Source organism: Numida meleagris, chromosome 4 (genome assembly GCF_002078875.1).
Source record: "Numida meleagris isolate 19003 breed g44 Domestic line chromosome 4, NumMel1.0, whole genome shotgun sequence".
In the NCBI taxonomy this organism is placed as follows: domain Eukaryota; kingdom Metazoa; phylum Chordata; class Aves; order Galliformes; family Numididae; genus Numida; species Numida meleagris.
Genome location: NC_034412.1, coordinates 79,506,677 through 79,647,584, shown reverse-complemented (window position 1 = coordinate 79,647,584; position 140,908 = coordinate 79,506,677). Strand labels below are relative to the sequence as shown.

General features: G+C 38.2%; 2 protein-coding genes and 1 long non-coding RNA gene across 8 annotated transcripts in view; 2 read left to right on the top strand and 1 right to left on the bottom strand.

The window, feature by feature from the left end:
• Positions 1-13,987, top strand: part of TBC1D19 (TBC1 domain family member 19) — a 52,384-nt gene extending 38,397 nt beyond the window's left edge. For all 4 annotated transcript variants that reach the window (XM_021395608.1, XM_021395609.1, XM_021395610.1 and 1 more), the window contains 9 exons: positions 461-523; positions 3,348-3,432; positions 5,736-5,780; positions 7,013-7,045; positions 9,477-9,586; positions 10,719-10,810; positions 11,428-11,543; positions 12,535-12,605; positions 13,608-13,987. In XM_021395608.1, coding sequence (XP_021251283.1) covers positions 461-523; positions 3,348-3,432; positions 5,736-5,780; positions 7,013-7,045; positions 9,477-9,586; positions 10,719-10,810; positions 11,428-11,543; positions 12,535-12,605; positions 13,608-13,682 — 690 coding nt within the window. In that variant the 3' untranslated portion in view covers positions 13,683-13,987. The remainder of the gene's footprint in view (positions 1-460; positions 524-3,347; positions 3,433-5,735; positions 5,781-7,012; positions 7,046-9,476; positions 9,587-10,718; positions 10,811-11,427; positions 11,544-12,534; positions 12,606-13,607) is intronic.
• LOC110397565 lies at positions 23,950-29,440 on the bottom strand. Of its 2 annotated transcripts, none has more exons than XR_002437846.1 (3): positions 27,559-29,440; positions 24,608-24,699; positions 23,950-24,446 (listed from the first exon to the last, which is right to left on the bottom strand). It is a non-coding gene; the product is annotated as an uncharacterized LOC110397565 (long non-coding RNA). The 2 variants fall into 2 exon arrangements; XR_002437847.1 differs by having other exon boundaries at positions 23,950-24,186.
• On the top strand, positions 29,521-96,485 carry STIM2 (stromal interaction molecule 2). 2 transcript variants are annotated; one of them, XM_021393997.1, is made up of 13 exons: positions 29,521-29,857; positions 63,259-63,389; positions 71,523-71,637; positions 79,595-79,706; positions 80,366-80,481; positions 82,332-82,509; positions 83,412-83,589; positions 84,102-84,269; positions 84,453-84,553; positions 84,791-85,029; positions 88,039-88,240; positions 88,515-88,663; positions 89,046-89,223. In XM_021393997.1, the coding sequence occupies exons 1-13, from the start codon at positions 29,644-29,646 to the stop codon at positions 89,081-89,083; spliced, it is 1,941 nt and encodes a 646-aa protein (XP_021249672.1). In that variant the 5' UTR covers positions 29,521-29,643; the 3' UTR covers positions 89,084-89,223. The 2 variants fall into 2 exon arrangements, with proteins under 2 accessions (XP_021249672.1, XP_021249671.1); XM_021393996.1 differs by lacking the exon at positions 88,515-88,663 and having other exon boundaries at positions 89,046-96,485.

Sequence of the window (140,908 nt, the reverse complement as noted above, 5' to 3'; positions counted from 1 at the left end):
CTTTCTTTGCTTTCTTTGCTTTCTTTGCTTTCTTTCTTTTTCTAAACAAAGAAAATGTTACATAATTTTATTTTAACAAGTATCAGCATAATTAGAGTGAATTTATTGTTGTAAATTCTCTCCTTGTTCCTGCAGTGGCTCTTGTGTAAGACATTTGTTTAAACTGTTGAAGAAACAGTCATAGAGAAAATGGTAAACTTCATTTTGAAGAATAAATGGTTTCAGAAGTAAGATAGCACCAGACCCAAGTGATTCCATTTCAAGTTTCAATTCTAAATACTTTAGTAATCCACTTAATATCATGGTTTTGCATTTTAAAATATGGAGTATATGCTTAACCATGAGCTTTTTCATGATTAAATGGTGAAACGGAGACTTCTACCATTGTGTAAAGTTTAGCTTCTGTGAAAGTCTGAAAAAATGTCTTTCAGCTTCAAACTGCTTTATTTTTTTATTTCAGGATGTAAAGCTAACAGCAAGCAATGATGACTACTATTTTGTATTTGAGGATTATTTATATCAGGTAGGTAACTTCATTTTTTATCAGAGAAACTAGAAAGCATACTGCTGTGGCAGTATATAGCGAGACCCTCGACAGATGCATGTTTGCTCCATTATGTATATTGTCTCTTCAGAGTATCAATACTGCAAGCCAATCTTGTATGTTTGGACAGATTAAGCATGACTTACTTCTAAAAACTCCTGAAGGACCCTCAATCATCCTTCCAATATGAAAATATATGAGGTCGGCTATATTCTTCCTCTTTCTAGCTTTGTAATAATAAAAATGATTAGCAGGAGCTGTGGCATGCAGAGAAATTAAGACTTGAGAATTATATTCAGATTTCCAGTTTAGAAACAAAAATATTGCTTTACAGCTCTTGCAGTGACATACTGCAGTAAGCATAAAAGATAATTTACTGACATTTTTAAACTGAAGGCACTGGTTCTACATAAGGTAATGATATGGATGGTTACTTCTGAGCTTCCTCCCAATCCAAAGCTGCTACTAGCAATAGGGAATACAGCTAATTTATACAGAATTATCTTCATTGCTGCCTGTCAGATACCCTTAAACAGAAGGGAATTACATTTATGAATTTCCTAATGTGTACTTGATTGCAGTGTCAACAGAAATGTCATGCAGCAGACTTTGCATTCTCACGGTTCTTTCAATGTCATTAGTCACACTTGTTAGGTTAGACTTGCTTAATTTTTTGTTATAGAGCTACAGGAAACTGAGTTCTTCTTTGACGGTAGTATGTAAAACTGCTAGTAATTTGGAGAACTAAAAAAAGCAAAAACTATCCTTAGTGTTGTTTACCCCATATGAATGGGTAAAAGTAATGGCTTACTATTTAAACATGCTATTCAGTCATGTCTACATATGATACTTTTAACATAGTCATCGTTTAAACATCTACATTTAAAATTACAACCTCAAAAAATTATAGTTTATTTTACTTAAAATAGTTACAAACTTAACATCTGCATCTGATTTTTTCAATGAATTAAAATAAAAAAAATAACTCCACAATGACAACTCTGCATTGATCTTATTGTATCCAATAATTTATCAAACATTTCTGTACTTAAAAAGGGGTTGTGTCATTATTTCTTACAGCAGCATCATTTCAGTGAATGAGACAAATAATATAGAAATCGACAAATTCGTACTTTTGTGATTTTGTGTCAGATGTTCTATTTTAATACTTGAATCTTACATCCCGCAGAACAAATATGTGCCGAGAGCCTCACCCAGCAGTTTTCAGTGTAGTCAGAACTTGCATTTGGGTTGGAGTCTTATCTCTTGTAAAGTTACATGGTCTTATTTTAAAGACTTCCAGATTCTGGCGCTGGGCACTGTATCCCCCTCTGTGGGTGCAGGAGGCCTCAAATAAGGTTACATTCTTTCCCCGATGAGAGGACACAATTTATGTCCCTTCTGGATTAGTTCCTCTTTCTCTCACCTCAGTTAACATATACAGAAAATTACATCTGCCTGTGTATTGTTATTGTCAGTTGTATTTTGGCAGCTGTGAAAATGACTGTGTATTGTACAAAAATAATATTTAGCTTAAACTGTTCAAGATAAAAACTATTTATTTTTTAAAAGATGCTTGTATTGGAGAAATAATTTTGAGATCCATAAGAGGGAATTTTCTCAAATATGACCTGCTTCAAAAAAAAAAAAAAAAAAAAACTGGTCATCAGATGTCATGGTTTTGCATGTTTCCTTTTGATAAATGCTGGTATCTGGAAACTGTTTGCAATAATTTGTTGAAGGAAAACTCCATTTATTTTACTCATAAGAAATTATGTAGTAAAACACTGTATAAACTATCTCCACATCTTACACCTTGGCTACAGTTTGAAGAAAAACTGTAAAGAAAGCTGCAGGAACAGAGGGTTTCGTTATCTAAAAGTCAGCAAATTGGAGGCTGTTTTACTTCTGCCCTCTTGTGTCTGTTCTGGATAGCACAGTCTCTCATTGCATTAGAACTGAAACATTTTAATGTAAAATAATTATTGTATTTTTTCAACTGTATATGGGATGAGATTATTTACTGTTTTTTTTTTTCTTGGAATGCTTTTAATATTTAATTTTTAACTCAATTGCTATGAATACTAGATTGTTCCTTTATGTAAGCAGTGAAAAATACAGATGTATTTTGTAAAATACAGTATGCATTTCAGGACTTAAGGATATGAGGTAAACATTCTCGCTTGTTCTTTTGGAAAGTATGGAACAGTGCAAGCATTCTGCAAAGCTCATGGGAATGAGAGAGAATAGGAGGATCAGTCCTCTGGAAATGCATGTATATTAAAATGTAAATTCTCCATTTGCATATGCTCTTACTTGGACTTCCCTCAGTCATAGTAACCGAATGGGAAAATGACCTAATAGACATAAAAGCAGCCAGGCGCATGCACAGCCACTTTAACTGCTGAGATTAATGGGAAGGGGCCTAAGCAAAAACTGAAGAGTACTTTCCAAACTTTCCAGAACTTCCAGAGAACTTTCCAGAATGTTCCAACATGCTGATTATTCAGGTGTCCATCAATATGACATAACAGAAGGGAGTAAACCTGTGCTTAGAGGCAAAGAGGAAGATTGGAGGATGTGGATATTTTGCTGACAACAAATGAATGTGAAGATGATATCATAGCAAGCTCAAAGTGAGCCTGGAAATTTTAAAGACACTAAATGGAGCTGGTTGATAGCTTTCAACCATATTAGCTTTCTTCAGTAGCATTTATAAGCGCTAATTAAGGCAGGTGCTTGAATCTCTATTTGGCTTTTCTTTGTTGGTTGTCAGCTGATTTTTGTTTGCTGTCTTCTACAGGTATTACTCTGTTTTTCCCGAGATACTTCAGTATTGGAGCACTTTGCTTACAGTAGTGCTACTCCACCTAAATCATACATACGAGGTAAAAGGAGTTGTTTTAAAAAAGAATACAGTATGTGAATTTCTTTTGTGTTCATTACACCTGGTAGACTACAGTTAAAAGAATATTAATAAAGAACATCACGTATCCACGTGACATCTTCACAGGTTCTATTACTGCAATTTAGAAACTGATTGCATAAAGGCCAGATTGCAATGATGTTATTTTGTGGTAGTTTTCTGTGTGTAATTATTCAGTGTTTTTCCAAAATAAATTTAAAACCCATCTATGACAGTATAGTAGAATCTTGACATCTGCCATCAACTGGGATAGAAGTTTAAATACATATCATTGTCCTCTGCAACGTCAACAGATTTACCAAGTGGAAGTAAGGGTAGAGTGTTATCTTCCCAAAGCAGTGAGTTTTGCAGGTATTTGTAGACAGGAACAGAACATGCTTCTGAAGAATATTAGGCTTTGTTACACAGACTGGGAAAATACAGCTCCACCAAGCAGGCTTGTGCTGATTTTTTTCATTGCACTGTGTCTTCCAGAGTTTTACCCTACCTTTGGCTTTATTTCTCTCTGTGAGTCTGATTTTTATTTATTTTTTTTATAACTTAGTAGTCTTAAATTTATCACTTCAGTCCACTTGCCCTCTCAGCCAGCTTCTGCCCTGCTTCTGAGCTCAGCTGCCTTGCTTCTTAGGTGCTCACCTCCTTTGGTTTTTCCCAGAGATTCCTAATTTTGTCTTCCTCCTTGAACCCTTCAACCATCCAATCCTTTTTTTTTTTTTAAATATATATATTTCATTTAGATTTACCTTCTCCATTACCGTTTTCTTCCTTGGTCTCTAGTTCTGGTATATTTAGCCTAATGGATACCAAGTACTTTCTTTAGCAGAAGCTCTGCTCACTTTGTTTTCCATGTGCTGCTACTTGTGTCACTAGAGCCAATGATTATTTTGTGATTATTTTTTTTCTTCCCTTCTTATTGCTTCGTAGGTCTTTTCTCTCTCTCTTTGAAGGAATTAAGCAGTTTACTTTACCTACTGCCAGAAACTAGCAAGGGGTCACCTGAGAGCAGAGCAGCAGTGGGGTCTGGGTCTCACTTCAGGCATAGAGCCATGGCAGCCCAGAAACACTACTATTCTACTTATTCCAAAACAAATCTGGAGAATGAAGTTGCTGAAATCTAAGTCCCTGCTGAACATGTGGAGCATATATCTGCAACGCTTGTAGGTCCTATTTTTGGCTAATTTTCCAAGAGAAATGCTTCATGCTAAAAATAATCGCCTTCCAGGTTACAACTCCCAGCTACAGGGCAAGCAAACAATTGAAAGGAAAAGTAAAATTATTTCTTAGTTTAATGAAACAACTGATTTCTGTAATTGGAAAATACTGGATTTTGTTTTCATGGGGTAGTGGGCAAGAGCTTCACAGATTAATTTTGAATTTAATTCTGTCAATTTGTACTATGGGAAAATATTTAAGTCCAAATTAATTTGAACCTGGCAAAAGTTCCCTGTGCCATTCTTCTGTGCAGAAAGAACAATATGCACGTAGATCTGCAGGACCTGTGAATATCCTATAAATTTTCACATAAATTGTTATATTCTCTAGTTGAATTTCTCATTTTAAAGCAGAGAAATAATGAGGTTTTAAGTAATTGTAATGTATTTAAAAATCTTTTTTGTAGTGCTAAATAAATGGTGAACATTTTTATAGCAGAATTTATATTAGAAAGTCAAGTAGTTACAATACTGTTGACTAATGTGAGGTGTTCGTTTTGCAGGGAAGAGAAGAAGTACTATGTTCAATCTGTATAGTCAAAGTTTGTCTTGATTTAATTAGTCTTTTGTATCCAATAGATAACTTTTTTTTTGTTTTAATTTATCACAGCTGTACCATGCATCTTCCTCTCTGTTGCAGGCTTCATGAAGTCTTGAATATTTTTTATGTGGTGTTCTTCTGTCTTTTTAAATGACTTTGCTGTCCCTAGGTCAGCTTACCACAGAATGATAGACTTATCGCTCTAACCTCACTGTCTTCAAGGACTGCAGCAAACACCTTTAGAGCTCCTTAATATTACACCCCAATCAAATTTCTTTTTCTTTTTTTCCTTTGTTTGTCATCCTCCCTTGTTGGTGCTGCATTTTTGTTTTATGCTGGAGAGTGTATCTGTCCTATTGCATTGCTTACATGCTTTTGGACTATATCAAATGATCAATAACACTTGCAGTTACAACTTTTATAATTGTCACTTAAAATCTATATTTTTTAACTTATATCTTTACACCTTTTAACAGTTTAATTGCATTTTAATTGTGGTTTGATGATTCACAGGAAAACTTGGAATAGAAGAATATGCAGTTTTCTATCCACCAAATGGTAAGAATGATACTACTACCTCCTCTAGTGGTAGATTGGAAAGGTACAGGATATGTTTTTCCTCAAATATGTGTTAACCTCTTTTTCTATTTCAAAGTGTGTTTTACTGTTATTCTGCCAAATTCAATAATTTAAAGGACTAAGTTGAACTGAAGATAATGCAGAAGCACGTTCACCCTATTGTTAATAGTGAAATGGAGTTTGTCTGTATGTGTAGGAAAGAGAGGGAAAACAACTTCTGGTGCAGCAGTTTGTACTCCAGTGACAGAGGATCTTCCCCTTAGAAGATCTCAAAGATACATCCTGACCACCCAGCTTTTCAGTACTCTGCACACCACATTTGAAAGTCTCCTTTCAAAATCTGTGTTCATTTTAGAAATTCAGATGAAAAAAATCTGTACAATTTTAAATCAGTATCATTGCTGCTGTTGCTTCAAGTGTTAAATTTTTTTTCAGCTCTTATTTTGATCCTTTCAGTCCTCGTCTGTTGAATTCTTACCCTATTTTTGTGCCCCATTTTAAATTCAAGTTCATTGCTATTGTTTTCAAGGCCTCACATCACCAATCTTGAATCTATATATCTGACCTTACCTTTTGTGCCTTCTTTCTCCCAGTGGTGTCAGTGGTAGCACAGTTGTTTGTTCCCCGTTCTTCAATTTTTCCCTACACTTTTCTTTGCAGCTTTATAGCCATGAAGGTCCTTCTGACCTCTTGTCAAAGCAATTCCCTCATATTGGTCCTATGGAAAATTAATGAATGGGAGCTGAGATTAGTTGCAAAGGAGAAGAGAACTGTCCTGAGTCCTCTGCCAAGTCCTCTAAATGTTTTGTCTGAGTACTGCATGAGTTACTGGAAGTCTTGGCCTCTTTTTTTTTTCCAGCTCCCTCCTTGTCAGTGCATGACATTTACTGGTTGTCATTTATCTGAAATTAGGTTCTGATTTCATCAAAGCTTATGTTTACTAACTTCATGGAAACAGAGCTTTACATGGCTTTCTAGGAACTATAGCATGTGTTATGGCACACCATTGGTCGTTGTGAAGTAAATTAGTTAATTCCTTTACTTAAATACAAGCTGGAGATCTAAGACTGTGGGTGCTATAACAAAGAGATAGTTTATACTTGTATTAGGATTTAGAAACTTGGGGGGAAAATACATTGCTAGCATCGATAAAAATCCATGAAGATTACAATAATGAAAGAACAGTAACAAAAGAAATCTTTGTTTTTTAGGTGTAATTCCGTTTCATGGCTTTTCTATGTATGGTAAGTGTGACTCATACAGACTCTAACAGTCTGGGATTTTTTTTTTATTGTATTGTAGTTTCAGGCTGTATGTATTTTCCTCTAAGTATATGGCTCTATACATTCTACTTCTGTGTACATAAAAGCTGTGCTATGTGATTCTTAAAATTTCAAGTGGCTTCTATTTCCTCACATTACAACTTTATACCATATACTGTTTGAGAGCTGATCACTGGGCTGTTGGCCTCCAAGTCAGAAGTGGCATCTTAATGTATGTGAATAGAGGGAGAAAGTTCGTTTGAAGAGTTCTCTTTTCTCATGCTTCGTGTCTTCTGGGTAGACCAATTTATCTGTCGGTCTTAACATGAATTATATGAAAGGCCTGCTGCTGTATCTGTCCTCGAATAGGAGTTAAAGGATTATCACTATAGTGATAGGTTGATTGCTACTACCCTGCACAGAGGAAAGCTTGAATATCAACAAGATTTCTAGGAAGAAAGCAGAAAAATCTCCCAGTTTTCAGATATTACAAGGCATGTTACAGAGCAGATGTACTGCAGAGAGTTACTCAAACACAATGAGAGTATGTGTTACAGGTTTCCAGAGCTTGTGGTGGTGGTGATGGTGGTTTTTTGTTTTTTTATGGTTTTTTTTGGGGGGGGTGGGGGGGATGATATATCAATGGCATTTGGGCAAGCAGAGTTCAAGACTATACTTAAAATGCTGTGTTTAGCTACTAATAAAGTTTAATGATCCCACTCCTCTAATTGTCAGAGATAAAAGGCAATTTAAATGTGAAATAGAAATTTGGACCTGAATGGGGAATCTAAGTCTTCTGAAGTAAGAAGCAGCTTGGTTATACACTCCTCCTTAAGTGCTCACTCGGAGGCTTTCAATTTCTTCCATGTTAAACTGCTTTTCAAAATGTTTGGATTTGAGTCTGCCCTTTAGAACAGCGCTATCAAACTGGGTGGGAGCTTCTTCCCTCCCTCCTTTCCCCTTTTACTTGGAAAGGGCACAAAATAGACTGGCTGTGAGAAGGAGGGAGACTGAAAAGCCAGGCAGCAGAAACACTATAATGTGAATTCAAGCTGTGTGTGCAGCAGCTGGGACCAAGCAGCTCTAGGAGGAAGTACCTGGGACCTGATGTAAATGACGTGTACTTTTACATGTTTGCACACATACTCTTGTACAGTGCCACCCGTCAAGCGCTGTTCTCTTATCCTTCTGGCCTTTATGTACAAAAGCACTTTGCCAACTCTTTCACCTCAGTCTTCAATCCTTACACATACACACTAGTAAAACCCTCTGCTTTTCTTAACCCAGTGTAAATACATATTTCTGTGAACATCTCACCTTCCCTTAGTGCCCCCACCTCTCATACACAAGTGCCATTATATTCTAGTAAGCCACCTTCTCTGATTTATATATGTAAAAGAATGAATTCACACATGGATGCATACATCCATATATATCAATAAGTGTACTTATACCTATATGCATATATATACCTTTTTTAGGCAGACAGTGTATTGCTGTCCGTGTTTTCAGTAAACAGAACTGGAGGGAAGGGTGAATGCAGAGATGGAGGCTGTGAATGTCAGCAAGTACAAGCTGTCAAGCAAAAAAAATGCATCTATAAGATGAAGTAGTAGATGTGGTGAGTGAATTGAGGGATTAAAAGAAAAGCTGTTTCCAGAAGCGTGCACAGAACAACTGTGAAATGTGTGTTGAATGACTGGAATAGAAACCAAGGGTATCTGGTTATGCTTGGGCAGCATATATGTGAAACAGATTCATCTATATGCCAGAATTTAGAGGGAAAAAAAAAGAGTGAAACAGAGTTTGAGAACTGCTGCTTTACAAATATACCCAACTCCTATTTTGAATCAGGTATTTTAAAAGACTATTTATAAACACAAAACTACCAAATGTCCATGTTTTTCAGGTTTTATGAGAAATAAACAGGTCTTTCTCAGTCAGTCATAGTTCAAACAGTAAAAAGACAGAAATCACAGAAACACAGAAATACCTATCTTACAAATGAGGAACCAATTTATGGTCGCTATCCTGTGAGCATGTTAGAAGTTACAGATGGTTAAATCGATGACTTGCAGTGTGCAACATATCATTGCCCTACCTCCCAGAGCAACAATCCTTAAAGCATATTACTTATACTGAGGAAGGCAGCACTGTAGAAAGCGGGTTCTAAGTAGTTTAGATTCTTGAAATATTAAGAACTGTTAGCTAGAATGTATTGTACTCCCTTGCTTAACTTTGTACTTCAAATGGTAGACTATTTTAAAAATCTTTGAATATTTTCTATAGCATAAGTTTTGTAAATTGTGCCAATATGTATTACATGGTTTTCACCATACTTCATGCCTCTAACCATTGAATTCTTTTAGCAGTTTACAACGTTGTGTCAATTATAATTCTTTTATCCTTTCAGTTGCTCCACTTTGTTTTCTGTACCATGAACCTTCCAAATTGTATCAGATATTCCGTGAGATGTATGTGCGTTTTTTCTTCAGACTCCATTCCATCTCTTCTCATCCCTCTGTAAGTTCATTAGGAATTAAAATCCAATCACTTAATATTCTCTTTGCTATAGAACAATATTATACAGTAGCATAATTTTTCTTTGTGATTGAAATATATCCTTATAATGTAACAAAATATTTCAGGCAAGCTTGGGAAGGATATTGGATATCTTTTTCTACCTCAATTTCAATCTTTGCTACAGAATATAACGTACTTTATGAAATTATATATTTTACTTAATAGGATTCTTAATTCAAGCTGTTACTTAAATACATATTCTGTCCTATTTGAATTGATGACATACAATTGCTCACTTAAGTGCTTTCTAGGGTAGATGGGCTATAATGTAGTCAAAGATATACCAATATCTTTTCAGTGACATCATGTTAATGTCTCTTTCTTTAACTCAACCATCTTTGCATGAAAGCATATGCTTTTTATCATTACTAGATGCTGGAGATACAATTTAAATAACTTCATTACCTTCACAGCCAGCTGTCTTAACTATAAGACAGTTGTAGAAGTTTTTGCTTATCTTCTATTTATTAAGAATAGCACACAGTAAATGTTTTTCTCTTCTCCCTCACAAATGGCTGAATTGTTATATGACATTTTGAGAACATTTCCTGGTTAAAAGAAAATCCTTTCCTTACATTTAATGTACTGTTTCAAGGCTGGCCATCATGCTTTCAGGCATTTATAGTAGGGAAGCTGGTCTTTTCCTTTTCATGGTAATTTGTTAAAGAAAATTTAAAATGTGCTTTTATTTAACTTATTTGTAGCTATCCTCATTGCTGTTCATTTCTATTATCAGAGAGACTATTTCTCACATCCTCCATTTTTTTTAGCATGTATATAATAAAAGTGGAAATATTTCAAGTAGGTCATTTCAAGTAGATGCTGGCATGCAGCTGAGAGCTGAAAGGGGCTATCAGAACATACAACATTGCTAATATATACATAACATTTTAGCCTTAGTGACTGAAGACATTAGAGTTGCTCATGCCCTGCTTATCTGTACTGTATATTGTATCATTAATAGTGTTTTGTTTCTTGAATTAAAAATTCATGCATACTTACATGCCCACACTGTTTTCTCAGACTTGACAGCATGAGCGTTAGTATTCAGGATATGATCTTGTTTCATTAGGGCATTGTGTCATTGTGTTTGCTATTTGAGACTCTTCTACAAACTCATCTGCCTCAGCTCTTTTATCACCTTCGAGAAATTGGGGCGCAGCCGTAAGTACATCTTACTGACTTGATATAAATGTTACGGATTAATTGTTATTAAGATGCTGGCTGTCCTCTTGTATTTTAATTTAAAAACTGTGAGAAATTATTCCAAACTGCAGGCATGAATGTGCCAATTTTCTTGAAAGTCATTTGGAGTCCTTTGTCTAACGTGTATATGTACATTGTGCATTTCCTTCAGTACGTTCTATGAAAAAGAAAGGGTAATTGCTCTTTGTGTTCATATGAGAAATGATAAGTGTTACTAGGTTAAGTTTCAATCATTCACGTCAGATCTGACAGAGCTAAGAGAAGAGTGGAATATTTTTCTTTTTGTTTTCATTGTGATATGCTCAGTAGGGCAGAAGCTATTGAAGGAAAAGGAGAGAGAGCAGGTGGTTGTCGTTCTCTGTAGTATAGTCATGGCAGCAAGTGCAATAGAACCTGAAAATCTTACTGTTATAATCAATATTCATAACAGCAGCAGAAATTGATGAAACATTTGGGGTGATAAAAGCTGAGAATCATTCTAATTTAATCGTTTGGTCAGAGTATTTCCGTGATAGAGGATTTGTCTAATCACGGGAGAGAGAAAAATCTAACTAGTGTTTGTTGCTTGTTTGCAGACTACGAATTTCATTTAAATGGATGGTACGAGCATTTTCTGGTTATTTAGCTACAGATCAGCTCTTACTTCTGTGGGACAGAATCCTAGGATACAACTCCTTAGAAATTCTTGCTGGTAAGGGAGTTATTTTTACCAAATATGTTAAGTCCATGTAGATGAAAGGCAAATACATTTTAGCTCACAGTCTATTTTGTGACAAGAAAACTCAGTTGTTCTTTGAATGCTGAAAGCAGATTATATGCAAATCAAAGAGAATACCTTTTAGAAATTGTATAAATACCGCACCTCTAACAAAAACATGAAGTAATTTTTAATCTACTTCTTCTTTATAATTGTTTGCTGTGATAGCAGTCCAAAAGTAGTGCTCTGAACAGAGCATAAGGTGTTCTCCTGGTAACATTTGATGTGGCAATGATTAAGATTTGAATTCATCACCTTTCACAAAATACAAGATTAATCTTATGGGAAGTACATCATCAGTACTTAGCACAACTGAGAGTTGTCCTGATTTGCTGTAACTCTTTTTTAAAACCCTGTCTTTTAGGAGACTTTGAAAGTTATGTACTTTATAAAGGAAATTCTGCCCTAAGATTTATGCAAGGTAGAGGCTTCTAAGGAAGTTATATGTATCTTCAGTTAGATCACATTTTAAATACAAAGAATGTGAATAAAAGAGAAGTTTTAGTTCCATTTGTACGTAAGAGACAGCTATGTAGATATGTATACCTATATAAGAGACTGCAAAATGAATTAACGTTTTTTCAAGTTATATAATGCTCACAATTGAAATGTCATTTAAATAAATCCAAATTATTGGCTTAGAAATGAAATAATTGTAAATCACCTTGTCCCTTGTAATTAAAAGCTACTTATCTTAAACACAAGCATTTTCACTCAAACTTTTCTGAAAGGATGTTTGTTGTCCTATCAGTTTTAGTGAATAGCCAAAGAAACTCAAACATTGACATTCACTGTATATTATTATTCAAAATCAAACTAATTATTCTGGGGAGAGAAAATTGGTATTTTAGATGAAGATTAATCCTAACCAGTAATTAATAGGTCATCAACTTAAATATTGGTTTGTTGGCTTTTTTTTTTCCAGTCCTGGCAGCTGCTGTATTTGCTTTCCGAGCAGTCAACCTGATGGAGGTGACATCATTAGCTGCAGCTGAAGTAAGGATAAGTTTCAGTTAGAAGAGATTGAAATAGTTTCTGATCCTTTGCCAGCAACAGTAACCTAAGCCTCACATGGCACGTGGTACATAGTGCAAATGTTTCTGCCTAAATTCTTCTCTTAGATAAAAACTAGATAAATTTTGAACATGCAGTACATAATACTACTTCTCTGGAGTAAGTGGAAGTATAAGTATATTTGTTACAAAAATGCAGAGTTATCAAACTATGTTGCATAATTAGCGCTTTTTTCTATTTTGATCTCAAAATATGTTAGTGGGATATATTGTTTTTAAAATTATTGTGGAGGTTTGTACTTTTTATCTCAGTATATTTTAATGTAGCTGCTTCTGTGCTTTTTAATATTACAAATATTTAACAAAGTTAATTTTGTTAATATTGAACCTGAAAATTCATTGCAAGTGCTATCATTTTACAGGGAGGAAATGGAAAAAAAAATCAGTCATTAAGATGAAGATTATTATTGTTTATCTGTACTAGTTTGTTAAAATAGATTTTTTTCCAAAAATCTTGTGATACATAACTTTGAGAGATTGTGATTGTTTCAAATTTTTTGTTTTGTTTTTTAAACATACTTCATCAGAAGACATTGACTCTTTGAGTCAATACATTGGACTTGCTTCATAAGTACTAGCCAAGCCACAGGATAAGGATTCTTAATTCCCAATTATTTTTAGAAGCAAGTTGAAATGTTAGACCTCTTGATGCCCTGTATACTTCAAGTAAGTCTAAAGGCTAAAATAAAGTTACTTGGTTTTATATACGTAAACATACGCTTTTTCTTTGAATTGTTAGGATGAAAAATAAGGCAAGAGAAGTTTTTGGCACGCTGAAGTAAATCAGCGTAATTTGTTTCTAGTCAGATCTGAAACTAATTATTGTTATAAGTCAATATTGAATCTTTTTCTGACTTCTTTAGCTGCTTTAAAGAAATGTGATTCAAATGTCAAGTTTAACAAGCCTTTTGGGTTTTTATCCTAGGCTGTACTTGCTGACCTTTCAACCCTGAAGGTTATGCCTCTTCTTCAAATCTTCTTGTTTGCTACTGTCACTTGATCTGCTTCAACAATACTGATATTGCATTTCCAGTCTCTCATGAGAAGCTAATAATCAACTATGCAATGTCTGCATAAAACCAAAATTAAACTGTATGTATAATATTCATTCAGAAATCTTAATAGAATTTTCTAACTGAAAACAGTAACTTCACACAGAAGTGTGTGTAATGCATGCTGCTGAGTTTCACCATAACAATGGTTATTACTTGTACATTAAGAATGACAAGTTGTGCAAACGGTTATGAATCAGTGTCTAAAATGCATGTAATATTAAATTAAATAAACTTAATGTAATTCTTTGTCTGAGTGTTGTAATATTAATGTCAGAATTCTAAAAGCTCCCTTTTAATCTTAAATAACTTTTAGAAGCTCACAGCTTAGAGCATATCAGCTCTGGTACCATAAATTGAGAAAATGAAGATACTTCAACTTTCAAGACTTTTTCTCATTTTCTAAGAATACAGTGGGGTAACATGCTAATTCCGCCATCTATTTTACTTATTCCCCCCACAGAAGTTTTATCTGTGTTTTCTCATGTTAGTTACTTATTTTTGTTTTTTTCATAGAGATGAAGTCATCCTTTCCTCATTCATCATCTGTTAAGTGTACTGCTCTCTTGGGCGTCTTCTAAACTCCTTCCCAGAGTCTCATCAAAGGCCCAGTGTTGTAAAATATGTTCCCCTGTAGAAGGCCTGAGCATAGCTTCCTTCTGAACTTGTTGAAGCCAGTCCTTGCATGAGCCAAAATATTCCCCTGAGAATGATGCCAAAAGTTCTTTCACAGTACCCCACACCCTCTTTGGGAGGGCAGCGTTATGCCTTTGCCAGTTTTCCAGCCTTGGTGATTCAACAGCTCAGGCTTCAGCTCAGAATCCAAACTCATATCATTGTGTGACGGATTTTCACTACGCTGTCAGGCTGGCTTGTCGTCTGTTAGCAAGCACGCCATTTTGTGAGGTCTTCCAGTTTTTTCCATTGGCTTGTTTAATACCAAAGTGAAAATCACTAATCTGATTTGATATAGCACATTTTAATACCTGGAAAAGGATAAAAGTCAAAAGGACATAGGTGGTTATATAGCCACTGAGTTTGCCATGGGACTTCTATCTTCATCTAAGTTATGTAAGACGCGTTACTTTCAGAGCGACCTATTTATTTCCATGGAAATGACAACAGACATAAAGAGCACAATAATGTTATTTGGTAGAGCAAATTTTCAGCTATAAAACACTATTTTTCAACACAGTCACCACCATTAGCTATGCATTTTTGCCAGCGATGAATAAGAGCCTGCATGCCATTCTCATAAAAACCTGCCCCAGCGGAGGTTGTTGCCCCTGCTGAAACGTACCACCACCCCCTCCCCCTATTTTCATCCACTGTTTGGTCTCCATAAATGTTCAGCAAGCGTCAGTGAATGTCAGTGGTTGCCATTTTTTCCACATGGAGGAATTCAGTGACACACTGGTGGAATTCATAGAGGAATTCAATGACACATTTCATGCGCACTTCCATGTTTGAAGCCATTTTGTCAGACTGCACCTCTGCTGCCATCTCTTGCATGACAGTGAAACATAACAGAATATTCGCAGTAAGGTTCAACCTCTGCTCCCGTATCACCACCATCTGCCTCTGACGTCGTAAGCCAACATCATAAAATAGGAGGCGTTATTTTCAGAGCAGAACATATATGTATTTGTCATTTGTGATATGTACTGAATGTACGACAATGAAATACACATCCTCATAATTTGTTCAGCAGTTACCTGAAAAGTGGTCTAAGCCATAGTCTCACCTAAGTTTGAGCTTTATGTCTGGTTCTAATTATATCTACCCATATAATACAGGAAGAAGCTAACTCAACTTTTACAGATTGCTGGTAAATTTATAAGGCTAATTTTAATAAAAGTAAAGCTTTGAATTCAGCACGATCACTTCTAATGACAAACAAAACCATTTAATAAGTTTGACATTGAATGAGAGTATTTTTAGCAATTTTCTTCTGGATGACAAAACAGATATTTTCATTAATATTTGACAGAAGTGGTTTTAACATTTTTACCAGAGGCTTTTCTAGACATTTAGTTTTAAAAAAGAAGACACACATGACAACTTCTATCTTTACAGACAGTATTACCCTATTTTACATATGGGGAATGAAGGCATAGAAAGATTAAGAGATTTGCTAAAGATTACGGAGTAAATTCCTAAGAGATGAGCAGTCTCTCCTGAATTCCTGTTTATACTTCAGTAACCTCAGCTTGCGTATTAACTACAGGACCTTATTTCAGGACAGCACATCATGCACATCTACCTCTAAAAATCGAACATTTTGCAGTTTTTAAAATCTGTGAGACTGGGTACCAACTTAGAAACTATAATGTTAGAAAGCATTCACAAGAACTGTGGCTTTGTAAGGTCATTACAAGGTTACTGTGGCTTGGGAGGAATTAAAAGTATTTACGAAATAGCAAATGAGATCCTGTAAAGGCCTGCTGACCTTCTATTCCTTCCTGTTGCTCAAGTATATGGTGTAGAATCTGACCATTATTCTAACCCATTCCTTTTTGGGCTTCTTCTTCTCTTCTTTTTCTTTTTTTTCCTCTCCAATTTTCAATAGTTTTGAAGGAAGTATAACTAGGAAAAGATAGAGACTATAGGATTATTGTTCAAACAAGGAGTTCTGTGAATCTCAGAATATGGTCTGTTTTCCTGTGACTTGGCATCTCATTATTCATTCTAACAATCTCATTTCTCCCTTACGTCCCCTCTACCTTCCCCACTGGTGTATTTGCTCTTCCTTCTGTTCTTTACCTTTGTTTTTCCTGGTGGCTGGACAGAGGATCTTATGCTCTGCAGCTAGCGTGGATCAGTGTGCATCATTGGCCAGACCACTTTTGCTATGGCTCCCTCAGCCTGGAATGATGCTGTGTCTCATGCTTCAGGCTTGGCCAAAGACTTCATGGACTACATGCAGCTCTTGAACCAGGGATTGTATGGACCAGCTGTGGCAGTGAATTTCTTGAAGACCTATGCTGACTTTTATTGTATGTTTAAGTTGACTTTTTGAGACGCAGATGCAGATGTATATAGGAATAATGAGTATAACTGCTTTAGAATGCGATTAATGTAAGATTAAAAACAAACTGGATCCTTTCCTTAGATTTCAACTGTACTCTCTTAGAACTTTCTTGAAATCTGTTTTTAAAAAATTGCTTTTACTGGAGTTTTATTGTTTTCATGTTCGCATCAGTTTCTCCTTTTACTTCCAACAAAATATTGTGCTTCAGTTTCTGGATGGCATTTGTATTTTTGATCTCTCTTGTTTAAATAACACTACTTCATTTCAAATATTTCTTGAAAATAAAATGACTGGTTTCTATCTCACAGTTAGATCTCTTCTGCTAGGCAATATTCACTTTTGAAGTGTTAACTCTTAACTCCGAAGAGCAGTTCAAACCTGTTTAAGTCCACAGTCTTGTCATTTGACTTCCAAATTCATAAAGCTCCCTTTTTGTTTATGCCATTATAAACAGTGGCCAGATTTTGATAGTAAAACCATAAATAAATAGACGCTTACACTGATTTAAAGAGACTTAGCTGAACTTTGAATGGCTCAATTTAGCGAAACTGTTTTCCTTAGTCTGTTTCTCCCTGTATGAAATCAACATAAACAGATGTTTCAGTACAAGAACCAATTGTTTCCATATCTCCAGATAAAGATCGATTTTTGCTGTTTACCTTTAGAATTCTGGCTATGATCTGTCAGAGATTTCTTATAATGTCAAATAGACTGTTCAAAAAAAATGCAAAAGCAAATAGGCTTTTCTAAAAATGTAACTGAGTTATCTTGTTTCAGTACTTCCAAAAATATATTGAGGCTTTCATCTTGATGGCTGGGTAATGGAACAGCTGAATAACTAGAACAACTTCTACTTTTTACTGGATTTTTTTGGTCATAGGAACAAATTTTATTATGAGAAACGCAGTATGGAGATTGTAAAACAGCTAGATATCCAGTAAAGGAAAAAGGCTGGAAGGAGCCATTGCTGCAAGACAAGTGTCTACGTGTTAACAGAAACCAGCAAAAAGTTATACCCAAAACTCTATTTTACTCTCTTCTAACAGAAAGAAATCCAATGAATTTTATACAGTTCTTCCAACAAGACTGAAGGGATTTTACTAACAGATTGCTGTGTAAAGATCAATTATGGGAATGTAATGTAGTGAACCGCTTATCAACCCTAAGTAAGAGTTTATTTAAAAGCTACTGAAATATTTTATGAAACTGTGGGAGTCTACTCTAGGTTGGGAAGAAGAAGGGACTTTTTACTTTATCTGATCAGTGAAATACTTCTCGGCTATTCTGTCAGGTATTTTATGTTAGGAAATGGGGGAGGGAGGGGAGGATGCAGGAGTGGTGAGAGCTGCAGGGCTCTTCCTTTTCCCTCCTTTCTTACAGCCTTTTCCTGTTCGCGCCTCACTGCTGGCAGATGGTGCTGCTTTCATCCCCAGAGCGGACACAGGAAAGGCAATCAGTCCAAACCAGGGTTTGAGATTAACAGAGCTCTGTATCTCATGTGGCCGGCCACAGTCAGCTTCCTTTGGCTGCTGATAGCTCATGGTGAGCGGCCGCTGGGCTGCTGGGCTGGGCCTAGTGGAGAAGTCACGCCAGGGACTAATTCCCTCCTCAGGGTGTCAGCTACACTGGCTTTTAGAAGTGCTCAAGGACAACTATGCCACTGTTTTTAGAGCTTTGGGACCAGATATGAGATAGGAAAAAATGTCCCCTTTCTCTGGTGGCTGCTTGCAGAGGCTCCAGGCTCTCTGCACAAGGCCACTCCTGTTGCAGAGCAGCATGACTGTGAGCAGCTCTGTGGGAACCACTGGCTGCCATAAAGAACAGCAGAAACTCGGAGAGATCTGGGATGGAGAATGAGCTCTGCTTCTGACTGAAATTGGTCACGGATTTTTATTCTTAGCTTTTCAATACCTTAACAAAAATTCTGGAGCAGGGAAGATTGGTTCGATCTAACAGTGGAATGGTTGCGCTCTGCTTTAAAACAGTGTTAAAATGTCTCATCATAGTACTTTTTTCATTGGTCAGGTCATAATACCTAATGACTGCCATACAGACTAATCACATGTTTGGGAAACGTTTCAGGATACTTGTGTCTCTACGGATGTCATGTGGTGCAGCAGCATCCAGCAGATGTCAATGGGGACAGAGTGAATGTGTGCTTAGAACACGGTATTTGCCTTTGGTTCAGCGTGCTTTGCAAACTTCCTGTGCATAAACTGCTGTAATGTGATCCAATCGTCCTAAATACTGGCTGGAGATCAGTCTTAAAATGATGATAGGATGGGTAATTCTGCTTTTTGGCAAACCATTTTATTTATCTGTTTATTTAAGTCTGCACTCAAGCCCAAGGAGGTTCACCTGTTTCTGCACCATATCAGACATTATAGCCTGCAGAACATGAGCTTCACATTCTGTGAAGTCATATTTCAAAATCAGTGTGTTGTTTTAGATGTTGGACTACTGATATGTGCTAGCAATTATCTCTAGAGAATTGGCTTTATGGAGGACCACAGTGCTTTGCCAAATGACATTGTATTTGGCTGAACAGTTTGAACAAATTGTTTCTTTTGGGATTATGACCAAAATAAATGGAATATTTAACAAAGGAGTTAAAACACTCAATTTATGTAAGACAAAGCATGCAATCAATTTCTGTGCATTGTTTTAAATGATAAAAATTGAAATAAGATAGTCAAAGACAAAATATAGCAACAGAATATGTTTTGGTGGATATCTGATAGTTCATTCAACAGGAGTTTATTCCATGAATGCTACATTCTGTAATTTTTTTTCTGCAAAGTTCTTCTTAGTATAAAGTTATGTTCTTAATGAGTCCAGTCATAAATAGTAAATCATCACAAATATATGTTATAAAAATCAATTGTACTTAGTTTGCTATCTGTTCAGAATTATTATCTAAATTTGATTATACGTCTAGTGTCCAAACATTGTTCCTTTTTTCTCTCTTTCTCTCTCTCTCTCTTTTTTTTTAAGTGCTTCTGGGTTACAAAAACATAAGCACTGCTTTGAAGCCCAGTTCTGGTTCATTAGTGTTGACTGGAAAACTGGCAGTGTTACAGCCCGTGATGGAAGCTCTGCTTGCTTTCTGCGTTCATGTTTACTCCTCAGCTTCCTACATAAGGACGTATTTAGATATTCAAATTTAGTTTGTGACACACTGGAGATATTCTGACCATTGCATCTTGGAACAACCAATTTCTGAAGATGTAAATGATATATAAATATATATAAATATATTATAAATATTTATATAAATATATATTTATATGTAAAAATTACATATAATATATTTATATAGTTATATAAATATTATTTATAAATATAATATATAAATATATATATAAATACATATTATATATAATATGTATAATTATATATATTATATACATAAACATATTAAATATACATAAATATATATAAATATTATCTTTCCATTACAAAGATATTATTTCTAATCTGTTACGAAAAAATCCTGGAAAACCTTTAAAGATTAGAATTCAGTCCATTCCTGCATTAGGTGGTGACATGGATAAAGGGTAAGTATACAGGAGCATTGGTTTACAGGATATATTATTTATTTATTATATTATTTATATATATAATATATATATATTATTTATTTATTTTATACAGGATATATTATTTATTTAGGCAAGTAATCAGTATTCAGACCTGCAAATACACAGTGAAAGACAGAAGCAGTAGATGTTCGGACCCTACAACAATCAAGGTTAATAAAGATCAAGAGATTTGAAATGCTGGAAAGTCAAATGCATCAAAGACCTTCCTGTCAGTGTGATCCTCCCAAAACAACAGAGGCTGATGTACGGGACATGTTCTCAGTAATCCTGTCTCACATTTCTGAATGCAAACATTGGAAAAACAATGTGGAGAAAGGGTGCACTGCATATCTACCGGGTTTTCCATTAGGAGGAGGGAGAGAGAGAACCAGACCCAAAAAAGACTGCACATTTTCTCAGGCTGGATGTTAGTCTATGTGTTCACTCAAAGTTCACAAAAACCTGTTTGAGACCATTCTGAGTAGCTTGGCTTTAAAGGAAATCACACACAGCTGTGTATGTAATAACTTTCAATCAGGTAACTGAATTATTCCCATTGTTATATGCTACTCATAAAATTTACCCTTATTTCTTGGCTTATGTTGAAGGAGAGATCACGATGTTAGTTTGTACAAATAAACTTTGTTTTGTGTACACTAGATGTTTATGCAGTGTCTAGAACATAAGGAAAGCACGAAATAAGAGTGTATTTTCCAGAGAACCAGTGGAGAACAGTGAAATCTGGATAAAGAATGAAACACAGACCATCTTAGATGATGTGTACAAGAGACTTTTTTCTAGTTCATCAGATATTTCCTGGTCTCTGCTAATGGTGAAATTCTCCCCCAAATCAACTTTTTTTTTTTTTCCTTTGTAAGCAAAAAGCTGTCGTCTCCAAGATGTAAGGTCTATCTTTGCCTGTTCAGATGTGATTTTCTTCCCGCTGGATAAAGGACCTTATATAAATAAATGTCTTTTCCTAGCTCAGGAGCAGGAACTGTAATTCTTGTAGTTATTCTAGCTGTGTTTCCAACTCAAGGCTAGCATTCTTATAGCTAAGCAATCAGTCTTCCCTACTTTTATAAAGGAAAATGTCATCATTTCTTCAGCAGTAGAAAGAAAATTAAATGTAAAATGTTACGGAATACAGCTCTTTATGGATATGTTTCTTGTTCACAAGTTTCAAACAGCTTAACAAAGAATAACAAAGAATAGCCTTAATGTTTTGTTCTCCTTTTGTATAATTTACTGTAAATCTCTCAGAAAACTGGACCCAAACCAGATGAAATTAGTGTATTCTCAGTGCAAATATGTCATCTTTTCAATTTGCTCTAGATTGAAAATTTGCCCCTTTTTAGGAAACACCATGGTAAGAAAATTAAATAGCAAGTGCAGGGTAAATATCTCTTTTCTGACTTCAGTCCAGACATTTAGCCAGGGAGATGGTTACTGATACTGCTCAGGAAATTGTTCCAAAGCAAACAGGTTAAGGCTGCATGCTCTGGTTTTGGTGGTTCTGGGCCACTGAAAGGTAGGGTTGTTATGGGACAGAGACTTTCTTTAGAGTCTCAGTGCTATATTAGTATTTTACCGAGGATTAAAGTTGGGCAATTTAGCATTTTATTTCCTTCATAATATTCCTTTTAATTTTTTACTAGCCCCCTTATTTCTTTATGAGTTTACAGGCCACCTAAAAGGAGGAGCTGTTAGGATTTTAGAAGTGTATCTCATGTCATGCTCTTCTTTCCAGCTTAAGACTCCCGGGATGCAGTAACTGCCCTGCTCTAAGGAGCAACACCCACTGTCGTAGTTCATGGTTTGCTGCCATGGCTCTTCTGTAACTCTGGACAGGTGCCACAACTACCTCAAGACTGCATAATTCAGGAGGCATTAGAAACCTAATTTTTTGGGATTTATAGCTAACAGTTTCTTGAGTTTGTCTTCTTCAGATTACAAAAACATCAAGATCTTGTAGAAGGTACCAGTCCTGGAGTGATATTGAAACTTTCCATTTCGAAGGATCACAAATGCTAGTTCCAGATAAAGTGGAACATTGCTGGTGTTAGCACAGCTAATCCCACTGAGAATGCATCTCTGGAGCCAAACACTTCTCAGAGACCCTCTTCAGTCTTTCAAGAATGGTTCTGAAGATATCCTCTGAACTAATTGGAGTGTAAATATAATGACAAATTGAAAATCATCAGGAAAGGTTTACCCATTGCTACTGGATGTGTAAGCAAGCTGTAAGCATTCATCTTTATGGATGTCTACCAGGTACCCAGGTATATCCCTTTCAGTAAGGCCCGAAGTTACTTATTCCTGTGTCCTGAGGATGTGAAGTAAGACATGTGGAAAAACATAAGGACCATTTTCTGCTGTTCACAAGAAGCTCAACTGCCTCCTGTCCAGTCCTCTCATTTTGGCTTGCAGCTCCCCCAGCCATCCTGCTCCACCAGGGCTCCTCTCCTCTCCCCGGGCCGCAGCTCTGCCTGGGGCTGCTCCTGCGGGTTCTCTCCATGGCCTGCAGCCTTCAGGCCACATCCACTGCTGCACCTTGGGCTCCTCCATAGATGCATGTGGAGATTTGCTCTGTGCAGTGCCCACAGGCTGCAGGGGGATGGCCTGCTCCACCCTGGGCCTCTCCTGGGCTGCAGGGAACTTCTGCTCTGACCCTGGAGCACCGCCTGCCCTCCTCCTGCACCGACCTTGGTGGCTGCAAGGCTGTTTGTCTCACAGTTTCTCACTCCTCTCCCAGCTGCCACCACGAAGCAGTGTTTTCCCTTTCTTAAATCTGCTCTCCCAGACCACAACCAGCGTTGCTCATGGCTCAGCACTGGCAGTGGTGGGACCCTGCTGGAGCAGCTAGAGACAGCTCTAATCTGACTGGGACAGTGCTGGGCTCTGCTCACAGGGGCCATCCCTGCAGCCCTTGTGCTACCAGAACCTTGGCATACAAACTCAGTACACTTATTTAGATATCTAACTTTTAGTTGAACCCTTCCCTGTAATTTCCCATTAACTACCACAAACAGTTTACAAAAAAACCCACCTGTTAAAACTCATTAAATATATGTAGGTAAGTCATATAGAGGTTGTATCAGAGAAAGCCGACAAACTTTATAACTGAATGCAGAACATTTTTGACCCACCCCTAATCAAAACTCCTAATTTCATCTTGAAGGCAATACAGGGAATAAAAACATCTAAATTCTTTGAAGATCATGAAGGTCAGTCAACTCCAATGCTCAGAAAAGCTTAGCACACTGCACACAACCTCCAACTATCACAACCTGCAAAGCAAGCAGGAACAGAAATAAACTGTATGTACTGTTTCTGAAGATGTAAGTTTTATACAAAATGTTGCTCTCGCTTTTTTCTTTTTTATTCTTCTGAGAAATATAGCTGCTTGCTGTGAGTCATAATGCCAAATGCCCAAGGTTGTATTTGCAAGTAGGAAGACCATCTATTTCCAGCATTCTGGTAACTGAGGATGTGGCCTCCAATGCTTTTTTTTTCCTATTGCCTAAACCAAAGAACACACATAAATGAATAAATAAATGAAATGAAGTGAGATAAAGACAAAATAGCTATTATTTTATTTTCTCAGCAGTGGTTTCTACATCTCCTTTAACATCCTGGGTGATTTGAGACTAGCTGTCTCTGCCTCTGTGGAACGATCTTATTTATGATGTGACACAGCACTCACAGTACCTGGCTGTGCATGCCATTGCGGTCTGATGGATCTAGGAAGAGCTCCTGTTTACAGGATGTGCAGCTTGCCTTCAGAAATTCCAGGAAACAATCTGATTGCCGTGACCTCAGAGCAGCCATTTCAATTCACTACAAACATCAGATAATAGAATTGTATTTACACACGATATACGAGTTCACTAGGGTTTTTATTACTTTCTGCCAGTCATAGATCTTGAGAATATAATCTCACTCAAGTTCTGTCCTCTGGATGAGTGGTTGGCTGTTGCACCTTTCAGTCAGCAGCTGCTAGAACCACTAGAACCACATTTGAAGTAAATCTTCAATCACTTCCTTCTTGCCTCCACATAAAGTCAAATATATTCTTTGTTCTTATCCGAAATATTTACCTAAAGAGGTAAGTGATTTCCATTTTAAACACCTAAGCTGACAGCATTTTTCTCAGACCCTGCGCACTCAGACAAAGAACAGCTCTACGTATTAGGAGCTATCAGGGCTTTGGCTCCTTATTTAGACAGAAAAAAAAATAAATCTTCAAGTTGCTACGTACATTAGTTTTAATGCAGCATTTCTGTTGGTTACAGCTGATTCCTCAGAACACCTCTTCCAGCTGGAACAGGCAGACTCCATCCGGAATGGCTCCTGTTACAAGTGAGTAGAAATGTTTTTTTCTTCCAGTGAAACCAAAACCAAGCATGCCCCAGGAGGCAGTCTTCACTACTTGCTGTGAACATATGAGCACATGCTAAATTACTATTCCCAAATTCCTTTTTTTTTTTTTTAAATAAATTGTGGCTTCCATTCTAACATTTTTGTTGGTCACCATGCTTGTTATAAAAAGCAAGTTCTGTACAGTAGTGACTCTTATAATCTCCTGATCCTTTCCTTGTTTGCTCTCTAGCAGGAAGGAATAGGCAGTCACAAAGCACTTACTGTCTCAATGCCAGGTAAGGGCAGGTTTAGATTTACTGAGATTTAGAGATGGTAAAAGAAATATTATGTACATGCAGAGATTTTTTTCTTCATCTGGCAATTAAATTATTTCCACTTCCATCCCTCTGAGATAGCCTCTTTTAGCGACTCATCTCTACAGCTACCACTTCTGTGTTGAAATCGCTTGAACTCTTACGAATTTGAAAACAGAAAGATGGCAGGCACATTGTTTTGGTGTACAGATTGGTTGTGTAATAGTGCTGTTCATTAGACTTTAAGAATGGTTAAATCAATCATTTAAAGTCAATTTGAACTGCAAATGAACTGATTATGACTTTACTGGGGATGCAAAATTGTTACAATCAAAGCCTTCTCAAAATTTAATAACATGCCTGGACTTTCACTGTCTGGCAACGAATTTTAGCCAAAAAAACAAAGAAAAGAGAGGGGGAAGTATAGTGAGGTAAGTACACCAGATAAGGAAAGGGACTTAGTCACATCTAGATTTCAAAGGTTGCCCCTTGGCAGTTCTCAGAGTACGTTGGATCACTGTAATTTGTAATGTATTAATTCCATAACTGTTTTTGTGTTACTCTTGAATGTCCTTGTAGCTGTCAAAACATATAACAGCCCATCATTTTGTTGTAATCTAACTGTCATGCCAAATAACAGTCGGTGAGATAGGAAGATTCCTGCTCCTCCATCACTAATAAGGTTGTGTCCTGGCAAGCTGTTTGGCTCCTGCTCCAGATTCCAGAAATTAAAGTGCTGCCTCAGATATTTTAGTCATTCATTCTGCCCATTGTTTTCCTTCAGATTTGATATCTCCAGATATGCCTCAAGTTATTGTGTAAACAGGCTGAATTGTTGTTTGTTTTTGAAATAAACAAAATTCAACCACGTTCTGCAAAGCCAATGTCTTCAAGCCGGAACGGCATCTTTGCTCTTATAAAAAAATGCAACAAACTGCAAGAAAACAAACAAACAAACAACCACAAGCAAAGCATCCCTGCTAATGGGAGACTCAGCTGCAACAAGCACTCACTGAACATTCTGTGCTTTTCAAGACTTTTAAAAATAAATTTGTACTTGTTTTATTCTTTAGTCTTAGAGAAAAAAAACTGCAATACTACTGATAATACTGTGATGGAAAAAAACACCATAGAATTAGACGTAATCAACAACTTCTCAGAGAGCCACGGGCTCAGTTTGCAGTTAATGAGTTCCTTCTCACTGATTGAAAGAGATATTGTTATTTTACCAGCATTTTAGCCTAATTCCAGGCAATTTGCTCATTTGAGAGATACCTAGGCACTTGGTCCTTGATAAGATCATAAGGGCTGATACACATATCAGACAAGGAGAACATTTTATTCACTTCCATTCTCTCAGTTCTAATTTCATCACTGGACCTTGATAATATCTATAGCTCATAATTTCTCAGCTATTAAGGGCTGGGAATACAGGACCGCTTAGAATATTTCTTTCTTTTTTTTCTCTTGAGCTAGCAACCTTCATTATACAAAATATAAACTTCAGTAACTCAGAAACAACTGCGAATGGGGTCCACAAATCCAAAATTCCATCTTCATTCAAGATTTTATCAGCATAGGAAATCAGAGAACCAGGAGGCTGTGATTAGTACATTTTGCGTTAGTTGCTTATAGATACAGATTACTTCTCTACTCAAGAAGAAGGTTGAATTTTACTAACAAACTTGTTCAAAAGTGATTGTTTCTTTTCACACCAGTTGTAGAATGAGTTGTTCTTTAGACAATTTACAATAAACTGGAGGTCATAAGTTATTTGAATTTACATTGACTTACTGGCAGTTTGTATTTGCAATGTTTTTAACAAATTAATCTGACTGTCTTCATTTCTACCTGAGCTTTTGCTTATTATCTTTAAATCTTTTCTGCTATCTGTCCTTCCTTCATTTTTTTCTTTCAGTCTGTACTTTCCTTTGCCCCCCAAGTTTCTTTCTCATCTGTTTCTATCCCTGGTTAATATCTTTCCTTCTGAGTTTTCATATACACCCAGAGCATTCTCATCTTATAACATGGAGAGACTGAAAATAGCACCAAAGAGCAGAACAGATATTTATTTTTTTCTATTGCTCTGCTGTTCAAACCTGCTCCCAGGGTCCTTCAGGACTGCCCAAACATATCTATTGGGAAGCACTTGGGCATTACGCAACTCTGAAGATTATTTCCTCTGCCTTTTTCTATTTTGATAAATTAATGTGTGCAGCAAAGCAAGATGGAAGGAATTTGCTGATTGCAAATTGCTGACGGAAACAGCAAACCAAAGCAGTAAAACAGAGACTATTAAAACAAAGCAAAACAAACAAACAAACAAACAAAAACCCTAGCTTTCTGCTCTGAAGATCAATGGAAGACAGGACCCAAAAAGAATCTTGGGTTATCCATACAGCAAAGCACATTCCGAAAATTTGACCAAAACTATACAAGTCCATTATTACTGATCAGGACTGAAAGTAACATAAATGGCTACACTCTAGATCTTGAGATGAGTTTGCCTTCTGCAAAAATAGATAAACAAATGTACTTGTGGGACACTGTGCCAGCAATGTACCAAGTATCACTACTGTCTGATAGGAAGGTGGCTTGGGTTGGTGACCACGTGGAGATTACGGAAATGACTCTTCTGGGCATTTAGAAACTGATAGGGATCAGCGTCTTTCATCATGTCTCTGTGATTCATCAGGATTTGTTCATTACTCCTTTTCTTCTGATCTGGGTGTCTTGCAAAACTCCACACAGATGTGCTGGTCTTGATGATCTGTGAATTTGGATGCCATTAGCACAGACCCTTTTATTGCTGCATGCTCAGTCAGGTAGGTCAACACCCAGACATTTCCATTCATTCTCCATTTGCACCAGCTTCAGCCTTTCAGTTACATCCAAAGGCAGACAAAACACTCTTGAATTGTTTTAATTACAAGCATGGTAATCCTGAGAACCAAGGGTCTGCTGCTGAATGGAGAGGGTGACTTAAGGGAAAAGGCTGAGACAGTCGGCGCCCTGAGAGGCTTTGAGATCTTTCCCTTGGTATTTCCGATCAAGATCAGCCCTCAGGTCTCACAGAGACCTAGCAGCAAAGTTTGGAGGAAGAGACTACAAGCTGTAGAGGAAGGCTGAAATCGGGCCAGCTCAGCAAATTAGATGTATACAAGTCCCTAGGACTGGACAGGAGGCGCACGTGGAGGTGCTGACAAAGCTGGCTAAGGTAATTTAGCAGATCTTATCATCTTTGAAAAGCCGTGGCAATGAGATTTCCAGTTAATGGAAAAAAAAGCAAATGTCACATCTGTCATCAAAGCAAGGTCCAGGGAACTGCAGGACAGTCGGCCTTACACAGCACCTCTCTCTGAGTGGATCATGAAGGAGATCTTTCTGGAAGCCATTTCCAGGCCAGTAAAGGACAAGAAGCTGACTTGGAGAAAACAGCACAGATGTTTGCCTTTTATGATTCAGACTGGTTATTAGGGCAAGGGTGGGTGTGAGGAAAAGGTTCTTCAGAGGGCTGTGGGCATGGAACAACCTCCCCAGGGCGGTGGTTATGGCCTCAGGCTGCTGGAGTTCAAGGAGCGTTTGGACAGTGCTCTCACACAAAGGGTTTGAATTTGGGTGGTCCCGTGTGGAGCGGGGAGTTGGACTCGGTGACCCTTGCGGGTCCCTTCCTACTCGGGATATGCTGTGACTCTGCAATGGTCGGCTCTGCAGATGCTGCAGTCAGAGCAGCACGCCTTGGTTTCAGCAAGGCTTCTCACACAATACCCAGTAAACTCCCCTGCAGTCCAATATGGGAGGTATGCACTAGGCGAGCAGCGGATGAAAATCAGTCCGGATCACTTTACGCAAAGCAGTAGTCAACAATCCAAAATCAAATCAGCTGTTCTACTGATGTACGGCATTTCTATGGGATGCAAACAGTCCATACCCTTTGACTCCAGCGTTCAGTTAGATCAGTTCACACTCGCCCAAGGCACTTGCCTCTTTTGCGTACCGTTTACGAATACCTGTCTTTTTGCATTTTACAATTACACAATCAATTACGTTAACAGCCGGTTTCTGCGTTTCCATCTGGGGAGCTCACTCCCTCCAGCTCCCCTCCCTGCAGTTAAACGCTCATCGCGGCACCGCGCCGCTCTCCCGCAGCAGGGCGGCGGGATAGGACACTGCTGGGGCTGCCCGGACACCTCACAACACCTCCACGTGCTGCCTAACTGCTTTCAAGTTAGCGCAGCACCCAAGCGGCTCCCCTCCCGCCTCAGGAAGCTGCCCTCAGGTGACCGCACTCCTCGCAGCGCTAAGGACGCACGCACGGATCCCCCGAGCCTTCCGGAGGGCGCGGAGCAGCCCCCTTCTGCCCCAACCCCCGCCGGTTCCGCTGCTCGCGGAGAGGCCCCGCCCCGTGCTCCCCCGCGCGGAGCCGGCCCCCCCGGCACCGCCTCCCGTGATGTCACAGCGTGGTGACGTGTCGCCCGCTCGGCTCGGCGGCGTTGGCCGCCGGAAGCGGCGGGAGGCGGCGCGGGACCGGCGAGCGGCGCGGCGGCTGCGGCGCGAGTAGCGGAGCGGCTCCAGCCCTTTCCTTCCTTCCTCCCCCTGCGCCTCGCACAGCGGCGTAGCGATGAGCGGGCTCCGAGCGCCCCGCGGCGTTCCCGCGGCGCCGGGCTGCCTGCTCCTGCTGGGGCTGCTGCTGGTCGGCGCCGCCGCCGCGGAATGCGAGCTGGAGGCTGCGGACGTGCCCGGCGGGCGGCGGGGAGCGCGAGGAGGCGCCGCCGCCTCCTCTTCCTCCTCCTCCTCCTCCTCCTCTGCGGCGGAGGGCGCGGCGGTTGTGACAGGTAACGGCTCCGCGCGGAAGGGGGAGCGCGCCCCGGCGCCGCGCTGCCTGCCTGCTTGCCCACCCTGCAGCTCTGCATGCTTGCCTGCCCGCCCCGCAGCACTGCCCGCCTGCCCCGGTGCTGCGCGGCGTGGAGCGGCGGCACTGCGGCTCTGCCCCTCCCCGGCCGGAGCTGCCGCAGGATGCGGGCCGGATCCTGCTGCACAACGACGCCGCCTTCCCGGCGGGCTGAGTTGGGCGGGGGCTTGGCGGGGCCAGGGGTGCGGTGCCCCTTGAGCTGCCTCGGCTGGGGGCCGCCCGCCCGGCTGCGGGCACCGCTGCGGCGCCTCCCGCACCCCTTCCTCCGGAAAGGAGAAGTGTGGGAAGCGGTTGTCTCCGGATAGTTTTTTTTTTTTTTTTTTTTTTTAGAAAAAGTGGTAGTGTTTATACTGCTGTAGTTGTGGCGAATAGTAATGCATGCACGCAGTCAGCAGTTGCAGTGAAACACTTAAAATAATGTGATTTCGGCAGCTTGCGTTGTCTTTGAGGTGCTCATAAGCTTCCTGGAGTTGTTCTGTAATGGGCAGTGGGAAGCTCTGCGGTCCTCAGACCGTTCACTGAGGAGAGCAGGGTTTGCGTGCAGGCAGCGCTCGAGCATTCTGAAGTTTGCCTTATCTCGTTGCGTGCTTCTGAGAGCCCTCAGTCTGGAGGAGGAATGCAGAAGGTGCGAGAGGAAGGGGAAATACACCGCTTCTAGAGCAAAGCAGAGTGTGTTTCTATCAGAGCAAAATCCACTCTTGCTGCTGAGTGTTGGCACCCTCTGCTAAAACTATAAGTTTTCGGTGATATTCCAGTGGTCTGCTTGGAGGACAGCACGCTTCTGAACTCGAAGTTGACCGTTCTGTTGGCTTGCTGTGCAAACTGAGGAAGTGCAAACATCTGCAGTCTGTGAGGCGGCAGCCATGCCTCCTAGGGGTATTGTGAAAATGCTGTGTTGGAATGACTTTTTTTTTTTCCAGAACGTAATTAATCAGGTCGTAGGTGGTATTAAGCGGTTCTTGCTATGTAAAGTACTGATGCTGTTTGCACTTCATGTTCAATCAATCAAACATGTCAGTTTGGATGGAGAAAGGTTTTTTTTTTTGTGTGTGTTCTTTGGACTGTAAAATCAGTGAGACGCTTGTTAGATGCTGTGGTGTCTCCACCAGTGGTGTATCTAGGAAAGAAACAATTTTATTTGATAAATTAACACATTAGGAGTTGATTTGTTGCATTACTTACATAACAGTTTTATCTGGAGATCATATATGCTTAAAAGCAATCTTAGAATCAGTTTTAATCTTGGAGAGGTTCTTAACAGCATTCATTGCTTGCAGGTACAGTGTATGGGTGATAGCTTGAGCTGGTTGCCTGTCTGATGGTGGACCCAAACAACTGCCAGCTGCTCTTTGCAGTGCCAGAGAAACTGCTGGAGGTTGCAGGAGAACCCTGGGACTGTACAGGAAGTGATTTCAGTTATAATAGTTACTGTTTTTTTCCTTAGAAGATTAAAACTTAACGATGTGAGAGCAAGTTAGGAGCGATTGTGAACAGTCATCTGGATAGCTTGAAAATCAAATTCGATGTGAGATAAAATCCAGAAGATAAGTTAACAAAGTATGGAATGGTATGCTAGGAGGAGTCTATCAGGTGCTCAAATAAGGTGTAGGTGTACAGTCAGCACAGCTGTAGGAAATTATCCAGAATTATAGTTGAAAACTGAGCTGAACAAGCAGCATAATGCAGCTGGCAGGAGCAAATGCTGTCCTGGGATATGTTAATCCGGTTTGAGTTGCAGAAAACTCTTTTAAAAAACCAAAACATTTTATTGTTCTTCATTGCTCTTCTGTGTCTAGTCTTGAGAATTAAACAAGCCGACAAGGACAGAGGAAAGTAGCACCATAGACTGAGAGGCTCAGAATCTGACTGGTACACTGCTGTATTTGAGTGGTGGAAAAGGCTGTGGGAGGAGTGTGTCACTAAATAGGTAAGAAGTAGTTCACAAGAGGGTATTGATCAAAAAACCACAACTTTTTCCATCTGTTCTGTGGCTAACATGTAGGTTAAGAGGAAGTGAGTTGTAGTGGGGGAGATTTAGGTTAAGTATCAACTGGAAAGTTTTTACCAATAGCATTTAAATTGCACAAATAGTTTAACTGATTCTTGTCGTTGGAAGTTTTTGCCACGTTAGAGGAGAAGCTGCCAAAGTTAATTTAGGGATATACAGACATGTGACAGAAGGGATGTGCAACTGATTTTATGACTAGGAAACAGTTATACTTTCAGGTATTCAGAGACTTAATTTGTAGCCATTACTGTTGGCATCTTGTGTGTGTGCGCTCCCTTTTTTAATGGCAATTTGTAACATATATCCAGCTGTCATTTATATTTGAAGTCATAGGAAAACCGTTTCCAGTGAATGGAGTACTGAGAGGCATCTTATGTTCCTTCTGACCCTGCTTATTTACTCTTCAGTTTGGTAGAAGGTTAAGGGGATCACCTGTTCTAACCCTGAAGATAACCTTGGGTTTTCACATTTTATTTGTTAATTGACTTTAACTAAATGGCTTTGCAATTCTGAGCAACAGTATTAGCCATTTTTCTGAAAGGTATTGAAAGAGTTGAGGGAACTGGGCTTGTTTAGTTTGGAGAAGAGAAGGCTCTGGGGAGACCTCATTGTGGCCTTCCAATACTTGAAGGGAGCGTATAAACAGGAGGGGGATTGATTGTTCACGAGTGTGGATAGCGATAGGACAAGAGGGAATGGTTTTAAACTGAGACAGGGGAGATGCAGGCTAGATATTAGGCGGAAGTTTTTCACACAGAGGGTGGTGATGCACTGGAACAGGTTGCCCAGGGAGGTTGTGGATGCCCCGTCCCTGGAGGTGTTCAAGGCCAGGCTGGATGTGGCTCTGGGCAGCCTGGTCTAGTGGTTGGCGACCCTGCACTCAGCAGGGGGGTTGAAACTCGATGATCTTTGAGATCCTTTTCAACCCAAGCCATTCTATGATTTTGTGAGTATTCATTCATGAGCAGGCACGCTCATCCTGGTGTTCACAGCTGGTAAGGAGCGAGGGAGGCCCTGCTCCCTTTCTGCTGCATACCCCTTTTGCCCCCTCCCTGCCCAGTACTGCGATGAGCACTGTTGCGTTAGCTTGCAGGAATGTGAAAGGAAATGGCAACAAAAACTAGTGGATTTCTTATTGGACTCTTTCATGGCATACTCCAAGTGCTAGCAGCAGTGCAGGGAGCATGGCTGGGTGGGTGGGTCAGCAGTGGGAAGAAGGACGGTGAGTCATTAGACAAGCCTTGTTTTCCGTGTAAGTGCATCCTGAGGTGACTGTGGGACTGCTGCAGTGACCTTTCTTTAGCTGGAGTAATCCCCTTGGAACTTGGTGTGGTTGTGTGTGAGGCTTCGCATGGTGGAGTAGCGCAGAGTGTAGAGGTTTTGATCATGTAGCAAAATGATCCTTGAGTCCTTTGACATGTCCTGGAAATGGAACTGTGAGATTTGTCACTTCCTCAGCAGCAGGCTGCTTTTTAAGGGTGATTGCTGTTTCTAGTGACAAATACTTGAGTATCCCAAGCCTGTTCTCTTCTGTTACTTCTATTTTATATTTGTAGTTAAGCCTTTAGTGAACTTGTCCTATCGTTTCTGTTGAGAGGACAGAAATTGGAGTCCTTTGTCCACTAATGATGCTGACCTCAAGCTGTCAGTCACTGACTGCATCTCAGAGCAGTTATCTACAATTATTTAACTTGGTATCACTGCTCCATCAGCAGTTTTTTGAGTTGCTCTTTCAGCTGTAAGCTTTCTGAAGAAATCTCTGCTTTTCTGGGGACCTCCTACCAGGCTCAGGCTAGCTACTCCTACGCAACCCGGGCATGACTCATTTTCTTCTAGCTAACCTTAGTGATAAAGATCTATCCAAACTGAGTTAAGCTGCCATGTATCTGTCAAAGGATGGCAACCGGACCCAATGGCAGAGGCAATAGATAGTGTTGTGATTTCCCAAGATGATAGTATTGCTATGAAAAAGACAAAAAATGTAGTTTCCTTTTGTAAAAGTTTATATGAAGCAAACAATTTGATATCCTTGTAATTGATTTTAGTTTGTGTGCTGTACTTTGTATGTCCTTTAGAATTCAATATGTGTTCTCTATCAGCTCCAGGGAGAGGATCACACTGCAAAGAGCTTCAGTGCTGTGGAAAGGCTAGGAAAATCACAGGCTTCAGATTTTTGTGGTTTTGAATGCATTGTCTAAAACTCCTGAGAAGTTAGAAATGTTTTATGTAAGAATTGACTCTGAGACTTGCTGTGGAAACCTTGGTGTACAAGCAGACTTCACTGGGATTAGTCGATTGCATCACACCTGTTAAACGCTTTTTAAAATACAGGAATTTCAGATGTTTATCTTGACCACATAGAGTTTGTGTTGAGAGTAAATAATCACTGTGTGGTGTTATAAAATAAGCACCTATACATCATCAAAACGTAGGTGAGTTCCCAATCATTACATAAGTTGGTTTTCTGCTGCCTCTGGATACTGTGAAAGCTTTCCTGTTGTCATGGAAACTATCTTTGCATCTCTGAGAGGGGGGAGGTGAATAAAACAAGGATGCAGAGTTCTTTAGAATCGGCTTAAATGGAATGCGCTCATTGCCTGGGTGCTACACAACTTGCGTTTGTTTGCTTGATTTCTGTGAGCACTCCATACTTGACTGAAGAGTGCTTGTTACTTAATGCTTTTTTTTTTTTCTCTTTCTGGGCCTTCCTCATCCTCCTTCCAATCACGAAAACACAGTGTTTGTCAGAGATTTGTTAGAGGAATACTTAATTCCGTATAATCAATAGTACTCCAGAGTTTTAACTAAAATTTGTCTTGGAAATAAAAAATAATGTGCTTGGCAGAATAGTTAAAAAAAAAAACTTGAGTTAACTCATCAATGGAACTGTTGAGTCAACAGAATTTTACTTGGCCAGTAAAAACCGCTGACCTTACATTTTACATCTTATCCTTGTGTTATGAGTTATATACCTTATGAGGGAATGTCCCCCGTGTGCAGACACCCTGACGCTGCTGTAGGTGAATCTTTGCTTCTCTGGGACTTCCTGGGTGTAGGAGTGGAATGGAGTGGCATTGCTGTAGCTTGCATTGCAAACTGCAAGCAGCACTACAGGAACTTGATTGACCTGAAGCGGATGTTGAGGTACAGGGGTTTGCATGAAGCTTCAGCTTTTGCCATACCAGAATTTATAGGAAAGATAACTTTGACCCCTTTCCTCTATGCCCCGCATTCTGTTTCCTTTTGCTGCTTCTGCTTTATGAAGCGTCTCAGAACTGAGAGCAGCCCAGCTCTCTGCTGCAGTCTCCAGTTAAAATTTTAATACCTGATTTTTTTATGTGTACTTTGTGGCTAATTGTTCTTCTGTAAGAAACTGTCACATGCTTTGCTTCTAAAACTCAGATCAGCAGTAAACAGTGGTTTATCTGAAGTGATTTAAAGCCATGTATAAAAGCAAACACAAACTTTGGTAATGTATTAATTCAAATAATATTTTTTATTGAATAAAAACCTGGTGAAGGCATTTTAGGTTTCTATGTTCTGGATAGTTTCTACTTCAAATGGTAAGCTTTCCATAGAAGGAGGTGTGATGTGAATGCTCTGCTCCTTCTTGCTTTTTAATTTCAAATAAAGAAGAAGAGGTTGTTGGATGGAAATGATTCTGTTCATCGGGGAATGCTACACAGAAAAGGAACTGTTCTTCCTCTGTTCCATCAGGTGGCTGTGGTCTGAGTTAGTTAAAATTAAGAATTCTCTGTAAGGCAAATATGTTATTCAGAAATGGAATTTTAATACTGACATTATTTTAATCTTAGTATTAGTAACTCCAGTAGACTGACTGCCATTGAGAATTGTCATCACTAACTCCTGAACATTCATGTTTTTTACTGCATCTGTAGCACTTTTTGAAGGAGGGAATGGCTCAGTAAGTGCTTTATGTTTATACTGCCATCTGTTTGCATGTTGAAATATGTTCAGTGAGCTTCACTAGGAAATTTTCAGTGTAACTTTTGTCAGTATGCTGGTGCTTTGTCCCAACCATAGGATTTTATTTGAAACTTATTCCTCTCGTGATTACCCTTCCTAGCTTCAGTAAGCAAGTGAATTTCAAGGTGTATGCCTAACCAAAGGCATATAAAAATATTTTATATTGTTTCTCTGCACTTACAGTCTGAAAATGACAAGCTTGGTTTGCTTTATCTGAATTTGAAATGCCTTCTAGTATTTGAAGAACAGCAAGCAAGGCATATGATATTGTTGACTAGTAAACAAAACCACCCAAACCATGTGGTCTGTGATTTTGAAACAAAGCTAATCATTCTGAGTAGAAGACTTCCTTGTAGTGTGGTTTTAATTCTAGACTGCAATATATAGAAGGTTGCACGATCACTCCTTACTGTAACACTGTATGCCTATATGAAAAAGTACTTTTGACTTTTTTCATTGCCTAGACTTAAATGTCATTAATGTGAAAATGAAACAGTTTGGCTTTTTTAGTGCTAAGTATGGCTTACTGTTTTGCTAAATACAAAAATTAGACTATATAATATCATGTAGCTCTAATATATATATATATATGTATCACTTGACATGGAGGAAAAATAACCTTGTCTATTCGTTATTTTTTTTTTAGGTGCAAATGAAATGCATTGAGCCATCTCTGTCTTCCCCAGTGTGTATGTTTAACTTTTTGGGAACACATCTGTCTCAATTTCTTTTATCTGTTTCATGTTCCCTGGATACATCTCCCAAAACACTGCTGGAATACCCATAGAGAGGGTATTGTAGATAGTGCTGTAACATCTGAATGACAAAATTAGAGGGATTCTTTTGATTTTTTTATATGTATGAACCTGTGTGCTGTATTCTCTGGGATTGCAATCTAACACTGCGTTTGAAATGACTGTTTTGGTCTTATGAAACAGTAGTCTCTGTAATTGGTCTTACCTTGGTTGTGTTGCAGATGGTGACTGTCACTGTGAAATATGTGGCTTTTAATTGATTTAAACTGACCTCAGTACCTACTGTTGCCACACAAAGGGTTATTCCTTTTGCTTGTTGCTTTTTCTTACTCCCTGCCTATTCTGCCTGTCCTGACCTCTTCCCTAATGTTACTGTGGCTGGAGGTTGGTGCTTTTTTTTTTTCTTTTCCCAGCAGGGTCAGGTCCTCACTTGAGTTCACTTCACTGCTGTACAAGGGCATCTGTAAGAAGGTAGCAGCTTTGGCAGAAGGTAGTGCTGGCCACTTTAGTAGAAGCCTATGCGTGCTGAGCAGAGATTTCTGTTTTGGAATTAAATCTTTCTTTCAGGAGTTAACTCAGATTTAACCAGTTGTTTGTATGAGAGAGCTCATTTCTCAAAACCAAAATCACATGCTTGGCCTAACTACTTGGTTGCATAAGGCAAAACTAATGAAATGTGATTCGGTAAATACAGGATAATGAAGACATTGCCCATTCTAATTGAGCTGTAGATATTTAGCAACTTTAAAGAAAAAAGTCTGAGCTCTAGATGCATTTGGTTTACTGCTTTTCATATTTCTTATAATGAATCCAAGTAAAACTGGTTAGTTTCCTTTTTTTAATAAGCATCTTTCCTAAAAAAAAATACTGTGCATCTGTGGGCCTTTTTTTTCCCCCCCAAAAGCACTCAGATGCTGTTTTATGCTGCCTCATGTCTCCCTGTTTCTAGCATCCTCTGAACAGTAGGCAAGACTAACTTTTCTTGATGTGAAAAGTAGTAAGACTTCCTTATTTCAACAAGGTGGAAGTGCTATACGTGACTGTGACTGTGATGAGATCCATAGAAATTGGAATTTCCTCAAAGAGTGATGCGCATTTGTAGGTAAAATGTTATCTTTAATGGGAATAAAAATGATGTAACTTCAAAGTAGTAGATACTAAATGGAGCACCAGCTCAGAGGTGAGTGGAAGTTGGATACGTAGCAGAGTGATGATGGGAGACTTGACATAAACTGCTGTTGTGCACATGGATCTCCACATGGTATTAAATGATGGCTGCACGTTGGGATGATGAGGTGGTAGCAGAGTTTGTGTCTGAAGTGCAGGGGGAAAATAAAAACCAAAAGCCAACAACAACAACAAATAACTGGTGGAGAAAAAGGAGGGAGGAACTTGCTGAACTGGATACTTTCATGCCCTACAGTAAAAACTTGGATTGAATTTATCTTGCTAAGTGGAACTCTGATTTGCTGTTCTAATTTTGATTTTGAGAGTAATTGTGGATTGTTCTGTGGGGAAAAAGCCTGCTTGTTGGTCAGGAAGAAATACTGCAGATTATGAAGCAAGGAAAATAGTAGATACAGAATTATTACTTGTGAAGGATACTTTAAACAGAAAAGGTCTGGGTAAAGCTTGCCAGAGTTCTTGTATGTATGTTTTTTTGTGTATGAAGAGACATGAGGATTCTCTGGTTTTAAAAGGCCTGCCTACAGCCGTACTTCCTTGGGAGCTGAAGCCAATACATGTTAGCAGCATGTTAGTTTAGACCTGCAGCCCATGCTTCTCATTTCGAGTGACTTCAGTTGAGTAAGCTACACCTTCTGCTGGAATAACTGCTGAAACTGGTTAAGTGAAGGTCAAATGAATGGGGGCTGTGGCAGCAAAGGAAGGAAGGCGACGAAGGCCAAGGAGCTGGAAGAAGAGCACTGCAGCAGCCAGGTTTGTTTCAAGTCTTAGGAGCTGTTGCTGAAGATGTGATAGACCTGTTTGTAATAATGGAGGCTACTGTATGTAGTTAGATGGTAGTTATTTTCCTGATAAAAGACCTGGGAAGTTCACTGAAAATCAGGTTTGAAATAGACATCCCACCTGCCACACACTTTATTTGGTGGATGAAGGGGAGCACACCTCTGAACAGATGGAATTAAACTAGGAAACGTATTGCAGCTGTGTTATTTGAGATGGGACAGTTTGGCAAATGCTTGCTGTCTTCCATTAGCATTTCATTTTTTGTTTTACGCAAATTCTTAAAGTAATTGCTCATGTAGAAGGGATAAAGTTAAATGCTCAAAGGAGAATGTTGTAATGTTGTAAGTTGCGTCATAATTCATACAGTAAGTTTTCGGGGAGATGTTGTGAAGTGGAGGTTTTTGTCTTGTGGAATGTTTGCTGGCACTGACTTGGCAAATTGATTTTACTGAACTGTGTTTCTTCCATTGATTTGTATTGGTTTGCAGTTTCCTTAGTGGTATCTTAAAGCTGAAATTTCTTTTCTGCTGGAAGATAATAAAATTACAATGACTTTTTTCTTTTTGATTTTTCTTTATTGTTCATAGTTTCTTGTGTCCAAAATGCCGTCAGCAGCAGATTAACATTCTTGCAGAAGCCAAAGTACAAGACAGCCATTGTCTTGTTACCCAAATAATTGCTTTCTATATTTTTTTAAATGTGACCCAGCCACTCTTACTTGCAGGATGTTGAGGAAAAACAACTTTTCACATCTTATGGTCTCTTGTCTTTTTTTCCCCTGAAAAGGTTTCAGGAGCTTATGAGAATGAAAATAATAATTTCATTTAGAACATTGACAATTGTACAAGAAGCAGTTAAACCATCTGATCTTGGCATGGATTCTGGTCTGAAAACTCCCTCTATAGAAATATTTCACGAATGTGTCTAGTTCAGTTTGCCTGTTGCTGTGCACGCTAAAAAATGAAAGTGGAAGTGAAATTCGTCTGGTGACGAGGACATATTTCAGGAAATTAACGAAAGCATGGTGTTCAAAACAAAAACTCAATTTACTTTTCCAAGTCTGTACTGTACTCTCAGTGACAATAAGGAGACACTTAATTCTGGTCAGTTTAGTAGGAGTGTAGTAAGAGACTTGAGTAAGAGTCAGAGCATGTATTTCATCATGAAGACAGAGCACCAATCATGTTTTCCTTGGCAAGTTTTGTTTTTGGTATTTTGGTAAATACAGTTGTAAATATGAAGTTCTTTGGTACTTCTTGCATCTAGATGAGAATTAGAAGAATCAACCCTAAACTGCTGTAGAAATCAACAGCAGATGTATGTCCTGCGATCACCATGGAGGCTACCATTTGTACAAGTGTTTGGATGTTTCAGAGCTCCTTTTGCGAGGCTTGGCAGTGAACTGAAGATAAGAACTTGAATATATAGAGCAGTATGTGTCGTTTGGAACTAAACCATACAAAGTGTTTCTCTTAGTTTTGGGGTTGCCTAATGGATAATATATTTATTGGATATTTTCTTGATGTTTGTATGTGAAGTAAGCATAAGTTAGAAATGTGGTATAAGGTGAATTCATACACATATGAATTCACATTATTCACATTCATACTGGTGATGAGTACAGTGCCAATCCTAATAATGAAGTTGTCTAAGTATTGCTGTTCTAAGTGTTAGGAAAAGAGCAATATTTACCTCAGCCTAATGTATCTCATCTGAGAATTTTAAATAGTTATATTCATACTTACATGAATTCATACTTTAATAAATAATGAGCCTTTGGCTGTGTTGTGTTCACTTGTTTTATGAAACAGCATTACCTGATGATCTTATGTTTCTCATTTACATAGGAATATTTTGAAACTCACTTTCTCTTTGGCCTATCTCAAAGTTGTGATTAACACTCACTACTTCAAAGGATGAGTTCTAATTAGCTGGTTTGTTAAACAGGCAGTACCCCTTGATTTTACTCATTGTTAGTCATTTTCTGTTTGTACTTCATTTGAATTAATAGTTGTAATAATGAAATCAGCCTCAATTATTTTTTTCCTGACCTGAAAGATTTTAAAGATAACTTATATTCAGATATAAATATCTAACCAATTAAATTCTTTTGTGATCAGAAATTGTATTGTATTATTGTTATGGTGTCACACCAAGGGTGTCTTTCAGGTATCCTCCAGCTCTTGTCTGGTTGCCATTTCTGTTGGAGGAAGTAGGCAAATAAGGATTTGCATTTGTCCGATCATGCAGAAGGCTTTACTGTTAGTCTCAGTGTTGCTTCCAGACGGAGTTGGAAGTGTGTGGGATGCTTCCTGGTGGAGTACAGGGACCGGGGCAGAGGGAAGCAGCCATACCCAGCAGCAGGTGCTTCCCATGCTGGGTATCTCCAGCAGTAAGCCTGTCGCCCTTTCCTTGGCTTCTCTACCTGGCTGCTGGTCATGCCAAGGGCTAGTGGCGCTGTACTGGATTTGGAGTGCCGTAGCATTTGGGAGCTGGTGTTTCAGACCATTCAGGCTTCAGCATGTCATGGAAGAAATACTTGAATATGCTTTACTGCACATAGTTTCCTGCTTAATAATTTTCATTCATTGTATAACATTGTTGAATTTGTAGAAGTAGGGCCTGAGGTTCTTAAAGTGCTTTCCTGTGATGCTACTTGATCACAAACTTTTAAGGATAGGATTCATTTTACAGCTCTTGAGGTGTTGATATCTGAGTTAGTAATCCAGGCTCCTATAATGGAATATGGAGAGCAAACTTATTTTCTTATGAGATAGCAAACCCTACTTGGACATGTGAATCACACCATTAACTCACAGTGTTAAATTCCTGTTGGATATAAAGAGGCAAAAAAGTGTGTTCTCAGCTCTGTACAGAATTTTTTCTAGGAGCAGTGTTAAGTCTTATCCTGCCTGAGGAGCCTTCAACTTGTTTCAGGGTGTTATTTGACCTTAAACCGTAATCTTATATCTAGATTTAGGTACTTCTTGAGACACAGGGAGGAAAAGAAAAGCTGCCTTTAATGTTTTAAGTTTTTGAATGTTGGAGAATGAATAACTACTGCTCAAGTTGGATGCTAATTTGATATTTACATTCATAGTGCTTCTTGAGTGCACTGAAGTCTTGTTTCCTGCCATTTAGCTTTAGAATGTTGCAGGATTAGGTTTCAGTCAATCGGTAATACTAGCTATGAAGCTATAATTAATGTGTTAGAGAAGGGAGGTGGTGTTAACTCCTTCTCCCCATCTTTCATATCCTTGTTAGCCATGATTTATTACTTTCAGAAGATTTGGGACTTCCTAGTGGATGATGTGCTAGAGAAGATGATCTATGCTTGAAGTCACTTCAGCTTTTGAACTGTTTTACAGATGTAATTTGAACATTTGGATTATAGTGCAAGGCCACTCATTTTTTTGTGTGCTGCAGATCTATATGCCAATATCTGTATTCTAGAAGGTGTACCAGAGGTAGCAGCTATGCTGCAATTAGTTCATGTGGTTCTGAAACTCTAACAGAAATACTTTAGATCTGTAGATAAAAGTGAGGCAGAGATATAAAAGAAAGAGAACAATTCCACCTCTGCATTGATTGCATCTGGGAACTTCAAGTAACGCTTTGTACTTCAGAGCAGAATGTTGTGCTAAATTGGAAATTGTGATATTCTCGCCCACAATTGTTCGGACTCATGCAACTGTGATTGGTTTAGTCACAAGCAGAATATTGGTCTGCCTACTCTGTCTTTGCAAGCTACCATAGCACTGGAGTTGCTGTTAGGGATTCATTAGTATTCATAGGCACTTCACGTAGGAAGGATGAGAGTTGTGGGCAGTGTCTTTTATGATGGCATAGACTTGTCTTTGAGAGATATCAGAGAGCTGGAGAAAAATCTAAAATATTCAAGAATGGTTGGTGACATTTAATATGTAGCTTGTTTGAAGGCTACAGTTGCCTTGAACTTAAGGATCTTTAGGTAGTCCTTCAGAACACCTGTTTTCTGTGCTTTTCTTGGGCAGCACTCTGTAGAGAACTTCTAGCTGTTATATATGACTAATGCAAGTTGCAATGTCAGCATTGATGCTTAAATTCTGTAGAGACTTCTGAGTGCAACTGAATGTGCTTCATGTAACTAAGACTTCTAGAAATCTGCAGGCTGACTCTTTCTATGAAAATTGGCTAATAACTATATTTAGATGCAGTGATTTGTCTAACATGGAGTGACTTGCTTCGTCATGTAATTCGTAAATTATTTTTTTTCCCCTTGAGCAATACTCTGGATGTCTGTTCAATGCTACTTTTGGTCACACCTGTTATTGCTTCAGTTGAGGGTCCAGGGGAATTTGCTGAGCAAAAAAGAAAGAATACAGAAGTAGATTTCTGTTCAGCTTTTGTGTTGTTTACAAGTTGATGCAGTTCATATAAGGAATGAGTTATGAGTGTGAATACTTAGGAAGTATGGAGTTTGTGTTCTTAAACAGATTGGCATCATGTTTATTAGATTAATTAAAGCCTTTATATTGTCTGTACTTGTTTTGACTTTTTGTGGTTTTGTCCTGATTAATGACCACTCGTGAAAATTGTGTGCTCTTTTGTTGTTTTGTATTTAGAGCTGATGGTTGACTCAACACCTCATGTTAGGAAGGGTTTTGCATTTATTCTCGCACGTAATATATGCAGAAGGACTTGCTGTGTGGTATCATGATAATATCCACTGCTGGTACCATAACTTGCATGTAGTGATTCTAGTAAGTAACTCGAATGAAATGTTCCATAACAAAAGTAATGTAGTCAGCTTTCAGCAGAATGTGACTCAAAATTAATTCCTTCATTCTGTCTGTGTGCGTGCTTGGCCTTAGCATTTAATATGCCACCCAGCCATCACTACCGACCAACCACATGGTAGAAACAGGGGAAGTAATAGGAAAATCAGAAGAAAATTAGAATAATGAAAGATTGCTAGCATCTCCTTCTGAATGTTCATCAATGGATGGATGATGGCTGAACATGGATAGAGAAACTAAATATTCTTTCATGAATATTATTTTTAGTTGTATTATTGTGTGCTTCCTTCTTACCCCTCTGCCATCCCTTGTTGATCCAGAAGTGGATTAAAAGGTTAAAACCTCGTCTAATAATATACATAATCATTATCTTACAAAATAACTGAAGCAGCTTATCTAAAGCCTTGAATTAACTGTCTGCCTGTGGCTTGAAGAGGATGTTGTCTTAGCACGTGATTGCAGCATAGTGATTCAGGAAGACTCTTCCAAACAAAAAGTATTTATAGGTTGCTTTATGTGCTGAAGTGTGAAGACTTGTACCAAGCTCCTTGATTTTTTTCTAACCTAAAATAAGCATAGTACTGTGATGTGTGTCTCCCTTCAGAAAGAGTTGCATGTTTTGGACATGATGATCTTCAGTATTATTCCGTGTCATAAATGAGCATTGCACCACGTAAAGGCAGTTTTTATTTTTTTATTAGTAGCTTTTCAAAATAATATCAGAAAAAATAAAATCAATGTCTGATTTATTTTTCCTCTGTGTTTTTCTCTCACCCTGCTTGTATGCTCTTTGCACATGAAAATTTCTTTTATTTGGAATGCTCTTTCGAGATGAATAGAACCATGCAGAGTACTTGAGTAAAGGAGGTATAATTACCTCTGCATTGCTCCATTTTGTAATTAAACAGCTGCTTATTTAGCAAATAACTTAATTGAGTTAATACTAATTAGCAAACTTTGTGGTAAGAAATTTTTTACTAAAGCTAATTCCAATGTGTATAATTACCTCAGGTGACTTAGAGTGCAGATCAGCAATGGTTGGTTTTATACTTCTGCACCTTCCCTTCTGCATCTCCATTTCTGCAGCTCTGGCTTAGATTGCTCTAGAAATTGTTGTAGATGAGCTTTCATGTTGGCATACATGATCAACAGCAAAATTCAGTAGGAAAGAATAGAATAGTTATGCTTGGAATTAGTTCTGCAATTGAACTTGCAGCTCGCCAGCTTTGAGGAAGAGGAAAGCCTTAAGCTTTGTTTTGGGTATAAACTGAGAAATCATTTGAGTAGAGAAGATTTGTCTGCTGTATTTATAGCCTATCTATGAACAGTTGTCATTTCTTTGGTTGAACAAGTTACACCATCTCTTCTACTGAGTACAAAAACTTAGTAAAACGTTTTGGTATCATTTATTGGCTGTTGATTTCAACTTCAAAAGGAAAGCCAGTGTTTTCCAGACAGTTCTGAATGTAGCTGTTGTTTCCTAGAACATATTTATACAGTATTTATTCTATTGATAAGAGAAGAAAAAAAATCCAAGCACTCTGGTAGGCTGATTAAAAGGAAAATAATAGGAGGAAGAAGGGTAGCTATTCCTTATTTGGTAAACAATTGATGTTAAGAAAGCAGACAGATGGAAAGCATACTATCAGGAGGCAATTTGACTCTGTGTAGCCAAGCACAACTGTGGGTCCAAATAGAAATAAGGGAAAGCTTTCTTGAGTTCTACTGGTAAATTGTTCTAATAGCTAATTGATTATTTTTTTGGAGTGACTCCTTTTAAGAAACACCCTTTTTAGTTACACACTGTGTCAATTGACATATTGTGTATATTTTTACAAAAATACTTGATAAAGTGGGTTAACTTCTAGTGAGTTAGGCTTTCAAATTCTGTGTATTTAGGACAACATTATTTCTTTTAGCTTTGCATTCTATTCCGTTTCCTAATGGAGAAGAAAGTCTCCATTTCAAAAAAAAAAAGAATATAAAGACACTTTCATGTGAAAGCTGAATTCTGTTTTTGTAAAGAACAAATAAGGATACTGAGACACTTGGAGGCCTTCTTTTTTCCTTTTTTTCTCAGTATGAATTAGTTCAATGGAGAAAAAGTTCTAGTGTGATAAATGTAAGAGGTGAGTTCTTCTGGTATTTGCCTTCTAACAAAACTGCTTCTGGCATCTTTACCCAGAGGACTTAATTTGGAATGGAGGAACACAGCCAGTGCTCTCGAGTGAAAAATAGGTGTGCAATGGACCAAGTTTTACTGTTTGAGGCAATACTTTGCTTAGATCTGAGCTGGTGTGAATCTTTGTGGGAATCTGCATAGCACCAGCCAGTCCTAGCAGCCTGCTCTGGCAAGCTTGGAAGGCAGGGCTTTTTGGTTCAGGTGCAGCACTTCTAAAACAGCTGAACTACTTCCACATTACAGTGAGACATCTGAAGGTGTTACTCAGACTTTTCTGCACTTCTGTTCTCTGCACATGGAATAAAGATGTTCCTGGCATGCTTACACTGACTTAAGTGATCTTCCTTCGCAGTGAGTGGCAATCATCTCTGTACACTGAGATTTGTCTTTTTTTAGTTAATCCGGTCTGCCTGGAAATCAGTTCTTTGAAGCTTAAGCCCTGAAGTGGCAAGGGAGAAGTGAACAGTTGTGGATTTATGACCATAAGAATTTTGACTGAAGCTTAGAGAAGATGTGAAGCTTGGTAGTTCTCACTGAACGATTCCTCTGCAATACCCTATTTGAACTAATAGATTTTTGAAATTTCACTTTTTAACTCTGTTTGGAAAAGTATGTGCATGCTTGTGCAAAAATTACTTTGGCTGGTTCAGTGAAAACAAAACAAACTGATCACTGGTACCTAGTTATGCATATTTGCCATTGTTGATAAAATGAGAAAAACACCAGAATGAGCTGCTGCAACAGTGACAGGCAATGGGAAGGATAAAGGTGTTGCTGTCACTACTTTAAAAAAAAAAATTATATATATTGGTGCGGAATTGAAGTTTTAGTAGGAGGGGATGAAAGTAGCAGGTCCTTCATAATCAAGTAATAGAACTGATATGTTATCACTATATGTGACATACAAAATGTCTGTGGCTTTTTTTTAAAGATGTAGTAGGAAGATTAACTTGGTATTAGCATATCCAAACTAGCTGACAGTGAATCTTAATAATACCCCTTTCACAGATAGAGATTGATTAGAAACATGTTTGAAAGCCTTGTGGCATTGGACATGAAATATGGGGAGCATGGAGGAGACCTGGAAAGGAAAAACAAAAACATGAGCAAAATGCGGAGGGGATATCTGTGTGTGTTGAAGGTTGGAGGGGAGGAGTGACACAACCAGGAAATGCAGCAACCCAATTTATTTTAGGAAGGGACTGCACTGAAAGTAGAAAGTAACAAGCTATCAGTTTTCTACTCATATTTAAGTATTAAACTTGTTTATGGTAGGAATGAGCATTATGTTTCTCCTGGCTCCTTATACATTATAGTATGTGTTGGTAGCTGCAGCTATCTGGCAGTGTGTGCGAAATCTTGTAAACTCCTTTTTGTGCTTGATAACAAGTTTAGCGTTTGGAGCACTAGATATTTTTGTAACTTGTTCAAATCGTGCTGCTTTCCTGGCTGTGAACTGAGCATGCCAAACCACAGACTAGTGGCTGTAGCCATAGACTGCTCAGTGATGTGCTAAAAGTGATTGTTTGCTTTGCAAGTCCTGCCCGAGGCGTGTGCAAGCTGAGTTAAATATTTGTACCCTTACAAACGATCTCAAGACTCGTTTCAAACGTTGGTTTTCTATTGTCTTCCCAATTAGTTGATGACGTCGCTGAGGCTGTGGTTGTGCTGCAGTTTGCTCTCCCCTGCCTCACGGTAATGCAGGGGATCTGGGGGTGGTTTGGCAGCTGAGCTTTAATCGAGAAAGGAAGAAGCTGATGGAAGTGATGGTTTTAAGGCAGTTTGCAGCTGCACAGGTGGCAGCAAGACATGGCTGAACGCTTGGCTTGATTTCCTTGTTCCTGTTTGAAACCTCTCCGAGGTGTGGCTCCTCACAGCTGCGTATTGGTGTGGGTGGATAATGCTGCTGGCACTGCAGTGCAAGCAGAGCTGGGGTGGCACTGGCAAGCTGGGATTGAGATGCTGGGGGTAGCTGAATGAATTCTGCTCTCTAGAAGTGCTCTGAAGAATAAATTTAATGTGAAAATTTTGCCCTTGCTTGCCATTTCCAAATTGTCGTCAGACATAATTTAGACAAGATTGAAAACTCTCGAATTCTTCCTCTGTTACTGGTTTGTTTGTGCTGCTGCAGGTGGCTTTCTTAAGTAGGTCAGTGGGCATGTGCTCAGTCTCTGATATATGAAGCTGGCATGTATTAGTGTGATATGTAGCAATACCTGTGGGATTGGATTAAAAAAATATGTTAGAAAACAGGTCTTCAGAGGATGCTCATATCAAGATGTCTCTATGAAAAACTAGCTAAAATCATGCTTGTCTTCATTTGTTCTACCTAGTTGCAGGGTTTTTGTTACTTAGTATATCTTTTATTTAGCAATTTCGTACACAGTTATTTGTCCCCATAGAATCACAGAATGGCTTGCTTTGGAAGGGACCTTGAAAGCTATCTAGTTCTAATCCCCTTGCCATGGGCAGGGTTGCCACCCACTTGATCAGACTGCCCAGGGCCCCAGCCTGCCTGGCCTTGAACACCTCCAGAGATGGGGGATAAGTGTACAAGATTTTGCGCATACATAACAGTATTCAATTCTAACGAATGCTCATCTAATTTGAACAATGCAAGTGGGTGTTTAAGCATGTAAAAGATTTTTTTAATGACAGACCCCACCTTCTAGCTGTCTCCTTTTAGGGAGTCATTTCAAATTACCTGCAATTAGAGAGCTTTGCAGGTAAGAAAATAATATGCTTGTGTTCATGTAAGGAGTGTTTCACGTGTATATAGTGTTCCATGTTAGAGTGGGCAGACATTACTTGTTTTTAGACTAAATGGGATACATGTTTCTAGTGAAAACGTGTGGGGACAGTGGAGTACAAGTATGGCGAGTATGCCTGTTCTAGAGCTGTGTATTCCATTTGCCACCTTACTGGTCTGACTTTTTAACTTCTGTTCTTTTGACTTCTCATATGGAAAGGCACACTTACGTGTTGGTAAAAGAAACTTTGAACTCTAATTATTTTTGATCTTCTCTTCAGATATTTGGAGAATTCTGTCATCACTGAAAGATTGAACACTGGTCTGAACATTCAAATTATAAAATAATTATCATTGCTGTAATTTTTTGACTTTCTGTATTTGAAATAGTAGGTGCTTAATTTTTGACTTAGTCTAGTAGTCCTGCAGTCATGTCTTTACCTTGAAAAATTGTGGTGTAATAATTTAATTGCCTGGCTAAAAAAATTCTATTAATCAGGTCTTACTAAAACAGAAAATCTTTTGTAAGGGATAAATAAACCAGTAGCCCATGTGATCTCACATGAAACAAGGGAATTTAAAGAACTCCAGTGTTTAGATTTGTTGATTAAAACTTGTTTTGAGATAATTACTGTTTTAAAAAAATGAACAAAGAATCTTTTATGAAATGCAGAGATTAAACTTTACTCTAATTTATATTCCCTACTGATTTCTGTATTCTCAAAGCCTGTAGATTAAAAAAAAAAACAATGAAAATTCCAATTATTTACATTAATAAAATAGTAAACTTAAATAATGCTTGCATGGATTTCTACATATTGCTTTGCTGTTTGATTGAATACTAAATGTTATATCTTTTTTCTCCTTACTGAGCAAGCTATTCCTGGCAAATGTTAGAGAAAAGGTTTTAAGTGCATTAAAGCCCACCTTTCAGTAAATAATGCTCAAGCTGACAGCTTGTACAGTTACATGGAACAGCTGATGCTGTTCAGAAAAGACTGGAATTAATTCTTATAAACCCTGAGTTGGCTTCCTCTGTAGGGTGCTGCTGCAGGTAATTACAGTTGAGCTCTTCTATGACTCTTTTTCTTGTTGAGGTGGAACTTCTTTTTTGTTCAAGTGCAAAACTTCAAGGGAATAAATTTGGATAGCTTTTCTGGGTATTGTTTGCATTATTACTGCAGATCTCCTTAATTTCACTTCAGTTGTTCTGATTTTGGTTGCTTCTCTGTTTTAGTGCATTAAATTTGCAACCATTTTTACAGCTTCCAAGTTTGAAAGTGTGGATCAAGTCTAATGGTTACAAATTCTTATTTTTGAGTATATCTAATGTTTCTTTACATGAGGTGCTTTTGTTGCACTCCTCTGTAATTCCTTTCCCTTCCCCCTTCTGTTGATTGTGAGTTAGCTACCAGCATCTTGAATCTTATTTTTGATCAAGATTGCAGTAGTAGTGCAGTAACTTATGTAACACTTGTTCATAAATTACCTTCTCTGCTCATAGAAACAGTGAAAGAGTTTCGAAACAACTGTTTTTTCTTTTCTTCCCTTATACTTCTGCAACAGAAATTAACCCTTCTTGAGACTTTTAGCCTACAAACTGTTGTGTGAATGTTAACAGAGCCTTGGTGTCTTTTCATCCTTAGAGAATCTCAGATCTGTTGGTGAAAGGAAGGGTGAGGCTGCTTATGTCATATACCATAATATCACTGAATCCATTTGGAGCTTTAGACAATGGACAGTGCCAGAAGCTTGCTTCTCTTTTAGTCATGGCACAGAGTTGTAGATTTCTGCAGTGGACATCTCACTTAAAAATACAGGTCCCCACTTATTTGGGACTGGATGTGGTCATGTTTAAGTACAATTTTAGCGTTGCCTTTGCAAGGTTGTTTACACAAAATGTCTTCAAATACAAGGAGATGACAGATGCTAGTTGAAAGGTACCCCTAGAATTCAGTCTTGTGTTATAAGCAAGAACGTCACCAGAACGAGAGCTGCTTGTCCATAGCTCTCTGGCCAACTCCTGAAGACCTTCAAGGGTGGAGATTCTATATCTTCTGGCTAGCTTGCCATAGTGTTGCAATGCCTTCCTGGCAAAAAAGACTTACTTGATGTCTAACTTGACTCTCTTGGCACATAAATTATGTTGCTTCTTGTCTACCACTGCAGAATAGGATTTACCATCTGCTGTCAAGTGATTGCAGGCTACTGTTAATCACCATAGCCTCCTCTTCACATGGCTACTGAACAAGCCCAGCTTTCTGAAAATAAGTGATCTCCTTGAATTTATTTAAGATTGAAACATTTTGTTTTCTTAAGCCTTATAAAATTGAGGAAGCATGTTAAACACAAGATTTGGAAAGCAGAAGTTTTAAGAATGTGTGTTAGTACTGGATGCAAAATAAGCCTCTGAAAAAATCTTGAAAACAGCTGCATGCTCCAACTCTGTGTTTGTGTGTATACACACAGTCAAACAATACAATATTTTACTTAAAAACAAATCAAAACAAAAACAGGAGTTACTTGGATATGTTAGAATGTCACAGAATTGTAGGGGTTGGAAAGGACCTTTGGAGATCACCTAGTCCAACCCCCTGCTAAAGCAGGTTCCATATAGTAGATTACATGGGAAAGCATATAGGAGGGTTTTGTGAAGACTTCTTCTGAAGTGAGAATCAGCCTCTCAGGGCAGCCTTTTCCAGTGCTGTGTCACCCTTGCAGTAAAGAAGTTCTTTCTCGTATTTGTATGGAACTTCCTGTGTTCCAGTTTGTGCCCGTTGCCCTTTCTGTTGCTGGGCATCGTTGAAAAGAGCCTGGTGCCATCCACTTGACTGCTGCCTATTCAATATTTATAAGCATTGATAATATCCCCTCTCAGTAATCTCTTTTCCAGGCTGAACATCTCTCAGCAGCAAGTCTCCAGCTTTCCCTTGTAAGGGAGATGCTCCAGTCCCCTTAATCATCTTTGTGGCCCTTTACCAGACTTTCTGTGGTAGTTCCCTGTCTTTCTTGAATTGAGGAGTGTGGAACTGGACACAGTACTCCAGATGTGGCCTCACCAGGGCAGAACAGAGGAGGATAACCCCCACTGACCTGCTGGCTATGCTCTTTTTAACACACCCCAGGATAACATTGGCCTTTTTGGCCACAATGGCACACAGCTTGCTCATGGCCACCCTGTTATGCACCAGGACACGCAAGTCCTTTCATGCAGAGCTTCTTTCCAGCTGATCAGCCCCTAACCTGTACTGATGCATATGTTTATTCCTTCCCAGGTGCAGAATGATAATTGCTGAGCTAACAAGGCAATAGGTCACTCCTGTAGTTTAGTATAGGCTTTGTAATGTAGATATTGGAAGTGAGGAAGTTCTGTAAGATAGCTGTCTGCTTAGACTATGGTGAGCATACTAAGTTTACATTTGGGATGTTGCACTTCAGAGCAACAAATGGCAGCCTTTCTTTTCAAACTTGGATTCACTTTTCATGCAGTAGCCCCTTCTTTGTTACATATGTAAATATCGCCATTCTTTGATCTGTCTGGAGCACTTCTAAGACTTTGGGTTCATCTGCTTGGTGGAGAATTTCTGAATTTGTGTGAATCTGAATGGCTTTTTTTTTTTTTGAGTGTCTCCTCCCAGTATAAAAACTTCTGATTAATTTCTTGATAATGTTAATTAGCTTTGATTTGGCACTGGTAGTAAAACCTTACGTGAGTGAATAGAACCTCCGTAAACAATTTAAAATGTCTGTCTGCTTTCAGGTTAACTGGAAACTCTTCAGTGTGTTGTTATGTACTGTTTGAAGTATTACTAAAGAATTGAGACTTGATGAAAAGGGAAAACTTTCTTTTGTATTTTAATGGATTAAATGAGAATCTAGATCTATGTTATAGAGAGCAAGACATGATATTCCTAACTTTTTCTTATATAATCTAGATATCAGTTGTGTTCAGGGTTCTTCAGAAATGCAAACATTGTCCTCCTCTGCTTCCAGCAGATGACTTGGTATAAAAATTATTTTGAATTAGTTACCAACAAAAAGCACATTTAAGTTGAAGATTTACAAATGTGTGAATCATGGTGCTAATGCACAAAAGATTAAAACATTTGTACTCGTTGATACATGTGACTGAGGTGGAATAGTTGGTTTCCAGTTGTCAGCTTAGTCAGGTGTTGCAGTCGAGGCATGTCAACAGACCTTGAAAATAAAGTACAATTCCTTATGTTTGATTAAACATGAGAGAAACCACAAAATATTAAAGAACATGATTCTTTTTGAGATATGAATGAACTTCAAATGTGTCTTATTGTCTGTGGAGGCTATAAAACAGCAGTGGAATATCTGACAAAAGACACTCCCAATGCTTTTTAAAACAAGTTAGTAAAAGTTTTTTATATATTGTCTGTGATACTTTTTCTGTGGGCAATAGAAGGTCTTGTGTCGCTGAAATTCACTTCTAGGGATTTTGGAAATGGAGTCTTTACTGAACATACTGAAGTAGGATTTCTTTCATGTTTCTGTCTGGCTTTTAATTGTTTCGTTAAGGGATGGTGGCCTTTCTTACCTTTTGGAAGTTATTTTCATTTTGATAATTAGAAATGATGCATTGCCTGTAGTAGTTGATATTTGATGTTTAAAAAGAGTGATGTAGTGTAAACACTTACATTGGAATTTGGCACTGGTCCCCTTTTTCTCCTTGTGCCTATTGCAGCGAGTAAATAGCAGAAGTGTTGGTAATTCAGTGCATGACATCTAGCTCCATTTACAGTGCGTGTCTGGCAGAGTTTAAATAAAATCTAGTACGTCATTTGTCAAGCTTCAGTCTTGTGAAATCTGACAGATGCGTATCACTGTTAGTCTTTAAAGTCTCTTGTAAGACTCTTAAAATTTTAGTTAGCTCTATGTATAATTATCATAAAGTATTCTTGAAGAGTTGTCATTATCTGGAAAAAGCTTACTGTCCTTCATTTGATCTTGTTCCTAGCTTGCACTGGGGAGAGAGGAAGAAAAAAAGATGTTTAACTAGATTTTTTTTAATACAAGTATTCTTTTGCAGGTGGTTGTAATCTCAATTGTCGCAGTGTACAAGATCTTCATACTTGCTTCTGCTTTCCCTTTAGTTCTCTGTAAATACCTGTCTCGCTGTTTCTTCTCTTCAGGAAATTCTTTTGTAATGAAATCAACAATTTCAAACAAAATGAAGGCCTACAGTCCCTGGTGCTGTGTAGACAGGTGTCAGTTTGCTGGCTTTGGGACAAATCCTGTTGTGTGTGTTTAGATCTTACGTTTTAGAATCTTACTGTATGTTCTGGTTCTTATGTTTTGGAAAGTGGTCAAAACAATTGAGCTTGAATTAAGGAATATGTAATATAGAGTTCTGTGTTGTGTTATTTGCAGCCACCCATCAGCTTGTTGCAGGTGTGATGTCTTCTCAACTTGATGGTTGTTATCTGCGACAAGTGTTCAAGGGCACAGCCTTGTCCTGTGCATCCTGGTAATGAGGGTGAGGGTTTAAGATATGGAACTGGAGTTTCTCTCAGCTGTGTAGATGTTGTTATTCCATTACATTTGTTCTGTTTTTCTGTTTATTACTCACCTGCTGTGTTCCTGGCTGAGTTCCGCTGCATGAGAGGCTTAGAAGCAGTACAATTCTGCCTGCTTCTGCCTTCATTTCTCCTTTGCAGATGCAAGTCTTTCATGCTGAATTAGTTCCCCAAGCCTTCCTGCAGCATGGTTGCACAATGTGCTTTTGTTGGTACAAGGAAGAGAGCAGTATGGGGCAGGAAGGCAGGGGATAGGAATAGTTTGTAGTCCTTTTAGCATTATGCTTTGGCTTATTCTGCTTTAGAGCATATGTGGAATTATTGCCTTAGCTCTTTGCTCTTTCCTGGATGTGTTTGTGCTGTTGGGGAACAACTGATGGAGAAGTAGCGCTTAGCAATGTGTGTTGTTCAGGCAAACCTAGAGAATTCAGGAGCTTTACACTTCGCTTTTGTATATGGCTTTTCAATATTTTTCTGGAGGTATAAGCCTACTGCTTCTAATTTTTGAAGGGAAGAACTGTTTTTGCTAGCATGCACCTTTTAACAATCACTTTGACCAGAGTATGTATCTTATTCTGAGTTTTGGAGCTCTTAGTTGGGTGATAGAAGTTTCTTGTTTGTTTTTCTTCATGAGCGATGTTTGGCATCTGCTCACTGTATTTGAACTGGCTTCTTTTTTAATGCTCAGTTTAACATCTAAGGGATAAGTGTTGGCCGACTATGCCCTTCAGTACTACTTCCACAGACCCAAAAATACATTTATCAAAACCCCGTCAGCCAAAATGTATGTAAGATATGTACATCTGTGGTTTATTCTGACACTCTCATAACTGCCTGTGTTAAGTTTGAGCAGCAATGTAATGATGTTTTATTATTTACACGTATGTGAGTATCTCATTTTCTTCACATTCTAAAACCTTAACTGATGATCCTGTTTGGATCTTACTGGCATCAAATAAACCACCAAGGTGAACTGGGATAACAGCAGTAGGTTTGTCAGCTCAGTTTATCACTTCGTGAAATTTCTAATAAGAAAAATATTAGGCAGTATATTAGCAGGAGCAAAATTGCCAGTTGTGTAATGTGGTTGTACAATCTGGAGTTGGATGTGAGTGCTAACTGCAGAGCAGTTTGTGTAAGCTGCTGGAATTAAATAGTCCTTTACTAACTAGCAGTCTGCACGACCAGGTCTTCACCTAGGTTAATGAAACTATTACAGAAACTGATATTTGTACATGCTCAAAATTAGTGCTGAAGGGAAATGTTTAATTATGACCTTATCAATTAAAGGAAATGAATCTACAGTCAGCACCTTTTTATTTCTAAAGGCATAAACATGGCATAGGCTAATAAATTTAATGCTCAAAGGCTAGAATCCTAATGGATTGCTCGAAATGAAAAAAAGAAAAGTTCCATAATGTTAGGGACTTATTTTATTATAATATTACATTTTTGTAGTTTAGGTTTCAGTTGTACAATTCTAATATGCTCTTTTAAAGTATAAATACATTCTGACAGCATGTTGTTACAGGAACTGTGAGGGATTTGATGATGCTACAGATGCTGCTCACAGAGGATTAAATTTGATTCCTTGGTTAGAACAGTTAATAATACATGTACTAGATCGGATGGTGTAGAAGACTTGAAGTAATTCAGTAATGTCAGCAATGTCATGCTTATGTGCCTGATTCATGGATATAGGATATGATTATGAATCACATGTGAAAACAAATGGAAATGTAATTATTCTAGTTTTGCTTGTATGTAAGTTTATGTATAATTTTAAATGAAAATGATGACTTAAAACAACCCTCTAATTTATAATTTTAGCATGCTTAATTCTCATGGCCTAAATGTGAAATGGTTTGGGTCTTAGAAGGTATTTTCTAAATTTGAAAACCGTGTCTCTAACACTTGCACATAATATTGAAAAAAAAAAAGTTTAGTAGGATGGGAGTCCTTTTCAGGTGCTTTTGCTCCCTCGTTTTCATTCTAAGGTTTGAACTACACTTTCAACACAAAGTTGGAACTTGTTCAGTTATCAGCGATGCTGCAGCCACAAGATTGTTCTACTCTGCAGATCGTTGTCCTCTACAGAGAAATGTAGTGGCACACTGTTCTGCTTAACCATGAGCTGTATCTTAATGCAAATTGGTACACTGAGTACTGACTGTAAGCTTTCACCAGAAGGCTAAAGATCAGGCTGTGAGATTAATTCATAGCAGAGATGTTAATAAGTATGCAAATCTAAGCAAGATAATGAGGTTTAGTATAGAATTTAGTTACTAAGAAGTTTGCAGAAATCATGTGGGTGTATTGTTAGGCAGTTGCAGGTCATCCTTAAATCTGATTTCGTGACCAAATCTAGAAAGTGGCTTAAACGCTATGCTGTCCTTTTTGTTGTTGTTGTTTAGAGCTGACAGATTTTTTGTGTGGATTCAAGTAAAGGATCAGGTATAAAGCACATCTATTTCTAACTTCCCACCCTTAGAAAAGGAAGAAGTTGTTACAGCAGGAGAAAATAACTAGTTAGACCTAAAATATGTAGAAAGCTTAGCTACTCATTATGTACTTAGATACGCTATGCACTAACAGTCATTTAATTTATATGAATATGCACCTGTAGTTCGTTTAATCAGCTTAATTGGTGTTCTGTTGACAAATGATACCAAATATCGTAATATACTAAATACTGAATTCATAGTCCCGGTTCTTTAATAACCATGGCTTCTAAAATAGCCATAGCTTCTAAAAGTAAGTAATACAAGGCAAACACAGCAACTGTCTTGTTTTGTTTTAGTTAAGGCTTGTTTCTCTTGCAGGTCTGGTTATGAATGTAGGTCCTTTTTGAACCTATGTGAATTTGTTTTTTCTTGAAGGTATTCTAATTTCAGAAGTTAGTAATTACAGTAATGAGTATATCATACATTTTAAAAGGTGTGTGAAATAGTGCATATCTGAACTTTAAACAAATTTATATTCTTGTATGATAATAAAGTTTAGTAAAGTGAGATATACCTCTCTATTGCCAAGAGGTGATATCAGACGTCTGTCATTTTTTTCACTGTTCATGTATGTGTAGGGAATATTGGTATAAATAAGGTTGGAAGGAGAAAAAAGGGAGAATTGTCATGGAGATGTCTCTTAAGCCAGCCAATCTTCCCGTGTTGCACTGCTTTGTTGGGACTAGCAGGAGTTCCTCTCTCAAGTCACCTGTCTTTGAACATTTCATACACATATAGTCCAGCTTCTTCTCCCCTTGTGCAGGGGAAGGTGTGCAAGGGAGACGGAGGAGTCACAAATCCGTCTTGACTTTTGTCTAGTCACAGAGAAGGACTGTAGTTTGCTAATTAACTTACAGTCTAAAGGAAATGTTTATGCTGATACTTTGTTTTGTTAGAGCAGTTCATAACACGATTGATGTATTCAGAACTCTGTCTGGCTTCCCTTTTAGACAAGCATTGTTGATTTGGGTAGTTGTAAGATTTGCTTCTATATCTGTTAAATTAAAGCAAAACTAGATTTCACGTGAAGTTTAATTCTCTTGAATTCCTTTAACATCTTTCCCTTTGAATAAACAGTTATTACCAGAAAGTTCTTAAGTTGTGCAAGATGCTTTTCATATCTTAGTAGGCGATCACAAGTTAACCATGTCTGCCCTGCTGTTTGTTTCACAGCTTTTGGTCTGGTAAGGATTTGAGAAGTGACAGTTGAAACTCGCCTTAAGACTTTGGTTTTGCTAGTGCTAGAATTTCTACTTTAAGTAATGAGCTATTAGTTCACTAGTTTTCATTGTGCTATTAAATTTAAAAAAGAAAAATCAAGTTCACAATTACTTTTTTGTTGGTGTCATGAAAGTGGGGAAGTTGGTGATTTATGGGGAAAAAAACCCAGGTCTGTCTTAATCAAATTTCTACATGTGTAATCATAATCAACTTATGTATACAAAGATAATGAAACAACACAGTAATGGACGCTTCTTGGTAGTGACAAAAACAGATTTGAAACTGATATAAGGATCACCTGTATACAAATTGACGGGATATTGATTTACCGTAAGGTTGCTTAAGGTGTCCTTTCTTGTTAAATTAAGGATATTTAGTGGATTTTAAAGAATAACGGCAGCTCTTTCAGAGCAGAACTGCAAATCATGTCATCTCCCACCCCTTCCTTCATGTTATTAATCGCTAAGCTTTATATGTATATTCAGAAACAATATTTCAGGTACCAGGGTTTGCAGACGAGTTTCATTTTTTTGAGTCTCATCTGTGTTGCATATTGTATAAGTTAATGGACACAGTTGAAGAAATTATCTGTATTTCTATTATGTAGTGGCAGAAAAGCCTAGTGTGAAGCTTTGCAAACCTTTAAAGTTCTTCAAAGACAGCAGGATGTTCCTGTCTTTTCTCCTTTCCCACTGTACCCCTTCCCCTTTTCCTGCTTTCACTAGTATTATTGCATCTTGCTTTTCAGAAGGCTCATTTAAGTAACATGAATGTTTTGATTAGAAGATAAGAGTGCAGAATACATTTTTGTCAAAATTGTCTGTTGCTTTAATGTTTTTAGTGGAAAGATATGCTGCAATGAACTTCATTTTTTTTCTCTCATCATTTAAATAAATGTCACAAATAACATTGTCAAGTTAACTGTTATTCTGCTCAGCCTGCTTGTCATATGGAGGAGTTTAATTATTAAGAGTAGGAGTGATTTGCTTTGGGAGTTGTTAATTGAAAGATTAAATGAAGCTCAATCTGAGGAACTCTCTTCAAACCTTTGAAGATTTTAATGACACCTTATGTAAGGATTTAAGATAAAAGCTGAATGTTTGTTGCTTTTATTGTAAGTAGCTGTTTAAAACATGGTGATATTTGTGAAAACACTTGTTTTCAAGTCACTTCAATCTCTTGTGTATTGGTCCGATTTGTACTCGTGTTTAAAAATCCTTGTTCTTATGTTTTTTTCTGAATTGATGAAGAAAATGGAGTGTATTAAAGTACAGTGTAAAACTATATCACAAAAAGAAATGTAAGCTGTAAGGAAATAGAAATCATATTGAGATGAAGATGCGTTTGGTGGAGAGGTGGCAGGGAATGTTGTTGCCACCTGCTTTGACTCTGAAAAATGCAGAGAAATCCCACTTCTGTCATCACAGATTCTTGAAATACAGTTATTTTGAGCTTGGAGTATGTACTTAAGAAGCTGACATTATGGTATAATGCTTGCCTTTTTTTGTGAGGCTTTCCTTTATCCCAGATGGCCTCTTAGTAATGGGGAATGATAAAGCTAGCAGAACAGGGTGTATTCCTAAATATATCAGAAAAAGGCAGTCATGGAAACATTGTAGGCTTCTGTGGGACTGTTCTATGTTAGCGTAAGGGGAAAAAAAAAAGTGTTTTTCCTTCCCGGTGAGTGCCGAACAAACATGATGTGTCGTAACCAACCTGTCCAACTAATTCCCAGCAGCAACTCGAATTTTCCTTCGAGCAAACTAATTGGGAAACTTCAAGGCATGCATCTGATTTCAGGTACTCTTGAAAATCATGAAGATTTTGTGTGTCCCTTTACTTTTAAAAAGGTGCTTTGACCCACCAAGAAGCCTTTAGGGTGCTTTTGAGACTAGATCAAAACTGCAAGCACCTGACAAGAGTCCCTGTGGCACAATTCTAGGAACAATTACAGCTCTGATGCTCCAGAGTCCATGTGCCGAATGGGGGTAATAACTGCAGGGTTGCCTGCTTGTTGGTGTGTTGATCTTCATTCTGCAGCCTCTTATGCTGCCAGCAGTTTAAGGAAAAGTAAATGCACGGTAGGTGAAAGACTGTGTGGTGATCTTACACCCTTTTGCTTTGGAGCCATGTGTATTCCTAAAATAAATTTCATGGGCTTTGCTGACACGAACACTTGAAGATATGGGTGTAATTAATTTTCCTTACCAGCTTGTGTTGACAGTGTCACTCTGTAAGCTTAAGTCCTGTTACCTTCACGAAATGGGATGGAAAAGCTGTGATGCTACAGCTCAGAACTTCAGCTAGAAGTTTCTCATAGCCTTGTCTTATTTTATCTCCTTTTAAAAGGGAGAGGAGGAACTGAGTGTTAATTTTCCCCTTATTTGTAAGAACAGACAGCTTCCTGTGGACTGGATTGGATCTCTTGGAACTCAGTTCCTTATCAGACTGCCTCCTATAAGAGTAGTTAGTTACAGTGGCCTGCTGAGAACTGCTTCTTCCTGCTCTGTCAGAGCCTCTGACTTGCTCAAGGCAGGAGAAAGGTTTAATTCTGAAGTCTCCACCAAGTTCGTTGAGCCATGAATTACACATTTAATATTTCAGTGACAAATTCCCTCCTGACCATGACATCTGAAATTTCTACACTTCTAACCTATGTTGAAGGAATGTCCTCACAATAGGGTGTGCTTGTATGCTTCTTGTCCCCCTCACTTGAACAACATCACTTACTTCTGTTTGTTTTACTGATTCCTCAGTGCTGTTTGTTCCTTAAAGGAGGGATCAAACTTAAGTTACCAGGTACGCTCCCTGAATGAATGCTTGATACTATCTTTGTACTCTTTCCTGTGATAATGATTTTGAACTCTAGGTATTTGTTACAGTGTATCAGCCTAGGACATACATAGTCATGCAGACCTAAAAAATTAGGGTTTTCCTTAAAGTACAGTAGAAGGTTTTGAATTTCAGAACACCTTTGTGTAGAGTGGATTCAAAGTGAGAAATGAATTACCAAATAGTCATGTCACTTGTTGCTGCTGGGCTTTTTATTTATGTTGCTTGCTGTATCTTGAGACTTTTCCTCAGGCTTTTCCTCACGTCTTTCATCCTAGTTGGCTGAATGGGTGAAGTTTCTGATAATGTTTCATCTAATATTTATTTGAATTGCTTCTGCTTTGCCAATGAGGCAAGATGCTGTATTTCAGAACCTCTTTCGGATTTGGTTAGGGTTCTTTAGGTATTCCTATGAGTAATTGTGGGTTTATAAATTTATTTTTGTGTTTTTGAGATTGTTCTCTGGAGAGACAGTTGACAGTTGTTAGTCTGGTAATGTTGCTTTTAACTTGATTGTGTCAAAATAAACTTGGAGGTAAGTTTGGATTCTGTTTAGGGTGGATTATTTTTTTGTTGCATTTGATGTGTTCCTGCTGTATCTTTCTCAGACCAAAAAGCAGCAACTGGAATGCTGTCTTTGAGAGGGATCGAGTGTTCCTGGGACCAGGGCATGGGACATTTGAAGCATAAGTAGTAGCCTGTTTACTTCTCTAAAAGCTATAGCTTATTCAAGTGCCTTCATGTTTAAATACACAAAAAAGGTTTGGAGAGGTTCAGGCTGGACATAAGGGAAACTTCTTTACTGTGAGAGTAAACACGGTAAAGAACACTGGTTGGTTAAACACTGGGACTAGCTTCCTGGAGGGGTGGCTGATGCCACATGGCCGTCAGTATTCAAGAGGCCTTTGGATAATGCCTTTGCAAATATGCTTTAACTTCTGGTCAGCACTGAAGTGAGCAGGTAGTTGGACTCAATTTTTGATTGCCTCTTCCAACTGAACTGTTCTATTCTTGGATGTGTTTCTAAGTACTCTGTTTAGGAAACCGATCTACCTCATTGTTGAGTAAGTGTAGTCTGAGAAAACTTGCGATCTGAAAAGCTGGCCTTTTGGCTGAAAAAATGGAAAAGCATTTGAGTGAGTGCTTGCAAACTGTGAACTACTTATCTGAAGTTTTCTACTATGTAAGAATTAGGACTAAGTACAAGCTAAACAAGTTCAAACTGTCTTTTGATGTTAAAAAAAAAACAACAACTTGAAGCATCACTTCTTTCAAGTTGCATTCCAAACTGAAAACTGTGAGTCTGGTTTAATATTTAGTTTTTTGTCTTTATTTTACAACTATTTCATGTATCTCTGAGATTTCCTTCTGTTTTGTGATAGTGCCAGTGTGTTGTGTTTTTTTAATATGTGGGCATGGATGGAGCTGTCAATTTATTTGTAATGGAACTGGTATATAAAGTAAGAATGCTTTGGAGTCATGTCTGTCTGTAGCAGGATTAGTCCTGTTAATGTGTCTGAGATCCCAGCTGTGATTTGTTTGCCAGCTTTGTACTTTAGCTTAGCAGCTTTGTTCAAGTAGAGTCTTCTGGGTATCTTTTATAAATTAAAAAATACTAACTAATAGCAGACGCAAAAGCAGAATAATGCCAATTTAATTGGTGCTTTTTTCTGTGTAAACTCTAGATCCTATTATTTTGTATATTTTTCATTTATGTTTCATATAAATGAGCCTTTAACATTTTTGTTGCAGCATGAAAGCTTAGTCTTTTGGTAGACTGTAGAAGAAGCAAATACCTCCTCCAACTGTTTTCACTGGTGTGGGTTAAGCAGAGTGTACCTAGCTGTACTTCTTAGGAATACTGCCCTTTTATAATGACTATGTAGTGGGAAGTCATTATTTTAACCAAAAAAAATATTTCTTATCCTTCTCAACCTCCTATCGTTTAGTTTTAGATGTATCAGAAGTAGTTAAAGTTAGCTACTAGCTAATGAGAAGGTCTGTGAAAGGCAAGTCTTTAATGATGGGTTGATTGTTATGCATTGTAGAATTGAGCAGCATTTGCTATGTCTTGTGGAAGGTGAAGAACAGAGATACTAATTTGACACAGGTTAAGCAAACCCTTCGGATGTATACAACTCATGAGCCTTCTGTAATAAACATGACAAAAAGATGCTGTTTTTGACCTTGAACCCTGCTCTGTGATGACGCTGCTGTTTTTGATCAGCGTGAATAGGGTTGTGAGGTACAAATATTTTTGTCAGTTGTACTTTCTTTTTGGTGTGCTTTCTTCACTTGCAAACCATGTGTATTTTGCCTGTGTATACTGCCTACAGTATTACTGCAGTGTGGCTATCATTCCTTTGTTATTTGCTTATGAAGCTGTGATTGCAGGACATGACAACTTTTTCTTGTTCTCATCCTCCTCTGCTTTGCTTTTGCGAGGCTTTCAGAAAGGAGGTTGGAAACGAGACAGTGGTTTTCTCTGGTGCTGCAATGATATATCATGCAGAGTGGCTGACAGATAAAAGAAGCAGAGATAGTTACAGGGTGGGGGATGGGATTGCAGGAGTGTAACTATCTCAGCCTCTTCTGTGAGCTTCCTTACTGGTTAAAAAGAGGGTGTTTTTCATTTTTTTGTAAAAAATTTACCATCTATCTATAACTTGGAGGCAATGTGCAGTCAAGTGCATATGTACATAAAAAAATTTACATCCTGTGTCTTGCTTGGAATCATCATATTCTAGAGAGACAGTAACTAATATTTTCTGTTCTGATTTCTTTTTTCCCCTTTTAGATCCCTGCAGTTCTCTCAGCCCACCATGCTTTACTGAGGAGGACCGGTTCAGCCTGGAAGCTCTTCGCATGATCCATAAGCAAATGGATGATGACAAAGATGGTGGAATTGAAGTAGATGAAAGTGATGAGGTAAGAGGATAAAAAGCCCTCACCTGTGCATACCTGCAAGGTCTATCCTTTTCTCCCTGTTTTACATAGCTGCTCTTATGTTCCAGAACTTCAGTAGTTGTTCCTTTTTTAAAACTCAGTGGAAGGTAAGTCTGGTTTCTGAAGTTGTCGAAAATGGAATATATTTGTCCATTATTCTAGCCTAAAAGAAAAATTTTTAAGGCTTATATGGAAAGCTGTTGTTTTTTGATTAATGTTAAGAAGCAGGCCTTAGTTTGGCTTGCAGTTAGGGTAACTAAGCAGATCTGAACTGCCAACTGATACTTTAGTTCCCTAAGATTTTCTCTCTTAGGGGATTGCTGGCCTTTCCTGTATACCTCAGCTCTCTTCCAGACACATCTTGCTGCAAAATGATACCTATTATAAACATTCTAGAGCAATCCTTTATTTTGTTTACATTTTATGGGCAAGTAGTAAGCACCTTCTGCAGTAGGCTAATGATAGATTATGTCCTATCAGCTAAGGAAGATTGGTTATTCAGACCTGCCTTAAGCATGTTGTGGTTGCTTACGGTTGTGCTTGAATGAGTTTGGCAGGCAGACTTCTGCTGACCCTGGCAGAGGTCTTGCTCTTGTACTTATTTAAATTGACCATCTGGATCTCAAATTTACTGGGGAGGAATGGAGATAAATCAGTGTAGTTTCATTGTTCTTGCTTCTCTGGTAGGAGAAAGGTAGGGGAATGAAGATGTCCCCTAAAAATGAGGAGGTATTACCATGTGGTTTTAAGGTGAGTGGGAAAAGACTGATTTCTCATCTTTTTTTTATAACTCCTTAGGGCAGATTGTTCTCCCTGAATAAGTTGTGAATTATGTAGAAGTTCTCTTCTGTGTGACCATGTAAGAACGGCAGTGATGCTTGATGGGAGTTTTCTGAAGGAATGCTGTACAGTGGAGAAAATGATCCAAAGTGAAATAACATACTTAACATTTGAGGAAAAAATTTCACCCTGTACTTTCAAGTATGTCACAGGGCAGAAGTTAAGCACTGAAAGCATTCTGTAACATTAGAGCTAAACTGCTTATCATGAATGTTCAGGATAGGCACAATCCAGCGTGTAAACTGAAACATTGGTGGCTGTAAGATTTCTGAACAGCTTTTCAGGATTGTATGATTCTCTAGACTTGCACTGCCATTTTGTTATACATGGAAGTTAAAAGAAAATATTGAAATACTTACACATTGGAAACTTTCCATTGGCTTTCTGTTAGTATTCAAAAAGCTTGCCTTTGTTTTCGGTGGACTTCTTCATCTTTATTTCCAAACTTACGCTCCTCCAGAGGAATGTCAAGGTGAATTGAAGGTACTCATAAACCTGTTGAAGTGACTGAAATTTGAGTAGTTCTTGAAGAGATGCCATTATAACTGGCATGCAAGATTACTCAAACTGCATATTCAAAATACTCATTGTGCATAAATTAAGATAGCAGAGAAAGGGCTACATTTCAGCTACTTCCTTTTTTAAAACATTGAAGTGTTTAATAATAAAATGTACGTTAGCTTTTTTCTGCATTTAGTTTCCTGCAAATCAGTGAGTATTTGCACAGATGTACTTCCTTCCAAGATATTTATTTCAGGTTTGCTATTAAGAATTGCATTTTAATTGTAAATTAAACTAGTAATCTGTATGTTCCTGTTGTGCTTGTAACCAGATCTCAATCTTCAAAAATTTGATAGTTTAACAATATACTTGCCTGGTTACCTTATTGAAGTAGATCTGATTATATACAGAATGTGTCCTAATAGACACTGCTTCAGAAGCAGATGTTTTCAGTAACTAAGAGTGGATAATGCTGCTTGTTTTGATTAAAGATGAGAACAGATAATTAATAAACCACTTTACTGGAAATAAGTCTCCCTTAAATACAGGGATTAACAGCAAGTTAGTGGATTTCCTGCTGTTTTGTGTTGCATGAGTTTTGTTTACAAGACTGCTGGAGGAGCATCATATTGATATTCACCATGTTTTTAATTTGGCAGGAAAAATACAACAAAGCACATTAAATTTTTGCTGTACTAAAACAGTGTTATGGATTACAAGGATATATTTACACAAAGGAAGGAAGTTCTTGTAAATAAGTTATTTTGAGAGAGGAAAGGTAACAAGAGGTAAAGATGTTACAGTATTTTAGCTATTTTAATTTACTAATTCAGTTAAGAACCCCTGACAGTAACTCCAGGCATCTTTTTCTATAGTTTCTCACGTCCCTTTTTTTGCTGTATTTTTTTTCTGTAAAATAGCAGTCTCACATAAAACCATTCTGTAAAGAATGAGTTTCTCTAGGAAGTAAGAGAGCTTTCTAAGAAACTTTGTATTTCCTCAGAAACTGACTGTAACTGGAGGCCTTCTGGAAGCTGAAAAAAGCTTGTAGTTAATTTGGGTGTCCTTCATGTGGGGAACTTGAAGTAAACTTCATCTAATTTTTTTCCATGGGATTTATTAGATGACCCCAGTAAATGTCTTGTGCATTTCGGTGACTAAGAAGGAGAGAGGGGATCTAGTTAGTGTGGACTGGTTAGATTTTTTCCCCCTTTAGTCTTTATCTGTTAGGTATGTTAGACTTAGTATAACCTAAGATTTTTAAAGATAGAAAAACTAAAAGAAAAAAGAAAGATTGTTTGGATAATAGATTATGCTTTACTGTCTAGTTATTGGTTTCTCTGAAGTAGGATATTGGCATGAAAACCGGAGGATGGTGCAGTAGAGAGTGGGGGAAAAAGGAATGATGGAGAAAAAAAGTCTGTACTTATTGTTAGGGGAGGTGAAGATGAATTTATCAATTCTGACTCCTGCTACTAATTTCTTACTATTTATGTACAAAAGGTTGCAATTGTTTACATTGGTTTAAATTTGTAGGCTGTTGAAGGGTAACTAAAAAGGAGGACGTATTACTGATGGAGATTTTAGTCATCTGCCGTGGGAGGCTATCTGCCTCAGGAAGCATCTGTTATACCATGCATACACTGCCTGTTTTAGAGGTGAGGCACAAGCAGTAAGACAGACTTACTGATCTGCGTGTTACTTCTGGAGGTTTTTCTTTGGTTTCCAAAGAAGCTCTGTATGTAGATCCTGCCTCAAGTAATTTCCTCAAGAAATATCACTGTAGGAAATTGATAAGTTGGTGTTTTTGAAATACTAATATGTTACTGTGTATACAATATCACACGAAAGCCAATGGCATGAATTTACAACTTGTGTGGAGTCTTTGGATAGATGATTTAATATCTTCATATTTTATTTAGAGTACATTTGCATAATGAAGAGAAAAAGGTAAACTGTCTCCAGTACAGTGATTAAAGCAGAAAAATAGCTAGTATGATCTGATCGGGAATAGTAAAACAGCACTTTAGCTGTAATAAGTTTGACAGGCCAAGATTTTTCTTTAAGTGGAAGCGGCCATTTCAGAATTTGTGCATGTTCTGTACAGCTGTTCTTTGAGGGCTTGAGGTCATATTTGCATCCAAAATGCAAATAACTCAAGAGAGATGGAAGAAGCAGTGTCATGAGAGATTATGTTTGAAAGAAGATGATGAATTGGAGTTAAAAACAAACAAAAAAAAACAAATAAAACCCAATACAGTCAAAGAATCCAGTAGGAAGTCAAAATGGGGGAGGAGATAGAGCAGTCAGTTGTTAACAGCTCAATTGAAAATCAGTGATTTCTGGATTTGGGGTGACTTGGGAAATGTATGCCTTGGTGCAGCCTGTCTTTGGTGCTGATTTGTGATTAAAGTTCTTGTAGTAGAGGAGAACCAGCTCATGCTGCTCACTTTTACTGTGTAATTAATTTGCTAGTGATATATTCCTGGTTGTATAGGCTTCCTTTCTTTTGGCAATTAAGATGATACATGCACACATCACTGTCTGTTTTGCAAGGTTACTAAATTAAAATATTATGCATTAATATTACTATTTTAGAATCTGAAGGAATAAAATGTAATACACAGCTATTCAACGTGAAATTTTCCTAAGTACTCTAGAGAGAGCTGTTAAGCTGTGAAGATGAGTTGGTGTAAGAATTCTCTGGTTATCTTTGTTCTTTAATTCCTTAAGTAATTGTATGTTCCTATAAAGAAAAAAACCCCTATAATTTACTAGATTGAACTACAGCTCTGTTCATTTCAATAATTGTTCTGGACAGGGCGTAAGTACTAAACATTTCAGGGAAACTGCAAGCAATTCCCTGGTTGGAAATCCTGAAGAAGTAAGTGTGAAGTAGTGTGGTGCTAACGTTTTGAATATTTTGGGTATCAGGAGAATTAGAGTACGGGATAGAAAAGAACATTTGACTGTATGTCATTAAACTCTGGATGTCTCTAAGTAAGCAGCCCCTTCTGCATTCTTCCAAGAAAACCAAATCTTTATACAGTATCTCTCTTCTTTTTGATTGTTACATCTTGGAGAGAGAATAAAGATTTTGCAAAATATATTTTTGGAGGGGATAAGTACATCTGTATGTAATCTTTTTTTTAAAAACGTGTCAGGTTGACAGTGTGGATGGGCAATTGATGGAACATATGGACATAATTTGCAAGCTAAGTCTTCTTTGTTTTTAGAGTTAGCAAGGCAGAGAGCTACTATATGTAGTTCTGAGCCAGTTCTCAAGAAATGCATCCAAATGTTTTTAAACTTACAGACATCATGTGACAAAGTTGGAAGGCTTCATCTCCCTTTGTTTAGTGTCTTGGGAGCTTGTTATGCTCCAGGAGCTCACCCTAGGTGTTGTCATTTCAGCTGGGAGGAGTTCTGCTATAAGCTGAGCTTCCATTTCTTGTTTGCAGATGTACACACAGCAAGATACTAAGGGAACTTAGAAGGACGTTTTGTATTTTGATTTTTGTTATCATTTTTATAATAAATGTCCCTAAACTGGTATTCCTAATTGTGTGAAGTAGTCAGTGCTTCAGAGTCAGACTGGTGGGCAACGTGCTCTGTTGTAGAGATGTCTACTTAAGCAGCTCAGACTGCAAATGCTGCAGCTCCTTTGCATCTCTCCAGTTCGTTTGACTTCTCTGTGCAAGGGCATTCTGTGGAGAACGTGGATCTTTCACATGAGTATGCCATATGTCCTCACCAGTGTGACAAAACCATTGGCTTACTCTGAGATTACTCTTAAGTTTTAGTTATCAACAAAATTTGTTGCAGGTGTGTTAAGGGGTCTTGTTTATGTTGAATGTTGTCATTTGACTTCTAATGTGTTTGTCTCAAGCCGATAAAACAGGAACTGCATTTGTTCCTTGCAGTTACTTGGAGCATGTCCACACAGCAATTGCTTTTTCAGGGCAGGCAAGTTAGGAGCCTGCTTTGCCCCCCAGATGTGGTGGCCATATCCCTGTGCTGTCTGTGTGAGGAGTCCTGCAGAGAGCCAGCAGGTGCTATCATGGGTATGGTTGTATAGAAACTTGTTCAGGGGTGTTTTGAATCAGATCTACTTTATGCTGTGCCTCTGTGGAGGTACTTAAGCTAATGTGTGGCTGTCTGCGCTCGTTTATGAACACTGCAGCCAGGCAGTCTTGCCGCAAGGAAGCGTGCTCGTGGAAATTCTGACTTCCTTTGGAGGGACTGCATCATTTACAGTAGAATAAGTAAAATTTTCTTTTAAACTGCAATCTTGTTTTTTTCTGTAGAACTTCTGGATTACTTGAGATACACTTGCTTCCATTTTAACAGCTATGGATTTTGTTCTTCTAGCAATGTGTCCAGTGGACTTTGATACATTACCTTATTTCACATCTTTAGAAGCCATTTCTGTGGGAGGAAATGGTGAATTCTGTGTGCTGCATTGCCTTTTAAAATCATGCTTGCCAGCTGCAATGCATCTGATAGCACTGGGTAATACATAGCAGCAGAGCTTCCTAAAAGACTGTCTAACAGTGGCTGCTTTTGGAACTGGCTCTGTCTGAAGGTAGGGTTATAGGAAAAAATCAAAGTTTTTAACTTTCTGAGTCTCCTTTGAAAAAATAAAAATGAAAGAAATAATAAAACTGGGGGATTCTTGTAGAATTTGACAAGAATTTTCTACAATTTTTCTACAATTTTTGTAGAAATGAATAGTTGCTTGAGGGAGATAGTAACACTGAGATGTTACTAGTTGCTCTTAGAGTAAGCATGTCAGTTTGAGTCTATTTTAAATTTATGAAACTGGAAATCATAAACTTGAGTCTCTCCAGAAAAAGGAATAAACACAGCAGTTGAATGTTTCCTTCTGTAGTTAGTGAAGAGTGGTTAATTTAACTTTACCACTGTTTTGCAGAAGAATGCAATTATTCATTTGTTCCTCAAGGGACAAGGGTATTCTGCAACTTTAGTACTCAAACTGCACTGCATCTTTTTTTGTGGTGTTATGTATGGCTTTAGTTTGTGTCAGTGCTATTTGCATGTCAGACCTGCATTGGATTTTGGTTTGTGTTTTTTCTTCCTCAGAAGGATCAGAATTTTACGAGGGTGGTGGTTTGGTGGTGGTTCTTCAGGCTAGTGTTTGGTTACAGGTTGGGTGCGATTTGAATTCTCTGTTAGAGTACTGAAGGTTTTCTGAAGAGGAAGGCGGTGGCTCGCCTGACCTTGTGTGGCTGTTACAGGACTCCAGCTTCAGTTTGCTTCAGGGAGAAAGTTTCCACTGCACCTTATTACGCTGCTGAATCCTGGGCTCTGGGATGTGAGTTGTAGCAGTACAGTTGTCTCCAAACTTTTGGAATTGAAACTCCAGGTTTGAATCCAGGTGTCTGGCTTTTTTTTTTTGAAGTACTTTCTACTTGTTTAAGTACTTACATTGACAAATGATTTTTTTCTTGACGTATTTTTTACGTAACTCATCTGCTTTCTTGGTTTCAAGTTTGTAGTCTTTAAAAGACCTTATCTTTTTTGAGTAATTCTCCTGGCTAAGATAATCCTTAGATGTTTTTTCTCAGAGCTTATTCTTTTAACTTCTCTATTTGGAGTTATTTTTCTAACCTGTTCTTTGTGTACTTAATGGCCAGGGCAAGAGAGATTAGCTGCTGTGATGAAGAATAGAAAAATCTGCCCTCCTCTTCCCCACCCCCCCCCTCTTTTTTTCTCTTACCAGAATTATTCTGTTTTTAGGGCTTTCTTCAATTTAGACTGAAGAGAATTCCATGCAGAAAATCTCAGAAGTGCATAACCATTCCTGAGGAGTTACTGCATATTGATTATTAAATGCAAGCTGCTTAGGAGTTTGTGTGTGGATACTTCATTTAAAACAAAATGAACTTAGCTTTACATTGAGTATTTAACGGATATTTTCCACTGTCCTTCTCTTCTATTTAATAGCTTTGTGCTTTGAACTTGGATTTCTTTTCAGTAACTGTAATGAAAATTTGAAATTAGACTTTTTACCCCAAAGTTGGTGTAACTGACTTTTCCCAGCTGAGCTGATTATGAATATATCTGTAAACTCCTGCTCCCTCTGCTGGCGTTGTAGCCCAACAGCATGGTATTTTGATATATAGCCTTCCTATTAATCATTGCAAATGAAAGAGCTATGGGTAATTCTTTGGTACTTGGAATGTAGCCACTGAGGCATCATTAGTAAGAAGAAAATTGTCTCTAAGATGATTTCTGTTTTTCAATTTGAAGTAGAACAAAAATCTTTGTTACTCACTCAAAAGACTGTAGGAATATTAGTGAACTTTTTTCTCATCCCTCAGGCAGTTTACTTTAACTGCTATAGCAGGATTTGAGTATTACTATCCATAAAGGACTGATATGTTTTCAAATATTATATAGTCTTGCCTTCCACAAGTGAAGATGACTAAATATATTCAGAATGGAGAATACTGAATGTGTGATTGACGTGGTAGATGTAAATGCTGTAGGGCTAAGATATACTAATACTGGTGTCAATCTACTAGCAACTGCAGCTTCAGTTTTCCTAGGATTTAATAATTGCAAAATCAAATCCTGTAAAAATATTAAACCCTTTTTTTTGAATCAGACATAGTTGATTTGCATGAATTTTGTGCTGCTGGCTTAAGGAAGAGATGATAAAGATTCTCTTCTGCCCGATTTATTTGCAGTTTATGTTTAGAAATTGACATTACATGGGAATTAAAGATAATGTTTTCCTGTTTTCTTCAGTTTCTAAGGGAAGATATGCAGTATAAGGATGCTTCTAATAAGCATAGCCACCTGCATAGAGAAGACAAGCATATCACTATTGAGGATCTATGGAGACGATGGAAAACATCTGAAGGTAGGTATAAAAAAGAATAACTAGAAATCATGGCAGTTATTGAAATAGACATAATTCAACCATTTTTTACCAAGTCACTTAAAGTAGTAAAAGGATAATCTCTTCTTAAGCATCTTTAGGGATCTGTAGTGGTACCCTGTATCAGAGGGAGTAGATATTCATATAAATCAAGTTGAAAACTCACCCAGTCTGGCTGACGTTCATTTCTGCTTGCTGTACTGATTGTATTGTGAGTAAATTTGGATAGCTTAAATTCATTGAAAAAGGTTGCAACTTATGGAAGTAACTGTTTTAGGCATTGAATTCCTGATGAGCTTGTTTTGAATTTAGTAATCCTTGAAGGTTTCTATCAAGGTGTTTTTTTTATTATGCACTCTATTATAAAGTAGAAATTCCAGTGTGCCTCCACTCTATTACTGCCTTTGGGCTATGAAACCTAAAATTCTTAGTTCAAAACATTTTGTAAAGTCTTTTAAAACTTGGAATACACAATGCAGTAACACAAGGACAATGCAATAATGACCCAGCATGCACCTCTTCAATTTGGATGAGATTTTAAGCCAGACATCCCAAATATCAAGCGGTAGCTGTTTTCTGTTCCTTGCTGAATATATTCTAGGATATAGTGATAAAAATAACACTCCAGAGGTCAGGAATGTTAGAGTTCTTAGAAGCAAAATACCTTTTTTAACCCTTTCAGAAAATACTGTGTTAATGATGAGCAGTTTGGAGACCTGTAAATTGGTATCAGTTGAACAAGAATAAGTAGGTACAGAATAGAAACGAAAATAGGAACATGCCTTTCATTCATTCATCTAATGTGGGCACTTAAATGTGCATTTACCATTGGTTTACTGTTTGCTGTGTAGTAAATGTCTATATTAACCAGTGATTTTTTTGCCTCATCTCTTCAAGTATTTTGAGGGTACTCCTTCACAGAAGATCTTGTGCAATGAAAATACTGCAGCTACGTTATTGGAAAAAAACACTGCCCTACAGTTGTTTGTCTGACATAAGTAATTTAGGCTGTAGTAGTCCTTAGTAAACAGATACTTCTGATATAACTTTGTTTCAGGTCTCTTGAATGTAGTGAGTAGTATAAAACTCAAAAGATTTTGAAGGGACTGTCAGATCTCACTGTCTCTCCTTACAGTGACTTCATTCTGCATCTCATTAAAGATACTAATGTTTGACCACTGAAAAAGCCCCATCTAGAATGAAACTCCTGAGTGGTAGTAATGATGTGGTCTAAATTATGCTTTAGGAAAAGTGGGATTTAAGTTAAATATCTTTAAGCTTTATGTTGCTAATTGAAGTACAGCTGTTAGAGATCCTTGTTTATTTTCTTTATCCTCTCTTTTAATTTTTCTTCATAAGATGAAAAGTTGTTTAGTTGTTTAGTGTTTTAAATTTAAACTGCTGTAATTCAGAGATTCCCAACTCTTGTTTTTGTGATTACCAACCTTCTCACTGCTTTCTGAACTTAGAAGCAAACCTAAATAGTTTTGAAGTGTTGCTTCTGAATTTCTTCTATAAACACGCTTGGTTTTGGTGACCAGTAGAAAGTGTGAATCCTCAAATCTATTTTCATTTAACTTAGGAAACATGTAGGATATTACTTTTCCTTCCTAGATGTTTTAGGAATTCTGATTTAAGTGCTACTAGTTTGTAGTGCCAGTTTAATGCAATTTGACAGCATTAAGCAAGAGTATGGAAAGTAGTATAAGTGATGGTATCAGTAAATGGAGACTTTGCTCAGTAGAGTGTTGAGGAATTTGTGTGACAGTTACAAGCTCTAGATAGTGCCCTTGTCACCTCTGCTTATTCAGAAACTAAGAAACAATAGATCTAGAAGACATTTATACTGAATCGAATTGCCCTTTCCTTCCCATAAAGATTACTTGGTGTGGATGTTTGTCTTCAGTATTTATCAAATAGCTTACGGTTGCTTTTTGTTAAAGATGCAAGATGGACAAAGTTTGAAGCAAGAAAAGCTTCAGAATATTGCTGTTTAATTACTTCTGGTATGAAATTTGCTTTTGATGTTCCTGCCTGGCTCAGTATGTAAGGCGTAGTCTGCATTGGCGCAAGTTCAAGAAATTCCAGGACTGCTGTGTTTTGCCTTTATGAAAGGAACCATGTCATAGCTTAAATCAGCATCTAGGCTGTTGTTGCTCTATTGCCAGACGGTTTTGGTGAGTCCTTAGAACAAACCAACTATCACTTAGTTTAGTTGATGCTACTCATCATTTGAATTTTTTAATCTCATAATCTTAAAGTTAAATGATCAGTAGCATCAGCTCAAAAGGCTTTTAAGAAACCAGTGTTTTCTGTGTTGAAAACAAGCCATGCTGTTCTTGGTCACTCCTCTGAAAAGAATTTTGTGTCTCTAGCCTTGTCATTTCTATTAATGCTGGTCTGTTCTTTATGCTTCACATACGCTTTTTCCTTATGGTTCCTATGCCTGTTTTATGGCATTTGGCTGTCTTTGTAAATTAATCATCATTTACACATGTGCAGAGTACTTCATCCATTCTCAGGTATTGGGCTTAGTTATTGCTGAGTTAAACGTGAAGAGTCAGTGGGTTTTCTTTTATTTTTACAAAGGTCTTTAAGAGGCAGTAGCTGTGCAGCAGAAGTGATGATGGATGAACTTGTTCTGTTGTTTCTGCTCAGTCACATTTTGTAGGTTTTTTTGTTCCTCTAATGGACCAGGATTACGTAAGTTTGGCTGCTATCAGGAGAGGTGTTTAGGTACCCAGCCTCAGTAGTAAGGGAATCTGTAAAAACAGGGCCCGAGCCTTCAGCTGGGTATCCTACTGCCGACCTTTCTTGGTGATTGGACAGGATGCTGCATTCTTGGCAATGTAGCGTTGCTTTGTGGAACTTGATTTTGTTTTGTAGCAAAACAAAATTATGTTGGTCAAACCTGGAGCTAATGAGTTGTTTGCTTTTGATAGATTAATTGTAAATCCTATAAAAAGCTAGATTGTACAGACTGTTTTTTGCTGTTACGGTTTATTTGATGTTTAATCCATAGTGAGTGCATCCTGTAGACTGTGGGCTGTTCCATAATACAAAAAAGCTTCTCCCCTGTCCTGTATTTTTTCCTTTCATGCTCTTCTCTGTTGAAGGGAGAAGGTAACCTGAAGTCTGGTACCTTCTTTATTAGTGGAAAATATTTTTTTAAAAGGCTTTTTTTTGTGTGATCACCTGTTTTAATCTGAGGTAATATTTCACAAGTGTTGTTGCAGCAGCTGGGACTAAGCTGCATGCCACGAAGATGTTATGGTTGCCTTGCACTTCCTTATTCGTTTACTGTCTTAGGTTTTAAGTAGTGGAGGCTAGAAACACATGTGCAGGGCTTGGCTAAGGCTGGGTATGTAAGGCTGCATGCCGTTTGGAGCAGGAGGGTACAGTACTGCAGACGGGCATTCTGCATGAGAGGGAGTTAAACTTGTGCTTTTAGTGCTACACTGTTGGAAAGATAGGGTCACCATTTAATTCTTTAATTAAAAATTGTAAAAACTGGTTGCGTGGTATTTCATATAATGCAGCTGCTGAAGGTCCTGCTACAGTAAGAACCTTGGACTCCTTCCACATGCTGTTTTTTGTGTTGAATCACTGTTTTTTGTCTGTGTTGTTTTTTGTATTGCCTGATTAGCCTGTTCCTAGCTTTCAGTATACGACTGTCATTCACTATTCACTGTGAAATGTTGCTGTTGTATGTATTCTGACATCTGGAAGATGTTGGAGGCCCATAAGAGTACTGGGACTGATACTGTAAAGTTTTACTTTACAACTGCCTCCCCCTAGCACTGTGCTATATGATTAGGTTTAACATGAATAAAAGCATATCTATAGCCTGATCGTCTAATGAGCAGTGAATAAGGGTTAGCAAGGAACAGCTTTATACAGGGTCATCTTGCTCCCTTTACCTTCAAGCATGCTTTTACAGCTGTTTTTTAAAAAGAATCACCAGAACTGGTATCCAAAATAGAACGGCTGAAGCAAGTCTAGAGACCGAGTGCTTCACTGGGGTGTAAACACTGTGGCTTTTACACCTGCCTGCCCAAGGCATGTTGCTGACATGCTGTCTCTCAAGATAGCTACTTGTAGAAATAGGTATGACAGGGAAGGTTACTATGATTACTCCTTAATGCTGTATGCATTTAACGTAGAGTAGTTTAGTTGCTACTCCACTATCTGCTATCTACTGTACCCTTTCTGAGTGATGAAAATAAGGAAAAGTCAGTCCCTCGGCACACTTGAAGCTGTCACGTTCTAATTGGCAGTGCTGACGGAGGTGAACTGCAGCTGCCTGTTTGACTTTGAGTACACTCATGTCGTCAGTTCTCCCGTATTGTGTTTCAGCAGGCTGTTGCTGCTGCCGAATGAAGGCCAGTTCACTTCTCACAACTGTATGCTGTTGAGGGATAAATTTATATGCTGGTTGTAAGGTCTTATTGGAGACAAGTCAAACAATACTTCTGACCCATGTATACAATCTAGAAGACATAAATTTAAAAAAAAACTTGAATGTTTTTGCTGATGTATATCAGTTTTCCAGGGATCCACTGTGGTGTTCCACCTGGAAAAGGTGGGGACATGCAGACCTAGCAGTAGAATGTCACTCGTGCAGAAGTAAATTACAGGCAGGTGTACAACAACTTCAACAGATAAGTCATTTTCTGTGGGATAAAGCTTTGGGTTGAACACCTGTTATGCAGCATAATTTTGGAATCTGGAGTAAGTTGCCTAACATGAAGGTTGGCTTTATAAACTGACAAGTTAAACTGCAGTTTGTTTTTGTATTATACTCACAATGTAATACTCTCAAACAATACAGATACCTAAAGGAATTTCTTCTTAAGTTGAAGGAAGTTTCTGTGGTGCTAAAAGGAAGCTTTGAAGATGTACCTATTATGGAATGCTTGTTTCTGGTTTCCCAGGAGAATCCATTGCCCTGCCCTCACCCCCTGGTCTGCCATCTAGTTGAAAAGCTGTTTTGTGTTGATTGTAAATAAAACATAGAGATGAAAAAGCAACTAACTGTTGCATAGAAAGTAAAAGTCAAAATCTGACAAATTCTACAAAGAAATGTACTTCGGAAGCAGTTTCTAAATGCAGAAACTGAGCTTCATATGGAATATAAGTGTACTTTTTTAGAGCCTAGATGATATCTCAGTGTGCCCAGAAGTTTGGGCGTGATGGTAGTACTGTCTTGTGTTACTTAAGGCAGCTAGTTTGCTTTTTGTGATGTCAAGGAGAGAGAGGATGTGATCAAAGTTTTGTTATTTTTCATTTATCATAATGTTTTTCTGTTTATGCACTTCTAAAAGCTGAATTATTTCTCTTCTGTGTAGTGAAAGTATTGTCTTCTGTCAGATTTGTAGTTTTATTTTTTTCTGCACAACTTATTTCTCAAAGTATCTTATTTTTATGCTGCTGCTAATTGTTTATAGAGGAACTCTGAGTCCTGCTAACACTTCTCTAAACATGAATTAGTTTTCAAGAGTGTTTTGTTGAGGTTAAGCTCACTGTGTAAAATTTCCTAATGTCATTGTTCAGTCCATTGATTGTTGTCACTGTACTCTCTCCAGGGTACTCCTCTTTCCCCTGCTGTATGGCTAGAAACACCATTACAGTACTTCAGATTTGGGAACAACATGCTTGTATGCTTTTTTCCAGCTGCAGATTATTACTTTCACTCATTAATTAATTGCACATCCTCTCTTACAGCCACACTTGTTTGCCTCTGGATCAGTTAATCAGATACTCAGAAGCAAGTAAGAAGTGATTAAGTGGATGTGCTGACAGCTCCTGTAGGGAATTAGGAGCTTGTTCTGCAGTTAAATTTTTAGCTATGGATAACTTTTCTCTTGTACTTTTGGGAAGCTGTTGACTCTTCTGGAAAAGACTTTTCTCACTTTTTTTTGAGGGGAAAATAATCTTTGGCTTAATGAAAAGGACTGTTTATTGGAATCAGGAAAAATAAATTGCAAGTATGTACAATTTAGTTGCTTGTCTAAATCACAAGACTCACGCTTAAATATATTTTCTTTAATGTTTATTGAGTGGTGTTTATAGTCGAGGTAGCCATTTGTAAGATGGTTTTCATGGGCATGAGAAGTGTGATGTGCTTAAAAAATATATACATTTAAAAAATTAGGTACTTCCTGAATTTGGGGATTCTTGCTGATCTAGTGTTAAAATTATGTGAAAAAAGATTCTGATAGACCTAGACAAGCATGAAACTTCCAAGTTTCAGTGTGATTTACTGTCTTCTAGTCAGACAGCTAATTTGCAATGGGTTTCTGTAGAACTGAAACAGGTGTTCTGACTACTCGTTGTTCTGATTCAGTATGTTGGTGTTGAAGGTCAAAAGAGGAAATATTTATTAAAAGGAGAAATGTTTGTTCCTTACAGCTTTGTTTTATCAAACAAACTTAAATTTCTTGTGGACAGATTTGGAACGTGAAATCCTAGAATAAGAGTTGACTCCCTGTACTGATTATAGTTAAAGTTGAGAGGTCATTTAAATAGGCACGTGTGTGTAACTGTTAATAGCAGTTACTTTTTTGGTAAACAGGAAACTGTACAAGAAGATCACAGCAAGTACAAGTTTTCATTTTAGTTCAGAACAGATAGACTTTTCTGCTTTATGGAGTTTCTGTGCTAATGGAGGTATCTGGTACGGTGATGGATAATGAATAGGAAAGTGTTTCTTTCTAATTATAACTAGCTGGTTTGTTTTGGGAACTGTCTTCGATGTTTCCTTCACAGAATATCGTACTTTTTTGTCTCTGCAACAGAGCAGGTATGACTTACTCTACTATAAACAACTTCAATATGTGTATTTCTTCCATAAGAAGCTTAAAATTATCAGATTTTTATTAAAAAAAAAACACCCAAAAAACAATTTCAGTTTGATTTTTATATTACGATTGCAAAATACTTCCAGGAGAAGTGAAACTTGGTAATTTTTCCATTTGTAAACTCAGTGAATTGTTGCTTCCAGAACTGTCAGCAGTGAAGTCTCTAGTGTGCAGTAGCTATTTTGGTTGACTTTTTTTGTCTAATCAAAACTGTGCATTTGCTTTGAATTGGTTTGTAAATGTAGTACTTCTAGGATGCAGTTAATGACAGTCTTTGATTGTAACCAACCTTTTGAGATGCTTAGAATGACCTGTGAGTCTGATCGTTTCATATTAAAAACAGCTTAGAATCTTTGCAATATGAAAGTGATCTGTTTGCAAATAGAGTTGAACCATCTTTTATCAAAATTTAGAGCATTATGACAAAATGGAGACTGAAGATCAACTCCAGGAAAACAGGTTTGGTGGAAAAGCAGGGGAAGAAATGGGATGAAACAATTGCTCTTTGAATTTGTCAGTGTGGAGCTCTCAGCTTTGGCAACTGGACTGTGATGGCCAGAAGTGTTTTTTGGAGGTTAAAATCTATGAATAGTATTTCTGGTGTCTCTTAATTTACTTAGAGCATTTATAGCAGCGGCAGGTTATATAGACTCCTGCCATTATATATTTGAGATTCTTGGATTAATTTAAACACTTTTCTTAGCAGGAATGCTATTGCGTATAATGCAGAAGTCTTGGACTTTTGAAGGAGTTCACTTGTTTTTGCTGTTACATATCTACTGTCTTGCAATATTTTCTTTCGCTCTTCCCATCTTCCTCGCTTCTATACTCCCCTTTTGTGGTTAGTTTGCACAAGACTCTATGAAGATGAGAACAAGTTCCTGGGAGGGATTTTGATACATTGCCTTAAATAATTGCTGTAGTACCTACTGTAACATTGGTTAATGTGAGTGTTAATTTGTCTGCAGTTCTTTTTGGCTAAACTCTTATGCTCATTATAACTTGATTTTTCTACTGCTTGCCTGCAATGTCATGTTATTGTTTTTTGCTAAAATTAATCAAAACCTTTTTTCTTACAGTTCATAACTGGACTCAAGAGGACACTCTTCAGTGGCTGTCAGAATTTGTTGAACTGCCCCAATATGAAAAGAATTTCAGAGAGAGCAATGTCAATGGAACAACACTTCCCAGGTGAATATTTCTTGTGAATTAACTTCAAATGGTTCACTGTAGGCTGCTGATTTAGTCAGTATGTGGCAACTACTCTGTGAACTTGCAGTCTAACTAGATATGGTCAAATATAAGAAAAGTGCTGTGGTGTTTCCAAAGGCTGACCGATATTTTTTCTGCCGAAGTAATTCCAGATATAATTTTCTTCCTGCTGCTCCTTTTGTCTTAGTTTTATCTGTTATGCTGTTGAAGCTTTTATCAGTGACTACATATTATCTGTATATTAGCTCACTTTCTTTTGGACAACTTTGAATGTATTGCATGGGTACATATCAGAACTATCTGCAGAAACCCTTTTCTTGAGCATAATTAGTACATTTGAGTATTGTCTATATTTTGGTGAGTTGTTGTCACAAGTTTATAGATAAATCATTGCTTTTAGCTATGCCAGATGAATTCATTTCATGATTATTCCAGAAAGAATAGTGAAATGATTTGATTGTTCTTCCTTAACCACATGGTTTTTCATAACAAAACTGTCATTGTATTGTATCTCTGAATCTAGTTGCGTGACCATAATCCATATAACTGGAAAATTCTGTACAGTGTGGGTGTATTTTTTTCTAGTGGTTTGAGTATAGCTTGTTGAAGTATGTAATGTCTTTTTTTGTCATTAACAGGATAGCAGTGAATGAACATGCTTTCATGATCTCTCACCTGAAAATAATTGACCGCAGCCATAGACAGAAACTTCAGCTTAAAGCCTTGGATGTTGTTTTATTTGGACCTCTTACACGTTAGTAATTTTTTTCCTTAACTTTTTATTGTATAAATTCAACAGCAAGTACTTCCAGTGACATTTGATACTGTAGGTAGGATGGCTTATTTTTATTGTGGTAATACTGATTGATTGCTTGGCATGCACTGTAGAACTGGACAATTGATTAAAAAATTGTCAGGAATGTTGGATTGGGGTCAAAGGCTCACATATGTATTTAAGACTGTAGAAATTATAGTGTATCTCCTCTAGACTGCATGTTGGCTCTTGTGATGTAGTAAGTGTCTTCTAAATATTTTTGACTGTGCTTTCTAGACTTCTAGCTAATGTTATGTTTACCTCCAGTGCAAGCTGGGATGCTGAGATGAGTGAGCATGATTCCTTAACCCCAAAAAGAAAGAAAAAGGGTCATTCAAATCCGATGCCAATGTCTTTTGTGCAGACTTAACTTGAAATGCACTTGAATACAGTACTGCAGTTCTGCATCTGACTCATGTTGGCTCATGCAAACTTTGTCTTCATCAGTGGTCTACATGCTTTCTTGTACAGTTATAGGTCAGTTTTATTTCTATGCATATTAAGTGTCCCTTAAGTAGTTAGCCCTTATAGAACTTGGTAATCAGTTAGGAGACTATTGAATGACAGGTCAGATCTGAGCTCACCTGACAGATCTGAGCTGGGGATTTGCAGGGAGAAAAACACTAGTATTACACCTTTAATGCTTACTGTTCTGTTGTAGCAGTCTTGAAACATTTAGTTTTGCATGTGGGCTGCTTCGCTATGAAAATACTGCAAAAGTGTTTTTTTCTGTTCTCTAAAGCAGCTAAGTTGCTCATGAAACTTACCTAGCCCTAAAAGGAATACAGTTCTTCTACAGGGCTTTACTTCAACTAATAAAGTGTGACACATTTTCCTCTGTACCTGCTGTTATGTTAGACAGTGGCACATCTAAAGGGCTTTTTGACATCAAAATACTTGACACTTAAATCATAACCCTCATTCTGCAGGATGTTTCTCTTCATGTTACGCTACTGGAAAAACTTGAAAAACTGGTTTTTGCCTAAAATCTGAAGAAAGGAAAAGAGCAGATCTGGTTAAGCCTTAAAATCAAAATGTCTGCTTTGAACCAAGGGAACCAAGTACTTAAAAGTGATGCTGGCAAAGCATGGAGTCTGTGCTGCATGAGATGTATTGGAGTGATTTAACCAAGTGTTCTGTTTGGGAAAAATGCTGCTAGTTTTGTGGATAGAATCATCTTAAGTGTTTTTAAATTTTAGTTTTATAAAAATTCAGGTGGCAATAGAAGTACTAAGAAATGTATGTGTATCTTGGATATAATACATCAACAATTGAGATTTTGCTTTTAGAAAGTGCTGCTGTTAGCTACTTGTCTTATAAAGATCTATTTTATTTTGCGCAATTGCCCTTTTAATACAGTATAGGGTATTTCAGAGGCACAGACTGAGGAGAACTTAGTCAAATATAACTTAAATTTCTTAGGAACTTGGTAAAATGTAATTGGGAAAGCTCTCAACTCTTTTAAATAAAGATATAGACTATAATGTAAAAATACAGCAAACTTTCCTTAGAGTAATATACGTTTTAGTATCGACTAAGTAGATTTTATTAGTGCACAATTTCTTATGCATGTGGTAAATGCTCTGGAATGCACTTGAACGGCAGGTGTTGGAGATAACTCATTTCACACTTTAAGCTGGAATTCTGTTTAACATCAGGTTGAATCACCACCTATGCTGTGCAGGAAGGAAAAACCACCACAGCAGTGCATACACATACAAAAAAGCTAACTCCTTAGTGTGATTTCTGTATATGTGAAGTAGTTAATCATCATGTTATTCTCTGTACAGGTCCCCCTCACAACTGGATGAAGGATTTTGTATTAACTGTTTCTATAGTTATTGGTTTTGGGGGCTGCTGGTTTGCATATACACAGAACAGAACCTCAAAAGAACATATCACAAAAATGATGAAGGACTTGGAAAGTCTTCAGACAGCAGAACAAAGTCTTCTTGACTTGCAAGAAAGGTATAAAAATAAACAGATAAGTTAATGTTGTCCTTGATTTCATTGTGAGGTGAAGTTTAAGTACAGACCATTTATACTCTTATGAGTATATAAAACGTGTCTTAAGCTTCCTTTGGATTTTGTTCATTTTTTTACATGGAAACTGTAATCTCAGTGCTGATGGGGTTTTGGGTAGATGTTGCTCCTGGGTACTTGAGAATGCGATAGAAAGTTAAGATGTGAGTAGAGAATAGAGGTTCAATCTTTATCTACTGATTTAGAAGTAGGTACTGTTATTTTCATATAATTAGTTAACTTTGGAGTCTATTTTCTTATGTACATTGAAATGAGAATACAAGTATATTTCATCTGTTTTTAGATCTTAAGATTGAATTAAACCCTGACTGATTACTTTATAATGCTTATTGAGCGTTATGAAAGTTGTTAGATTTCTTTTGGTGTGTATGTAACCCAATTTTCTATGGAAACTGATATTTTGATCTTATTACCTTTAATGAAGGCTCAGCTGAAAGTGGATGTGTTTTGTGTGATACTGTGAACCTCTCATTGTAATGCTGCAGATTCATGCAGCTTGTTCAGTTTTTATTATCACAGAATGGCTGAGGTGGGAAGGGATCCCTGGAGGCTGTCCAGTCCAACTCAGAGCAGGTTGCCCAGGACCGTGTCAAGGTGGCTTTTGAAGATCTCCAAGGACGGAGACTCCACAGCCTCTCTGGGCATCTTGTGCCAGTGCTTGATCACCTGCACAGCACAGATGTTCTTCCTGGTGTTCGAATGGAGTCTTCTGTTTCAATTTGTGACCACTATTGTTGTGACATTGGACACATTTTCTTCTCCAGAGGATGGTAACTTCTAACAAACTTGCTGTGTATTTTCTCATTTTTTTTCGTTCAATTGTGAAGGCTTGAGAAGGCTCAGGAAGAGAATAGAAATGTAGCTGTGGAAAAGCAAAATCTGGAGCGCAAAATGATGGATGAGATCAATGATGCCAAACGAGAAGCTCATCGGCTAAGGGAGTTGAGGGAGGGAGCTGAATGTGAGCTCAGCAGGCTCAAATATGCGGAGGAAGAGCTGGTGCAGGTATCTGCAAACTGTTTGTGTTTTAATGCTGACTCTAATTTGGTCCTTGCTTTATTAGAGTTGTAGGAGTGTTTAAAGCAGTCTTTCTCTGCTAGATTTGAGAGAAGTCTAAAAGCACTTACAGCAAAAGTCTGTCAATCGTCATTATAGTTTCAGGAGTGTTTTACTGCGTAAAATCTTACAAGCTTATGTAACTGGTTTCATGGAACAAGATGACAAAAGTTTTACTATCTTGTTATCAGATGGGAACTAGTGGCTTTGTCTTGTTCTTCTTAGTAGCAGGTCGGATGTATGTTGTAGGCCAGTGTAGTAGGAGATAGAACATTCAGAGCAGCCCTTGTATTATTTCAGAAATGTTTGATATGCTTCCTGAGAGGGAGTGACACTTGCCAAAGGTTTGTAAAGCTTTAGTATGTTGCTGTGGGGTAAAAAGATGTTTATATTTCACATTTTTTCTGCTGTCACTTCTAATGATACCCTTGGTGATGCTTTTCTTTCTTTTTGACTGTTAGGTGCGCATGGCTTTAAAAAAGGCTGAGAAGGAATTTGAGCTGAGAAGTAATTGGTCTGTTCCTGAAGCTTTGCAGAAGTGGCTTCAGCTAACGCATGAAGTTGAAGTACAGTATTACAATATCAAAAGACAGCATGCCGAAATGCAGTTGGCAATTGCCAAAGATGAGGTAATAACTTCACTGTTTTGTGTAGACCAATATTTTGCTAAATAAATTTAACATTAAATACGAATTACTCACGTAAGTGTATGGATATCTTTTCTGCTTTGAGCTGATTTAAGCTATTCATCCATTTTGCATATATTTTGCTGTATGCATTAAGTACATAATTTGTGCATTTCTGCTTTTCAGGCAGAAAAGATAAAAAAGAAGAGAAGCACTGTATTTGGAACATTACATGTTGCACACAGCTCTTCACTGGATGAAGTGGACCATAAAATCCTTGAAGCCAAGTAAGACTAATACTAGGATGTGTTTTTTTTTCTTGGAGGGATGCAAATTGTGAATTCCTGGAAGAATTGAATTTGAGTTATGAAACTTAGTGTTTTTTGATTTTTATGTGAACAGATTGAAGTACATTAATGTTTGGAATATTTGGACAGTCTTAATGGACCTTGAGGTATGCTAGAATGACTGCACGGGTGTTGCTTTGTCATTAAAAAGTAATTTCAATGTGTGATTTTCTTCAGGAAAGCACTCTCTGAGTTGACAACCTGCTTGCGGGAGCGTCTTTATCGATGGCAACAGATTGAGAAGATTTGTGGTTTTCAAATAGCACACAATTCTGGGCTACCAAGCTTGACCTCCTCTCTCTACTCTGATCACAGCTGGGTAGTTATGCCCAGAGTTTCCATTCCTCCTTATCCAATTGCAGGGGGAGTTGATGACTTAGATGAAGATACTCCTCCAATAGTTTCACAGTTTCATGGTAAGTGTTCAGTAAAAAGGAAGGGGGAAAGCTTTGGAGGGATGGGACTTTCAAGTCAAGTGAGAGGACAGTGCTAAAAATAATACAGAGTTGGAACAAAGTCAGAAGAAACAAAATTGTGGGTAATTTTTTCAGATGTCTTTTGAGGCTTGTATAAACTGAAAATGGGGTTTTGCAATAAAGACAAAAAGCCTTTATTTCCTCTCACTGTTGGGAACTGGGAGGGAGGGGGTAACACAGAGTGCAAAGCCAGCTAAGGTTTTGAAAGTCTGCTTGTCATACTTGAATTCAACTTAGACAAAACATGTATAATCTATAATGCTGAATTTTGCTTGGTGCACCTGTTCTTTCAGATGACAGGGATGGAGTTTGCCTAGGATCCCTTCAGCTACTGGGAAGATCTTTCCCTTTGTTTGAGAGGCAGTGTGATACATAGCTATTCAAACATTCTTCAGTGCCTGAAAGAAATTCCTGATGTTGTCTAAGGGAAGCTTTCAGAGAGAATGTTTATGCTGAGATGCACTGGGTTGTTTGAGTCTGAAGCGTAGAGGCCAAATGCTGGAGGGAGGGAGATCCAGCTTTGGTTAAACTATGACCAAAATATATACACTGGCAATTCAGACCACCCTGATATCTTGAGTCATTACGTCAATAGAAGAGCCTGTTTCATGGAAATTGTGATTAACTAGGCTCTGGAGGCAAGTCAAAAAGATGAGTTCCCATGTAGCTGTTCAAGAAGCATCAAGCTAAGAATTAAATAGAGATGAAACTTTCATCATATATGTATGTTTTTCTTCCAGGGCTGGAATTCTCCGAAGAAATTAGAATTAGTGTTGTAAAGTTGTATAATGGGACTAGTTGCCACTTTGCTGGTTTTGATCCATATGCTTTGGGCACACTTTTCTTCTGATCTTACCAACCTTCTTGCATGTGTTCTACAGGCCTCTTTTGAAAACCCTTGCAACACTATTTCTTCTGCAAGTTCTTATAACTTTCTAAATAATACTGTCTCTGTAGTCTTTACCATGAGGACTTTGATTTAAACCTTCTGAACAAATCCTTGAATGACCCATGGATGCAATAACATTACAAAAAACTTAGAATGTTTCTTCTGAGTTTTGGTAAGGCACGAGTCTGCTTTCATGGAAATGATTTTAAAGTTTGTACTCAGTGAAAAACAAACAACAAGAGAAAGCCCACAATAAAGAACCCTAAAATCTCAAACTGGAAATACTTTGGGAGCAGGGAAGGAGCAAATATGCGAAATGATGTTGGTGAAATCAGTTCAGGAGTAGTAAAATTGTGTGATAGGCTGATAATGGTTAAATTTTTTCCCATCCTTTAGACAAAAATGACAAATGCACACTACAAAAGGCAGAAGCAGAATATCCAATAAGAGGCAATGTGCGGACAAGTCAATTACAAGCAAAGCTTGTTTCAGTGTCTGAACCTAAACTGAGCTTTCTGGGCTGGGCTCATTACCTGGCCTCGGCATCCTTTGATCTCTTAATATCTGTTTAATCAATCCTGAGCTGAAGAACAGAAGGTGGTTAGTAAATAGGTGATTGAGAGTGGAACAAAGTCATTACAAGAAAGGGATAGTGAAACTTCATATTTTCCTTTTACTGATTAGGGTTCTGCTAGTTACTTGACATAGTGTTTCATTTCTGCTTGAAAACTCTAGATGTTAAATTGTCATAGCTTAATCCTTAATAATCCTGTGTATATGCACCTACAAGGAAACAAAATGCTTGTAATTCCTCTCAGCGATGGTTCAGTCTCGGTTTTTACACCAGCAAGTAGAACGGCACACACAGTATGTTTCCTGAATGGATTCTGTATTGCTTCACCTCGGTAAACTTTCAGGTTTTTGTTTCTTAGAAATATCTTTGTAGTGACAAAACCTTATTTTTGAGCTGTCAACACCTGCATTTCAGGTCAGTAGGGAATTCCTCAGAGTAAAATCAAAAGTTTGGGTTACATGACAGCTGTTGTGTTGGAACTTGTAAACCATTCTTTATCACTCAGCCCAGTAGATCACAAAGTCTAAGCGCTGGTAAAGGTGCAGCTGTTTGCTGTTTTGTGGAAGTTGTGACTTCCTGCACTGAAAACGGGAACTGAACCTTTTCTGAGATTCCAGGAAGGGAAGCTCTTATCTATTACTAAACTGGCATATCAAAACATAAGAAGCATTTTGTTAGGGCTAGGCATCCTTGTTTATTTAAAAAAAACAAAAAACACCTGAATTTGTGGTGTACTGTATTAGATAAATATCTTGAACACCAGGAAAAGGATGCTCTGTCTTATTTAAGTAAAGTGTTGCGTTCTGTGGGACAGAGGCATATGAGGCTGATAACAGCTTGCCTGAAAGTAGGTTTGTACGTTTCTTTCCGTAAAAGTATTACTGCCTTATCAACTTCTGAAAGAGAAATTGGATGAGGAAGATATTAGTTTGTCCCTTCGCATTAGGTACTTGAGTGGTCAGCTGTCTTTTTACATAAATGGAATATGACAAATTAGTCTTCTGTGTCTAATGTTAATTCTCAACTAATGCAGAATAATTCAGTTGGCTGTTTGGCCAGATACACGTATGTTGCAAAACTTTCACATATTCTTTAAGCTTCAAATCATCGCACAAGTAAAACGCAAGATATTGCCTAACATACTAATTTTAGCACTGCTGTTCTTGCTTTATAAAAGTTTGGGAGTCTTGCTCTCAAGAGAGGGTAGTGAGCCAGTGGTGCACACAGTTGGTAGTATTTGACAGGCACAAAACTGCTGCAGTTGGATCTTGGTTAGGTGCTTCATCTAGCTGTAGAATGTATAAGGTGATGTCAGTCTGTCTTCTCTCTAAACAATTGAGCAATGTCCTCTAAATAACTGGGCAGTGTTGAAGTTGCTTAAGAATTGCTGTGGCTGAAGCAGACACCTATTATTTAGTCTTCAGAGTAGATATTATTAACATCAATGTCACTTGGGGGATTTTGGTTTGCTTTTTCTTTGCCTCAGGGTCCATTGTAAAACCTCCAAGTACACTGGCAAGAAGCAGTAGCTTGTGTCGATCAAGACGCAATGTTGTGCCATCATCTCCACAGTCTCAGCATGCTTTGCACTCCCCTGACCCTGACATCCTTTCTGTGTCGAGCTGTCCAGCTCTTTATCGAACTGAAGAGGAGGAGGAAGCCATTTACTTCTCTGCTGATAAACAATGGTACGGAGACTAGCAAACAGCACTTGAAAATTTGATAGGATTATTTGAGACTATCAGTTTAGAATTAGAGATTGAACCAAGTCAAAAATTGAAGTAATCTGTAGGATAATATAAATAATACAGTTCACAGGGAGCAGAGAGTGTTCTTGTCTGGTATGAGTATGTAAATAGCTAGTATGTCATATACAGTTAAGTAATGTTACAATCCAGGGTGCACTGAACTAACCCTGATTCTCCATTACAATATGTTACTGGCTTTTACATCTGAAACTAGGATCAAAAGCAATGTCAGCTACTGGGCGAAGAGAAGATGGATGGTAACACAATTCTTACAGCATGTTGAGCGTGTACCTACTCTTGTTACATGGCCTCATAGGAAAAGGTTAAATTCCTTTTGGAAGGAGCAAATGAGCTTGTTGAAAGGTAGGGACACTTGTCCTGAAGAAACTTCTTGTATATGATAGACTTAAATCTCCTCCTTTCATTTCATAACTTTTCTTGACTTCACGTGCCAGAAAGATAGTTTTTGTTCTTTTAAGTGAGATACAAATGACTGATTCTGGGCGGATCCTGCTGCCCACAAAAACGATTTCAGAAGTTAACTAACTTAAGTTTAGGTAATAAAATGATGTAATTCAAGTTGTAAGTTATCATGTCTGACTTGATGTTTTTTTTGTTAATTAACTACTAGGGAAAAGTGGGTGGTGCTTCTAGAACTAGTGTTATTTATTCTAAATTTATTTCCTTTAAATTCTGCCATGCAATTAAAGTTTCATTGTTTTCTCCTCTGTTTGCTCTGACTCAGGGAAGTACAGGAAACAGGTTCGGAATGTGACTCGTTAAATTCATCCATTGGAAGGAAGCAGTCTCCTCCGTCTAGTCTTGAGATGTACCAGACGCTTTCTCCTCAGAAAGCATCCCGGGAAGAACTCTCAATCGAGGAATCATCTACAGGAGACTCTTCTTCTCTAACTGCAGATATATCTAGGGGCTCTCCTGACTGTGTAGGCATGGCAGAAACTAAAAGCATGATTTTTAGCCCTGCAAGCAAAGTTTATAATGGAATTCTGGAGAAGTCCTGCAGCATGAACCAGCTTTCAAGTGGAATCCCAGCTGTAAAGCCTCGGCACACCTCATGCTCTTCAACCAGCAGTGATAGTAAACCCAGCCACGAAGCTTGTTCTGTCCCTAGGATAAGTAGCATCCCACAGGACCTGTACCAAAATGGTGAAAAAAACAAAAAGCCATCGAAAATAAAAAGCCTCTTTAAGAAGAAGTGTAAGTGAGGTGGGCAGAAGAAATCTGTAGTAACATTATAAGAACTCTTTTTTTAAATCTATAGGAATGTAATTCCATTTGAGCATTCCATTCTCGAGTGGAATGTTCTCTAGGTCAATTCTATTTAACTGACTCTCTTGTCAAAGATCGTGCCAGCTGTCAATGAGAAATGATTAAAAGTTTCAGACAGTTTACATTCATTTCTGCCTATTTATTTCTTTTTTTTCCCCCTTTTGTTTATGAATAAACCCTTTTTAAGCCACTTTGGACTTAAAAGCTTTAATGAACTAGTAAGCCTTCCTGGGCTTGCCAAAGTTTCTTGTTTACTGGAGCATCTTCCTATCTTTCCATAGAGCTAGGACGCTTATCTACTGGACTTCAAGAAAAATAAAAAGAAGTAGAATTAATTGAATTGCACTACTGTTTTACAGACTGGAAAAGTCTCTCTGCAAGTGAAACTGAAAGACGTATATTTGACTGAGAAGATGAAACTTTTCACTTTTAGATTTTTGGGGTTTTTAAGTAGAACCTAGGATTTCTAATTGACTTGACTTCTGGAAATGGAAATGCCACGCCTTTACTATGGGAAGCTTTGTTAATGCATTTATTATTAGAATGGTTCAAGTCCTGCTGTAAAGATAATGTTTTTCCCAGGACTGTCACTGTGATTTTACTTCACTGCAGGCTGTATGATAAATTTATATAGATATGTGTGTAATTTAACAAGAGAAGAAACTCTTGATTCCTTATGCAAGTGATTGATATAAAACTTGTCTGGGGACTGGAAATACTGACCCTCTTAAAATGAGGAGGGGATTAGTAGCTTTTGTTTACAGACTGACAGAAAAAGGACATCTGCTTTGTGAAAGTTTGTACTGTGGCAAAGATAATAAATTGGAAACATTATTGTGCTTTGGGAATGTTCCAATTTCAGCTGATGCTTGTTTCAGACATATTTCAGAGTTCAGTTTATTCAAAGCTCTTGTAGGCTACATTGCTTATGCTTACTGCTGTGTATAAGTTATTGTTATATTTTTTTTGGATTAGCTATTAATGTCTTAATGTCCTTTTGTAAGATTTCATACACTTTATTTTTGTATAGTTTGAAGATTTAGCTGTTCAGACATGTCTGAAGTAAATGGTATGATTTTATAATGCATACTGTTATAGTAACTCATAATTTTAGATACAAAGGTGAGAGTCGACGTGCTTCAGAAGGAGATTTTCTTTAGGTTTTATATGGAGAGATGAAATTACTATGAGGTAGCAAGGAAGCCTGTTTAGACAATAGTAGCTAATTGTTCAAAAACTTTTTTTTAAACAGTGGGCGACAAAATGTACTGCTTGAGTAACAGTGCCTTTTATTCAGTTTGTCTGAAAATGTTAATACTGAGCAGGAATTTATTTTGAGGTACATTCCAAAGAGATATTTCTTGCTCCAGTGAACACAAGCAATTTATCCAGTGATCACAGAATTGTTTCAGCTCTTCCATAGGGGTATGGTAGTTGCCTCAGTAACAGGTGCCACTGCCAGCAAGCAGCCTGTGATCAGGGGCTCATTCCTCGCCAGTATGTTCATGCTGTACTGTATGAAAGAATTAATTCACTGACTGCCTAAATTTTCTTGCCAGTAAGGAGCCTTTAAGAAAACTTGTAGCTAATTGAAATTAAACGATACACATTTCTTTTCTGTAATTTTCTATTTAGGTTCCATTGTACATAATTGATATGTTAGTTTTGTCCTTAGTAAGTAGCGGTGATGTTAACAGAAGCATTTACAATGGATAGTGAAATGGTTAGAAGATGGGATGGAGATATTTCAGTACCTTAAAAGTCCTGGAACACTGATTCATTCTTTAAGAGAACAGAAAGAATCTGGAGTTTTGCTGTCTGTCAAGGAATCATTGAGTATCATCTATACGAAAAAGCTTAGGGGAAATAAAATATTTGTAAGGTTTGGAGAAAAGGAAAATTGATGGAACAGAAAATAATGAAATTATATTGTTCTGTTCTCTGAATCATCATTGAACAGTTATGACTGTGAAAATAGTCATCACATGGTAGCAGTGATGTCCTTGAACTATGACTGCTTGCTCTGTCCTTGTTAGTCTGTATGCAAGTGTGTAAAGACTTTTGCCAGAGTGAACCACCTCAATGCTGAGTTGTCGGAGTCATAGTTAAAAGCCTTATGAAGTACTTGAAAAATGTAAAAAGGGAAAATGCATTAAAATTAAGTAACTTATTTTGCCTCCAAAACAACATAAAGAAGAATACTACCAGAAAATGTTCAATTTTTTGTCTGCACTTGAGAAAGCTATAGCAATAATTGAATCTTAATTAAGATTTGGGGCTGGATAGTAGATGTTGCAGTGTGAAGTTTGAGGAATTGTCTCTACCATTACCAAAGAAGATGAAGCAGATTTTTGATACTAGAGTGTAAATATTTACACATGGAAAAATCAGTCTGGTACTGGGGAGTGGAAGGACAACGCTTCCTAATCACACAGTAGTTGGGGTTAGAAGGGACCTCTGGGGATCATTTAGTCCAATTCCTTGCTAAAGCAGTTTCCCTAGAGAACTTGCATCAAAACTGTGCAAGCTCAAATACTGAAAAACCAAATTAAGTTTTCTGTGGTATGTGTAACTGAAAAGTAAAACAGAAGCAGTGGTAGATTCTTAATTGGCTGTGACTTTTTAAAAAGTATTATCTTTCTTAAAACATGCAATTTAACCAGCTTCTGGAAGAAAAATGTTATAGTATTCTACAAATGAGATTGTCATAGTGATAGGTTTTGGAGCACAGACTGCTCTCAACACTGTTTATCACCAGCTGTCCTATAACTATAGCTGCTACTCAATAAAAATAATAACTAAAAGCTTAAGTTAATGTGATCAGAAGTGGTAAGTATTGTATGTTGGAGCATAAACTGTAATTAATTTAAATTCATAAAGCTTTCTCCATTATTTTAGTCGAGCCCTTACATGTTAATTTGTCCACTATCTACATGACTTGTGTTCCTGCTGTTATGACTACTGTTGAAGTGTTTTTCTTCAAACCTTCAGCGTCTTTTTTTCTGCTTCACTAAAAAAAAAATCGTTAGGAATCTGATGAGGTAGAGAAAGGAAATAAGCAGGAAGGATATGTTGAGATCATAGACACTAGGGCAGATCCTCCTGGTAAACATCAAATCCAGCCTCAGCATTGAAGTACCTGGCATGCCTCAATGTTTCAGAAGTGAGGAGACTATATGCTTTAAAAGGTCCTTCAAGTTTTACCTCTGTTTGCTTAATGTAATCTGAATAAGCTGGCAGTCACTGAGTCCAATCAGCAATCCAGAAACTAGGATTGCTGTAAGACATTAGTCATTTGAGACAATCTAATGTCATCATTCTTTAGCAGCAGAGGACTTCCTGAGCTCTAAATTCAGGATGGTTATAATCAGAGTTATTTTTTTCTGTTGGAACTCTTATAGCTAAAATTGTGTTCTATTTTAAGTTCTCTTGTACTTTTTCTAAATGTGAGGATCTTTGCTTTCTTAAACTTTTTGTTAAAGTATCCTCTGTCAGGATAGGGCCCCTCTATAGATGCTGTCTAGCCTCTTCAGGGAGAATCATGTGTCTGTCACCTGTAAAAGAAATGTCTAGTGTGGTTTCATATCAAGAAATATACTGACAAGTAAAGAAAACAAAACAAACCCAAACACCAAACCTTTCCTCAGTTCTTACTGAAGATTATGATTTTTCTCTCCTTATAGCACAAAAACTTTAGTAAGGGTATTTTTGGTTGTAGTGGGGAATGCTTTATGACCAGGTTATGATGAACTTTGAGACTAAAGCTGTTAATTTTTTTCTTTGGTGAATGATGGAATTTAAAATTGCACGTGCACAGTTCTAGACGCATATAGTATACTTTTATTTCCCCACTTTGCTGATACCTAGGTAGCAAATTACTGTTTACTTTCTGATGGACAATTGGCTGAAACAGGGAAAATTTTCCATCGTAATTGATCCATCCTTATCTGGAAGCCTTGGAACCTAAGAAGATTTGACTTGTGTTTATTTGTGATGTGTATGGATGCGAGTTAGAGTTGGGCATTAGTTTTATGACTAAATGCAGAAAAGTAATTAGAAATGGAAGCCTAAAAGTATTCTGCCATTTTGCCTCTTAAGTATGTGGGAAAAGAGCATGTGTGGGAGAGAGAGCAACTCCAATCAGCATTTCTCATACCACCAGCTTTTAGAGCATCAGGATAGTTTCATTCCACTTCCAAGAAACAAGGGAGAAGAATGCAAATAAACCCAAGTGTTTTAACTTAAATTTTTGTTTGAAGCTAAATAGTGGAATTACTGATTCCTGGACCTCATTACCATTTGCTTATCTCCTTGTACAATATGTTAAGGATGATGAACGTAGTTTTCTAATGTGTTCTAGTTGCACTGACTAAAGTGATTTGTGATTGAAACACAGCTTGCTCCCAATTGCTCCAGGCATTTTAATCCTGGATATTGCATGTTCATTGAATAATAGTTGTTTGCTAAGGCTGTTTAATTTCAAGTGATGGTAAACTTCTCTGCTTTTGTTTTTTAAACACAGATTTGGATATAGCCACTAACAAAAGAAAAAAGGGTTTTGCCTGTGGAGTTTCATAGCTTGACATCATGTAAATGTTGTCAAGCAGTGCTTTTGAGGCTACAGTAGTTCAACAATTTCACACGCGTTTTTAGTAGATGACTTTCCCTTCCAACTCACTTGATATGGTACTGATCTGAAACTCCACCTAGTCCTCTCTTGTGTAAACAGAAGGCACTGATTCATGCAAATTAGAATATTTAATGCGCCTCTGAAATTCTCTGAAATGGAAATTGGTTAGGTTGATCTGAAGTGTTACAGGGAAATCCTTACTCTTTGCATACAGTGAAAAAGAATGCAAAGGTATGTATCATCTGTTCCTATATCAGAAGGCTAAAAGATGTTTACAGCTTTTGGTGCTGGAGATGAGATGCGTTCAATCTCAAAACGTTCAGAGCAGTAACTTTATCCAAGAAGTTAACCTTCGTTTGCAGCACAAACTCTTCAGGGCATTGCCTTGATCTTTCTATTCCATTTTCAAACCAGCATTAAGCTTAGTAGCTACAGCACTAACTTATGTGATTGCCAGACCTCAGAGCAGTTCTGGATAATGATTTCAGTAGTATGTCTTAAAGGTGACTTTGTTTAATGTTGATGACATCTGAATCAACTCTCCTTTACATTCCTTTTGCTTTAATTCTGCTCGGTTCTTTGTGATCCCTCTACTGCTACAAAAAAAAAAAAAAAATACACAGGAAATGATAGTTGTTTGTGTTTAGAATACAAAGCATTTTTGCATTTTTTTTACTCAGTAATTGAGAATTACTAATAGATAAGCAGTAGATTTTTTTAAAGACTAGCTCGTGGTTGGATGTAGCTGTATAAACGTTGCTGTACTTCAGTTGAGCAAGTATGTCATTGACTGGTGCAATTTATTTCAGTGGTAAAGTTATCTGTCTTAAATTGTCCTTCATTTGTTTTTATTTTTTTATCTTAACTTGATGCTGCCCAATTATTTTCAGACTTGAAGTAATTTAAAATTAAGGTCAGTATGTCCAGTCTTAAAAAGGTCAGTCTTCAGTTGTCAGCCATCAGATCATTCGTACTGGATTTAATTAAAATTAGTCTTCTGCAGAAACATCCATCTTGAATCTTTGTACTAGCTTATTAATTTGTTGGTAGAATGGGTTTCTGGAGGTCTTTAGGTGAAAGGCGGAGAACTGACGTGAACCGGGTAACCTGTGTTCTTTTATCAGCTTTGAAATCCATCTCCCAGTAGGGTTGAGTCTCCCCAGGGGAATTTAGATGTACTTTATTGCTTGGAACTTTGTAGTTAATTATATTTGGCTATCTAATTCTAATAACTGCATGTGCGCTGTGCTTGCTTGCTTTTCAATAGCTAATAAGAGCTATGGGAGTTCTTAAGAAATTGTTTAAAAAAAAAATAATGTAACAACAACAACTGAAAAAAGACTGGCAAGATAATCCTGCCAGGTTGTGGACTGACTTGAACCAACATCCCAGCTTTTGATCTGAAAGGCCTGTTTTGTGAAGTGAATTGCATAGCATGTGTGGTTTCACACTGCTCTCCTGCAAGCAACAAGAAAATTAAATTGCCCTACATGTTAGCAAGGCTGTTTGGGAAGTGTCTTGCTCTATTCTTATTTTCAGTTTTAAAAAGATTTAGTAGTAGGCATTCAGCATATCAGTGCCTGACTGAAAAGATTAGCAGAATTTGAATGACTTGCATTGTTTTGTTTAATTACAGCTTTATAAAAATGTATATATTTGCATAAAGCCTGTCTTTGGTTCTAGGTTGTTTTCCAATGACGTAATAAGAAGAGGACCAAGACAAATGTGTACACAGTTTAAATCTTACTCAAAAGGCTTTACTGTTCTGGGAAGATATGTTGTCCTCCATGCAGATTCTGCTCTTCCTCTATTTACTTCTCTTTGTTTTCGTTGACTGAACTAAAGTGAGAAACAAAGCCCTGGGACTGACTAGTTTCTATCTCTAATATATACACACTATACTTACTTTTGACTTCATCTACTGCATGTTGTTAAGGCTGTACACAAATGCAGTTGGAGTATTTCTTTGGTGTTGTACAGCATGATGCATTTTGTTCCCCTTTCTAGTTTACCTCCCATTAGCTATATATTGCTTTACAACTGGAAGAAAAAAAAACCCAACATCTGAGTTTTTGGGAATTGAGTCTTTGTTTGCATATTTTTTTCTGTGAGTCTTATGAGAAATGTCCTGCTTGGAGAGTCTCAGACAGTATTTTCTTGTGTTCATTCATGTTGTTTTGCTTATTTTATAAGTGGATATTGATTTCTGATGTGTTGTTACACTTAATGTTGAATAAATCTTACTTCCATTTTGAAAAGTGAAAATGTGTAAGTGAAAATGTTATGTAGCGTTAATTCATTTTAGATGTTTTCCCAGAGTATATAAACTTTTTTTTTAAAAAAAAAACCTTTAACAACTTGAGATAGTTATTTTTCTTTGTTATGCTTAGAAACCTGGCCAGTATTTCTTTGCTTGTCACGCTGTCATTAAACTTGACAACTATTGTACTGGGAAGGGAAGGTGGTGTCAGTTCTGTTTGGCAGCTTGGGTGCTGCAGTTAGCCTTGGAAATCCTGGGGCTTATGGCTTGTGCTTCAAAGAGCCTTGGAGTTTGTAAGCTGCTTCATACACTGAAGACCTGGTTTTTTTTGTTTTTTTTTATTCCAAAGGTGAAAATCCTTTCCAAATAATTATCATAATGATGCATAGATTGAATAGATTGAGAATCTTTTGTATCTGTCCCCACCCCCCAAAAAAAAAAACCGACCACAACAAAAAATTGCTGTTTAAGATTTCTTAAGTTGCTAACATCTTGCAACTCTTAGAAGAAGCACTAGCTATGCATCAGCAAGAGCTGTTTTTTCAAAATGAATTATCTTGTAACTGATGCTTCAGAGTGAGCACCTTTCATCTAAAGTCCCATCTGTCTGAAGGTGACAAAACTGCAGTGAAATATTCAAGTGAATGACAATACAGGTGAGGAGCGTGGAATCTGTGAATGGTGTTCAGACAGCTTAGGAGTCAAATAGAGTAGTTTCTCCTGGAGAGAAACAGGGTTAATGATAACTGAAACCACTTATAAATTAACCATATATAAATTTTCAGTTGCAATCCAATACAGCCTACCTCAGGAACAATAATTTGATGTGTGTGCATGTGTGTTAAGATGGTCACTGGCTTCGATTCAGTGGATTAAACCACTCTGACTTTATATATGAATGGAAGAAGTGCGTAGGCTTGCCCAGCCTAAATCAGCTCTGCTTCAGAAATTACTTTCTGTTGGGGATCTACTATTCATTTCTGTGGCAAATTGTGACTGAGCTAATTACAGCATAGGTTGTGAGAAATGTCTCATTTTACTGTAAAACTTGGCACCCAGGCAAGTGGAACAGAGAACATTGTAATCTCTTGGGATGGATAATGCTGAGCTTTGGTTAACGAAGAGTTTCAGCAAGCTAGAATTCAATCTCTGAAGGCAGATCATCTTTTCTTAGTGGATGAACTACTTCTGATTACTATTGAAGTCCATTTCCTTAGCCTGTCTAATTTAGGCTTTTAAACTGACAGCTTCAACAATTCCATTGGGTGATAGTATTGCTTGTGAATCACTGCAGCATGCTGTTTACCCTTGGTGAGATGAAGTCCGAGAGTGTTCTCTATTCAAAGAGTGGCTGAAAACTTTTTGGAAATTTTCTGAACTTCATACCGGATTTCCATTTGTTCCATACATCTTATCTAATGCTACTCATTCTACAGCTTTTCCCATCAGTATTGGTCTTCTACAGGTAAGGCTTAGCTGTATGAAAATACTCCAGAAACTTTCAGTCATGGTTAAAACATGTGGGTGAAGCCTGTCCTGGAGACAGAAATGGGAAAAATTGTATACTATGATTTATCTGTGCTCTGAAGAGCTTCTTTTAGACCCCTTCTGCTCTCATGAGAAAAATAATAAGGTGTAGAGACAAAACTGTGAAGAGAACTATGAATGAAAATACTGCTTTGGGGAAAAATTCCATTCTGCTTTTTTACTCCCGGCTATAAAAAAATTAATCTTTTCGTAGTAATGTTAGAGAAAGCACTTGGGGAAAGAACACTATTTCTGGTTTTATATTTGTCTCCAATGACTGACGTTAGGTGCCAGAAGTGCTCCAAGATAGATGACTACCCTAAGTCTTAACAAAACAAAATGCTTTAAACCCTGGAGTGTTAAAAGTGTTTTCCTTCGTTAGCCTGCTGTTGTCTAGGTTGAAGTAGACAGTAGCCTGGATAGCTGTATTTACATCACCAGAGATTTTGGTTAACTTCTGTTTGGGTTTGAAGAAGCAGAAACGTTAGAAGGAAACACTGTTTTGTTGGAAGTTAATGGAAATTAATGCATCACCGGTATGTAACAAGCAAGGGTCCTCTAAATGTAGACTTCTAATGAGGTTCTTCAAAGTTTAAAAAGTCTGGGCTGAATAGTTCAGTTGAATGTGTGCTTTAACTATGTCGTAATTCTGCTTTGATACATGCATTTAGATTTCTATACAGCAAAACTTCCAAATGTAATTAGAAGTAAAAAGAACAACCAACATCAGTTGTGAAACTTCAAACAGGGAAGAATACCTCAATTTAAGACAAGTTTTCTAGCATAAAGTAACCAAATAAAGCAGTGAGCTGTGTATCTATGGTCTTCATTTCTTTTGATAAGCTGCTCAATCCATCACTGTCTCAACATGGAGTTGCTTTTTAGTAAAGTTAACTTTTCTTTTTTGTCTTGTGTAATGCAGAGAAGAGTTTCTGCAGTGCAATTTATGCTCTTTTAACTGTACCCTCTGCAATCTCCACTGTCTAAATAAGTTTAAAAGTTTTTATTGGAATTTTGTTTTATTGAGCATAAAGTACTTCATTCTAAGAATCTAGCAACTCTAGACCAAGTTACTGCGCTTTGTTAGAGGTCACGTGTCTGAGGTGACTGTTGTAACTACTCGGCGCATGTATTGCGGTTATTAGCCATAGACAAGTATGTTAGTTTTGGTGAGATTCTGCAGATGTTTTCTGTCTAAATCAGATCTGTATATATTAAGAAAACGCCTTGAAGTAGATCTACTTACTACCGTCTTGAATCATGTTATGTTATTGAAAATTAACATTTCTTTGTCCCTCAACATCCCAAAGCAGTGAAAAAGGAGGGAGTATTATGTGTCTCTTGCCAAGGGCAACTGACCAAATCTCAGGACTGGAAAATGAGTGTGCAGAAAATAAGTAGTGATAGACATTTAAAGTATGGTCAGTTGTTGCACAAGGTGATCATTAGCTGCCATGACACTATTTTCTCCTAGGAACTAATTTTGCTCTTATTGAATCAGTCATACTGAGAGATACTGTTCAGGAACATTTGGCTCCCTTTTATCCCTTAGAGCAAGCTGAAGAGAAAACCAAACTGAGCCTTATTCCACATGTATGAAGAGATGCATTGGACTTCAGAGCCTTCATTACTAACATTTGAATGGTAATTGCTTGAAGAACATCTGGAGGTACTGTAATTTAAAAATAAAGGTCCTGCAGGACTGCTATGATGTGAAGCTGTGCTAAAGCAGAAAATCCTGCGGTCATTTTCGCTAAACATAGTTAAGACCATATACTGCTTTCCTATGCTTTGCTCCATAGTGTATAGTAGAGAATGCAGTTCTGCTGCTTACGTTCCCCCTGTTTTGTCTAGAGCTATCCAAATTGTTTTTCCTTCATCAGCTGTAGGATCCCTGGTAGCAGGTGCTCATTCGTTCCTTTCTCTAGAGTCTACTAGATACTTTTTGCCAAATTCAGAAAGAATATTATCCTGTGCTCCTTAGGTGCTGTACACCTTCCTAGGTAAGGGGTGATGTAGTTAAACAAACTATAGAATGGTTTGGAGTAGAAGGGACCTTACAGACCATCCAGTTCCAACCCCCTGCCATGGGCAGAGTACAGCTTCCACTAGGTCAGGTTGCCCAGGGCGCTGTCCAGCCTGGCCTTAAATGCCTCCAGGGATGAGGCATCCTCAGCTTCTCTGGGCAGCCTGTGCCCATGCCTCATCACTCTCTGAATAATGAATTTCCTCCTTGTATCTAATATAAATTTACCCACTTTTAGTTTAAAGCCATTACCCCTTGTCTTTTTTTTTTTACTTTACTCCCTGGTAAGTGTCCCCCTCCATCTTTCCTGCAGGCTCCTTTTAGGCCCTACAAGGCCCCAGTGGGGTCTCTCTGGAACCTTCTTTAGGCTAACACCTACTCTCTCAATCTGTCTTCTGCAGCGGTGCTCCAGCCCTCTGATCATCTTCATGGTCCCTTCAGTTTAGAAAATCATGTTGTCTTTTTGGCTTGTGCCAGATCTTCCAGTATTTCTGTGGAACAAAATTGGTCAGAAATTTGGAAATGAAAATAAATCAGCCTGCCTTGGCATGAATTTGCTGCAACTGCAAAGGCTATTTTGGATCTGTATCTGGTGTAGTTAAGAATACCCAAGTGCCCTATTTTCCAGGGGAGTGCTAACAAACCAGTTATCAAAGAGCTGTGATTGATTTTGTTGCATTACAACCAACAACATTTTCTTCTTTTGTTCCAGAGGGAGAAGGGGGCGTATGTTTTCCATCCCTTTAAAGATGCTCTTCATCTCTAAGCACTGTGTAAGCTGGCATATATTAAATTCTGAACATGAATGGATAAGGCAGCACTGTAATTCACATTTTGATTTGACAGCTAGGTTGCAAATATGCTAACATTCAACTTGTTGGTTATTATTGCTGCTCCTTTTCACAAGGGAAAATTAGTATGCACACTTTTGAGGATGGCTTCTTTACAAAGAATTATATAAATGAGGCAGGCGGCTCAATTTCTTAGCTGTTTGTGAAAAGGCCTTTTATTTCTTGCTGTATTCCCTGTCTGGGAGAAGTCAAACATCCATTTGAACAGAAATAGTTGAAAATTGAACAAATAGTTCCTTCGCTTAAAGGACTGCTCTGAAATACTGGCAGTTCTTTAAGTGTCTTGCGCTGGTGAATCACTGTTTTAGTGCTGTATTCATGATACATCACATTCATAATTTGCCTACTGAAGATGTTAGGGAAATATGTCCTAACAGCACATGTTTTTCCATGCAAGAAATGAGCGGATGAGAGAATTTCATTTATTTACAGCTCTTAGGTGACCTAGCAATGGAGGAAGGAATGAGTCAGTCATTTATTAGTAAGAGGCTCCTCGGAGTCTAAAATAAAGCCAGAGATCCTACAAGTAAACTAAGCGGAGAAAAGCCTAATTGGAAATAACACTAAATTCTACTAGCATAGCTTCTTGAAAATGGCTGTTACCAATGATAGTTCCTAGACACAGCAGTTACAAGCTTGATTTCTTAAATTAGTGAACCTATTGACCTTTGTGGGATGACTTCACATTGGTTTGTTTGAATTTGGGAATCTGTGCGGTGAATGGGGCTTCTTAATTTTGTCATTCAGTCTTTGCATGATGTGTGCATTTCTTGCAGCAGCTGTAATAGTTTAAATCTCCCGTTAGCTGCACTGTTAGGAACTGCACTCAACTTACGCAGGGTGATTAATTGCTTTGAGGTAATCACTACATTCTTAGTGGTCTCCCGTTGTCATCAAAGTTGTGATGTTTGTAGCAGCAAAGGACACCTGCTTTGATCAGTATTCTACTGCAGGCTGCAGTTAGTGGGAACAAGAATTCCGGAGAGATGGAAGAATAGAAAAGTCAGAAATTCAAAGGTTAGTATGTTTTTGTAGTAGTTTTCAGGAGAATACTGTTGGATTTTGAATCTACAATCTGATGCCTCCTTGAATTTTTATAGCTTAATGGTATGAACACCAGAAAGACTTGCCAACAGTAAAATAATTTTAAAATAGTATCCTATGAACTTGAAGTGCTTAAACTGTGCTTCATCAACTTGCCAGCTTAGTATTATAGCTAACGCAATTTAGCTTGGGTGTTTTCTTACAAATGAATTGTCTTCCAATAAGATAATCACCAATTTCTATTGCATTTCTGTCCCTATCTCTAAGTATGATACAGCTGAAACAAGTAAATTCTTGCTGAGTAATGCTGACAGTGTGACCTTAAAAATCTTGCTGAGTTTTTATTTACACGTTCTCTCCACAGCACCGTAAAATTGGATTTTAGAAACACGTAGAAAATGGTGTTGTATAGGTGACTGCATGTCTTTGCAGTACTAACACTTAGCATTACACATGCTCTGTGCTATTTCAAATCACTTGCCCATTGCCCTTAGTGAAATTAAGGTGGTATGGTGTTCTCCTTTACTTCCTATTTCCAATGGTAAGATATAGCAGTAATATCTTGCGCACAACTGTCAACAGGTCTGCTTCATGAACCTTTATGCAGTTGTTTTCATTTTATGTGGTAATGACTACTCTGAAAATACTCTTCAAGATCATAGATCTTTCAAAGCTGCTTTAAATGAACAGTAGGACTTGGTTCTTTGCTTTCAACAGCAGTCAGCCCCAGATGAGCTTTCCCAGTGCACTCCACATCCCTATTTGATCACTCTGCCTAGACTGCTACTGCTTATGATTTGTCTGTTTTGAGGCCCTTACTTAATAGGGCCCAACCCAGAGCAGCTCAGCTGAGTTTGGTCTAATGAAATAGCTATTACCTAGTGCAGAAATCTCACAGTAATAAGGCAAGGGGAAAAAAATAGAGAAATTCACATCACCTGCTTTGAACTCTACTTCAGCTAAAACTGTGTGTGTATTTTTATATCTACATACATATAAGTATGTAATGTACCAAGGCTGCTCTGAAAGTAATGCTTCCTATTTTATGATGCCAGCCCACAACATCAGAGGTAGATGGTGGTGGTAGGCAGCAGAGGTTACTTACTGCCAGTATGCTCTTATATGTTGTTGCTATGTGATGGATGGCAGCTGAGGGGCAGTCTGACAGAATGGCATCTAACATGGAAGTGTGTATGAAGCAGAAGTGTGTCACTGAATTCCTCCGTGCGGGGAAAAAAAAATAGCACCCATTGACATTCACCAATGCTTGCTGAACATTACAGAGCCCAAACCGTGGATGTGAGCACAGCAAGGTGGTGGGTGGTGTGTTTCAGCAGTGGCAACAGCAATTGGAAGCACAAGCCACATTCCAGATGGCCATGCACAGCTGTCACGACACAAATTGAAGAGCGTCTTGATCAGCTCATCCACATGAATCGACAGATTATGACCAAGGAATTGAATACTGGCTTCAGTGCACTGGGAATCATGGTGACAACATTGCAGTATCTCAAAGTTTGCACCAGGTGGATCGCACAAATGCTCACACAGGAGCAGAAAAAGTACACCATATATGAGTTTGTCAGGACCTCTGGAACCAATACAAAGCTGAAGGTGACAGCTTCCCAGATAATATCATTACTGCTGTCAGGATATGCTGACACTGCTCTGAGCCGGAGTCAAAATGGCAGTCCATGGAGTGGCAACATGTGAATTCCCCATTAAAGAAAAAGTACAAGACACAGCTGTCAGTGGGTAAAGTGATATGCACTATCTCTTGGGACAGGAAAGAGGTGATCCTTCTGGATTTCCTGGAACCCCAACAAACCATCCACTCTGACCTGACTAAGATGAAGTCTCAAACTTCCAGAGTCAGGTCTGAGAAGATAACCTTTATCTTGCAACACGATAATGCCAGGCCCCATACCAGTTTGAAGACCACGGAACAGATTGCCAGTCTTGGCTGGACTGTCCTACCCCACCAACCGTGTAGTCCAAATTTGGTGCCTTCTGACTTCCATCTGTTCAGGTAGATGAAAGATAGCAGCATGGGCAACATTGTCCTTTAGTAACAATGCTGTCATAGCAGCTGTGAAAGAGTAGGTCACCTCTGCTGGTGCAGATTTTTGAGTGTGGCATGCAGGCTCTTGTTCATTGCTGGTGAAAATGGTAGTGACTGTTGAAAAGTAGTTTTGTAGCTGAGAATTTGCTTTATCAAATAGTATTATCATGCTCTTTGTATCTGTTGCAGTTTCCACAGAGATAAATTACTTTCAGAACAACCTACATATATGGCTGAAGTTTAGTGTAAATTGCCACAAACACCTTAGTAAGGCAACACATCTTTAAAGTGGAAAAATTCTATTGTTTTATCTTTATCACTTTGAAGTGAAAGATTTCTGTTGTTGTCTGGTCCTTCAAAGGCAACCGTCAACAAAGGCAGTAGCTTTGGATTTTTGCTTTAATGAATACAAGCATATAGCATAATTTCTGTCTGGTGTGAAGCTTAATCTAGTACTTTCTGTCAATCGTTTGCTTCGTGACTTTAATTAAACACTTCAATTGTTCTGTAAAATAAAGGTAATAGTGAATTGCTTCCAGCAGGGGATTGAATGAATGTTAAGCTTCTGTTAATTGAAAGTGCTATTCTGAGTTTCAGCCATTAGTAATTCACCAGATGAAGGGGTGAAACACTTGTGAAAGCTAAGCATTTTCTCCTGCAAAGAGAAGGTTTAATTTTCAAAGTGACATGAAACTCCATTCTGTCTTTCAGGACACGCTGGAGAAAAAAAATATGAAAGGTAAAATGGAAAGTAAAAGAAGAGTATAAAATAAAAAGCAGATTTGACCTTCCTTCATCTTAAACAGGGAGCTTAAGAAAGTGACAGATGATGTGGAAAGGAAAAGACAAATGTTCTGAGAATATTAAGTGTAAGTGTCATGGAACCATCTCAGACTTTCAGCAGTGCTCTGTATTTATTTCACATCAGTGTTGCTAGTTATTTTGGAACTGCTGTAAATTAATGGAGTACAGCAGAGAAAAAGGAATGCTCAGGCTTATTCTGTCATTGCGTAAACACGTACGTACTCTACTGAAGCAGGTTCCCTCTTTGGGAGTTTGTTTCCTTTTCCAAAAAAGAGTCTTGCAGCTTGACTTCCTTGGTATGCAACATGCCCAATAAGCATGCATAGCCTTCCAGGAGTATTCGGAGATCTTATTTAAGGCAAGATGTTGGATCAGTTAACCCACTAGTGGGTTACACTTACCATATGTTTTCTGAAAATGTCAAACATTTCCATATGTTGACTTTGGAACATACTGAGGTAATACTCTCCCTTTAAAATGTTTATTCAGTCACAAGAACATGAATCACAGAAACTGCTGAGATGGGAAGAGATTCAGATTGCCTAATCCAGTGCTCTTGCTCAAAGCAGGGTCACCTACAGTAGGTTCTCAGCAATGTGTTCAGTTTGATTTTGTGAGTCTCCATCTGTGGAGATGCACAAAACACTCTCTGGTCCTCAGTTTGTGCTAACGCATGGGGTTAGTCTTCCCCATATGCAGCTTGGCATTTCCCTTTGCTAAACTTTATGGAGTTCCTGTTAGCTCATTTCTCCAGCCTGTTCATCTTCCTCTGAGCAACAGCATCCCCTCTGATATATCAGCTCCTTCTCATTCACCTATCTTCTGCAAACTTGCTGATTGTGTGTTCTGTCCCATCATCCAGGTCATTAATGAGTTTAACCAGCCCTGGCCCTAGTTATCAACCCCAAGGGCACACTGTTTGTGACTGGCTCCAGCTGGGCTTTATGCTGCTGTTCACAACAACTAGTTGAGCCTGGCTCAATCCCCTTTACTGTCAACTCATCTAGTCTGTAAATTGTTATTATGAATATAATAAAGTTATGAAAGGCTGTTAAATTATCTGGCTTAAGTTGTGATAAACTGTATCCATTGCTCTCACTCACTATACTTAATTGTGGTAAGCTATCAAGCTCTTCAGGCATGAGTCTTGCTCTGTGAATTCATGCTGGCTAATCACTTGATGTTTTTGGAAGTGGCTTTCAGGATTATTTGCTCCATCACCTTGCCAGGGTTGGAGGTGAGATCAAGTGGCCTGTAGTTCCTTGTGTCTTCCCCTTTGCCCTTCTGGAAAATGAGTGACTCTTGCTGTCTTCCAGGCCTCAAGAACCTTCCTCAGTCACCATGGCCTTTCAAAGATAGTGGCTTTGTAATACCCTAATACTAAATCTCTCAGCAGTTGTATGTGCATCCCTTCTCCACTGAGGGTAACTATCCTTGTTCCACATGTTCCCACTGGTTTCAGGGATGTGGGATTCCTGAAAGGTAGATCTTGGAAGTAAGGACTGTGGCATAGAAGGGAGTAGAGTACCTTGACCTTATTTGTGCTAGCTGTCACCATATACTGTGTACCCCCATTCAATAGCAGGCCCATGCTCCCCTAATTCTTAATTCACATCACTGTAGAAGCCTTTTGTTGCCCGTCATGTCCCTTTCCTGTTTCAGCTCCAGGTGGTCTTTGGCATACCTAACCCCATCACTGCTTGGACAATGTCTGTTTCTCCTGGATCACCTGTCCCTGCTGCCAACTCTTGTTGAGCTGCCTTTTGTTAGCTGAAGTTTGTTAGGAGTTCCCTGTTCACTAGTGCAGATGTCCTCCTGCTTTTGCTTGACTTTCTGTATGCTGGGACGGACCATTCTTGAGCTTGAAGGATGTGATGCTTGAAAAAATCAAGCAGTTCTCCTGTATCCCTTTTCTTTTTCAGGACTGTGCTCCATGTGGTTTTTCCATGTGATTTTTCCCAGGTGAAGAGGCCAAGGTCTGTTTTCCTGAAGTCCAGGATTCTGCAGTTTGCGTTGTTTCGTTCTGTCTGGATCCTTAGCTCCACATCACATATTCACTGCAGCCAAGGCTGCCTCCAGCCTCCACGCCCCATCCCTTCTACGGGGTCTGGTTGTGATGGAGTTGCTTTTGTATGTAGCAGTCTGAATGCTGAAATGAATTTGTGACTAAAACTAGCAATTGCTGAACTGTGCTTATGAGCATATGTATCCACCCATCACAGCACTTGAGCTGGGTGAGTTGTCTCATTGGAGTTGCAGAGACTCCAATGAGGTCTTAGCCCTGTAACTGCATGCCGATCTCCAATTTGTTCTACAGCAAGAAACTCTTACTGATCTCCTGCTGATACTGTGACAAATAATATAGAGATCTATCACAACATAAAACAAACCAGTTACTGAAACTTTAAGGAAGCGCCCTTCAGTCTTTTTCTGTGTTGGTGATGAGAAGAAAGGTAGTACTGGAGGACAATGAATGTTGATTGCTACTTTCTGTTCTTGAGACCCATTTTGCCTGCTTTCTCCCTGCTCTGAGCAGTAGAAAGTAGTCTGCTCTGCAGGAAGCAGGAATGGCAGTACAGCATTAAGAAATGTGGCAAAGATTGAGAAAGGAAAGTGTTCATTCACTGCTGGGAGAAATATCAAGTGAAAGAACATGAGGAATAGAGTGTTTGGAGGAGTTGTGATGCTTGAAGGACAAATAAGTGAAAGTAGGTCAAGAATAGCAGATTTGAGTAGACAAGTGAATGTACTCGGGGCAAGAAGAGGAGTGATCAAACTAATCAAATATTAATAGGACTAGGAAATGTTAATATATAATCCCACAAGAGGCTAGGGGAAAAAAAAAGGTCAGAAGAAACCCTGCTACATTTTAGAGTATCTGTGCTTCACAATCATGTGAAAATCAAATGCTTGGATTTATCCTTATTTTTCACGTGCTTTATTCTGGAATGTGTGCATGCTGATCTGATCTGAAATGGAACCAGAATCATTATTCTTTCAAGGGCTTGCTTTGCCACGTTTTGCTTTAATGCCTTTCTATCCTACATCCCTTGGGTGTGATAATGGCATTCTGTGAATCATAACAGCAGTGCAGAGCTTAATTAATGTTTGCAAAACACTAAGATCCTCAGATGATGTGTACTATGTGCACCCAGTGCAACATATTATTGCCAATGAACACAGGCTACTTTTTCTTTCAGCAGCAACTCATTCTTGGTGCTTTCCTTTTGTGAAAGCAACCATATGAGGATGGCCGTGGTGGGTCATGTCAAGTCTCCAGGATGTTTAAGGAAAAGAACTGTGAAAAGAATAGGTGCTTTATCCTACAAACACTCCTGGCCTTTTCAGCCAGTTCTTGGTGAGCTGGGGCATTAACCCTACATACGCTCCTCAAGACATTCTCCCTCTGAGAACCTAGAGGAAGAAAATCATATATTTAGTCTGTTTAGTTGGAAGTAAATCTCCATCTACCTTGATGATAAATGTACTTCAGTCAAAAAAGGAAGAAATATGATGTGCTGTTTGGTACTTTGACAAAACTGTTCATGGAAGAGCTCAGTGTATGTCCTTTCCGCCCTCAGAATAGGATGATTTATTGCTTTATATTTATCTGAATCTTTAAAACCACAGATTCATATCCAAGGAGAAATCACTTGTTCACCCTTGTGAGCTACAGAACTAGAGTAAGATGCATTAATTCATTTTAATAAGATGCTAAAATCCTAGATTCTATGTAAATTAAACAAAAGATCGTTAACTCTCTGTAAGGAGTTGCTTTGCCTTGCCATGTTCTCACTTTTCCCCTCCCAGCTGATGGGCGGTTTTTGTACATATCCACTGGAAGCATTTTTTTGCCTACAAAATAGAAAGACTTGGAAATGCAAGATGTTTATGATCTGTAATCATTTTTATGTTCAACGGGGTTACAATTTCTCAGTCTGCACAAATAGACCAATTCATAATTTAAAACCACGTGAAGGGAGTTCTATCCTGTTTGCATTAGAAATGATTAACTACTCTGTGATATTCTGGAAATGTTTGGAGGTGTTTCTAATGAAAGGACCGATAAAAATTGTTAGTGATCTCAACTGTATTTATTACATACTTCACCTAGTTCTCTGGCAATCGTGCTGATTTCAATACCAAGCAGCCTACAAAAATTTCATAGGATTATTAAAAAAAAAAATACAACCATAATGCTTACATTTAATTATCTCCCATGGAAGGTATCTCTTCCACTTCAAATTAGGCGGATAAAGTAAGTGTGTGTTCACCAAATCTTTCCTTCTTAGTCATAGATTTTACTCTAGATGGCAGAATTGTTCTATCTACAGCGTGTGAAGAACAGAGTAAGAAACAAAAAATGGTTAATGATGTATACCTCCTCACTGTGAATAGTTCTTCCTTCCTAAATCAGTTGCTTTATTTTTTCCAATAGTGTCAAATTTTTCAGTAAGCACATAGAATTCGTAAGCTGTGTTTTTGAGAGAAAAAGGTTTTTTTCTTCATAAACACTGTCTGACTCAATTAGCAGCAGCAGAATGTTTTCTAAAGAATAATTGCTACGATAACACTGGTACTTGGATTATCTTTTTGGAAATGTGTATCAATCGTCACGTATGTATATTTTCCCAGGAAGGACTGAAGTTGAGGGAAGAGTTAATCTTTCCTACAGCATTATGTCAAATTCCTTGCATATGGAAAAGTTTCTTAAATTCTAACATAACATGCATGTTATACAGGGATCTGAGGCACTTAAGATGCCTCAGATAGTAAGGAAACAGCTCTCTTAAGCTTAAATATGTATGTGCTGAACAGGTTTAGGCTCTGTCTGTCAGGGTCATTGCATAAACCTAAACCTAATAGAGCTAAACTAGTCTGACGGTTATCTGGGTTAACACTTGGAGTAAAGCTCCATCCTAGATTTTCCAGTTCAAATAACTTCGTTTTCTAACACTGGACATAATTTCTTTGGTATCCAATGTAACAAATATTTGCCATGATCTCTAGTGTCTTTGTGACTTTCTGAACTTCAGTTTATGAAAAAAAAGTAAATGCTTTCAGTTATATCAGACACTTCAGGAGAACAGACATATAAAGTCTAGCATTCCAAATATGCCTTTTTTTCTATTTGTTCAGCTTTAATATCAGTTCTGTTTAGCACACTTTAATTGCCCACATTATTCACCTCCCCACCACCTGTGACCCCGGATGTCACTGCTACTCCTAGATGAAAACTATTTAGGTAAGATATTCACACAGTGTTTAACATTTGCTCTATTTTTTGTAGTAGGGTTGCTGTCATGGAAGTTTTAAGCACTGTTACTTATTGCTACTCCAGAATTTTCCCTTCTTTGCAAGGTGGTGAGAGTGTAATTCTCCTGGAAAGTACAACTGTTGACTAAAGCTTGCCTTTGGTATGTGGACCAGCTAGGCTTTTTTTTTTTCTTTAAGGTTGCCTTATTACAGTATGATCTGCCTAGTGCTTTAAGATGAAATCACCCTTTACTCTGAATGCAGTCCTTGCCTGAGCACACTGAAAGCAATGAAAGTGCAAAACTCCCATGGTGACTTATCCATTGATGTTTCTGATGTGCATTTTACTTGGTATCACATGACATCAATCAGAAGTTTGTAAGGGTATGTGGAATATGAGAATGTGATTTGAAGAAGTAATTACACAAAGTATTCTGTTGATGCTTGCTTGCAGCACCACAGTAGTCTTTAAATACTGCAGATGATAATTGTGATGTAGATGGGGAGATATAAGGCTGGTTTGCTTTAACAAGGCAACAGATACAACAACGGAATGCCTAAAATGTGACAGCATCAAGACGTTCCTCTTGGTCTTCCTTATCTGGGTGTGCAGAGACTTCTCGATTGTCCTTGCAGTCCACAGCAATCTTTAGGACAAAAGGAGTTCTGGGAGAAAGTAAACGACTCCCCAGGGACTAACAATGGACCATCAGGACGCTAGAAGGACGCTAGATGACGTCGAAGGTTGCCAAATAAGGCTATGTCTGTTAGGCAGTCACTGGGGGTGGATAGGTTAATAAATATGTAATACACCTGAAAATGTGACCTGTTCACGAGCTATCAACTGGTGGAGCGTTCTTGGAGAGTTATCTCGACGCTACCTCAGCGCTACCAATAAGGAATACCTTGCTTAACAGTAACAGAACTTCGCTGTTGAGTTTCTACATATCGATTTCTTTGAATCAAATGCATCTTTTCCCAGCAAATCTCCAACGAGAGCAGCAGGTGAGTGGGAGGTCCGTGCGGCAGGTGAGAAGGCCAGGACAAGGACAGGGCTGTGGGTGGGGTTGTATCTGGAAACGTGTGTGCTTGTGAACCTGGGGAACACTGAGTGTGTGCCCGCACTAGTGTATTCCCTCTCTGCCAGCCAAAGAGGAGGAAGGGGACCCAGTTGTCTGTGCCTCTTCTGTGTCTGTTCCGTGTCAACCCTCTGGGCTGTGACCTCAGCCTGTGCAGAGGGGCCTGGGCTGGGGATGCTGGAGGAGACTGCCTAGGCCCAAGGTTTCCTCTGAAAACTGTGAAAAGCAAAAGGAAGTTTATTTTTTGATGGAAACAGAAAAATCAGGAAAGTGTGAATATTTAAATTTAGGAAAAGACTGCAAGTTAGCTCAGCTCAAAACTCAAATATTTTTAAACAGTGAAAAAAATATCTTGCCAGTTTTGAACTTCAACTTCTATGTATAAATTCTTAAAGCCTACAATTTTAGGATTTCTATAGGCTATAAAAGCAGCTTTTTATTGGCTAAAAACTGTACAGATTGTACTCTTCTTAAAAAAAAAAAATAAATCAACTCCGTTACTGAATAAAATTGAAGACTGTCTTCAATTGCTCAACTTATTTGTAAGAAATCTGTTGCGTTTATTTTACAAAGCTGTAATGAGTGATATGTATTTGTGGGAATATTTTGCCTCTCGAGGGATTTTTGGCACTCTGCATACTAACTACTGCCACTGCAATGTTACCGTTTATCACTAGGGAGCCTTGAAGGTCTACAGCATTAACGTTGCTATGCAGTGCTTGGTATGACAAGACTAGTGTTTCTACAGATTATTCATGCTGCGTTGTCAATGGGAAAGGTCATACAGGACTGAGTTCTGCTTAATGTAATCATATTTCTTAATTCGTAGTTTCTTAAACAAAATATGTTCTCCTTGCTATAGAACAATTGAACTAATCGTCTTTAGCCTGTTACTGCAATTCTTGTAATGTTCTATTTTGGGAGAATAGGTTTATACTATCGTCTCTCTATAAAACTCTTCAGAGGTCACCTTCTGAGACATCATTTTTCTTGCTTGCTTGCTCCAGTCACCATGAGGAGATTCTATTCTCTGAAGTGGGAAATTCTATGCTAATATTGTTTAATGTGTTTTCCAGAGGGAGTTGTTATCAAGTAGCATAATGTGATGCTCAGGAGCTGAGGGTTACTACCTTTGTAGCTGCTAGAAAAAATGCATGTTTTTTACATCTTTTGAGTGTTAATGAAGTTGTCTTACAAAAGGCTTTTGACTTTGAATGTATTTTACAATGGAGAAAGTATAAGCAACACCTTCACACCCGCTATTTTACTAAGTATTACCCAATTTTATTTAAACTTCAAACGTTGTCTTTACCTATTCCGCCCCCATTAACAGGGCATTAAGAAAAAGGGACAACAAACTTGTCTTTTGTCTTTGCTTCTCGCAGATTCATCAGTGTGCCTTCACCTTTCTCTCTATCAGTGTTCCCCTCGTTTTACTTTAGCAATGCTGTTTCAGACATCAATCAAACACGCTGATTGCAGCCATTCGCTTTGCCTCTTGAAAGCAGCGTGCTGCCAGCCTGGGTGAGCAGCCCCAGCTGTGGTGTCATGCTGGGCCTGTGGGAAAACCAGCCAGGGCTGCTCCCAGAGGCTACAGCTGGTTGTTTCACTCGAGAAAGCCTGGAGACAACTTCGTAAAAAGTATTTGCCTTCTCATCAAAAGAGAAAAGTCAGTTTTCAGAGATCCTATATATTTTTTTAATCCAATTTGAAACTTGCTTTTCCATGGAAGTTATATTTTGAGAGAAGCACAGACCTGTCTGGATGGTTGCAAGAATATATCTGGCATGACCTACAGAGGAAGGGAAGATGTGAGAAACCACTCATTGTTTAAAGGTGTTTTAGGACATGCGATGTGACGATCTGTAGGTCTGATGACTTTAGACCTACAGAGAGACTTGAAAGGAAGTTTTTACCAGCTGACAGAAAATAATCATTTAAAGTGAGTGTTTCTCAAAATATTATCTGAGGAAAGGCATAGTCTGTGCTGCACTTCAGATCAGCATAGAAGTAGAGGAAAGAAGAATATCCAGTTATCAAAAAGGAATACAGCAAGTGCTAAAGAGATTCTGAAAAGAGCGGAGATGAAGAAACACATTTCTCATAGGTGTACAGGCTGTACAACCTGTCATGGGCACGCATGCTGTGGGCAAACGTGGAACATTGTCTGTGGAATAGTGTAATGAAACTCAATTTGTTTCATCTTTTCACCACTGAAACTTCTTTGAGGCAGATTTATTCCATGTTTCTTCTTGTTGATGTGTTAGACTTCCTAGAAGTTTTGTTAAATTTAACATAGTGAGGTAAGTCACTGTGCGCATCTGTGGGGGTGGTCGTTCCCTATCCCCTCTCGAGCTGGCAGTCTGCAGGGTGCAAACTGAAGCATGGGGAAAACTCCCTTTGTTTTGCCAATTAGATTTTAAATATGGGGACCAATTAAAAGGGGGGAAGCCCTGAGAGAACAAAGCTAAATATTTCTGTATTAGAAGATATTTCTGTGTAACTTGCATGCTGGAATAGAGATACGCTGGAACAAGAAGTAATGGCCTTAAGGGGAGGGGTTGGGGGGGGGCGGGCGGCGGTTCAGATTGGATACTAGGAAAAATTTATTCCCAGAAATACAGGTGACCACTGGAATAGGCTGCCCAGGAAGGTGGTGGTGGTGTCACTGTTCCTGGAGGTGTTCAAGAAATGTGTAGATGTGGCATTGATGACATAGTTTTAGGGTATGGTGCTGATGGGTTGATGTTTGGACTAGATAATCTTAGTGGTCTTTTCCAACCTCAGTGATTCTGTGATTCCACGAATATGGTTGAGTTACCAAATATAACATTTCAGTATTGTTGGCTTACCTAAAATATGTACCTAGCTAAAATTACCGTATAGCTTTGCCCTTAAAATGTGCTGCTTCTGAGACATCCGTTTTCCTTGTTTTGAAGGAGAGGATCTCATCTTCCCCCTGCAGCCACTGACAACCTGACAAGTCTGTTCTGCATTTAAGGCATTCCAGAGAATCAGACAGCCATTTTGCTACCGTTTCCTGCCCTCTTTTCATACAATGAATGTCCCAGAATGTCTGATCAGCTTATGTATTTTTGAGCTGATTTGTTTTCTTCTCAGAGAAAAGAGAGCAGGTGGCTGTGTCTCTGCTTGCATTTTAAGAGAGGGTTTAGCTTTAAAGGAAAGTGAGAATAAGATTTGTTTTGTGTAACAGGTACGCAGTTTATCTCAATTTACAGCTCTTTTAGGGAAGGTAAAACTGAAAAGATCAGCCTCCAGGGGTAAATAAAGAGCAAAGGCTTGTGGGGTATAACAAGTGTATCCTTTCCCTCATAAGGAAGAGAGGAGTCACAGGGTACGGTGAAAAACTGCCAACTGTTGTTCCTTGTCTGATACAAAAAATCATTTGTCTTCAACCTAGACCCAGCAAGGTGTCAGGTGAGAAGGATCGCTTTCCAGCTAATACAATTTCAAAATCCATGCAGATGCATCATTCATCTCTTTTCAAAGCATAATTAACACTGCCATTATTAATGACTGAAAACAGCAAAGTTGAGATGAGGGGGGTGGCATGTGCTGGGAACTGAAGTCTCTTGAATAAAGGAGGGTTAATGTGGCAACAGAGGATTGAGTGTCCTTGAACGTGTCTTTAAAAACTGAATTTTCTGAAAATATGGAATTTATATTTTTTTTAAAGTACAGTGATTTGGCTGAAGATGCCACCGGAAAGCTAAACAGTTTCACAATTTTAGTTCTCACAAGAACTTTTCCCTGAGAGATGAACACAGTCTTACTTCACAGAATTGTAATGATGACTTTTTTTATATAATCCAAGGGAAAACTATTTCTCTTGATTCACTTAAAAATAGACTTTTGGGATGGTGGGAGAATGGGGAAAGAAGGCTATTCCATCTTAAATTATGCTTAGCTAAATAAAACTCTTATCAGAACTGATTCTGGCTGCAGGGAGTAATTTGTACATTTTTCTGCAAACAGCACGAGAATGGGATTTTAAAAGTTTTTTTCAATATGCTAAAACTCTCTCCATCATGCCTTGCAGTAGGACTATAAGCTTTTCTTGGGATAGTTCAATACCAATTTACCTGGATTCCAGTATAGCAGTCTTGTAAGATTTCTTGAGTCTTCTGAATAATACATGCGAATACCTGATGTTTTACACAGAAGCCTCTGTTAGTTCTTGAATCAACATGGAAAAAAAAAAACCCAAGCATTTCAAGATCTGATTAGAAAAATACTATCCATGCCCTTACTCTGTACAAGTTCTTAAAATGACATTTGTTCATAGTAATTGGATTGAAAGGGTTTTTGACGATGAAGAAGCCTATCTTTCCTGATATTTAGGGTGGCTGAAACCTCTCTCAGACTCCTCCATTTTTGGCAAAGAGGCTCAGTCTGCTCTTATGCAGATCTAAGTCTTGCTGTCTTGCTGATTTTTTCCTCTATAAGCTTCAGGGATTTTTTTCCTTCTAGATTCTTCTCTGCTCTGTAATGGTTGCTGGCCATGAAAGAGGGAAAGTGAAACTGGAGGAGCTTGAAAGCAGCCTGGGGTAAGCTCTGAAACCAACCTATCTGGCACAGTTAACTTATGTTTCTGTGGGTCTGCATGTCTCAAATAAAACTCCTGAAGCAGCATGTGTGGCTTCACACCAAGAATATAAAGCTATGGAGGTGGGGAGTGGAGGAAACAAAGAAATCTCTCTCTCACTTTGCACACTGAAACCTTCCTTTTTTTTTTTCCTGCTTGGTGTTAGACATGTGATTTTCATGCCATTGTCATATTTTCTACATTAGAAATCCTTCCTCCACATTATTTTTGTGAAAGAAGGAAATCTGTCTTATTTACTAAGAGAAAAGAGAAGTCTGCTGTAGTACCCAAGCGCGCTTTCATGTGCTCTGCTCTTCCATGTGGTCCTTCAAAAAGAGCTGTTTAAAAGCAGGGATCACTATTTAAATCTCTGTTTAAAAACAGGGGTAAGGCATGGCATTTGCTAGTGACTTAATCTAAGTAGTTTCTAGTTATGTGACTCTGAAATGGGAACAAATTTGTCTGAAGAACATCACTATCTCCATTCTGGGGAATATACCTGCCTGTGGGCAGAGCAGAGCACTTGCAGCCAGCGCCATTTTCAGGTGACACCCAACTTTACCTTATTGCCCTGTGTTATAAAAGCCCACAGGGTGTCACTGCAACTACTCCTTGTTACTTGGAATGACTATGAAGTTTTGGAGACTTTTCTTAATTATTGTTGTTAATTAAAAAATATAAAACATCTCAGTTTCAGATACACTACTTAAGAAACAGAAAAAAGAAACTAAAAAAAAGCTTATGCTAAGCATATTAAAGAATGCACTAAACACTGCCTGTGGCAGTATTCCCCAACATTGCTGGCCTGGGGGTAGAGACATTGAATGAGTCATATGCTGTAGGCATACCGTGCTTTCTTCTTCCCTTCAAGTTGAATTCAACTTTTAAATTTCCTGTGCCTGTAAGCAATGTTGGAGGGTGTCATGGGTAAACAGCACTCGAGAGCAGTAGGGCTGGGAGTGTTGGCCTACGGTGAATCTCCCTCAGCAGCCTCATATCTGTCAGATTTCTGCTACTCAGTATGGAATTATTCCCGGAGTTAGCAAGTTCCATGAAAAGTTTGAAAAACTGAAAAGTAAGCCAGCAGAAAAGCATGCGAGACCTGTTATATGATGCTGTTACTAATGCACACCAGGGGGCACAGTTATGCTTTCCCATGCGATTTTTCATGGTTTTGTTTCCTGAGATGCTGCAGATTAAGAAAATATCCTTCTGTTCTCTGAAAATAGTAGAGCGTTTAGTGCAACAATACATTAAGAGATACAAATTCTGACCTGGCATTTCTAAGATGCTGAAATGTGGTATAAACCCCATATTTCTGAACAATTGCTATGAAAAAGAATTTTGGATCTTCAGAACTTCATTCCAGGTGTGACACACGTTAACTGCTCACTATATGATCCCTTCTGAGTTGCTGTTTTTCATCCACTTGAAACAGTTAAAGCTGATTTTGATAGCCTAGATTTCCTTTCTCCTGGGCTGTAGAGAAAGGTTAATTTAATGACCTGCATCACCTTAATTGCCTCATCATCATTTTGCAAAGTTTTAGATTTACATAAATCAAAATATCCATGATTTGTCAATGCCTTTGCTTTAAGGAAACAACAACAATAAATGAAACAGCATAACTCTTCATGGTGGTTTTGTTGAAGAGCGCAAGTAATTAGTTGTGATGCTACTAGAAATAGATTTGAAACAATAATGCGTGAGCACAGAAACGTTTCTGTCATGAACTCTCTGGAAAGCTCGTGTCCCATTTATGTAAGCCAGCATTTATATAGGGCAAAACTGGGCCTACTAATGTATTTTCCCCCAGACAAATATTAGGGAATTGATTGTTATTGTGATATTTGATGCCAAATTATGTAGGCTCTCGTTTAGATTTTATAATGCCGACACCTTGTAAATGTTAAGTTACTTCATGAGCTTCATTTGATTATTTTCTGCCATTCATAGTGAGTTGGTTCAAACAGAAGCAGATGTAGGCGTAACAGTTTGAGCTGGATTCTGAAATTTTTAGACAGAGACTTCAATTCTTTTTTCTTTTGGTAATTCCTATTGTCCTCAGTGCTGTATCTACTTTTCCAAGTAATAGCTGAAATAAGATGAGATCTTTACATGAACTGAAGAAAAGTATTTGTGCCTGAATTGTCTCTCGCAATTTATACAAGTATGCAATTATTATCTTAAATGCTTATGAGTAGGGCTCAATCATATTGAAGTGCAAACACAAAGCAATAATTGGTTCTCATGTCAGAGATGCTATAAATGAAATGGACCTAGTGAGGTACACAGTGCTGGCATGTTAATGTTACAGTTATTTAAATAATAGGATTTAGTTAAAGATTTGCGGAGTGGAAAGGCAGGAGAAGACAGCAGATATATGGGGGGCCTTGTTCTTCCACAACTGTTGAGGAGGCTCCTGAATGATACAGTCACAAGGATGAACCTTATTCTAAAACAGCGAAGTGTGGAAATGGTCCGTGGTGAGGGAAGGGTGAGAGTGTCTTGTTGTGCGAGGCTGTCTCTGCTTTCAGCAGTCGTAGGTTCAAATGAGACTACTTTTGTGCTAGAGGGCTTCTTCCCCTCCTGAGGAGGTAGGACTAAACATGTCTGGGGAGCCTGAGCCAACTGGAGAGTGGCCAGGCAATTTGCACTGTAAAACCAATTGGAGTGCTGAAACCGGTGGGTAAGATCGTGAAAGCTAGGACCTACATCTGCTGTTGAAAAGGATCTGACTGCTATCTGCCCTTTTTGGAGACTGTACCTGAAACATTCTGAAGCATCAAGACCATAGTCAACTGTGTAGCTTCACCTCATAGCTGTCGTCCTACTGAAAGCCAGCAATAAACACTTCCTCTGCCCCTGCTGTTTCATTGCATTACTTGGGAAAGTAGGCTTGCATTTCACTTGAAAATGAACTGGCATACCTTTCTGTGAACCTGCTCCAGAAAGGACTATTTCTGCCTGCGTTAGGAGATGTGACTAAAGGCAGCAGAAAGTTTTGTTGCCCTAGAGAGGCTGACTGGTTTCAAAGCCAAACACTTTTGCCAATATAACTGGTGTACAACGAGCCTGGATTCAAAGATGTTTGATAATCTAGGACCTGCTGACTTCCAACTGCTTGCAGATACAGCGCTGTCAGGCTGACAAACCATATAAGTGCTTATCCATGCCACAACACAGGCGTGACCTATGACTTTCTATGACGTTTATATGGAAGCCATGATCAATAGCAGAGAAGGTCTATTTATATTGTATGTTACTATATGTTGCTTGTAAATTAGTATTGTGTGAAATATACATATTTAATGCATAGATCTTGTTTTTAGTATGTGAGTACAGTTGTCAGTGTAGTGATATATTAATTATAGGCTAACTGTGCTTGTCTGATCTTGCAACCTTGCAGCACCTTCAGGTGTTAATACTTCATGCATTTTGGCAATTTGAATTTGAGTAATAATGACACTATTTCTTTTGAGAACGCCTCCACAGAGCTCTGTAAGAAAATCTGCAGATACTGAACTTATACTAGCCTACTGCGCAAGGTCACTATTCATTTTTACATAACAACTGAAATACATTTAAGAAGAAACCTAGATATACCTATGCTATTATGAATATTCTGCTGCAGAGCAGAACACAACACCACCTTCTTCCTAGCCACAAAATCAACAGAAATAATTTTGAATGGTAGATATACAATTCTAATTCCCTTCAGTGCTGCGAGTTTTGAATATAGGCTGTGGCACAAGGGACTTAGCTGCCCAATTTTCGGGACTGTTGAAGCTAAAGCTTCTGTTCTGTTGTTGAGCAGGTAACTTTTATATCACGAAAATACTTGCAGTATCATGGCAAGAAGCTGTGTGAAGGAAAATGGTTAAATGATTTCCATCTGCAATCAATATGATGCTGGCACAAAGTCTTTCCTTTAGCAGCTCCAATGGAGGTGATGAGCTGCTAGATGAGGGGTTTATCCTGGTGTTATTTTTGCTCCTTCGGTAGTGTATTATGTGTATGTGATGTAAAAGGGAGTTGAATGTTTTCTTTGTTCCTTCGTCTGTGCCTAGAGGAGCTTGCAAGATTAATTTTCAGTGCGTGACAGAGAGTGTCTCTGGCTCTGAAGACTCTTTATTCACTGATGTCTCCCAAAACCTGTGCGTAGGTTGGCGTTGTTGTCTGCACACAACTAGATGAAGGTTCTTTGTTTGTGAAATGAATGTCTGTGCTTTTTGTCTGTGCTTTCAGTTGAATCTGAGATAATCTCTGAAATGATCTCTATGTATTATGATTGAACAAGAAGATTCACAATTTGGGGGGAATGCGGAGGCAAATTCTTGTTAGCCAAAATAAACAGTAGTCAGATGAAGAAAAAAGCCGTATCCAGATAGGCTGTGATTTTTAACACTGCAGTTAAGCACAATGAATGTGCAGATCAAAAATAACTGTGAGATATAGCTGTTTATGGAAATACAGCATGGAAGAAGCTGTGAGGAGCCAGGTTTAGAAATAATGTATAGGAAACTCCAGCTTACAAATGAGGGGACGAAAACTTCTTGGGGACAACACATATTCCTTGCTTCATAAAGGGCTTTTATTTTTTTCTAGTCAAATGCTTTATGAGAATAATATCTCACCTTGTAATATCTGTGTATTGCAATGTGCCCTAGTAAGAAGGAAATCTGAGAAGGGTAATGCAACTTCTCTAGGTGGAGCAGAAGGAGTCTGTTGTGTCTGATCAAGAAATCAGACACAACAGAAATCAGATCAAGAAAACAGGAGGGGGATCGATTGTTTGTGAGGGTGGATAGTGATAGGACAAGGGGGAATGGTTTTAAGCTGAGACAGGGGAGATTTAGGTTAGATATTAGGAGGAAGTTTTTCACACAGAGGGTGGTGACGCACTGGAACAGGTTGCCCAGGGAGGTTGTGGATGCCCCGTCTCTGGAGGCATTCAAGGCCAGACTGGACGTGGCTCTGGGCAGCCTGGTCTAGTGGTTGGCGACCCTGCACTTGACAGGGGGGTTGAGACTTGATGGTCTTTGAGGTCCTTTACAACCCAGGCCATTCTATGATTCTATGGTGATTCTATGATTCTATGACATGATCAAAGGGAAATGATTTCTAGAGATGTAAGCTATCCATTTCCCTGCTACAAGCCAAAGAATGCCTGCATTGTCTAGTTGCTGAGAAAGATAAGTCTGGATGTGTTGTTAAAACTGATTTTTCTAGTGTTCACTGATCTTATTGATCTTTTTAGAAAGCACTGGATTGCCTCACATGCTATTCAGCGTAATTTGAGAAAGAACTTTCAACAAAAGCTGGGAGAGACCATCTGAAATGATGAAGGGGGAAGTTTTACCTGATTACTCTGCAGTTCATAAAGAAACATTCTCTGAAGTCGTATCCTTCCTACATAACTGCTGGCTGTAATAATGGTGTTTCTTAGTATTTAATCAGCTTCCCTCATAGATTCTGTGAAGTACAGAGAGAGATTTTATCTGTTTACAGGTAGTAGGGAGAGTAGGCTACTCAAAACAGGTTGCAAAATATTTCTGAGCATCTTACTTTAATGTCCTTGCTCAGGACAATGAAATTTGAATCTCCAGTGGGAATGATGGCTCTCAGTTTCATCAAATTCTTGGTGGACACGAATGGAAGTGTTGCAGTTATTGTCTTTCTGGGTCCCAACCAACTTATTTGAAGCCTATAGGACAGGAATGAGTGCCTTGTCTAGGTAATTTTTCTGGACAAATATACCATGAATATAAAAATGATAGTTTTCAGAAGTTTTCAAACAGGCTGATGCTGATATAGGAGTGGTTCTGGCAAATGCTTAGGAAATACATCCTTAAGGATATGACCATCTGCAGCTATGACCTAGGACTTAGGAAATCATCTCCATAGATTTGCCCTGGCATTTATCATCTTATCTTGCCATCTCATTTGCTTTATTTCTTACCTTATGTTTCTGTCTTTAAAATGATTTACTGGATGTTCTGAAGATTGCCATGTATATATTGCCGTGAGACTTTGAGATGAACAGCAAAATGGAATTGCAAAAGTTACCTCATTTACTGTTTGCTAGCAGCCTGGAAAGTACTTGCATTCCTAAGGGTTAATACAAAAATAAATTTAGCTTAGCACAGTTGTCAGCCAATTTAAGGTGAAGATTTCAGAGATTAGTTCTGACAATCCTGTGGAACACACCATATGTCATCTTTTGAAAGCTGAAGACAGTATTCCTTCTGGTCTTTGTTATGAACTTAATGAGGTTAGAGAAACGTCCTCTCTCTCTTACAAGACACAAGGTTAGAAGGCCTTGATTTGAAAAATACTGATCAACAATGTATCTATAGTGAGAAAACAAATTGAATTATGCTGCTGGCTTTGTTCCTATGCTGTCTCTCATTAAAAGTTTCATCACAAAATGATTTGATTGTAATTGCTAAGAAAAAAACACACAATTTATTACAAGCCAGACTAGAATACAGTGGGGATGACTGACTTCGTTCTGAGTTTACTTGTGTTTTTGGGATATTTAAGCCTGATGACAGACTTAATGGCTGTGACAAGGTGTAGGAGCTCTTGGCTGCAAAGCTGTTTCGAGGTGGGGATCACTGGAGAAACGAGCTCCAGTCTTCCTCTAAGTGTAAGAACTGACATGTCCTAATGCCAGCATCCCCCAGGCCAATTACAGCGTGATGATGTTTTATTGTTTCACTGCTCCAAATATAATGAATGTAGCTGCTGTGACAGAGAAATAATCTTTAATATGAGAAAAGAGACTGGAAATACAGCTGCCTTGCTGGCTGTATTTTTGCTATCCGAGTCTGTTAAATGACAGCTTGAATGCTACCTAGTCAATTCACTATCTACTCTGATCATGTTGGGTATATATATCTCTTTCATCTATCAAATAGTTAGCCAAAAACACTCTTTTTCAATATTAGAAGATCCTGAAAACTATATCTTTAGGTTTTGATTATTTTTCTGTAGTTTTTGTTCAGTGTATCAAATTGGAGTCAACTGTTTGTATTTGATTTTAATCTATCTTAAGCTAATAACTGTTAGAAATAATCATACAGATTTTCCTTCAATTTTTTATAAAAATTGCCTATCATTTTAAATCAAAAAACTTCCACAACTTCTGCTGTCCGTTTGATCTCTCCTTTTTTTTTTAATCAAACCTGAATTTTGAAATACAGGATTTAGGGATCATGCTAGGTTCCTTTTAATTTAAAACTAAACCAGGAAAAATAAAGGAAAGCTCATCACGTTTTTTCTTTTTCTTTCACCACTGAAAGTACTTTAAGCAACTGAAATGAGAAAAGATGTCATAAATGAAACCCAGGTAATGTTAGAAATAAAGCAGTTTTTGAGTCTGTCTAGGATTTAGATCAAGAGATGCAAAGTTTTTCTGACTTTGCTATTGAATTGCTGGGTGAATGCATTTAGCTTCTGTGTGTTTCTGCAGTTGCTACTATCTCATAAAATATTTTTAAATTTTGCATCTATATTTTTTATTAACAGATCTGTGAAGGGAGGTGGAGAGCAAATAAGGGGCAAAGGGAGAGACGCTGACTCCTTATGCATCCAAATGCTATCAATCTATAAGAAAATCTGCTTTTTGGAAAGAAGAATAATCTGCAGAACACAACACTGATAAATCAAAATGGACTGAAGCCTGCGTGTATTTAAGATGAATGATCAAAAGAGCCAAGTGGCACAAAGCACAAATGGGATACGAGAAACAACAGTAATAATGAAGGCAATTAGTTTACTTTCACTGAGAGAACAAGATGCTTGCTGCCAAATGAATATCAAATTGCTTGGCAGCTGGGGATGGTGCATGAGGAGGCAGGAGCAGAGTGGTGAATTGGCAGTATTTATCCTTTTCTCTGTTTCCCAAAGAAGTTCTGGGTCAGGAACAGATGGGATAAGGATGTCCCTTCATGGCCCAGCAGGGATGACCTGCCCTCCAGGACAGAGGGGACCTGTGGACCTGTGCTGTTGAGCTGGAACCTTCTGCTGGATCTTTTGGAGGTGCATCCAGCCCAGCCCTGGATGTGAATCAGCGTTTTCCTAAAAGCTGGACTATGAGGATGCCTAAAAATCTGATGAGATTAATTTTTGACAAGGGGAATGAGGTGGGATGTGTTTGGTTCGAAGAGACAGACATCTTCCAGAAGATTTGGAGGTTTGATTTCTGTGCTGAAAATGTAGTTGAAGGCAATGGCCTGCCTATGATGTGAAGCCACAAGAAAGCAGTGATGTAACTGCAGAACTAAGGAACGCCAGAAAGCTAGAAGTGGTGCCCTATGGCTGTTGGCCTTGAGGAACTGGCTACTAATAGTGGAACATCAAGGGAGTTTAAATTCTGTGGTGAAACTGTCCTTGAACAGCTCTGCAGAAAATGCAGAGGTAGATTTTAAAAGGTAGCTCAATGGGGAATAAGTATCCTCTCATACTCCAAAACACAGCCTGTGACATAAACTCTTCTCATTGAGTACATCTACTATGAACAACTTTTTCTTGCTGGTAATGCTGCTGATGGTAAATATGAGTATAAGTTATGTTTTTTTTTCTTTAACAGAATTTACTATATCTTTATGGCAATGTTACTCATAAATTACAAAATACAGAGCTTCCCTATCTTGGTTTTAAAAGCTTCAAATGAATGAACTGAACATGGCCTTTGTCATCCTACAGAAACCATTTCTTATATGAAATTATTATCCAAATTAAGGAGACATCTTTTCTGTATTTTTGTACAGATAAAGCAGGAACAGACAGATGAGCCTTGGCTTTCACAGCATGCATATGATTTATCAGGCATTGCATTCTTTCCCCGAGGGAAGGTAGGTCAGCTGAAGTATGCAGTGGGGGATGATGTAAAGTTTTTTTTATTGCCTCTTCAGTTACCTGCAAGAGATGTTTTGTACATGTGTTGAGAGAGCTTTCATTAGGATTGTTTTAGAATTAGCACCATTAAAAACAAACTATAGGATTTAAAATCTGTATGTTGCTGGTAAGAGCTCTCTGTTGTGGTAAAAAGAGAAAAATATTCACAGAAAAGACAAATGTATGAAAATACTTGTTACTGTGAGAGACGACAGTTCAATGGTATTGTGTTTCAAAAAGCTGCCAAAAAATACTGTATGAATAACTAGCGATGCTCTGAAATGTCTAGTGCTGTGCCTGCAAATTGCTCCTTGGCATGAAATGTGTTTTGCAGCTGTTATAAAGGTACATCAAAGCCTGGACTAGGGGAAAATTCAAACTGGCGGGCAAAAAAAAAGTCCTGGGTGCAAATAGTTGATCTGCCTAGAGTGAGATGAAGCCAAATATTGTTTGCTCTGCATTGTTTGACAGAAGCATTGAGCAGAAAGTACAAGCAGGCCAAATTCACTGCTTGCATAAACAAGCTGAATGTCACTGAAGTCAGCTGTTTGCACTGACAGTGAATTTGCCTTCCGGGTTTTAAATGACTCTTACATCCTTTAATGTCAGAACATAAAACAAATTTCATTATGTGGTCTAAATTAACTAATTGTACACGTTTCCTGTTTCTTTCTGTAGGGGTAGGTAAAAAGCTGCTTGTTCTGCTCTTTAGGACTGTGAGTTGTTTCAGAGCTGCTGCAGTGAGAAGAGACAATGCCTTTTGCCTCTTTAGCTTTGGGTGCAGCAGTTTAAGGGGTAAGAAGGCAACTAGGGGCTGTAGGAACTCCAAGAAGCGCTGCCTGGGGAGATGCACCTTCCTGAGCTGTACAGTATGAGGGTCCCCAGCAAGGCTGGAGCAGTCTCCTTGACCTGTTTTTCTTCACTTGGGTCATTCACAGGGAAGTTCTCTGTGGAGCCACTTGGAAGGTGAGATCAATGCCCAAATGCAAGGAGATGCCACTGGCAGAGCCCATGGGAGATCAAACTGGAGAACGAACCAGCCAAAGGAGGTTACAGCAGGTAAGGTGAGGAACTACACTAGTTCCCACTTTCTTGACAAGTTCCTATCTGAGGCCCTTTGATGCTACTTCTCACCACCTGGGTACGTGTTATACCCCTTAGCTCTGCACGATCTATCTATTCAGATTGGTTCTAGAGATATTTTGAATTGACCAGCCCTAATTTTGCTTGTCTTTCCGCCTTACTGTGTGGGTTGGTGGTGCTGGGAGCCTACATGAGGGCTCAGCTTGGGGCCTGGGAAGCAATGCAGCTGCTATCTGCATCTTCTCCCTGCCCTGTTCCCTTTCTTCCTGTTCTCCTGCAAGCACGGAGATTTGTGAACAGGGAATTCACTCATAGCTAGCTAATATTCTGCAGAATGTGTCCTGATACAAGGCACTTGATCCTCACCAGATATAGAAATGTGCTGGAAATTGAATTCTGTTTTATTATTCAAATCCCTAAGTATTGATGCAAACACATTAACTTAATTTACAAGCAAAAAGAATAGTTTTGCCACATAACAGTGATGCAATAAAATATCCACATCTGTTAGTAAGGTCCTCTGTGAGTGTGTATTTAACTCTCTTTCTCAAAGCATCCTACTTTGTTGTTGGCTTTTACTTAACTACTTCTCTTCCAAAAAGGGCACAAAATAGTCTCTTATTGGTTCTAAGTGGCCTTGGAGTACTGATTGTTTAAAACAAAATACTGATATTTAAGAATCCTTCTTTTCCAAAACAATGAATACATGAGGGCTGCTCCAAAAGTAGTCTCTTCTGTTTTGTGTTGCCTCATGATGTCAGAGGTGGATGTTGGTGGTATGGCAGTGGAGGTTGAATCTCCCGACCCATACTGCATTACATTTTGTTGCTGTATGACAGATGGCAAGAGAGGGGCAGTCTGACAAAGTGGCATCTGACATGGAAGTGCGTATGAAGCAAAGATGTGTCATTGAATTCCTCCATGCGAAAAAAATGGCACCCACCAACATTCATTGACACGTGCTGAACATTTATGGAGACCAGGCAGTGGATGCAAGCACAGTGAGGTGGTGGTGGTGCATTTCAGCAGTGGCAACAGTGACATGAAAGACAAACCATATTCTGGACAGCCATGCAGAATTTTTTGAGCACAGCAAGCAGGATCTCTGTCATTGCTGGAGAAAATGCATAGCTATTGGTGTGACTACATTGAAAAATAGTGTTTTCTGCCAAGAGTACACTCTACCAGGTGGTGTTATTGTGCTATTTGTATCTGTTGTAGTTTCCATGCAAATAAATAGGAGGCATTACTTTCAGAGCAACCTACGTATTTAGGATGGGTAGGGAGCATTTAAAAGGTTTTTTTTTTTTTTTTTTCATCTGGCCATGTGCAGAAGGAAGACGTGATCCTTACTACTTTTTGAAATGTGGTCAGTTTTTTATAGAAAAAAACTGAATTATTCAACTTTATATTTTGGACAACATAAATGAAACATTTTGTTTCAGAATAGTGATTTCTAACTGAGATATTCTGGGGTAATTCCACTTAATCTTTTTCTTGGCTGCCTTACGGGAACTAGAGGTAATTCAGGAGCTGAATTTCCTTGCTTTGCTGTGCACTTTGTGCTTACCCATCCTTCAGAAGGCCAAAAGTCAGTATCAAATATCAGAAATACTTAGGATGCTGGAGAAATCTCTCTTTCTGATTAGCTTGATTCAGTCTCTTAAAATTTTTTTTATTGATTATTGGCGTACTCTGTGCTTTATAAGACATGAAAAAGATCACACTTGCTGTGTGGCTCTAAAAATATTGTGTTGTAAAAGAAGAATGAATGAATCTCAGTAAAAGCTGAGATTTAGTGCCCCATGATGACGTATTTAAGCAAACTGAATTTTTAAAGTTTTGAATGAGAAGCAGTAGTTTGACAGCTGCGGGGCTAGCAGGGGAACAGCAGTCTTCCATTTTCTTGACCAAAAAAAAAAAAATTAAACTCCTGAACAAAAATTTGGCATTAGGGCAGGAGAAGTCATTTATTTGAAACCAATTCAGCATATAGTTAATATTTTTATTCTAAAGATTCTCTTTCAGGGAAAGACATAACTTACATTGCAGTGGTAGCACTTTTGCAACGTTAAGTGCAGAGGAGTACTGCCTGTACACCACTTCCATCTGATCTGTTAGCACAGCCTCCGCGGGTGCCCTGGCTGATATGCCAGAGCCAAATCCCACGTTAGTGTTGCCTGAGGAACAGCAAAAGCTGTCTGTGGAACCTGAAAAGGTACTTCGAGGAACAGGTAGTTACCCTCCAATTTGGGATGAGTCCATCTCCAGAACTAGTGTGGAGGATGTTGGTGTCACCACTCTGAATTCTTGATGGTTCGCTTGAAGGAAGCTTTACCTTTTTAGCCGGAGTGGTAGTGACACCATGGGGACAAAAAAAGATGGTTATATGAACAGAATGTTTTGATTTAGTAACTTTTTTTTCTGCTACAAAATTTCTGTTTATGAACATATTTCAATGCATTTTTTTGGTATAGAAGTGCAGATAAAAGTACTTTAATACCGCCACACTTTAACAACTTTAAAGACTGAGGTGGTCCATTTAATGGTAATTGTTGCGTATGAGAAACGATTAATTGTGAGTACCACTGTTAGCACAAAAACAATTAACAACCTCGTTTGCCTACTTACTGGTCTGTTTCTGCTTTTATATTTATTTTTTATTTTTTGCACATAAATCATATTGAGTCATACCCCTGTTTTCCAAACGGTGCTGCTAATTCAGTGTGTTTAGACATCTATGCTTAGGCATCTGATCTAAAGATTATTAATGATAAGAGAAAGACTGCTGTTGAGTATGCAATGGCTTGGATCTTAATGTCATCTACTGTAATGAAAGAGGGTAATAAGCAACATGGAACAACAAGATTTTAGATACCCCTTTATCAACCTGTAAGTCACTCTTCAAACTATGTATCTTGATTTTCAGACATTTACAGTTAATATGTTTATTTTTGTACCTGCTACCATTAAAAGAGAAGTACCTTCCAACTGTTCTTTTTTGCAAATTGATACGATAGGGATTTCATTTTTTGTACTGGAGAAGAAATTGGGATTGCTGGGAAGAGGGCAGGAGAGCATCCAATTGCATTTCACATATATAAAATTAATGTCATAAATAATGGAAAATGCCTGAACTTTGATTACTATGTTTTCTGAATGGAGTCATTCTGAAGGACATTCATTTTACTTAGCTGTATTTTAAAAATAATATTGTAAATGCTAGAAGAAATAGGAGGTGTAACTTCCAGATTAATTGTATTTTATAAGGAAGTTGCATTTTATTTAATGTGTATTGTGGGATTTTTCTTAACCAACTTGATCTAAATACCTTGTAGATCTGAGTCTTAAAGTTTCATTTCCACTCGCATTGATTGCTCTGGCAGAACTTTGGATAAATCCTAAAGAACTTGGGAGGCAGAATAAGTATTTGATCCACTGAAATCTTCAGCTTTCTCTTGGAGAAAGATCAAGTCATGAGCAAATACCATTTATACTGCTACTTTTACCTAGTATTACTATTACTGAAAACGCATCTATAATAATGTTCAAGGAGAATGGGCGTCACGTCTATTATGCAAGTATTATAATGTTTCTAAACCAGATAAAAATAAAGTACTGAATAGACACTACAAAACGAACTCCAGTCTAATTGCTCTCAACACTGTATTATATCGCTCCCATTTGCACCTTGCTAATGATTTCAAATGTTCAAACAAGCCATTTTTAAACTGATCAAAGTCTATTGCAGTTCTAACACTGATTCATTTCACCATCTAATCAGGTCTCTGGCAAATTCCTATGTACTCATTTCCTTGAAAGTAATTTGCAAGTGGTGCTACACAGCGTATTATGAATTGTTGCAATATCCAGCTGGTTGTTGAGAAATACCGCATGAACCTTGTATTTAGAGGAGCATAAAAGATAATCTCACTTGGACAAACATGTTTGGCATGTTATGGCATTAGAGCAGACTGCATCTCTCCCTGAATGTACTTTTGCACCTGGTTCTTCGTGTCTTTTCTGGATGTGCAGCTGTTAGAATTTCTTAGGCCGTGAACGCCTGCAGTGATCTTACTTTCTGAAATGACTACCTGCTCTGATGCTTTTTTGGGCAGGGCTAGTTGAAAGGAGTGTCATGATGAGGCAAGCATTTCCCTGCCACTGTCCTGGCCATATGTATGAAAGACATATAAAGGACATGTGTGAAATTCTAGTTTTCCTGGACAAGAAGCAATTTCTTTGTTTGCATGTTTCCAAACCTTCTCAGGCTGCTGATAACTAAAATTCTCTTTGGTTTTCACCATTTTTTTGTGCTGAAACCTCACAGTTCTCACTTACTTAGTCAAATGTTGCACTTGTGTGAGGTCTAGGGTTGTGCCTTTTCTATTCTACTTGTGAGTTGTGCTTAGGCTGTCTTGGATAACAGCTTTGGATTTTGCAACACGGTCCTAAAGGAGCATTTATTTGCTCCCTCATCAAAGCTGAGTGTCTAGGGATTGCCGTGGATCACACTTCTGCCTTTTTATAGAAACAAGGTAGTAGTTCCTATACAGTAAGAAACCTAGTAAATTGGCTTTTAAGATGTTGGAGGTAAGTGAAATTGTAAAGGTCTCTGGTAAATTTAGTTTGCACTAATGTTTTTTCATCATATGGTTTTGGTCTTTCACTGTATTTTTTTTTCCATGGAAGGCTGTTTAATTGTGCATGTTGAAGAATCTGCAGTATTAAGCTAGACCATATTGTACAAATTGATGAGTTTCCAAGAATTTGATATTGCTGCTTTTCCAAGGAAGCTGCAGGTACACTTTAATTTTAGCTTACATTTCTTCATTGTAAGTTGAAAATCATTGCTTTTCATATCCACTTTGCTGTTCTTATTAGGCCATGAAATTTCCAGCATTTTAGTGGGGCTGATATCAAACTGCTCGTTGTACTTACCTGTCCTTTGTAAGTTTGCAGTAGGGACTTTATTGATGTCAGAGCTGAGCTGACATCAGCAAAGCAGTGTTTGCTAGTCTGCCACTTCTGCTCAGGAAATGCTAATCAATTTGACTGGAATCACTTGGATGCTTACATGCAAAATTACTTGCTGCTTTTCATTAGTTTTTAAGAGACAAAATCCTACCCATAGGTAAGATTAGCTATTGTGCTATCTAGTGACTTGTATGCACTTATAACACAACAGATATTTTCCTTCAGTATTTTTGTAAAATACTTACGATTGAGAGGAGATTGCTAATTAGATAATTGTAGTCTTTACATATTGAATCAGGTGCAAATATGTCATGCTATTTAAAGTGATTTAGGAATGCGTAAACATTAAGCTTCATAAAATATCACTCCTCACATCTGAAGATTTCAAAAGGTAGAAACAATCCTCAGTGTGAGAGGATTTAATTTAAGGAAATGTCCAGCATCATTCTACTTCCCACGTGCGCAAGCACAGGGGTGAGAGTTTGAGAATGCCCTCTTGTGGGGTAGAGGGATTATCCAGAGAGCACAGACGTTCACCCAAATCTTGTGATATTTATCTTCTAGCGTTAGGAAGGTCGCCACTTCTGTTACTATGAGGTATTATTGAATCTTGAATCTAACAGATGCCTGTTATTGTTTAGAGTTTGCCTGTCTTGCAGCATCAAAGCCAGACAGAACTGGAACACAGCTGGCTTCAAGGGGCCAAGCCAGAGGAACAGAATTTTGGTGGGAATCTGGATGTAGCTGGACCATCAGCAACAAGAATAATGTTATGAGTTCTTGTTCATGACCTGCTTAAAATGAGGTTTTGAGCCTTCCCATGGAGGGGAAAAATTTGGAGCCAATTGCTCTTAGGTTTACCTATCTTGTTGAGAAGGTTTTTTTTTTTTTAAAAAAAAGTAAATCATTTATCTTCTCTGCCAGTAAAGATGGTGTTTAGAAGATCTGGAATATGTGAGGGGTTGTATTTGCCCAGTGCCTTGCTTCAACGTGCTCAGCTAGCCTGCTCAAATAGCAGGCTAGGTTAGATGTAAAAATCTTCTCTTGAGCTCAAGTACTGTGAATAATTATTATGAAAAGACAACATAATTTCATTAAAGAATTATTAGAACTCAAAATATCTAAAAGATGTTTTGAAAATATTTCTTTCAACCTCAGTACCTTGACATCAAACTCTATCTTAGCTTTTGTACAAATATTTCCTACTGAAATTAGGCTGAGAGAAAATGATATTTAATAATAAATTACAGGAGACAATGTCTGCATTGTGAAATGAAGCTCAATAAAATATTTGAACACTGCTGAAAAGTCTACAACTCTATCCAAAGGATTCTGGCAGATTTCACAATCATTCTCCATAGCTTTTTTGTCCACTGCAGCACCTTCTCAAAGAACAGGAGTAAAAGATACTTGACAATCATTGCGTAGTGCAGTCTTAAATAACATGTCATCAGAAAATATAGAAATGAAAAAGAAATAAAGATTTGGTTTAAGTGAGTTGGTGAGATGACTAAAAAGTACAGTTACAAATTCAATTATGCATTTAAAATATTATCTATTTCCTGTTATAAGCATAGTGGAATGTATGCATATTTATGTAGTATTGTATGTATAGTATTTGATGACCATCAGCATGGTAAATGCTGACTTTTCCAATGGCAACTCTTATGCTATGTTTAGTGATAAAAGTGATGTGAATGCTAACATTTCTTGTAGCCTGAGCTTTCTAGCCATGAAATCTGAAAATATTGTGAATTATATTTACACTGAAAATGAAATAGATTTGACTTTTGGCAGCAGAGAGGCTGCATGGATGTGAAATAGTATACTGACAGTAGTTCTAGTCACAGAATGGTTTTGTGGGCAAGCTACCCTAAGCCTGTTATGAGAAGAGCTACAGCAAGTTGTTATGGTAACTGGATCTGTACAGGAACGGGGTAGGATTAAATAGTTGATTTTTTTTTCCCTGTGTGGAGTTTTGTAAAGCATTATTTTCCACATACAAAGGAGAAAAACGTTTCAGAAGAAAATTAATGAGGAAATAGCCCAGACAAATGTTTGTGTAAATTGGCTGTTGTGCTTCCATGAGAGGCCTTGCCCCTCATAAATGATGGGTCTTGCCCCCTTCTTGGCAGAGATGAATATATTTAGTTCACTGAAAGTCGATGTTTGTTTTGGTTGAATGTTTTCTCGATTTGTAATACACTGTTGCATTTTGCTTTTCCAGTTTTATTGTTTCTGCTATTGTGATTCTGTTATTGCTTCCATATTTTTGCTCAGGGGATGTTTGTGGCATGGAAATCTTTGTCTAGACAAGGTGCTCCTGTTGCAAACCCTCTGCACCAGGAGGGCTGTAGGTAGGTAGGAGGGACTCCGAAGCAGGGGCACAACTGATGTAACAGCAACTGCTACTTCTTGTCTTCCTCTAGCTGCAACTATGTGCCACTCCGGTTATTCTGAATTCTCTTTGACGATGATATCTTTCTTTAATGCCTGAAAATTTCCTTCAGACATGTTTAACATTAACATAGACATATGTTTCTGTGACCATTTTCCGTACAAGTCACTTGTTTGACTCCAGATTCTGTGTCTGTGTAACGCTGTGTTGTTGCTATTTTTGTCACAATTAGATCCCGTTCATATGTATTAATGCATGATTTTTGAGTGGGATATAACTTAGAACCATAGAATCATAAGATTTTTGAGTGGGAAGGGACCTTTAAAGGTCAACTAGTCCAACTCCCCTGCAATGAACAGGGACCTACAACTAGATCAGACTGCTCAGAGCCTCTTCCAGGCTGACCTTGAGTGCCTCCGGGGACAGAGCAGCCACTGCCTCTCTAGGCAACTTGGATGTGCTACATTTTTAATAGCATATTACAATGTTTGTTGAGCTTGTGGTATGTCCTTTTTCTTGTGAAAATTTTGGTTGCCTTTTTTTCATAAAACATTTTTTTTTTTTAAATTATTTGGCAGAATGCAAATGCCAACAAACTGCATGCACTCTTAGCAGGTTTCTGACCCTGGCTATGCAAAGCTCTTTTGCAAACAAAATGTTTACTAATTCATTGCAGCAAACACTGAAGTCTTAGAGTTTAGGTTGCTTAACAGGCTTCATAAATTGCCTTGAACCATTGGTTACTGGCTCAGCTGGGTAAGAGTCGGTCATTTTTATCATGGCTATTTTTTAAAAATACATTTTACTCTTTATATTTGCAGTCCATTTGTATTCTCTTCAGAAATACGGGTTAAACTTTGCTGTCACCAAAGCAATCCTCTGGTACCCTACCAGGCTCTCTGCAGTTAAAGCTGTAGCTGTGTAAGATGATATCAATGTCTTGCAAAAATAACGAGGTTCTCCATTATGTTTGTACGATTCCCTGTAATGAATTCCCTCTTCAGATGCATAAATTTAAACTTGCACCACTTAAAAATTTAGACTTGCTGAGTAGAGAACACAAAGCAGACGGTTTGTGTATAATATGCCAAGAAATAAGAAAAAAATAATGAAGTAGATGGCAAGATTTCACCCTGATAGAGAACAGTAAAATATGCACAGACCAGGTGATTATAACACAAATAAAATGCAGCATTTTACAGAAGTAAGCCACAGCTACCAACATAGCTCTGGCACTGGCATGAGAGTGGTGATTATTCAAATGTCTCCATGATTAATTCAGTTTGTATTGATGCAAATAATCCTATAGGAGACCTGTGAGAGCTAATGCATTTTAGTGCTGTGGCTTTCCACTGACAGCATAAAATAGCAAAGAGGAAAGTCATTTTCATGATATTAATAATGGGATTACAGGATCAGGTCTTTTAAAAGAATGGTGCTGACTCAGCTGTAGTAGCGCAGGGTTGAATGTAGAGAATAATTCTTGAGCGTGCTACATTAAAATCTACTGCTGGATATCTCATTGCACTAAAGTGTATTTCCTCCTTTGTAGGAAATATTTAAAATGACAGCAGTTGATTTGATGCCTTCTTCCCTGCTGTTAGGAATTCTTTCATAATGTCAGAGTGCTTTGTGTTAGAAGTATTTACCTTTACCCTGTGAGAAAGGGTTTGCTTTGCTCCCTCCCCCTCTCCAGGCACTGAAATCAGTTTCTTCTTTTATAATTCCCTGAAGGTCAGTGAGAGTCTGAGGGGATCATAACTGCTCTGCACGGGTAACTGTCTCTGTCAGTGAATCTTATTAAAATCAGGGATGAGAAGGAGCAAACATTTCCTTTTTTGTTAAAGAATATCTTCATAGATGTTACTGCAGGCAGGCTCCTGGCGAACTTTTGGTACCGTAGGCAGTTCTAGTGTTAGATACCTCTGCTTTTATTGTTGTTTTATTCTTTTATGACCAGGTCAATAAGCTTAACAGATGTACAAAAGTCACATTTCAGCATCGGTTTTCTTGTGACAATGGGAGGAAAAAACACAAATTGCCATCAATTTCTTTTTTTTTTTAGGGTACAAATTACAAATGCACCACATTCCCTATGTTTAAAAATACAACAAGGGAAGAACAGAGGCATTTAAATCAAAGTGCTTAAAAGAAAACCCTTTTTTATTATGTGGATTTCTTAGGGACAGGCTTTAAGAAATAGGGAAAACATTTTCATTCCTTTGCAATGTACCGTTCCTGCATTAGTCATATTTTTGCTTACTTTGATGGAGTGCAGATTAAAATTTTGAGGGCAGGAAAAGCCCATTTATCTTTTGTAGAACTGTACAATTAAAATTGAATTGAAATTTAGAAACACTTTGTTCCTTTATTTCTTTCTAACATCCATTTTTTTCTGATCAAAATTCATTAATGTATGAGTGATATGTTACTTATTTCTGGAGTCAATAAAAATAATAAAACATAGCCAAAAACATTACTGTATTGAACAGGATCAGCTCTTGAGATATGTAGTTTGAGCTTGCAGATGACAAGGAAAAAAAATGAGAAGAGCGTTAGTCATGGATATTGGAAATATCATCTACTAATTAGAGACAGAGTATTTCTGGAATTCTGTAACAACACTGAGAGCTGAGAGACAGGTTTTTCTCCTTAGCATCTTGGGTGGTAAATAATTGGGCTACTTTGGCCTGCCTGAACTCAAAGTAAAGCTCATATTTTCTTACTGAGTGTTTTCTTCACTTTGTGTTTCAAAATAGGTCAGATGCATGCCCTCCCCTTTGGCTCTGTGTTAAGTCATATCACATAGCTGCAAACTCACCTTCTCCTCTGACAAACTTGCAGTTTGCTGTGTCTGGGAATGCTGGCTTTGGCTGAGGGGATTAATTCTTCCTTAGCGTGCAGCATGATAGGTTCACTGTCATGAGGACTTGTTCCACAAGTACCATGTTAAGTTTCCTTCCTGAATGCCGAAGTACATTTCAGGTAGGGCTCAGACAGAGGGTTTATGATAAAACCTTTGATGCAGTCACAGAAGGGTGAAATGCAATCATTTTGGGAAGGCTTCTGCTCTCTCTTGCTAATATTGCATAACTCTGGTTCTGAGGCTATGACAAGTCAGCGGGTGGCCAAGGGGGAAAGAGAGTTAGGTATTCCTGCTTTAGTATGATTTTTGAGACGAGATTTACTCGTGAACTAATAGTCTTTTTAATCTAAGACGTAGTTGAATGTCCAAATATTATGATGTCAGTCAGTTTTCTTGCACCAGGCTTCTCCTAAGCTAAGTGTAGGTTGTGTACTATTGAATGCTGAGATATGGGAGATCTGAATGTAACCGGGGCCAGTTTTTGTCATATTTGTCTGTGCTGAAGAGCTGGAAATTGATACATTGCCTTAAAGTCAAAAAATTGAAGTGGGAGAAGGGAGCTAAAGAGCATTGTTTTCCTGTTTGTTTTTGCTGTTGATGTGATTCTGTTGTTAACCACTTTATTATTCGACTGCAGTTATTTTTGTGAAGACATTTGCCAAGGATTAGTTTTTGTTCCATTGCAAATATTGTATTGCAGCTGGAAGTCTTTTTATGTGGCTTTCAAAAGCTGAGAAATTGGTTGTCAGTATGTGAAAAGTTCTTTGCTGGTATCATAAACTGCCTTTCATTAGGATGTTGTATATTTAATGATTGCTAGCCCAATGGGGCATGTAGAATTTCCTGCTGTGGTCTTCTGTGCAACTTTATTGGAGAAAGACTGGAAAATGTTGCTATTGTGCAACAATGCATGGAAAACATATTTCTGTAAAAGTGCTGGAAATCCTCAGGAACAGTTGCTAGATTAAAACAAAGCCAAAACCTTCATAATTCTAGTGTTATCTGCACAAAAATATTGGCAGGTACAGTAGATATTAGGTTTTATCACTGCCTCTGGGTAGCCAGAAAACTTTCAAATCCAGGAATAAACTGTTTGTTTTTTTTTTTTTTGGAAGATAGAAGTAAAATATTGTTTTCTCATTTGTTTCCATGCATGTATAAAATTACAAAACGGTAACCATAAAATAAAATGCACAACTTAACAATAGAAGTTCATCTTTCAGCTCTTTCCTGAAGTCTGGAGATGTGTTGACTCATAAATCTTGTCTCCGTGTTTTGAGAAGTTTATTTGTTAGAGTCTGTGATTTTTCATTTGTTTATTTTCTTGTGATTACAGAACCATCCTGGAAAGGCATATTTCTCTGAATGCAGATGTCAAAACAGACAGTGAACTGAATGCACTGGATCAGATCTTTAGGTCTGACTGTAGAAAATAAGATATAGCTCAGGCCAGAGGAAAGCTGACATGTGCAGACTACAGCCACTTGAATGACTTTCTAAAGTCAAGATGTCCGAAGATAAAATGTAATTTTTACACCAGTGGCTAGAAGACAAGTTACTTACATAAGATGTTCAATATAGTGATGTTAGCCTTAACTCTCAGTGATGTTGGAGGGTCGCTTTGTAGTCTGGGTACTGCTCCTCTTCCACTGAGCTAGAGTGTATTTCAGCATTTCAGTTTCATCCTGAAATTGTATCTATTGATGTGTCCACTTTAGATTTTAGTTGTCAATCCAGAACTTCCTCCAAGGTAAACATTAATATCAAGGATACTGTGCTGTTAAGACGTTCTCTTACTTGGCTAGTTTGACAGGGTCAATTGTCTTCCAGACCTATTTAAAATTTATGTGGAACTTCATTAAGTCAGTGTAGCTGACTGTGGCATCATACAGTCTAACAATATTTAGAAAGAGCTGAGTGAAGATACCAGGAATTTAATGTACAACTTTAGGACATTGTTCAGCCATATAAGGTGATATGAGTCCTATCAAAATGGTCCAAAGATAGGTGTTAGAAGCAGAAATATGAATGAATGTAAAGAAGATGCAGTGCACATATAATCTGTGCTTTGAGATATTTTGAGCCACAGTGCAGTACTGTCTGTGGGGAGACTAAGCTCTGAGTTCTTTAATAATGAAATCTGGAAGACCCTCTACCATTTCCCGTCCAGTAGATGATGATGAACTGCAGCCTTCGAGTGTATAGAAAGAGAGTATGTTTAGATGTGAAACAGTGACTTAGGAAGTTCTATCTTAGAACACAGTGTGTTTCAATTAAGTAGATACATAACTTATTGAGATACTGTACTTATTGCCACAGTACACTGCACATGCCCTTTGAGAGAGATGTGCTTGCACACAGTCATACAAAGGTGATCTGAATAGTTGTAGCCTACAACTACTTTAAGAAGGGATTTTGGAGGTAACAAGAGGCAACAGACGCAACTTCTGCTCATGGAGGTTTGGGCTAGCCATCTTTTCTTGCTAGGACAGTGCAAAACCCAGACAGGCAACAGACTTTTGAGGAGCTTTCTGTGGATGGTCTGATTCAGTGCTGCTGATAACCCTGTTCGGAGGGTCTGGAGAGCTTGAGAGTTCTCTTACAAACAGCATTTCAATGCTTCTGTTTCCAGTCTACTTGACTCGGTTTAACACTTCCCCTGCCCTTACCCAACCTATGATTGTGCTTAAAAGCTGAGTCGAATTGGCACTCCACCAAGTTTCAGAAGACAGCCCTCAAATACGGACTCTTTGGCTCTCTAGGTAAGTGTTACTCTTCAGTATAAAAGTAAGGTCTATTTAAACAGTGGTTGCTTAATAATCTCCTATAGAATCTGCAGCAGTTGCTGCTGCCTTAAATGGTAAGTATACTTTTTTGACCTTGTCTTCTCTAATATACACACACAGCTGCATGTATGTTTATGTGGAGAAAAACAATCCTACCAGATCCTACTTTGCATATATAATTTGGTTACAGGGAAGAGAATGAGAGAACAAGCTGCTTGTGGCAAATGTAAATAAATTAATCCATTCCTACATAGCGCTTCTTACTGTGGCATGATAGAGTATTTTCAAGTCTTGCAGTACGAGATCTTATTGTCTTGGTTTGACCAGATGGACTAATGATCTTTTAGGTTTTATCTATAATCTGATAACTTCTTAAAATACTTGGAATCTACACTAGACAAATTTTAGACAGAGAACTAAAAGACATGAACAACATTCTTATGCGCAGCTACATTATTTTCTCTGCAGTGTTTCTTGTAATTAGTTCTGTGTGAATGTAAAAAGTGAATCCTGATAAGTCTGTCTGAAGGCAACACTGATGTAGAAACTCAAGTATAGAGACAAAGCCACTTGCCGTGGAACACACACCAAGTAAAATGATTCTTTCTCTTCATTAATTCTGATGATAAAATGGATGCGAAATCAATTCTTACACTGATCTGGAACAACTGTTGAAGATCTTCTAACAGAATCCAGGTAGAAATAGTGTCAAGTCAAAATAGCTCTCTAAGTAATTAAGATATAAATTAATAAAACCATAAAATGTGGAGACATAGTATGAATGTAGATTTAATCCTAAAGAGAAGGAAATCGGAGAGGAATTTAAAAATTCTTGACATATATGTGCAGTGTCTTCTGCCTACAAATTTATATTCTCACCAGTGCAAATGCTAAATATCTGAATAGGCAAGATTGAAGTGACTTGTGTGGGTTGAGGGGTGGGGGAATGCAGTTAGAAACCATACCACAGATAATACTTTCCTAATTTTGTGGAGATCATGCCACTGAGATTTGCCAGCTGGATAGATACATTCATTGATCTCTATTTGGTTTTGGATTTATTTGTGATAGTGGCGACTAAAGGACTTTCATTTTTTTAATCATTGCATTTATGAATGTATTTATTTTTATTGTGCAGCTGGAAATGTTGTAACAGTTTGTTTGCATTTGACTTCCACACTGCAGTATAATTCCTTTGCAGAAAACCCTGCAGAAGAAATCACCTTGTCACAACATAGCGCAAAAGGTAGGTAGATCCCTGTGCATCGCAAGTAATATTCGAGCATCTGAGAAACACTGCAGTGTTAAGATTAAGAGAAAACCAGAGCTCACCCTGAACGTACAGATCTGCTTTGGAGGTGAGGGAGAAGTTTGCGGTTCAAGCAAAAGTCAGGCAACCAAAAGCTCAGGTAATTCTAGATTGTTTTCTTATAATCCTTGACAGACTTTCAATTAAGCCATGTATCTCTTTATCTTTTTGTTTAAAGCAGAGATAATCCATCTTTCTTCCTGTTTTTGCTGCGTCACAAAATGCTGGTGATTTGTTCACCCTTGAGGAGAACACAAAGTGTTACAGTGAAGCAGAATGCTGTGTCTGCCTGTGGTTTTCAGCAATGTCTGTTTGTGGAGCTGTTTGCTCTGATGCAGCCAGCTGTAACCCTGTGGACAGATATCAGACCCTGACATTCTGCTCCCAAAACCTCGGAAGAAGTGAATCTGTTCCTTAAGGTTTTTTTCTTCTCTAAGTCTAAATGGAGTTATAAGGTCTCATTTGTTCTTGCTGAGCAGAGGAAAGGAGGGCTGGAGACTGGACGTCCTCTGTGGGAGTCTGGGCCTGCTGTGTTGGGCTGGTTGCACTGTGAGCATCCTTGCAGGTGGGAGCTGTTACTGAGGGCTGATGCTCCTCTGCTGCAGCTGTGTGTGTTAGAAGTGTAGAAAGGACCAGTGCTATGCCAGCCTAGGACTGTACTGGATTTGCTTTTATTAATTCACATTCCCAGAGAAGCAGAATTCACTTCATCCACTGAAATTTGATGAAATCAACTGGAGAGAGGTAATGAAATGTTCTCACATGAAATAAAATTTGCCAGAATATTCTCTGCGCTCAGCCCTGGCATGGTTTTACTGTGCTGGGATTTTAACTTGAGTCTACAGCAGGG

Excerpts from the sequence above, each read along its gene's own strand:
- STIM2 (XM_021393996.1), top strand. The coding sequence starts at position 29,644 with ATGAGCGGGCTCCGAGCGCCCCGCGGCGTTCCCGCGGCGCCGGGCTGC. Across the intron at positions 71,638-79,594 it reads ACGATGGAAAACATCTGAAG|TTCATAACTGGACTCAAGAG; the intron begins GTAGGTATAAAA and ends TTTTTCTTACAG. Across the intron at positions 88,241-89,045 it reads TTCTCTGCTGATAAACAATG|GGAAGTACAGGAAACAGGTT; the intron begins GTACGGAGACTA and ends GCTCTGACTCAG.